Source organism: Centrocercus urophasianus, unplaced genomic scaffold (genome assembly GCF_019232065.1).
Source record: "Centrocercus urophasianus isolate 14NV4802_14NV808 unplaced genomic scaffold, USGS_Curo_1.0 seq_24, whole genome shotgun sequence".
Classification (NCBI taxonomy): Eukaryota; Metazoa; Chordata; class Aves; order Galliformes; family Phasianidae; genus Centrocercus; species Centrocercus urophasianus.
Genome location: NW_024884800.1, coordinates 8,383,125 through 8,500,770, shown reverse-complemented (window position 1 = coordinate 8,500,770; position 117,646 = coordinate 8,383,125). Strand labels below are relative to the sequence as shown.

At 36.7% G+C, this 117,646-nt stretch overlaps 2 protein-coding genes across 4 annotated transcripts in view; one reads left to right on the top strand and one right to left on the bottom strand.

Moving 5' to 3' along the window:
• Nucleotides 1–18,395: 18,395 nt before the first annotated feature.
• On the bottom strand, nt 18,396–75,153 carry CHM (CHM Rab escort protein). Its single transcript, XM_042825219.1, has 15 exons — nt 75,072–75,153; nt 66,165–66,231; nt 58,038–58,110; nt 57,129–57,253; nt 52,998–53,373; nt 51,926–52,042; nt 51,096–51,216; nt 48,626–48,851; nt 35,685–35,762; nt 32,469–32,573; nt 32,207–32,270; nt 30,884–30,980; nt 28,482–28,580; nt 25,033–25,199; nt 18,396–20,493 (listed from the first exon to the last, which is right to left on the bottom strand). The coding sequence occupies exons 1-15, from the start codon at nt 75,118–75,120 to the stop codon at nt 20,290–20,292; spliced, it is 1,968 nt and encodes a 655-aa protein (XP_042681153.1). The 5' UTR covers nt 75,121–75,153; the 3' UTR covers nt 18,396–20,289.
• Nucleotides 75,154–91,949: 16,796 nt separating this feature from the next.
• Nucleotides 91,950–117,646, top strand: part of DACH2 (dachshund family transcription factor 2) — a 264,018-nt gene continuing 238,321 nt past the window's right edge. For 2 of the 3 annotated variants that reach the window (XM_042824971.1, XM_042824970.1), the window contains exon 1: nt 91,950–92,434. In XM_042824971.1, coding sequence (XP_042680905.1) covers nt 91,950–92,434 — 485 coding nt within the window. Of the gene's footprint in view, nt 92,435–93,330; nt 93,443–117,646 lie in introns of those variants that run through there. The other variant, XM_042824972.1, reaches the window with a different exon arrangement.

Genomic DNA, 117,646 nt, shown 5'->3' with positions numbered 1-117,646 from the left:
AAAAAAAAAAAAAAAAAAAAAAAAAAAAAAAAAAAAAAAAAAAGCTGCTTAAGTGCTTAAGTAATATCAAAAGCTGAAACAAGAAAATTATCTTCAAGCTAAGAAAGAAACCCTGTGTCTTTTCCATGTGTGTCTTTTTTTTTCCTCCTAAAAACAACTAACCTCCAGCTTCACAAAGTAAGAGAAGAATACAATTTGAAAAAGGACGAAAGGAAGAAAAAACAGAAAGGCATATTGAAGGGAACACTGTCACATGTATTTGCACAGAGCAGATCTAGCACAATCTGTGCAAGAGACTCGGGTGACACAGTCAATATTTAGCTTTTATTAGTACTTCAGGGATAGACAGGTCCATTTCTCTTCAGTACTTAAAAAACAGGAAAAAAAAAAAACCATTTATTTCTTTTCTGACAGTGTTTATGCTTAGGCTTTAGATCATAGGAGTCACCCATGCATCTGTATCCCAAGCTCAGGAAAACTGTATTCCAAGTTCCAAGAGTTAAGCTCCAGAAACCTAGTGTAATTAATCAAATAAGGACAGAAGAATTGCCACACTGCATTGAGTATCCTGTCTATCAAGTCTGGTAGCAAATCCTTAGGGAAAGAATATAATAAACAGGGTAGAAAAAGTGATCCTTCCTCAAATATCCTGCCCTACCTTCTGACAGTCAGGAGTTTAGGACCAAGATTTCATCTACACTGTTGTGTTTAGTAGCAATTGATAAACTCTAGCTTCACTAATTTTCTCAATCTCTTTTGATCCTTTTTATCCTTTCGACCTTAATCACCCTGTGCTAAAAGCAGTACAGTTTACAAAGAAGTACTTCCTTCTACTTGTTTTAAAGCATCACCCTGATATTTTATAACTTTTTGGGGTGTTTAGTGAAACAGTGAATAATCATTCTGAATTGACTTTCAATTCCTTCTCCTTTTCATAGAAGTTACCATATCTCCCTTTTAAAATTTTCATTATTCTAATTGAAATTTTGGTTTTTTAAAGTACAATTAAATTCCATCACATAAAGTATCCCAACTAGAATCTGAATCTGTAAATATCAGTTTGACAGCCACCAACAACACATATTACTAGATCTGCTACACTGGAGGCAACAAAAGACACCTTCAACACGCTAAAGGGGAATGCCTCAACAGCTTCGCATTAAAGCTTAGCCAAAAAATCCCGACTCGTTCTCTGATACACACAGTGAGTTCTGCAGATGGCTCACGTTCCACCCCCTTAAACATTAACCAACATCATGCAATGGACATGAGGCACTGATCAACCATCGCCTAATAACCTACTTTAGATCTTATTCTTGAGAAATGCAGACAGTACCAGACAGGACAGCCCAGATCGATGCAGTACTTTCAGAGCCAGGGATCAGCTACTGGAGCCATGCAAGGGGCCTTGTGGCCAGCCCTGCTGCTTTGCTCTCTCTCACAGTTACTGAGGTTTAGTCAGGATGGAGTCTCTCCTTCTCCAGGAACGTGGTTTACTGCATGCTGTCAATGCTGTCTTGGTAGGCCAACTATCTAGAGAATGGCTGAGGAATTTTGATCTGCTTTTAGCACTACTCTGAACAATTTGAGGCTGACATAAATGGTGTTCAAACAAAAGAGCAAGATCTATCTCCCTATACTTTTATCACCAGAATGGCCTTCAGGTTCAGGCACAAAGGTAGATAAGAAAAGCTCTTTCACATTGGAAAGCCCTGAAGATTGCTATCAGCTTCTCTTATCTGCCAGTAAATGCCTGATTATCTATTACCTCTCTTTGATACGGGGTACTTAACAAAGAGCTCTTCTTTCCTGACAAACAAGTACAATCGCTTTTCCCTTATTTTACCTTTCTTTCATATCTGGGTTAATTTTGGCAAACTGTTTTTATAGCTGCCTGATCAAGGAAAACAACTCAAAAACATGAAGGGAAATTCTGTGGTAGACAATCTCTCTAATTGTTTAACATTTTCCAAGCCACAATCTGTAATATATTTTTCTTATGCCTAACAATTGATGTAACACGGGAGAACACAGAAGATACTGTACCACACCATTAGAAATGTTAAAAGCAATGCCAAAACTTTTGTAAATTATATGAATTATGGATAATGAAAAATTGGATACACTAAATATGTTCAGGAAGTTTTTCCATGAGAGCTGCTTACTTCACAGAGGTCAATATGGTATTTTTAAATAAAAACACAGCTTCCTTCTTAAGCTCTTCTGTTTCTGAGAATCAAAACCTAGAGACTTTTAGGTCAATAAACATTACTACAAAACAAACCCACTTGAAAAGTAACTCTAGTTGAGGCATATAATCCAATAGGGGAAAAAACATGAAGCAAAATTACGACTTTACTGATTCTAGTACTTTTTCTACAGAACTTTTTGCTGATATTACTTAAACATAATACTTCTTTAAATACGAAATCGGGGCAGTACTCTGAACATCCTTCGTAAGTAAGCAATTATAACAAGGTATTATTTTCTAATGTTATATGCTACATATAAGAAATAAAAACTGGGGAAACTTTGGGACTTTATATCCACTCAAGGAAAGTTAAGTTTTCAACTGTCAGTTAATTTATGTAATGAGAGCTTGCATTGCCTACAGGTACGTATACAGAAATGTTTGCTTTGTGAAATCTAATAAAAAGAGTTTGGACTTATTACTAAATGCAAATATTACGTAAAATTTGTATTTCTGCATTTAAAATTCATTCTTTTTTAAGCTATATTGCAATAAAATCAAGACACGCATTGTGAACAAGACTTTCAGACCAATTAGGCATACAATTACATGTGCAGAAGACATGCACAATTGTGCAGCTAATTTGTGCATGAAATTACTTTGATTGCACATACTAATTGGATAAACGTGTGTGCAAATGCCAGTAGTCATTTGTGCTAGCAATTATCTAATACGCATACATAGTCATGGCAACAGCATGCATAAATCAGATGTACACTTGCATACCTAACTGGCCATGGTTTACAATCAAAAATCCTTTCTTTTTTTTTCCTCCTCTATCAGGTCATTTGGATACAAGATTTGTGGGAATTCTATATTTAGTTCTTCTCCAGTTGAGTGTCTCCTGTGTGTCTTACCTTTTGGAGATAATTGTTACATAGAACACCATACTTGTGAAAAACTAAGCAAAAGATGATCCTGTCTTTGATTTGCCCTTGTATATAACTATCCTAAAGCAAGATTTTTATTAGTCTTAGTGACCATGTTATAAAACGAGCAAATTGTGATTTGGAGATAGAATTGAGGCTGAGGTTATGCCAAAATAGCCCCTAGCAACAAGTTTTCCACTAAACATCCAATTAGAAGTTTCTTACTGTAATCTAATCTAGTAATCTACAGTAATGTAATAGTAGCTGTGACTAAGAACAGGATACTATTTTTTTATTTATTTTTTTAATAGTGACTTTATCATTGCATATTCCCATCTCCCTACTTCTAGCTTCTCTTTATTTCTCCCAGTTTTTGCTGATAATGCTCTGCCTAATGTAAGATTACATATTTAACCTTTAAGTTAATCAGAAAACACTCTCTTTTGGAGTTACCTTTAAGGTCAAAGAAGCTAGAGTCAGCTAGGCTAGTTCATAACCTGAAATAACACATTTCCATCAAGACCTGTCAACAGCCCTTACGTTTGATACATGGCAGTTTCAAGACACAGATCGTGAGCTGACATCCTCCATCTTTTTACACACCACAGCTTTCAGCATTCCTTCATCCACTCACATTTACTTTAAAAAGGATGGAGATCTGAACCAAAACAGTTTTCATTTTCTTTAAAGATGTTGCTAAACACTGAAAAAAACCCCTCTCTAATCCTATAGCAACTAAAGAACTTAATAATTCCAAGAACACACAGTGAGATTTTGTTTGTAAGAGGCATATAGCCTTTCACATAAGAGAAAAATGCAACTTCTTTGGCATCCAACAGCTGAACTTCAGAATGAATCCTTTCATTGCTTCATTAAATGCAGTAATAGAGGCAGTGTGTTTGAACCCACTGGAAAAATACTGATCATAAGCAATTTGTCCACTAATCATATGGTTATAATCATCATATCCACACACATCTACTGCATTACTGTATACTAGTAGAGATTAACAGTTAGAAGATATTTTCAGTAATTATATATTCTTGTGGTTTGATTTTATTCCCTCCCTGAAGGATTAGTTAAGAATACTGTAGCTGTCAAAGATGATTTGATAATATGAGAAAACATATTGATCAGCGAGCTATCTTTCTTACATTAAATGTATGCTTCCTCCTAAGAACCTAGATCTAACATGAAAGGCTAAGGAAATGCCAATTGGAAATTAAGTGAAAACATCTAAAAGTAAACACAAAACTAAAAAACCTCTTTTAAAAAAATACAGAATCTGGGTGTACGATCAAGATTCAGAGTATTAACATTCTTAGCATTCACTGATGATGGGAAAAATGCATGCATACTGTTAAACATCTTTAAAATTTTACTGTTAATTTCAAGACTGAATGAAAGAGGTAGAAAGAGTTTAAAACTGACTGCGTACGTACTTGCACACTCCTCAGCAGACCCTTACAATCTCTGAACTAAGCTACCCTATTAAGATATCTTAGTATTGTGCAGATCACCACTTTCTTGAGTCTTACAGCCTGTTAAATGGGGATTATACCAGCCTTACTTATGAGGTTTGCAAGTGTGAATCCAACTACAGATGCATACTAACAATACCATTATATAATTACTGTCAAACAAACATTATATTATGTATTAAGCTCTGTAAGGAAGTGGGAAAGGACTTTGGATTTTGATAACTTTTATATCATAATAAAGATGAAGGGATTGCAGTTTTGGAACTTGTTGATATGCATGAACTCAAGAAGCTCCTGTTCTTTCACTGCATTGCATCTTTCATGGCTATTCTCTTCTAGGACATAGAAAAATGATTCAGCAGAAATTGAAGTTCCTCATTTCTATGCTGCAAGAGTTTGTATTCATTTTCAGGGCAGTTCACAGTTTCAGAAAGATAGTTATTGTTAGCCTGGACCATTCCTGAAACCTGAGATGCCCTGCTGAGGACAGTCCATCAACAAAATCACAGTTGCCCTGCTCCTGTGTAAGTGATGCCTTGCTGTCTTCGCAGCCTGTTAGATTGCTCTGAGAAAATGTATCCCATGTCACTTAGTGCTCCTGAACTCTGAATTTTTAGTTGTTTGCTGCCATCAGGTGTGAGACAATTCTCTTCCTTTTTTCTCCAGATGGCAGTGTTCTCTACATACAGTGGAGCACAGACTCTTAAAATAGTCTGTGATTTCTACTTGTAAAGAGTCTTTCAAAATGTTTTAAATTCTTATACCTGTATTTGAAAATGTGCATATTACAACTACTACCCAGTTTCAGCAGAAGCATGATTAAGAAGTTGGTTATGGTTGGGTTTTTTTCCTCCTTTATGTATATATATATATATTTAAATAGATTTAATTCTAACATTCCTCCCATGGAAATAGCATAAAACAATACAAATAGTTAAAATAAATAATCACAAGACTTTTGTTTAGAGTTGCAGCCAATGATTTTCCTGAATTTTGAACTATGAAAAGGTTTTACAAAGATGACAGACTAAGAACACTCCAGCAAGATATTTTGTTTCCAATCAAAAAGGCCAAAAAAGAGCATGGAAAGTTTGAAAATAAAATGAACTGTGACACCAGACAACTGCAGTCTCCATACCGTGTTGTTTCATATTCAGAGAACTTTGTATTTATTTCTCTGTTTCAGCCTAGAGCTGTAAGTCTGACTAAATTTTAGTATTTGAATTTTTACCCCCCCTGGAAATATTATATTAAGTGGTATAAAATGACAAAGTAGTCCTTGGAGCCAAAAGTCATCTTCAGTATTAGATACAAAACTTCTAAAAAATATCAAACAAAAAAAATGATCCAAATACATTTTTTTTTAATATTCCAGTTTTAGAACATCTTCTTACTTCAGGCAGTCTCAGTGGAACGAATAAAAGGAGAGAACAGGGCTACGTTTCAGTTTAGTTTCACTTCAGTGACCATTGTTTTTCATTTAACATAAAATCTCTTTCAATTCTGCTGTTTCTTGTGCTCTTTTATGTCTATCAGTTATTTACCACTAATTAAAAACGGTTTTGTGGGTTGTTGTAAAGAAGTTAAACCACCACAGCAAATAGTTTTGGCATTTGAGCTTCCGCTCCTCAAATTTCTCCTGAGACACTGCCACTTTGATGAGCGGTTCTTGTTCACCTATTTTCCAGGATACTTCTCAATAAATTCACTGATAAACTAAAACACATTTCTGGGACCAGAACAATAATAATCAGAAGTTACCATATATTTTATTTTGCTTTAGGTTGTAGTCCTTGCTACATCTGTGTTAAATAGACGTTAGTAAACAAATCTTTATGCAGTGAATAGCTCAGCAAGCCAGCCTCAGTCTAATTTTGCAGGTGTTTCTCTAGCCTGATTCATGTTTGAAACTCTTTTAACACTACTTACAATTTAAATACTAGAATTAACGGGAACATACCGCAGAAATAAAAACACATATCAACCTCAGCAATGCCCAGTCATTTAACAGTTAGTTGAGATTTGGTGTATGCTATTTTACATTGCCTTTGCTGGAAATTTCTACTGTGCCATTTAGCACTGTTATCTTTGAATCTTTCTCAAAGTCACTTGTACCCTGCACACAGTGTCCATTCTGTAGTTACAACCTCACTTCTCTGGTCTACAAGAATGCATCTGACTACAGCAGCATTAACACATAGTTTACTGTAATGGTCAATGCTTGCCATTACGAGCTTATTACTATGCATAATGGCTCTGTCCTTGTCAATGCTTATTAAGCCATAACCGTTTTGTCAGTGGTAGATGCCCTGAGTGGTAGTATAATATTGATGCTACTTTATTGATAAGAATTCTGAAGAACATAATACTCTTCTGCTCTGCCTGAAATGCTCCTTTTCAAAGACTATTTCCCACTGTTAGGTTCTTTTTGAGGACTCTTAGCTGTATTTATATACAATTTGAACACGAACTATTCAGAACTCTTTGATAATTTGTTGTGTTCTAGCAAAGACAATTTCCATATAAAATTGGTATTGCATCTGTACAAATTAATCCAAAGAATTATATAAATTTTAGTCTAGTTATATTTACCATGTATAAAACAATGTTTACTATCAAAAGAAATGAAATTCCATTCAAACTTTTGATTTTCCATTTCTTTCTTGGGATTAATTGGGGTTAATCAATTTCTAATTAACTCCAAAATCAGTCATGAACTCTACTTAAAATAAATAAATAGATAAATAGATATCAAAAAATAGAATTTGAGTCTCAGAGAAAAAGATCCAACAAACACTTGAAAAATATCTAGTTTACAATAGATGGGACTGACGAAAACTGGAAATGACTAATTTATCTATAGTGTGTATATGTTGAATTTTAAACAAGATGCAATGATGAATGTGTCATATTGAAGATAAATTCTATATGCTGTTAGTATGTGAATGGCACTTAAGATCCCATGAATATAATAATTAGAACCTTGTTAGAAATACTGTAGGCAAGGCAGATTACGCAAAATTAACAAAAGACAATTTTGCAAAAGATGAGTAGATTCAGAGTAAGATTTGTAAGCACTGTAAGAGTAGAACGAGTTACATTCCCAAAAAAGTTCACTGCAAGAAAAGCTCAGTGGAAATAAACTTAAGAAACTTCTTCTAAATGCAGAACCATGTATAGACAAAATAGATACTACAGATGAAATACAAATTGAACTACTGCAGCATTTATGTACGTTATTCAAATATGCGTTAGTAATTATTTTTCTTTAATATTAGAAGTATTTTTGAGTCAACACATACCTTTCTTCTTTTGGAAGCTTTCTTCTTTATATTCATCCTACTGAACTACTATCACTTACATGGTTGTGTGCAATGAATCAAACCTGGTGCACAGGCTAAGCAACAGTAATTTCATACATAGAAAAATAGGTAATGTACTTAAGTTTGAGGATTTTGTGGTACTTTCTTGAATATTCCAAGTGTTCTTTTCCATTATTTAAGTACTTACAAAATTGTTGAAAACAGAGTTAGCCAAATTCTACCCAGATGACACTACACATCCATGTATTTTCTCATTCCTTTGATGAACACCAAGCAGACAATGCAGCCATCTGGTCAGGGAGAAAGAAATTGTGTAAAAATGAGATATGCGTGTGTAAATAAAAGATTGATGAATGAAGCCCTGAAAGCTGAGATGAAAGTGAAGCAGAACAGACAAGTAAATCATTCTGATACTTATGTTAGTGCTGAAATTATGTTCCTCTACTTTCTAGTTTTTTTTTCCCTGCTGACAGCAGTGCAGGTGACAAAAAATACTTTCAGTTTTGCTGCTGACAAATGCTAGAGGTTAGCAAACTATTTTAGTTCTATTGCTGAGAAACATGCTTTTATAAAGAAGTGAGATAAGGTTTTCTTTCTACATTTTTAGTTACTTGAGACATTCCAGTGTTCTGAGAGTTATCTAACTACGAAGCTCCAACTTCAGCACAACCAACAGAGGAATCTAGGATGGCTTGCTAATACTAAAGAACATTTTAGAAAAGTGTATTGGTTTTGAAGCTGTTCACTTTGACTCAGACAAAAAGGGCTAACGATTTCTTTCAGTTTCAGAAATACTTCTAAGCCAAATTCCTTTCTGAATAAATCTAGAATATTCTGATTTTGAAGTGTGTTTAAATGAAGTAATAATTTTAGCTGAAATACAACTGAAATAAAAATCAAGCAACTCTTTACAGGCAAGATCTGTTTTTCTTACAACTATCTAGTGATACGATATCTAATGCACACATAGCTTAGAACTTTGAAAAATCTGCTTGATGTGACTTCCATTCAGTCTAGCAGACCTTTGTGATTAGCATTCAAATATCGGTTCCTTTGTCATTATAGATAAAACAAGGGTGGTTTTTTGTTGTTTTTGTTTTGTTTTTTTAACGTAATAACCTCAGCCAAACTTGTACCACCTACAACGCTGGCTAGAAGAATGAGCAACGTGCAGAACGAACAGGCTGAAGTCTGCATAATGTGACAGTGTAAACTATGCACTACTGTGTGCTGGTAGGAAATTCATGTGTTGTAGTTCCACACCAAGAAGAGAAAGAAGACCTATTGTTAGTAACTTATTTACTGCATGGAGCTGCTTACTCATTACCTTAGCACTAGGAAGAATTCAGTATCAATCAGAATCACTATGTTCTTGTTTTTCATTTTTTACTTTAAACAGTTAAGAGACAAAGACAAAAACGTGAAACTTTATTACTGTGTGAGCAGAGAGGATAGTGGGATTTATTATGCCACTACGTTACCTCTTTTATGGGGATCTTGGACAGGAGTGCCTGAAGGCTGAAAGTAGTAGCATGGCTCTGCGCTCACTTTATTCTTACTCTGAATTGTGTGGTCAAACATACACTTAAATCATAAATTAACAGGAAATTAAAGCTTCCTCTGCCCTTATTGGGATTTCTTTCCCCTCTGAATTAAATAAAAAAACAAAAATAACCGTCAATAACAGCAACCAGTATACATGAGAACACAGCAGCTTGTGAAGCCTTACGCTGCTTTTTTCTCTCCTTCTTCACCAAAGGACTGCTATCCCTTTTTTGCTCACAAGCATCTGAAAAATCTAGCAGAACCACTCTGCGTAAGACTTTTTTATTAAGCTTGCTTTTTGCTGAGTACACAGTAGGGTGTGAAGTTGTCAAGAAAAAAATACAGTCTGGTCAGAAGACTTAACAAGTAGAAAAGCTAAACATTTTAATGCAGTAGTATGCACTAGTTTCAGATAAATATGTTCTGATAATTTTGGGCTGTTTCTTCCAAAACAGAAAGTGCTGTTGAAAAAACATGCTGTAGAAACATGGTTTACACTGAAAGGCTTTGTGAAATTGTATAATCAGCAAAAACTGAGAAATTCAGCCTGTTTGCTTTCCTTTTGTTCCTCATAGTTATTACTGCCTCATTATACAGTCATTTGTATGATGTTTTGGCAGACATTTACTATTGCATAAATTAAAGTCACTGAATCTAGTTCTGCCTACAGGTCTTTATGAAAATACCAGCAACATTTTTATTTGAATGTCAAAGTTTGTCAACCATTAAACTGATGGATTTTTCATTATGCAATTCAAGAGAAGAAGCAATCTCCAGTCTGTATGCAACATTACTCTGAGAAAAACACACATCTTTGAAAAATCCTTCCTGCTTATTTTTTTGTAAGTCTCTTCACAAAGGAACTAGCTTCATACATTTTATTAATATGCTAGCAACAGATACAATGCTGTAATTCAGTTCAGTGAAAAATAATGAGTTCATCTGCAGCAATCCAAAAATTCCAGTAAGCCTTTAGAAACCTTTCAACATGGTTTTATAAGAAAAATATCTATTGATTTCAACAAATTATGCTCTGCAGCATGAAGCTGCTGAAGCTTCTGTAACAGCAACCAGAAAGCTCCTTCAGAGAACCATGCAGTATGAGTTTTCCTGGAGGAACAGCCCAGCTTTGGGCAAAATTAATAAAGTTTAGAGAAGAACTTCGATCTTATTTAGTTTTCAGTCATCTTTTGAAGATCAGTAAGGATGACAGCCACATAAAAACCTAGATGAAAATGAAAACTCACCTCAAATTCCTACATAACTTCATAGAATGACTACACTTATGTCCAGCCTTGCATTCAGCTTTCCCTGTCCAGAAGAGTTCGTCAGTGCTGGTTCAACACTTCAGCTCCTGAGCAGCTAAAAAGAGCAAGCACAAGCTGATCGCTGAGGTGCCCTAAGAGCACGTTCCACTCAGCAGCAACTACCCTTGGTCAGAGAAGTCACTATTTGTCGCAGCATAGTTTTTACAAGATTCAGAGGAGCCACACAAAATACAGGCCTTCTCTTGTACCCTCAGCAAGTTTGCTGATGATACGAAGTTGGGAGGATTGGCTGACACGCCTGAAGGCTGTGTTGCCATTCAGCAAGACCTGGATAGGCTGGAGAGCTGGGCAGAAAAAAACCGGATGAGGTTTAACAAAAGCAAGTGTAGAGTCTTGCATCTGGGGAGGAATAATTGCATGCACCTGTACAGGTTGGGGGATGAGCTGCTGGAGGGGAGCTCTGCGGAGAGGGACCTGGGTGTCCTGGTGGATGACAGGTTGGCCATGAGCCAGCAGTGTGCCCTTGTGGCCAAAAAGGCCAATGGCTTACTGGGGTGCATTAAAAAGAGCGTGTCCAGCAGGTCGAAGGAGGTGATCCTCCCCCTCTACTCTGCCCTGGTAAGACCTCATCTGGAGTACTGTGTCCAGTTCTGGGCTCCCCAGTACAAAAAAGACAAGGATCTCTTGGAAAGAGTCCAGCGGAGGGCCACGAAGATGGTGAAGGGCCTGGAGCATCTCTCCTACGAGGAAAGGCTGAGTGAACTGGGTCTGTTCAGCCTTGAGAAAAGGAGACTGAGAGGGGACCTGATCCAGGTCTATAAATATCTAAGGTGTGGGGGGCAGAATGGCGAGGCCAGACTGTTTTCAGTGGTGAGTGGAGACAGGACGAGGGGAAACGGCCGGAAACTGCAGCACAGGAAGTTCCGCACAAATGTGCGCAAGAACTTCTTTACGGTGAGGGTGACGGAGCACTGGAACAGGCTGCCCAGGGAGGTGGTGGAGTCTCCTTCTCTGGAGATGTTCAAGACCTGCCTGGATGCCTACCTGTGCGACCTGGTGTAGGGAACCTGCTTTGGCAGGGGGGTTGGACTCGATGATCTCTGGAGGTCCCTTCCAACCCCTACAATTCTGTGATTCTGTGATTCTGTGATTCTGTGCTGCACTGCATCACAAGTTTTGTTTACTTGTTTATGCTATATTCTCCCAAGAAGGAAGCAAAATGGTGAAGTGTAGTCACCTAGGAAGGAGGAGAATTGTTTCACCTCTGTCTGGTGAGCATCCACCATCAGCTGCGCAGGGAACTCCACAGCCTCCACAAGCCCATGAGGCACAACATGGTGTGTGCAAAAAAACTGTTCAAAATAGAGGTAGGGAACTGGCAGCACTTAAATATATTTTCTTTAATTTCTTTTGCTACCCATTTGCTAAGCATTATTTATTGGCTCAGTACCATTAAACAACCTCCTTGATCATCTGTTTGACTCAAAGGCTAAAGACTACAGAGCACACAGTGAAAAGTTTAATTCAACCGAGACATTACAGCGCATATTGATTTTTGTTAGTGGTACCCCACCATTTTTATTTAAAAGCCTGCCTAGAATAAGAAATCATTTACACAAATAAGATATTATAAATGCTCAGGCTGTGCAAAAAGAAAGCCATAGAACTCATTGTCCTTACAGAAGAGATGACATGAAGTACAAAATGCAGCAGTTATTTTGCACTTTGTAACCACATCCACATAAGCAATGAGAAACTGAAAAGTGCTGCATAATTATCTGCTTTATAAGCAGCATCACAGATACAATTTGAATAAACCTGTGATTCATTGTTAGAACTCAAAGTTTGTGCTGACTTGTGAAAGCTTATTTGTGAAACACAGGTAATGTTACACTGATAGCTAAAAATATATACACACACACATATATATACACATCTATACATATATCTATCTATCTATATAATCTGCTACGCCATCATGTTATGTTTTTCTCTAAGAAAATCATTTGCACCTCTACTCAGTATAACTGCTCCCCATTTTTGCAGTTACCATTAACACAGTTCCTTTTCCTTCTCAAACTCGCCTATTAATTTTATACTTTACTGACCTCTCAAAAGGCTTAAAAAAATATGTCACTATTTTACATGTTTTACTATGACATTAAAAAGGAAATTAGTCAACCAAGTTTATTCAAGAAACACGTGCCAGAGCCAAGAAATGAGCCCATTTTTCTCACATTCCAAGTTGATACATTATCCACTTCTTTCAGCTGCACTTCATTTGAGTTCTGCTTTGTCCCTTCTTTGTTGAACGTGTGCACATGCATTTTCCTGACATCACTTCAGGCATGATGCCAGAATAGACAATCTGAAGAGATTTTATGTGAATCAACTTTTAAAACGTATATTTTAAAATACATTTTAAAATGTATATTCTACACAGTGTGCATTTCAAGCAGTTTCTGGGAATAGCTGAGTATGTCCCGCAAATGTAGCTGAGCTCTTAGCTTTCACAATTTTTCTATTTTTGTTTTGGACTGGAAGTTGGGAAAATAACGTAAGGTCTTCTGGCTTATAACTTATATGGAAAGAAAATGCAACCATAAAAGTACAATTATCACCAAGAGTAACTTATTTTACAAAGGCTGCCTTGTTACGATTGTGGATTGCATTTTTTGTTCTTCATAAAAGTATTTATTTTTGTCTTAAAAACATGAGAAAAAATGAATATGCCATTTTTAAAATTCAGTTTTGTGTATTATATCAGAATCCAACTACAGAACATGAAAAATACCACATGACTAATTTTTTTAAAGTTATGGTAAGAATTATATAATTATCTCTGAATGATCTACAAGTTTAAAATTCTTCACTGAAGGCTGAAAGCTAGGGCTTACACAAATTTTTGAATAGGAAAACAGGCTGAATTCACAACAAAGGACTTGACCACAACTAGCAGTGGCTTTCATGCTACTGAAAAATTCCCAGAAAAAAATGTTCTGTTCGATTGGTCTGACAGCTGGTCTCTCATAATGATTAAATGGATTTGCCTTGGGTGAGCTCCAGAAATATGCTTGGGTTTAAATTAGAGTAGATTCAATAGTCCACACTGGCTATTATAAAGTTTCTTACCAACTCATTAAAACATAGCACGGGAGCATTTAAATTCATTTGAGATGAATCTTTCAAGCTACCCTTTTCCAGATCTTGAGTTTCTAGGACAGCGTTGCCCAGCAATGAAACATATGTTTCTCAGCCTGGCCATTCAACTCGGTTACAGAATTGCAGCTTCCTGACAAAACAGCAGACTGGTTTTATGACTAGTGAACTAGGCCTTGAAGCATCTAATTTCAATGATGTTATTATCCAGACGTTTCATCATTGTGCTACTGAAGACTTGCTAACCCAACAGTTTCAGAACTGAGAAAACAACTGCTTTCAATGGAGAATCATTTCTTGGTCCAACACTGTGTTTCGGGCAAATTAAATGGAATAAGATAAAGCTATCAGTATCAAACTACAGAGATAGCTTTCTGAAGCTGGAGCAGCTGAAAACGCTGAAGCCACATTTGTTAGCCACAAATGGTGATTGCTATCATGCAGTAACACCTCAGAGAAGACACTCCTCTGTTTGAGAAGACAGATGGAGAATCCACAGCCTTTGGCATGTCCCACTTACTGAAGTGTTAAATGCAGAGAATGGAGCAACAGCACTAAAGCCTTCTCCAGAGACCCAAATATATATTAACAGCTACAGAATAGTGCTTCAGAATGAAGTATGAGGTCCTGAAAAGCTGTCTCTAAAAATGTGGATGTTCTGAGTTTTCCTAAAAATTAGTATTATCCATATTAAAAAGTACAATTTCCTTGCACCATGCCTCTTGTGGTAATAAAAGATTAGATTGTCACTAAGAAAGTATTTTAAATCTATTTGATGCTTAAACCTTTAGAGTGAAAAAAAATCCCACAGTTAATAGGAAAACATTAAAACCAGGTAAAGATAACGTACTACTGAATTCAGTACACTGGCCAGATTAATTAAACAACCAAACAAAAAAAACAACAAAAAAAAAATCAACACTCGCAAATAAGCTCTTCACCAAGATTACACCTAACCTACATAAAACTGCCATTTGAACAGCATTTTATACACTGGGAGTTAGCCATTGTCTACTCAGCCATTGTTTACTCAAATATATCTGGCCTTGATATACATTCAGGTTGATACCTTCCATATTTGTGTCAATGTATACAAGTAGTTTAAAATATACCGTTTGTTAAAACTGTGACAAGAGGAGGATTTTCTATTAAAGTGTCCTCTGATCAGAACTCCATACAGTGAACAACTGCATTTTCCTGATACTCCACTGTCAACTTGCTAAATCTCAAATGTCACTGAGATTTACAACATTTCTGACAAGCTTCCCATCCAGATTTTGAAGAACCAGCCACTGCAACAAACAGAAATTGGCAGCCTGTAAATAAACATAATATTCGAATTGCTAATGAGCTCAATTTACAACCAAAGTAATTTTGGGGCTTGTGATGAGGCTGACATCAGTAATTCCATGTGGCTGACCATTTCCTGCCAGTTACCTCCACAGCTGAAAGTGTCCACCTACATTAATTGTTGTCCCATTAAAAAAAAGTATACTTTAAATCATACACAACTAAGGTAAGCTTTTTATCTGATTACTGAGGTCATCTTACTACCAAAGTGCGTTGCAGAAAATGAACATTTAAGATTTGGTGTCTCAAACTTCTACTCTTACAACTACTCCCAAATCTTACTAAAATACTTGGCTTTACTACTTACCAAAGGAACACAAGCAACTCCATCAACATTACCACCCTTCCACATACTTTTGACAGCTTTGGTAATAGCAAGTAATTCTAATTTTTGGACACTGTATAGTGGTTGATTTCTGCAAAGGTTTAAACGACAAACTTTTATGAGTTATTCATTTTGTCATAGTAGCTATTTATATATGTTTATATACACACACAGAGCTATATGTACTGTAAGAACTCAGCATATACACAAAAACATCAATTAGGTTTTACAGTGTGACTTCAATATTAAACTTGAAATAAGAAATTTAGCCAGCACATTGATCACATAGGAATTACATTCATAAATGCAATATGTTTGTATTTTAGGAACTTGGGCTGCCAGAACAACAGAAGTGAAATTAAACAACAAGGCACAGAATCTTAAAGGAAAAAAAAAAAAGGATCATCATCAGCAGACAAACCACCAGAACCTACAGATCTTATTGACTATTAAGGAGTGAACAGAACATTTGTTATGGCAGAAAAGTCAGGAGAAACATCTCTATTGCTGCTGCTATTTATATTCATAGCAACGGAATAGTTGCTTTGATATCAGATTTCCTCCTATTTAAGGAGATGGAACTTTTCTTTTTCTTAAGGGAGTGAGTTGTTTGTTTAGTTATTTGGTTTTTCAAAGGACTTGGCTTTATGGTTACTACTATTTCCATAACATGCATATTGACAGAAAGCACTGCAACAAAAGAACAGGTATGAACAATCATAATACTGGTGAAGAGTTAACAAGTATTTCACAAAGAAAAGCTATGCTTCAAAAATCTACAGAAAATTTTGAGAAGTCTAATTTGATGGTTACAGAACAGCCAGGTGATAGTGATGTTAGCCTTCCCTGAAACTTCAAGCAAGACCCCTTAGAAACTCCTGAAAAAATACCAAACCTAATCATGACAGTGAGAAAAAAAATAGGCATAGTCTCAAGTCTGAGTAGTTGAATATGCTCAGAAATGATTTTAAGAAAAGGAGTGTGGAAGTTTGCTGCTGATAGTAAACTGTTAATGTGAAAAACCAAAATGTACTGCAATACTGCAGAGGATTATACAAAAGACCTACAACAGTAACTGACTAAGCAGTAAAATGCGTGATCAAGGATGGACAAATATAACCACAGATAAACAAACAAATAATACTCTCAGTTCTACTGTGAACTCTTCAGTGCAAGTGTCAGCTACTGCTCCGTTTATAAGGTTTTTTCTAATTGTTGTTGCCTCAATTCCCTAAAGCATATAAGGTTTTTACCACCCCCCTCCAAATCCATCAGCAATTAGAAATTGTGTAATCTCACAGAGCAGAACAGTAAAATAAAAGTGCAAGACAATTGATCTTAAAGCATGGAGGTTACAATGCTCGCATTTTATCATCCCCCTCCCACCACAATAACCCTTTTTTAGCTGTTTCCATCTTTTTTTCCTTCTTTTCCACCACATGTGGAAAGCAGGTAGTCGATGTTTTCCCAGTGCCAGGTGGAAAAGTGTTGAGACAGCAATCTTCATCTTTTCAACAGCTGAGAACAGGGACTATAAGCAACCCAGTCTCTTTGCATGAAAACATTATTTTAATATTTCCTACTTGTCATTAATCAATAGATCAAGCAAACTGTACTTGAAATTAAGTTACTGCAATTCACACTGCTCATGTACAAAGATTTGGCTAGCTAGCACCTATCCGCCCTTTGCATTTCCAATATAGGAGCTGAGAGTGCTTGGACTTTCTGAATCAGCAAGTCTGACATGAAGATTTTCTTTTTCCAGGGGTCAATTTTCCCATTGATGCAAGGAGGATTTACACATGCAAGTCCCATTAACATTAATAGGAGTTACCCACATAAATCCCCCAGCAATGATAGGCTAAAAGACCCCATAGCCTGCAAGGATCCAAGTTCTAATGATTACCTGTCAAATGGCCCTAAGCATCATCATCACCAGAAAAAAGCAGACGTAGCAGCTTCATAACCGAAAATACTTCTAAAGGAAGGGTAACTAATTGCCATCACAGAGATAATGCAATACAACAGCAGAAGGGAAAATGGCATAAAATTGACTGTTTGAATATTAAGGGTTAACCCAATTAACCAAGTGAAAAAGAAAGTACTCATTAAAAAAGGAATTCCAACATATCAAAGCACTCCTCAAAAAAAAAAAAAGTGTGAATATTGTATGAGCTCCAAGGTGCTTGAAGGATAATACAGCTACTTGTTTAAAAATTCAATTAACCTTATCTTTCTTTAACTTGATTTATTAATAATCCTACAGATAAATTGCCAGTTTTTAAAAAGTCATGTTATCTTTTGAATACATCCTGTATGACAAGCCTTAAAAACTACTTCAAATAAGCTTAACCCTCACTTTGTATGCTTAAATCATTTAAAGCAAGAACAAAATGCAGTTCTGTAAAATAAAAAGTGTTATCTACTGGTACTGCAAGTAAGCTTGCAATTGGGTACTCAAGTAGCATAGGAAAAGCACTTTACGTTTCCATTTACCACAAGAATAAAGCATGAAAACATTTTTAAGCAATCAATGTAGTGTAAAGTCATAACCTATAACTTGCAGATTATTCTGTCTCATCTAAAATCACTTTTGCAGGATTACCAAACTTCACTTCACATGGACATTAAGTACTAAGATGTTACTTTTAAAAAATTTGTTATTTTACATAAAACATTTTATGTAAACATACTGTCAACACACATTAAACTTCAATCACATTACAGCTGGCAACATGCTGAAAGTAAAGAACAAAATTATCAGAAAGTTTCTGCTAGCAAATGAACTGCTTTTCTTGTTTGGTTGAAAGAAAACACACAAAAATGCACTTGCAAGCAAACCTTTAATTTTCATGACAATTTCCTTGTAAACATAGAAAATGAAAAATTCAACTATGATCCCCACTACCAAAAGACAAACAAGTACAGGGTCCTCCACTTCCACAGATTTTTAGATGTTAAATACAATTACTAGATACTCATGCTTTCCAATACACACTAAGTAATTACAGTTAACAAAGAATAAGTCTGCTTAATAATATAATATATATAACTGCTCAACGACAAGCATCCAAAGATAACTGTTGTTTAACACCGGTAACATTTTAATGACATTTTTCTGGGGTCTTTGGGATTATATGCACAACAGTGTCTATCCAATATGCAAGGAAGGTAAACACTAAAAAACTAGTTTTTGAAATGCAAATTGGACAACATATTATGATGCAAGCCAAAGTTAACTGTATCAGTCATGCTGTAAAAAAATAAATTAATTAACCTTTATGGCACGAAGCCACTTTAAAGGCAGGCACATGCACTTTAAAACTCTACAAAAATTTGGTCGTGTCAGGTTCAGACAATGCTGAATATTCATCACTCAATGGCATTCTTATTCACACACTCTGTTAGCACTGCCAGAACTACATCTAAGTTCAGGTGCAAGCTTGAACTCTGTCTCGTCAGAATTCACTGATCTCTCTATTTGGACGCACTGTTAATCTGGTGTATGTTTTCAGGTAAATCTTAAAATAAATGCTAAATTATTTTTCATAGTCTGAATGTCTAACTTCAAGCATTGTTCAGAAGAAGTGCAAGTCTATCCTGGTCATTTACAACAGCTTTCTCATTCCGTAACTCTTCATATAAACTACTGTTATAAATAGTTTAATAAATTTTATCGTATAAATGTTTTATGATTATAATTACAAAACACAGCATGTACAGCTATCACACTAGTTTTAATCCCCTTAACTGGGATCAATACAAACCTTTAGAATTAGCAGTTGAACCTTCTCCTCAGCAGGTTTACCTTCTCTGCAGGAACACCTCAGTTCATCGCTAAAATGCTCAGACATCGTACTTGCAAACAAACAATTACTGGCTTATGAGAGGTCCAAACACTACCATAAATCCAGGGAAGATAACAATAGTTATGCTCAGTAGATGAGTTTGAATTTTGTTGGGAAGTCTAGCATTCAGTTTGAATTTGTGCTACAGAAAATAAAGTATCTGGTAAAAAAAGTGTGATTATGCAATCTTCTAAAGGGAAAGCATTCTGAATGTAAAAACTGTTCCCTGTGTGGAACATCCACTGAACTATACTTATTTCTAATTCACGGCTTCAGTTTCAAAGCCACTATTTTTTTTTCCACTATGCAAATTAAACATGACATCTCATGTGTTATAACACCATTCCAGAACTGTCAATATTATCACCTTTAAGATTCTTTCCTAAAAAGCAATCTGAATTACAGATAATTAAGCTGACATTGAACTAGCACAGGCACAATGACTTTTAGCAGAACTCCGACACTTTAGAACAGAAGGTGATCCTCTTACTAGTAAGCAACCTTTCATGATCTTGCAGTTAGTTTTGACTTCACTGTCTAAAAGATAGAGGATTCTTTCCAAGACGTAAACCAAAACCAAATTATCCCAAAAAGTAATTAATTATATTTTAACATCTTAAACTCAAATACTTTGTTTCATAACTTTTACCTTATTTCAGCTATTAACACCCCTGTACCAGTTAGACTTATGACTTTACTGAGCAATAGCTAGTAATGAAGCTATTTGAATAAGAAAGATTATTCAAGCTAAGGAAAGTAAGGCAATCACAAATAGTATCACCAAGGGTTTTTTTCAACCTCTTTTTTTTTTTTCCCTTCCTCCCTTCAAGTTCTGCCAAGTGCCTCTTCTGTTAAGAGAGCAGAGCTAATTCATTCCTCAGTATGCTCTTTAACACCAGTACTACCTCTGCTACTGCTTTCCTGAAGTGAGGATTCAGGTTTTGTCTCTGGCGAATTATTGAATCCTGTCTCTTCTGATGCAATCTCATCTTCATCATAAATAATATCTTCTGGATTTGGTGGTGCTGGACAAAATTCCTCTGTAGGAAACATTTCCTGGAAAACAGTCTCAGCCTATTAAAGAAAACAAACATAGTAAAACAACTATACCTTGGAATGTAATACCTTATGTAAGCATTGTGCAGAAATTTAAATTATCTATTATTTCAGATCAATACTGACTTAATATTTTGCAGTTTTGTAAACATATTCTGCAATTGTTTAAAAAAAAAAAAACAACAAAAAAACCAAACTTTTCCATTACAAAAATATCTCTGACTCCAGTTCAAATCAAAGTGATGGGAAAGATCTTGCCTCTTTCCAGTGAAAAGGATCCAGCAAAGCCAGGAAATTGTTAGTACCAGAGCAGAAGCTCCCCTGCACCCCAGGAGAGGCCCAAGTCAGAGCAGGTTGTCCTCTTGCAGCCCATATGGAAAAGATCTCATGGAGAAGCCCACGGTGCAGCAGTGAACGCGGCCTGAAGGAAGCTGCAGCTCACAGAAAGCTCCCTAAAGGAACAGACCCCAGACTGTTGCCTATGGGGAGAAGCCTGTGGTGGGGCAGGAGGTGCCACTTGTGAGGACCTGTGCTAGGGCAATTTCTGAAGGATGGACACCATGGTATGGAGACACACTGAAGCAGTGTCTGAAGAGCTGCAGCTGCATGGGGAGCCCACATGGTATCCATTCGGGAAGGACAGCATCCCATGGGAGCAGACCCCATTCCTCTGCACTCAGGGGGATAAGGTAGAAGAAGGTGGATGGGGGGAAGGCAATTTTAGTTCTCACTGCTCTGATCTGTTAACAGGCAATAAATTACGTGAGTTGCCTTTATACAGAGTCTGTTTTGCCTATAACAGTAACTGGTGAATGATTTTCCTGTCCTTATCTCAATCCATGTGCTTTCTTTTCATAGTATTTTCTCTCCCTGTTCTTCTGTGGTAGGAGAGTGAGAGTGGCAAGGTGCTGCTGAGCTCCCTACTGAAGTTAAACCACCACAACGACCATCAAGGTTTTCTTTTCCAACCCCCTTGGATTCCACAGTAAATGGAGACAACTGATACAGACACCAGTTCTGTTTTGCCTTTCTTCAAAGGCAAGGACCACTGTCTCTCAATTTTGCCTGTTTAGTAAACTATGCCCTAAAAATAACTATAATGAGAGCACCCACAGGGCAACAATATAGGTAATTTTTATATTGATAGTAGTAGCAGATGCTGCACCAAAAGAGTCAGTAGAGTCAGTTACTGCCAACTGCTAAGGCTGATTACACAGTGTGGATTCCTGGACAAGGGAAAATTGTTTTCAGATTAATACAGCATTGAGCATGTACCAAACAGCTTTCTGTGATAAACCTGACTGCTCACCAGTAGTGGATTTGTATCACCAGCAACTGAATGTAGGGGTTCATTACTAAATGCCTAAATGACCCTGTCTACTTCCAGTTTCAATTTCATTTTTTAGTCCACTTCCTATATTTCACTTTTCCATACCCATTCATAACTTAAAAAAAATAATAATAATTTATATTAGCATGTGAATAAATATACAAAAAATATTCTATATATTTCAAAAATACTGTTTAGCAATTTAAAAACTCTGCCTTATAATTCTGGAAGACAAAGGAGAGCAAATGTCCAATAAAAGTCTTACAAAGGTACGTTTTTGAATGTAAGAGAAATATTTCAAGGCTGCAATTGTCCTTGAAACATCAAAAGCATATTTAAATTACTATACATAACAGAATACCGAGGAAAAACGCCATATTTTCCACTAAGCATATAACAAGCTAGAGCATATAAACATTTCCAGTTGCATTTCTGAACAATTTTAGCCTCCAATTAATTGAAGAACAAAAATGGTCAAATAATTATGAGGAAAGAAATTCTCAGTATGCCATGTAGGACATGATGACATTGATTATAATTGAACAATTTAATGGTACAGAGTGCTTTCAGGTCTGACAATTTTTTAAGTTAACCTTACCCAGCTGAAGTCATGCGGAATAACTAATAACTTGACATATTCTTTATAATACCATATTGATATTTACTGTAAGTAATTAAGTTAGTAAATAGCTCCTTCATAGTTAAGTATACCAGAGGTTTACGTGCACATTTGATTACGCAGTAAGATGTAAGCATGTGAAGCACTTGCACAGGTATTCCAATTTACAACTGTCAAATTGCTTTAAGTTGAATAAAATTATGGTTTATTTCTGCTTTACTTCATCCTAACTATTCCCCCTGATGGCACACAGACTAATCAGCATTATTAAACTAACATTACACTAAAAATCTATCACTAATTTAAAATAAAACAAGAAGTAATCTGTGTACTGAGCTGCAAATAGATAATCATTATTTGTAAGGTGAGGTAGCACAATAAATCAATACATTCAAAGAACCTAGCAGAAATAACTAATGACAATAATGAAAAAAAAAAACTAGTGAAGAGAATTGGTTAGATAGCTTGAAAAACTGCGTATAACTTATCACCAAAACTAATACACACTGTTTTTAAAAATATAGTCTAATCCATGAATTTGTAAGTAATGCATGTTTAGAGATTCCCACTAGCTACTAGGAAAATGAAAGTGATTGGGGAGCAGAGGACACAGCTGATTTCATGCCTATCTCCCTCCTCCACTTGTCTCAAAGATACCTGCACAGTAGATGGGAAGAGTATGTTCTACCTGCCTTACATTCATTTGGTCTTAACACACACTCCTTACTTTTCTTTCCCCCCCCATAACTTCTAATTACAAACATGTTTACACTAAGATCATTTTCACTCAAATCAGTGATTGTCTGTTTCAAAATCTAAAATAGATTCAAAAACCCTTAACCTCTACTCTTTCTGAAAGCCAGAGACTCAGGCTCTTTTTTACTTTTTGTCCTCTGACATGTATTCAGTTAACTTCCATGTGCAATCTGTTGATCATCACTAAAATAAAGGCAAACTACAATTATGCTGCTTACAAACAGCTTGATCTACTCATTAGTCAGAAATGGAGCACTTAAAATAGAACAAAGCTGAACACTAGAAAAGGTGGATACCTGAATTGTAAATAGGCTGTTTAACAAATATAAAAAACAAGATTTGAAACCACTTTTAACTGGTAGGATTCAAGTTATCTTGAAAAAAAAATCTCATTTAAAAAAGGATTCATTTACAATTTAAAACTGCTACCATAATAATTGTCTTGCATTATTTTTTGTCTTCACAATCCTTTATTCTATGAGGAGGCAAATTATTGCCTTGTAAAGCAAAATGAAGGGTACTATTAGCCCTTAATTACACTGTTCTGACCCTACAGTTCAGACTATGTCAGCCTTTACATTTTAAACTCTTATTTTAAGAGGTTTATGACTTAGTCATAAAAAATCCTGCAACTAGTTAGAAGATAGCATGTACATTCTCTGAATGTGCCATTAAAAAAACAGCTTTAAAAACAAGTAGTGCCAGTTAATACTACAAAGATGTAAAAGTTCTCACAGATCAGGTCTGAAAGTACCCTGACAAATCTGCTGTGGCAGATTAGCCTAAGAATTTATACTTTCCTTGTCAAAACTGCTCTTTTAATAGAAGAGCAAAGGAGAAGCAATCCTGCAGTCTTCTCCTGTTGAATAAGTCATAGTCTCAAGATTTTGTCTTCTGTTCAATAGTAGTTGAATAGTAGCAAATTTCTAAGTATGCACCCCTGATGATCTTGTGTTCCTGCATACTCTGCCTACAGCCAACACAGAAGGCAGCTGCTTCACAACTTCTCCACCTACTTTTTTTTCTATGGAGCTTTCACTTCTAACCTTTCACATTTCGTCTTTATTTGAGCACTGTCAGTTAAGTCTACTGTCAGGCAAGTTGCAAGTGGTTCTCAATTCAGGATTTCAGCTAGGTGGAAATAGATACACAGACACTCAAATACTGAGAAATAAAAGTTAGAACTGAATGTGACTTCGTGCCAAATACTATCTCAAGGTTAAGTAGAGTGAGATTCCCCTCAACGCTTTCAGAGACACAACTGCACTATAAATTTTTTTATACAGTGGTACTAAAGTAAAGGCAAGGTAAGCTGACAGATAGCTTAACATAACAGACTAGTAATTATGCTGTTTTCTTGCCCCAGCAGGTTTTAGGTTTGTGGCTAACTCCTACAGGTATTAAACTACTTTGACATCTTTTCCAAGTTGACCTGTAAACAGGATTTTCTGACTTTTCATTTATACTGCTTCTCTACAGTTTTCTCCTTTAACCTGACATGCAAAAGACCACACTTTAGAGGGCTGTATCACTGAAATACAAGTTTTAAAGCAAGTAAAAATCCTACCAAGAACATCATCTTCAGGTACTGCTACTTTCTAAATACTCTATACCTTTTTGGTATAGAGTACACTATAGACACTCCTAATGTCAATACACTAACTGCCCTTTTCTGAAGTTTCTTCCATTCTCAATTCCACTGACATTCACTTTTTTCTGTCCAGTTGTGAACCTTTATAGATATATTATTATTGCTTACTTAGCAAAAGGCAGAATAACTCAGAAGAAAAACAGACTGCACTGTACTTCAAATAGAAATTCTGCATTCAAAAAAAGCAGTGGTCCTACTAACCTGTTTGACAGCACAGTCATTTCCTAAAGCTGAGTCTGGGCCAGAACAGACATACACATTTGAGGGCAAACCACTGTATGAATTTCTGTCAATTCCTGAAGAATCTCTCATGTTAAAATATACTGCCCAGAGGACTCTAGGTTTTTCCAGTTCTTCACCTTCAGTTTCTGTAAAAAAGAAAAAAAATAGTGTTTCTTCTAGTCAGTATTTACATGTAATAAAAGAAATACATAAACTAGCACATAAAATTCAGTTAGTCAACACAAAATTACGATAATATACGGCAAGTATAAACATGTATTTTTAAACTAATCTTACTTTCCATTGTTTTCAGAGATTTACATACCTGTAAAGAAAGAGTTTTCATTATACTTCTGTTTCCCACAGGTATGTAAATCCTAATTATTCTGCACTCAGTATGCCACAGAAGAATGCATTATCACCTGAATGAGTAGTACAAGAAGCTTAACCTAAATGTAACCATTTTACATTTCATGATATCTAGTTTATTCTGGACAAATTCCACGAGCTAATGATGGGCTGAATGAGTGCTCCAACTCAAAGCTGCAGTGAATATTCCAAGACACTTCTCATGCATACTCTCCCCTCTCATTTAATAGCTTATCTTTGCATGAGAACCCTTTCCATTACTTTTGTGCACTTAAAGGTTGGAATCCTTCAATCTGAGGAGACTCACCAATGCTCACAGTGTAAACAAATGACATTTAAACAAAAATCAGCAAAGAATACTCCTTGTATTAACTGCAGATAAAGAATGCTCCTAAAACCAGAAGCATTCTATTTGAGATATGCAACACGTAAAGGCTCTATACTTTGGAAATACCGCTAAGTGAAAATCATTCACTAATTTATATTTATCTATACTTGTGGACTTGCACTGTGTTACAATACTTGTACATAACGAATACAAAATGACCATAAATTGTGACTTGATTAGTCTCGGCTTATACCTTCTTGCATGTTCACATAATTCCTCAGTGCACTGACAACAAAACAAACAAACAAAAAAAACCTCTTAGAAGATGAAGGTCACTTTTTAACAGCGCAGAATGCAACAAACACAACACAGTTTCTAGGCTTAACAGATACTATTTGTTCGGCATATTTGCTGTCCCATTTTTGCTGTTTTAGATCCTCGAAAATAAAGGAAACCTGTAAAAGACCATGTGAAATTTCCTTCTTTCCAAAGAAGAAAATACTAGATGTCAACATTCAAAACAATATTTTAAAACACCTGAATTAGAAAAAAAAGATAAAGCTATGCTACTCCTTTAGTATCCTTTTATAACTGTCAAATACTTTAAAAAAAAAAAAAAAAAAAAAGTGCTAAACATCTTGCATAATTTCAAATATAAATTAAATTCATCAGCCTGTGAAAATCTGAGTCTTAATACAGGGCAAGATGCTCTTTAATATATTTAAAAGTTCACATTGCTCATAAAAGTAACTTCTTCCTCGTCTAGGCAGGAAAATGAATGGAGTCCTCTTCTCCAGGTGACTTTGCCTCTTTGACCTGCCATGGCCCAGTGCTCACTTTATCTGGTGATTCATTTTCAATAACTCCAACAGTATTTGTTCTGACATTTTAATTAAAATACGACCACTACCTCATCCTGATGATAAAAAGGCCTGTGTGTCAGTGAAAACTAGCTTTTCAGTGCCTCAGTGCACCTGAGGACCTCATGATCATGCAGTTTCTACAGAAGAATTTCAGTCAGGTTCTAAACAATCTATCATTTCAAAACTGGATCACTTTAAACATTAAGATTAATGTTATCTCCCCTCCCCCAATGACTAAAAGATGCTAAACTGCAAGCTAATCTTTTCTTCACCAATTGATTCTTCAAATTACATGGCACTGTGTTGAAAATTTAAGATATATTTTAAAGGTTTATGGTTTGAAATCAGCAGGCTTTAAATTAACAAATGCAAACATGAAAAGCGCTTGCTGCACGTTTTTTACTTGCAAACTCTGGCTGTAAATAACATATTTCTCTTATATAGGCTCTTGCACTACAAATCTACTGAAAAATTTACATTTTTGGGACATCAAAATAAAGCTTGCCTTTCCTGTAAACAAAAAAGTAGGAAAATGGGTTTAATTTAACATTGTTTCCTACTATTGTGCAATCACAATAAGCTACTTGCTTTTTCACTAAAAAACGAAAAAAGTAGGTAAAAAACACAGAAAAGCAAGATTACAAGAAAAAGAAATTAACTTTTCACAAAACATTTTTGTGGTTACAGAAATCTGAGAGGAAAAACAAGGAGTATGTACATAAAAGAACATGCTGGTTGCTTTTTTTCCAACATGAGAAAATTCTAACTGAACTCATGAAGTGACCAGGAATGAAGCTTTAGAGAAACTATTATAAGCAAGCAGATTGTGTTTTAAAATACGTCCAAACCTTACTTGCATATATACAATCAAACACTTCTACGGACAGGGAAATATTGGTTTCTTATAGCAGAACTACAATTTGCTACATTTAAGAATGAGCAGACTATTTAAAAAGACTATCAGGGTTAGAATATGGCAGCAGCTTCTACACACACATCATCTGTTACATGAGCACTTATCAAAGGTACAATTAAAATCAAGATCTTGAGACTAAATTTCAAGTATTTCTGCGAAACTGGCTCAAAGTATCTCAGAGATGACTGCTTTGTCAATAGCTACTCTGGGAATGAGAAACTGTCCATCTCATGATCAAAGTTCATCAAAGTAGCTGGCACAAATTCTCAGATCTAGGACTAAACTAATGGAAATGACTGGAAATCTGTCTTCTCAGTAACAACACAGTGCGTAAAAACTTCACACTTCCACTGCTTACAGCAGAATCCAGAGAATTTCATTTATGAATTAGTGAACAAGGAAGCACTTGAAGACGGAAAGAATAAGTAACAGCATTAGGATAGTTAAAGGCAGATGAGAAGAAGACTGGAGCACTGAGCATATCTGGCAGCTGCAGGAAAGAAAGAGATAACTTCTGGGGTTTTGTGATATTTTATTATTCATTTATTTATCACAGAGAAGTGATAGAAATCACTAAAAACAGGAGTTTGGAAAAAAAATAAAAGGTGCACAAATAGTTCATTTCTTTCCTGCGCCTTGGAAAGATGTGCTGAGAAGCAAATATATTTCCATGGGAGAAAAAAGTGCTAAACATTAGAAGAGTCCTAGACAATTAAATCTGTGATCCTTGTACATTAAAGGTACACTGCAGCTGAAGAACACTTGGAACATTATATCATGAAATACAAGAAACATGACATCTGCCTAATCAAAATCTCGCTCTCAACAGATTCCTTTGCTTTGAAATGCTGTCATCTAAGTAGCAGCTCACCACATATGCTCACTGATGATGGATTCAGATGTACAATAATAGCTATGCACTATTTTTCATATAATACATAGCTATTTTTACCTTTTTCTGTTTCAGCATTTAGACTGAATAACTTCTGTACAACAGGCTCTAAATCTTCCCTCGCAGTTTTTGTTGATGGACAGGTTAAATGGACTAAATCTGTGAAAGATAACACAAATTAATTACAATTACCAGTATGCAGACATATAGATACCAATTACAATTTTTACAGAGGCACAGTAGGCTGTTAGAAGTCACTGCTCTTCATATAAATCATTTCCCTTTAGCCCAGATTAGGACTGTATTACGTAAAATACACTGTATATATATCACACACATTTTCTTAAGAGGCTTATCACAGAAGCTCTGCACAAAACTGAGGAACCAAAGTTGCAGGATGAAACATTTTGAAACAAATACTAGGTATGAGCTCGTGTATACATACTTAAATACTAATTTCCATTCCAAAGTAATGTTATCAATTTACTTAAAAACAAACAAAAACCTCACAAAACATGAATTCCTTATGCCATCCTTCAACATACAACACGTGAGTCATATTCATTGAAACTTCTGAGTTCTTGAGTACACCAGGTATCAGTGTCCCAATAACTGCCTTTCACCCAGGAATCTTATAATTATACTCTCTCATCCACATAAATTAGAGATCAAAGTACAATTTAACATCAGCACTACAGACTAGGAGAATATTGTTCTATGAATAGGTGACTGCTAATATCAGGAAAAGCAAGACTATGAAAGAGCAAATTCATATTTTCAATTAATGATATCTAGAAACTTGAAGAACATCCTTGAGCACATTCCATAGTCCTTGAGAATCGAGCATTCAGCAACTTACTTAACCCACAGATACCAGTACTTTAATCAACACCCTGCAGTAATGGCTAAATTGGGACTGAGTGGGAATTTGGAATTTTACTCTGCCTGCTTAGGCTACTTACTCACAGTAACTTAAATTACTGTGGAGCACAGGCAGTGACAATGAAAAGTCTTCTTGTATCATTAACTAAATGTTTACAACTACAAACACTGTAACACAACCTATTCTTTCTGTTCTTCCAACAAAACAAAACACCCAGCTCTAAATCACTAAAGTTCATGATTTACTTCCTGCAAAATCCTTTTTTATTACCTTTAAGGTTATGGCTATGAGTTACAGTCATCAGTACATATTTTGATTATATTTGATTTACTCAGGTATAACTGCATTAGTTACAGTGGTTGCCAACATTTGTCTTCGAGTAATTCTTCCAGCAAGAAGAACGATGAGTTCAGTTCATGATTTCATCATTACAGTCTCAATTTTTAGGGCAAGTGAAGGAGTTTGGTTCCACTCAACTGGCAATACAGATTATGTGCCTGTCATTTATGCAGTGTGATGAAAGAGCAGATGTATTTGTAAACTTATCTTAAATAATTGCTCGAAAAAGAAATCAGTCAGGTTAAAAGCTATTTACAGATAATTAGTACAAGTTGATTTTTTTTTAATTTTAAATACATAAATATTTCCCATAACTGGAACTGAGCTATTTCTAAAATACAACTCATTTCAATGCAATAAAGATAAACTTCATTAAATAATGTATCATATTTTGTGAAGGAGTTCAAGGAAAAATTATATTAACATTTAAATAACTCAACCCAGCTTTGTGCTTACATGCCTTTTTTCAGAAACAAGAAAATACTTCAGGTGGTTTTTGGCATTTTAATTACAGTGCTAAGAGAAATTCTTGACAGAAAAATTATAGAAAACCAACCATGTCTAAGTTTAAAAAAAAATCTTCACATTTTGACTTAAGAGACTGTGGAATCTCAGTTACAGCGGAGGAGTAAATCTCCTAGAGCTCTCCGCTAACATACCTGCCGTTCTGGTGAATCTTTAATAGCCTTAATAATCTTGCAGAATAAACAAAACATACAATGTGAAATTTTACACCGCAATCAGAAAAAAAAAGTTGGTATTGATTTATAATTACTGTAATGCAAACAGAACTGTATCCCATTATTTATAAAACTGCAACTTCCAAGTTCGTTTGCCACATGATTGTAAAGGCAGTGCTTAATTTTGATCTTAATTAGAAACAAAAATAACATACCTCACTGTCATGAGAACCACAACAGAACTTTAAAGTTATCATTACTGTGCATAAATTTAAATGAAAACGAGTGCAACAAGAGTCTTGTATGATGCTCTGTAAGCATCCGAATTACTATAAAAAACAGACAGTGGACCAGTTCTCTTATCTGCTGGCAACAGTAACTTAGTACTGACTTTTCTCAAATGACAAATTACCAGTAGATAATAAAAGAATTAAAATTTTGTTAAAATTTTAAAATTAGAATTTAAAATTTAGTTAAAATTTCTTAAAATTTTGTTCCAGAGTGGACAGTCAAAAGAAGAAACACAGTTAAGATTACATATATCACATGCATATACTTACATGTGTCCTTCATGCAGGTCATAGTTGAGGAGCACAGCTCAATGACACAAACTGCTGGTTGTCCTAAATCCACTGGAGGCACTGTCAAAATAGAAACCTACCAAGCAGAAAGAGAACATTCTGAATTGAAGCTGATTTGAAATGCTATTTCTCTAGGCTGTATTAACTTACACTAAAATATTACAGACTGCAACTCTACTTACTTTCATCAACTATTTAATTAAAAGTTGTTTGGTATCCACTGTATTGCAAGTAAATCACAATATTAAGAAATGGCTGGTAATTACTAGATCTGCCCAGTAGCAGAATTTAGAACACAAAAAAACATACGCTTGTTCTACCCAGGCATAGGTACACACAATGAATTATGGAAAGATAAATCTATCAAAAAATACAGAGCTTTAATACCTTTACACTTCTACAAAAACAGTCAGATTATCTGAGCTTAACAAATATTTACCAAGAAATTCAGAATAAATATTTGCATAGTCACAGAAAAACTGTCTTTGTCATCTAAAGTTTGCCAATCCCATAAATATGCATTTATGCAATATATATAAAAAGCTCTAGAGGAACAGTTACAATTTCTGTATGTACAAATACGAAGAAATAAGTAAAGGTGAAAATAACGGCGAGGTACCATACAATTTTATTTTCTGATTTATAATCTTAATAATCTGTGGGATCAATCCTGCAGAGATAACGCATACATAAATTTTTACAGAAGTCAATAAGGTCATCTTTGTTTGGAACACCTTCAACAGCAAAATAGAAAGAAAACCTCACAGCACGGTCCTTTCCAAAATGATGAGTTTAGGAATTAAGTTGGCAAGACAGTTCTTATATGGGAATGAGAGGAGTATTTTAATGCAAGACTGCTAGAAACAATGGTTAGGAAGAACACACTTCTCTGTCATCTATATTCTTAGCCTGTAGACTATATTTAATACGTGAAATACAGGAAGCAGCAGAAAAAACACAGACTGCTGACCTTAAAAGTCCGACAAAGCAGAAAATCGAAGAGATATGAACAAATATGAAAAGAATCTCAATCTATAGACATGAATGTTATAAAAAAACATTACATCTTACACAAGAAACTGTTAATTAATATTGCATGAACCAACGATCAGGGAAACATCAGGCACAGAACTAAAATATAGAGGTATTACTAGCAGTTTTGTCAGTACAAATATCAACAGAGAGAGCTGACCAAAAACCTTGATTCAAGAAGAAACAACAGCATAAGCTAATTCATAACAGTTAAGCAGTTTAAACATTAACAGTTCATAAAGAGGTAAGTGAAACAAAATTGATATGTACCTGCTGCTCCGAATCTGTCTTTAGCACAGATTGATCTGTAATGAGCACTGCTCTGGAGAGCTGCCTGTAATTAAATAAAAAGAAAAATATGTCATTTCAGAAAGATGAAAAAAATTGCAAGTATATACAAAGAAGAGAAGAACTATGCACAGAACTAGGCTGTGCTACAAAGATTAATTAGGGAACAATATTCTTTTAAGTTTAATTTGCAGAGTAATACATTACTGTTTGAAGAGATACAGTATACTGTTTTACTACATACCTATAACATACATTTGCGCATACGCTCTCGGAAAGGTAACTATCTTCCACAATAAAATAGCTGGCACTTATTCTTTGTCCAAAATGATCAACAATTGCTTTGCATCTGTTAAAAAAATTCAAACCAAATTAATAAATTCAGACAAAGTAACAAAAGTATGTATGTTTCAAACGCTATACGGCACATCATATATATCTGTCAAATGAATTATCTGTACACTTTTATCATGTGAACTCCTAAAACAATTGATAAAGAAATCCTATACTTGCATGTTCTACATGGTACATACAATTTTATGTACATGTTAAGAGTATTAATAAATGTGTAACTTTATAAGGAAAACAGACTTAAATTAACAACACTGCCATTTGACTGTGCATGAAAACAGCATATATTTCACACTTCATGTTACGTGGAAAAGTCATACTCTGAATGATTTTGTGGGTTTACCATCATGGTGTTATTTTCCCCCACTGCATATTGTTCCCCTATCAGTAAATATCGTGACATGCATGCTGTGCCTTAGGAATAAGCATTATTGTAACTTCTGTGATCAAGACCATCTATACAACTAGAGAAGATGAGAATCAAACCTAGATAAGTAACTGCAGTCAGTTGTCGCTAGCTTTAGCAGGGTTAGTATTTCACATTGCTTCTTCTAGTCAGAAATGAAAACTGAAGAAGGGTGGAGGCAATACTTACATAAAAAAGTAAGAAGTTAATAACAAGTAAGCACACTTTCATAATGCTAATTTCTGATATCTGTTTCATAGGAATCTGAACATTACGTATATACCTATATTCAAATGTAATAGAAAACTTGCAAAGTGGTAATTAAAAATCAAATGGCATAAGCATTAACTTTAAACACGCAGTACTTTTCACAGTCACATTCTGTTCAACGTTTGCAACTTTAAGAAGTTTTTTCGTAATGTTAACCTGATTTCTTTCACAAGCACTCATTTGAATATTGCAAATAAACAAGGAAATCAAGCTGTTACAGCTTTACCTAATTATAACCTTTCTTATTGTTTATGAAACAATTTCCCCTGCCACCCCCCTACATGTAATCGAAGGAGAAAGGTTGATTAAATGTCATGTTATATCACTCAAAGCCAGCAAAAGCAGCTATGTGCTTTTTTTATTTTCCTGCTAAGTGTTGTTTCCTCTCCTTTGTTCAGGAATAGCTATCAGGCTGTGTGTTTGATAAGATTTTGAACAGAAAAGAGACAGTGCATTTCATATCAGTCTCCACTTTACTTCAAAGGATGATGCTGAGAAAATTTCTTTCAAGTACTGCTTCCAAATATGGAAGACACTTATGCACTGACATTATCAGGTCTCTGTCATCTGATATGTGTTGGGACAATGAATCATACAGAACCCTCCATTGACCTTCTTTCAATGTGTCTAGATAAAAGGATGAAAATTAGAATCCATCTCCTTGCAGTGCCACGAGTTATAAATGTACTTTATAGGGCTCATTATCCAAACTAATGGACTAAGGGCGACATCCTTGAAATGGACTTACCAGCACTGACAAAGCTGGTATGCAGTATTTCAAGACAGATATGTAAATTACTGTGTGTTTGCTATATCTTTTTATTACAGATGTATAAATTTCCATTTCTCATATCTCTTCCATTTTCAAGACATAATTAAATAATTGGAAACGTATTTTAAAAGTAATACTAATAATAGACATTTATTTGATAAAGTTCATCACACAAAGCCAAATAAGTGACCTACAATAAAAATGGAGAAAATAACAAAAAAATAATAATCATCATCAATACATTCAATTTGCTTTAACCTCAAACTAAGCAACATGCTGGTTTTTTTTTTGTTTTGTTTTGTTTTTATTTTCTAACAACGCATTAGCTTTCCATCAAGAGCACAGAAAGTTTTGAATATGTATTAGAACACTGGACATAATCTGACTAGATAATAAAAAAGTAGAAATTTGGAAGTGAATTAATGAAACTTTAAAACAAGTACATCTAAAAGTTTGCATTTCTTGTTGTCTCCTCTGAATCTTACTTTCAAAAAGGGATAGAATAACACGCTAAAAATAACTGGGGAGGTTGGGACTATCATTGACTGCTCTCTGCATATCAGAGGTAGTAAAAAACAGTGGAAAAGCAGTTGATCTAGATACTGAACTGCTTGTTCGTTTTCTGAGACAGACAGAATGTTAGCTGTGTCTGGAGAAGAGTTGGAATGAACTTTGTGGATACTTAGGGTTAGATTAAAATACTAAACAAACAATAAGAAGTTTGAGATGAAAATCAAGGCTTTGTCTATAAGTATGAATTGTCCTTACGTGTACACTGAAAAAAACCCTAAAAAATTAAAACCTTAATAAAATTTGGAACTCTATGAAAAATGTTTCTAAACTAGTCATGAACACTGCACAATTTGGCTATGTGTATGTTGTTTAACTTATTTGTAAGCAAGATAAACTACCGATATTCCTACAGTTTCTAGCTTGCTTTTTCTACAGAATGTTTTCGAGTTTTCAACTACAACTGAAAATCGAAAAAAAGAATCTTAAGAGAGTCAAAGTCTGCAGGTAGTCTAATGACTGATAGAACGTTCATAACACACACCATGATAACCTACCGAGGTGTCAAAAAAATGCCACTATGGAAAAAACTACAGGTTGATTTTTCTTAGCTCAACTTTAAGCCTGCCTACAGGCCTGATATTGTAAAAGAATTTATCCTAGAATAAGAGGGCAGCATAGTTTATGACAACAATCTACCTAAAAACTCATTAAAGTCTTTTCTCTTGGAGTGACATGCATTATCAGCAGAGATTAATCTGATGAGTCTTTAGGTGAGCTCCATTTTTAAAAACGCAATAACAGAGGGCTTTGTTGTCATCTGATGAAAATCAATTAGAGTAGGTAAGGCCACAAGGAAAACTAACATCACTCATCACCAGCCCTCGGCAGCTGAAATGATTTGTCTTCCAAGCTTGGGTGATCAGGAGCTGTAGTAATATCACAGGGAAATTAATTTAGTTTCTATATTCTAGACCCACTTTCCTTGTTCTGGAGGACCTATACACAAATTACTTTTAATCAAGGTTGATGTGTTATTAATATCAAGGAGGATCTTTGAAAAATCCTTTTTTTTTTTTTTTTAAATTGACCTAACACATTTTTCATCTGTATTTTGTATATAAACAGAAGGTTACTTATATTATCCTTACCGTCCTGATTCTTTGTCCACTACAAGGCACTGCACAGAATGGCGAAGACAATAGATACCACCAAATACAGCACACATCCTAGAAACATACAAAATACAGGTTATTCCCATCACAACTAACCATAAGCCATGTGAGCAAGGCAAAGTACTGTGCACACTGTCACAGTACAACATTCTTAATGACAAGTCCATTTCTGAATCAGACGATCAAAACTTTATCAAAAAAAAAGCATACTGCCATGTAGTTTTGCAAAACGTTTGTTCACCTTTTTTTTTAAACTGCATTTATCACAGTCTCCTAAATTGTTACACTAGCTTAAGAACTCATTCTCTATTATCATCCTCAATCCTCAAAAAATAGGAAAAGTGCCTATTTACTGCAGACAAACAGAGTAACTACTGACCATGTTACACTGCAGATGGTATAGAATGAGAAGAACACACAGTAACCAAACCAAATTCCTATCTGAATTTTAAGTGTGATTCAAAAATTATTCGTTTATTCTTATGAATCTGTGGGGATTACTTTTCAGTTCATACATGACACTAAGCAGTGTAGGCACTTCACTGGCTATGAGTAGCTTAAATTTTGAGGATAACAGAAAAGGGTACTTAAAATCTTAGAGTATCCTCTTACAAACAGTCAATCCGTAAGTTCTGCAAATGTTAATATCTAGCTGCTATGTACAGAATAACAAGAAAAAAAAAAGTTCTAATCAGAAAATGGAACCAGATTCACAAGTCAGTTTTTAAAATGTTACAGTAACTAAGCTGTTGAACAGTTTTCTACTTAGGAACAGATCCCAATCACAGAAGAGAAAGTAAATTACACTATCTAAACAGTAAGCCAGAACTACAACTCATCTGTTTTTATACTGTAAGGAGACTGACAGTTAAATATAATAATTTATTTCATTTAAAGTGTTAGGAAGTTACTTTTGAATGTGTTGATACCAACTGTTACAGGATATAGCTTTTTGTAAGAGATTCTGTAATTATCTGGTCAGATAGTACTGATGCAGTGGGACGTATTCAGTAGAATGACACTGCTGCAGTAGGGGTCAACAACTCAAACTCAGTCCTCAACAGGCACGTTTTACCACAGCATTTGTAACATGGCTCATTCTAAGAGGTAACCTGCAACTACACCTTGCATGCATTCCTGCTTAGAAACATGCTGCTCTAAGACCCGTGTCTTCTATTCTCCAACCCGTTTCACTGCAGACTACTTATAACTAGGACCAGAGACTAATCTGCTAAAGCAAATCATACCCAGATTTCCTTATTTTAGAAAGGTCAGTGAGCCATCTTCTTTGTTCCATATCCAAAGAACTAATATGACAGCACCTGAATGAAATCTGGGCCTTCACGTGAAGAGAGCCCACTGCAAGATTTCATCATTAGCCTGGATGTCACACTACTCCTCACCAAAGCTCTTCTCCATGTGAATCTGTCCTATGCACAAGATTCAAAACTGTTCCCCCACGAAGCAGCACAGTAGAAGTTCAGTTGGTCTGGTGACAAACATAATCTCGGGTTTATCTCCCCATCCTAACTTCCTGGATCTTCCAGGCTAAACCTCTGGTGATTAGTTTTCAGATGATATGATGAGACACAAGATAACTAACAACTACAAAAAAAAAAAAACAAAAAACAAAAAAAAACAAAACAAAAAAACAAAACAACAAACAAACAAACAAACAAAAAAGCTTAATTTCTGTTAAGAGATGCCCAAAGTTTTAACTGGACCACATTAACATTCAAATAGCTGCAATGTCACTACTCCTAAAAAGCTTTAACCCTAGGTCCTTAAAAAATCTTAAAGAAAGATAACATTCTTGAAAATGCCACCAAAAAAGCATGGACAACAATTCAGTCCTTATTTTTTTCTTAACAGTGCACTATTTTCAGGATATTTTTACTGTAAGAATAATATGAAACAGACAGGATGAAGTTCTCAGTGTAGCAAAAGGTACAACAGTACAATCACTGATGAAATATTTTTCCTATTATGTTGAAAGAATAACAATCTCTCTTTTTAAATTTTCCAGCCAGTGTGGAAATACGTGAAGAAGGAAGATGGGCGAGATGTCCCTGATCCCTTAAAACTTCAAGTTCATCCTGTTCCGTCTGACATATCTTGGGAATCTTTGTTATTCTGTTTTCTCCTATGGATCATTCACTTCAATCAGCTAACACTGATCTCATGAATGCAGAAAAGAAAGAACACAATCTTCATATTGGCATAAACTGTGTATCCTCTTCTCAGAGAGAACTGCTGAGGTAACTGTCAAATGTTATCAAGCCTTCCTTCTTCCTACAAGTTAAATAAACCCATGCCTTTTTGTGATACCTGCTATTCAGAATAAAGAAAACATAAAAATCTGTTAAAATACTGAACATGCTACAAACTTGTCACATTTTACCATATCTGAGAAGGACAGTCTAAGTTTTCCAGTTAACATCCCTTTTATTCCACTAAATTCTAGTGTGACCTAGCTATTTAGTTTTCAGCTCACAGATGAATGGACAGAGCTGAAAGTAGGAGGGCATAATGGATGTCATTTCTAGTTTTTATCTCATTAACAGAGTCAGTGTAGGTGTTGCATTTAAAATAAAGAAATGTGCAATCCTATTTTTTCTTTAATAGAGTTTACACTGCAATTAAAAAGATTAGTGTTAACACATTTCTAATACTTGTATGGCATTAGCCAAGCATCAGCCCAGCTGCAGCGCACAATTAATCTAAGAAAGGCAAGGTAGCTTGCTGGAATGTAGTTCTCCTCGACTTCCAGGGTGAGCGTGGGAACTTCATGGCTTACAACTTGTGGCTTTTTAAGTTACAAGTCTTCAGTGAATCCCAATAAATCATATATTATTTAAAAACAGGAACAGTAGGATTTTTTGTTTGGTTTTTTGTTTGTTTGTTTTAATTAATATGGAGTAAAAAATAATTAAAAAGAAATCTAATTCATCCATTCTTAGGAAAAGGATTTTCTGAATTCTCAGTTTCGTAACCAATTTTCAGACCTACTGCTGAATTCCAACTACTTACAAGTATTACTGAACTTACAACTTACAAGTATTACTGAAACTTTACAGTAAGTATGCAGAACTAACACTAATTGTTCAACCAATGCTTGTTCTAATTTCCTGATGAAGTTCAATTATTCCACAGGTGTGAAACCAAAAGCACATTTTAATGTGAATATATTTCCAAGTGAAAATGACATTTATTCTCCTCTGTTAAAAATGTGCCTTACTTTATTTAATGAAAGATACCAACTGACAAGTACAAGAAAGTCTATTTCTGCAAAACTGTTTTCTGTCTTCCCTATCATACCGCTGTATGCACTGTTTGTTTGCAAGAGCAGCTCACAGAAAACAGTCTGTCAGGAGATAGTAGTCTCCATAGAAATTAAAGATAAAAGCTGTAACTCATCCACATTTCTTCATCAATTCAGTGACCATGCAATGAGCCACTGCAAAAAAACAGGGATGCAGAAGAGACTGTGAACCTCACACTGATATTATGATGCCTTGAAAGAAATACTTTATTACATACTAAAGATATTCTGCAGTACTGAAGAACATTCATTGCCTTTTCACCCTGACACCTTGCATAAGAACAAATCCAAGTCAGTAATATCACATATGTAACTTTCATGGACGGTAAACTTGGAAGAAAAGAAAAGCTTGATGTTGTAAACTTGACTTCCAAAAACAGAAAATGTATTGGCACTGGAAAGCCATGCTAGATAGTTCAAGGACAGTTAAAACCACAATACCTTTTAACCAGTATGAATAATGCAGCATAGACAATGGCTGAAGTGTGTCAACAGCCCACATCTCTTACGAATTGTACTCCAACAAATGGTTTATGGAAATGCAAACAATATTTCTTACTTGCTTTTTGTCAAATCACAAGATCCAATACCCTAGAAGCACCACTTCTGTCCAAGCAAAATTCATCACGTTGAATCCTGCTCATGGTTGTATGGATGTTGTTGAACACAATACAAAATAACAACCGCTGAAGAATTATTACAGGGCCTTGAGACACTGGCTCACTGTCCATGCTGCTGCAAAGAGTGACTTCTAAGCTGATAAAACAGGTATCAGGATTTAAAAAAAAAAACAAAAAAAACAACAAAAAAAAACCTCTAATAAATTTATTTCATACGGTATAACAAAAAGTCTGTAGTGTTTCCTAACAAGAACTAAGATTATCTAGTTAAAAACTGTAGAAACTATACATTTCCTTTCACTTCAACTACAGTAAAGATTGGTGGCTGTTTGTTTTGTTTTTAATATAAACAAACACACTTCATTTTACTAACATGCTTTGAAAGAACTTTGCTGCTTGGCTGCACAAAAACGCAAATTACTTATTTTCAAGAATAGTCTGCTATCCAGCTGAGGAGGGCATGACCTGTTTTCACAGTAGGCCAGCAGAAAGTGTTTCTTTTTAAACGAAAATAGGAATGAATTTTCATTGTATTGTATTAAACAACCATGCAGAGCCAAAATACCTATTAAAACAGCCCTGCCTGGAAAACTTCATATTTAGTAAGAACTTGCCAAAATTATTTAAATATAGAAACTGAAATATTAACTGTCGACCCAATAATCTATGGCAAAAGTGAAATCACTGCGCTAATGTTACTATCATACAATAGGCTATTCAAGAAGATGTGACTCCAAGCACAAGGGAACTCTTTGATACCATTAACCCTGAATGACAGGCATTTAAACTGATATTACTCTAATTAACTACTGCCTACAACAATATTTTAAGTTTTGCTGAAGGATAACAAGAACACTGTACTCTACTTCAACTTTGCCCCAGGGACATCAAATCTTATCACAACTAAATTAACAGTTCTGAAAAATTTTGGTCTGGTAGCCCTCCCTCATATGCAGCCTTTAAATGCCATTTCAGTTCCCATCAAGGTAAGAACCAGTAGGTGTAATTGTTAATACAGCTGTGAAGCAAACGTACATATTAAAAGCTTTTTGATTTTTGACAACACATTTGTGATGATTTATGAGTTTGTATATAATTGGATTATTCTATTAATTTTTCTGATTACTGCTTCAGCTAATACAGTGAAGGTCACTTACAAAATAAATCTTCATTACATTTCACAGAAAGTAACTGACTCCAACTAGTTGTTTTCTTTAATTAAACACTAATGTAACACGAGAGAAAAATAGGCTTCAGGGTTGCTGCATCTGTTGCAACATGAGGAGTTTACCACTTTGATGTAATGCTCTGAGATATTAATTGAACAAAAATAGAACATCTCTCCATCTGACATCTTTATTTCCAACACTGAGATATTATAAACACCCTGAACTTGCAGACCACCCTTAACTTGAAACTACATAAAAGAGGTGGAAAACTATACCACGAAATATAGTTTCACTCATATGAAAAAGTTTTTACCTCTGGCATATATTTTGTCTTCCATTTTCTAAACTGCGTGGAGGGATTAATGAGGAAATATTTTTCTTGACAACTGTACAGCTTTCTGGAACAACCATTTTCTAATAGATGAATACTATATGACCAACACAGAAAGTTTTGGAGCAAGATCAAAGAAAAACATGCCAAGGCCTGAAGTAATGCAGTTCTCTTTCAATTTATTTTTTTCCTCCACACAGACCAACCAGTGTGCCCATTTTTATGTTAAATTCTGTTTCTAAAAGGTCTCTAGGACCTAAGCATTTCCTTCAATATTGCTTTATGTTTTAAAAACACTAAGAAGTAGAACACAGACAAATGAATTAACTACAGCAGCTACTGTTAAAAGAACTAATTTTTCCGAAACAGATCCCATATGAAAGACAAATTTCATTAAGTGCAGCAATCACTTTGGAGAAGGAAAAAAAAAGTAAAAACCAGCACCAAAGAAATACTTAATACTGCCACCTAGAACTGTTCTGCCATTTTTAGTTAATGATAATAAATGACAACAAATTCTAGAGCAAGCAAATGAAGACAGCGTTAACTACTCTTTTTCCTGGGGACTCTGTTCAGCGTTTTAAAAATGTCCTAATGAATTTACAGTCATCCTAGTTAACAAATCCAATTAAGAAAACCATCAGAAAGTTTGGTAAAAGAATGGGACCAGGTCTAATACAAGTAGTTACAGAGCCATAAAGTGGCTCAAGATTTTGAAAGGTCAAAAACCACAACATTCCAATGTTCTTCCTTAAAATAATGACATTTTTACTCAAAATAATACATTCGATGAATTTAATCGATACTTGTGCATCTTGTTTTGCAAAAGTATTTCAGAACAGGCTTCAGAGGTAAAGTTACTACAAAATTAACTTACAATTAAGTTGCATGCTCTTGACTGAGTTTTATGTAAAGCTCCAAAATAAAGTATAACACACTTTAGCCATATCACAGATGTACTTGTATCACCATATAGCTGTTAATTACCAGAACTTAAGAAAAAAAATTTAAGGCTTAGTAAATGGGAGAATTATATAAAGATTTTTTCAAGACACTGCAATTAACACTAATTAAAAGTAAGTACAAATTAATAAGCATTCTCTTGGATGTTATACTCAAACAGATGATTTTTAAGTCAGTAAGGTAAAGATCCACCAGACAATATATTCAACTGTGTAATTAGGAGGTATCCTACTAATTAAGCTCAAAGGCATGTGTAAATTGTAAGACATTACCGCAAGGCAGGACAAGAAAAAAACCCACAAAATTGTTCAGTGGTTTCTCTACTTTTGTGACAGCAATTAACCACAAACTTCTATGGAAGGTGAAAGTACAAGACCTGTTTGGCTGTAAGCTCTATATGTCTTGGAAGAGAAGAAGCCATTCCTCAAAAAACGTCATTTATCTGCAATTAAACAACAGTTCTGCCCTCAAAGAGGAAGCTGAGAGATTCAGACTGTAGGGCACAGACTCAAAAAAGAGCAACTGCAGAAACCAGTCATTGAGCATTAGGTCATCTACAAAATGCATCTGTGTTCTCTTGGCTTCCAAAAAAACCCTTCCAAATTCAAGTAATCTTAACCAAAGAAATTCACAGACTATATTACTAATTTAGTAATGTTTCAGAGGCTAGTCTTCTCTGCCTTCTACTTCAATCAAAATGGACTCTGCTAAACTACATTAGCATTTACATCTCACACTGGTTGTTTCCATAGATCTGCTCATAATGCTGTAATACATCAACATGTCTGAATCCTTTAACATAAGACATTTTGTGCTTACCCACATAATCAGAGAGTAATTTGCTTATTAGGAGATGGCTGATAAATAATACCAAAATAATGCATTAGAGTACGTTCCAATTCCTATAATACAATTTCACCACTGAAATTTTTTCCACATCTAGCTGGGGCTCTAAAACATATACATTTTGTCAACATTCTTATGATTCAGAGCATTCCACGTGATATATCCTAATATTAGCTGAAGGCCCTTAGGAAGTACAAACTTTTGTAAATGACTATACTTGTTGCAAGTGAAACAGTAAGTATAAGAAAAGCTCTCATATTTGTAAACAATTCAAATGTCTCATTGAGAAAAAAAGATAAATTCAAGAACTGCAATGTATTTTAAAAGTTTCATACAATGCATTAGAATGCATTTCCCAACAAAGGTTATTCCCAAATTAAAAGTCTTTTCCTGTCAAATTCTGAGAAATAATGTGGGCAAGGACACAAAAGCATTCCATAGCTTTATTAACGACAATGCTCACTGATCTGTGAATAACCTGAAAAAAATGAAGATTATTGAGTTACTTTACCAATCTATCCATCCATCACTAGAGAACAGGTTTCAGCTTGATGGATTATCACACTTCCATGATGTTTATCCCAAGAAAGAGTTTCTCCTTAGGGGGAAAAACAAACAACTGATCCTACAAAGTCATGCTAAACACTTGCCCATTTGGCATTCATCTATGAACAAACTGAAAAGAAATATATCAAGTTTGTCTTTAAAAGCCAAACTGCATCAGGAGTTTTATTATATCACTGAACTGCAAGTAAAAATGTAGTAATTACAAAGAAAGCAGCACAGCAGCTTCTCTTACTAGTTGGCATTTTGATTAAGACCAAGCAATGATGGCAAATGGTCACTAATTCTAAAGCAAATTTTCTGGTCTGAAGTGAATTATCTTAAGTGATAATGGATATATAAATATGAACATGATTTATTTTGAAATTATAACTTCTCTCTCAGATACAGCCTATGCTTTTAAAGTCAGCTGAGATGCTTTCCTACTAGCACAGAACTGCAGACTTCCTAAGAGTCAAATTTGTCATGCAATTGTCAAAAGGAAGTAACAACACTGTTTAAATTTAATAATAAGGCAAATCTTTTAATACAGAAAAGTTATGCATATTGCTTACATGTAAAGACTTGATACTTATTTATAGCTTCAAATGAAAGAGATGTTATTATGAATTTTTAAATACATCAATTTTAAATGCATATTATATTCAGGTTTCCTAAGATCCGGCTTTAATTTTACATTACCAAAAGCTTCCTGAAGATCTTAACATGCACATAATTGAAAATACTAAATACCTAAAGCAACCCTAGAAGCTTCAATATTTGCAGCAGATAATGGCTCAAATGTAAGGGTAAAAACTGATTATTCATTTTCGAAATACATATAAGAACTTCCCAAATCAATTGCATAACCCATTGTATCTTAGCCTGGACTCAGTCATCTCATAAACTCAGGGATTAAAATGGAGAACCATCTTCATCAAATCTTTATCACAAAATTATCAGTCACTGGCTCTGACACAAAATGACTAATTTAGGCTAGAATCTCTAACAACTATTTTAAAAAAAAGTGATATTACCCACAAAATGAATACACAATTAAAAAGTAGAAGTTCAGAGCCTTTCTATAGGAAATGCAAGACATTAATTGATTACCCATACAAGTCAGTGGATCATTAGTTCCCATGGCAAAGCAGCAGAAGATCCCCTATTACCAGGACCACATTTGTCATTTCTTGGATGACTATTAACAAAAAAAGAAAATTAAAGCAGCGTGTATCACCCCTCCAAATCTTTCACATGCAAACAGATGGTGTATGAACAGTCTCTAGTTCTCTCCAAAATTTTAACTGGGGAAAAAAAAATGCACCACTACTTAGAAAGGCCAGTTTCCATTTGGATGCTCACGTTTGCACGGACCAGGAAAAAAAAGAATCTGAAAACAAGTTGAAGAAAAACTCAAAGACTTGATCAGAATTCAAGTTGTTCACAAAGCAAGCACATGGAAAAAATCACAGAAGCGAGGTCACAGCTCAAAATAAATAGCCTCGTATCTGGCAGTTACTTTAGATTGATTTATTTTTAACCTAAATATCTTACTTGTCTCTCAGCTACAAAGGAAAAATCCGAAGTTGACCATTTTTTCAGATTTACTCCTTCATTAGGAAATGTTTGGGGCATTTCTGAAAGTCATTTCTAGAAGTATATAAAAACAACACAATCACCCCATGCAATACAAATGCTGCATTACTGAGGCCTTTGAGCTTACAGCAATGCTCAGTTGTCATCTTTCTTCAGAGATATGTTTTCAGGAAAATTAAAGTTGTTACAGAATTGCAACAAACATGTCAGCACAGCAGACCACAAAACAAGCCGATTCCTCCACCTGCCTCGCACATATTTCAGTGAAGTTTTGGCGTCTTATGCTAACTGTAACAAATCTAAAGGTTCAGTATGATCTTCCTCAAATTGTAGGTTATTTTTTCATTAATTTATTTTCACCAAGCATAATGCATACTACCTCATCAGAAAAGAAGGAAGATAATGGTTTCATACTTACAAGTTTTAACCAAGGGCAGTTGGTATTCAAGCTAGCAAAGTTTTGCTTCTTGTTAGCCTGGAATAGCAGGAGGCTTCCAATGACCTTACTTATACCACAGATTCAATTTATAGAGACAGAAATCTCACATCTGCACCTCGACATATTGGGAGGTACATTACAGTGATATAAAAGTTGAATTTTCTCTCCTAAACCATACCTGTTTAAACCAATAAAGAACTAACACCACTTTTACTCACTCAAATGTCATCAGTAGTTATGAAATGTTGTACTGTTTATGCAGAATTCATTTGGAATGCAGGGATGTGACTTACAAATGTCTTTGACTCATTCACATAAATATGCATGCATGCCATTTATAACAGTAGCCTTGATGAGAACACACAGTGTAACTGGCTGCAAGAAACGCTTAAGAGGTTTACATTAAAACAGAATATAGAACAGCGGTTAGAAATCACAGAACAGGTGACACCTTACTCTGATAACCCGGTGATAAAAACTGCAGGATATGATGTATAGGTTGTGGCATTACTACTTTACAGTTTGAATAGCATTCCTCCGATACCTCTCAGTTTTAAAAAGATAAAATACCCCAGGCAGACCAGATATATTAATTGGGATTAATTAAAAATATATATTTACTGTGCCTGCCTTCTAAGCTGTAAAGCCATTCCAAACTTCCTAATTTTTTACCTAAACGGCTTATAAAATCTTTATACAAATCTTTTAAAGCCACAATTATCTCTTGGTTTACGAGAAACAATTCACATACTCTCCTTATCATATTGATAAGACTTGCAATTCAGCAAAACCAAACCAAACTGAAGTGGTGCAAACAATGCTATGAAGTTCAACCTAGCTGAAGATTTCCTGTGATTGTCAAAGAGCTTTCCAATAAGAAAACTCATACAACCTCTAGACACCACTGTTTCTAATTCTTGAAGTATATTGCTCTGCAGATCAGAAAATTGCCTGTGCTGACTATTAAGCCAAATGAAGCCGAAGGGCTTTTAAGTCTGCAAGAAAAAAAAATAGTAAGAAATCTAAGTTGAACTTCAGTAATTTTTTTTCCAGGTATTTGATATCCAAGAAAGTCTAAGGAGACTAATATAAGACTTGTGCTTCTGTAATGGCTCCTTTTGACTTTTCATCTATTGGTCATGTACTCGTGTCTGGTAACACAACATCCTGGTAAGACAGAAAAACATCCCTAACATCCATAAACACTGATTCTATAACATGATTATGTCCAGAATTCTTATCAGAAATTTGAACAAATACATTAAAAATCCTGCTCACTAATTCTGTGTGCTTAATTATATAATCTCCCATGCAGATGAAAAGTTATTGGAAAAATTTACCAAATGAAATTTCCATTTAATACAGTACAGAACAATTCTTAATAGCCTGGTGAACTAATTGCAATTTAAAAAGACGAATACCAAAACATTAGAGGACAATTTCACACAGCCAAGTAAGACCAAGTAACACCCGTTGCTGTTGCAATCAGCTACTTTTTAGACACCCTCCCTGAAGTACAATAATTTTTCTAGAATATTTCTATCAACATGTAGTTACACCCATCCTACATACTAATACGGAAGCTCCAACTGACAAGGCCAGTCTTTTAACTGTAGCTTACGTACTGCTACTGAGAAGAAAATCTATCGTGCAGACAAGAAAGGAATGTTAACAATCAACAGCAAGCTCTAAAACAAAATTTCATAATTGTAGCACACACAGAAGAAGCAGGATTTGTCCAACAAACAACTAAGTAGGTAAAACTTTGCACTGGTATTTAAACAAATGATATCTGAATACATAGTACAAAATCACTTTAGATTGTCTACACTAAGAACCCATGTACAGCAGATATAAGGGCTGTTTGTAAGCAAAAATAAAAACAGCTGAGAATTGTTGGAAAGCAGTGAAAATTAAAACCAACCAGTCACTTCTATTCTTGATGGTCACCCAAAGCACCAGTCAACAGCTCCTCTGCAAAATTTACAATCCTGAGCACACGACCAGAGTCACACTAAAGAACACACATCACGCCCACAGTTCAACTGAAAAGGCCAAAGTGGATACAGATTTATTTTGACATCAATATAGCTTTGGTTTCATTACTTTCTGAGGCTCAAGTAGCGGAGAACACGTGTCACTTGTGCAAGATGTAAAACTGCATCTGGTGTGTCTCAGTAACAGGGCTTTACGATTCCTTTATATGCTGCTGAAGTTGTATGAAGACATTTGTCAAGCAAACAGACAAAATTATGCCAAGAGAATAAGGATATGATATCACACTGGTTGTCCCATGTGTGTAACTGTGATATAAGGGTGAAAGAACTGCATAATATTTTGTTTACTAATAAACTGAATATATAATAGTACTTTCTTCCTTTCCAAAAAAAAAAAAACAAACAAAAAACAACCAAACCAACCAACAAACCCATTCACTATTAAATACCAAAAAGAATAAAAGGACAGAAGGACAAAAGAAACTCTAGGTGCACTTCTAGTGCTAGTTAGTAACACAAATTCATGACATACATCACCTTGTAACTTCAGTTAGACGGAAGGTAAATTTTCACAACCTACCAAAAAGCACCGTCATCTCAGACAGACATCACTATTAAGTTTCAACTGTCAGTTTTAAAAAGGTACAGTCAAGTGTAACTTAAATAAACTCTTTTCCACTTCCTAGCCCTTATTATTAAATGCAGTCATTGACTGCAAACGTCACCCATTACAACTTAGGAACAGTTTTCATCTTATACATGTATTAAAATGGCATAACTTACAGCATTCCTGCTTCTCTCAATGAAATACTCCTCAAAATCTAGTTTCCTGATCTCATCAGCTGAGTGCTTGACTATCCTGTAATTATTATTACTGTAACTAAAATATGTTTGTTTTTTTTTTTGAGACTTGTCACTTTGTGACTTTTTTTTGAGACTTTCCACAGCGAATGAAAACTCAAAGTCAACAAAATCAACATGAAATTGTTAGTGAGATGTCTTCTATTGAATGACTTCTATCAGCATAAGGTTACCAAGTATTTCCTGTTTTGAAGATGTGTGTTAAAAAAAAAAAACTTAAGGCCTACCTGCAAAAACACTGTGGAATCTCTCCTTGACCATACAGAGGAAACAAAAATGGTGTGTTGCCATAGCGGCCAAGGCACTGAAGAAACTTTCTTGTTGCCTGAAGACCTTCAAGAGTGTTGCAATCATTTTCCGACACCATTGCGATAGAATGAAGAATGAAGTGCTGCAAGCTAGGTGTTAGCTTTCGTGTTTTTAAGAACTGGGCAAATGTACTGTTCTTGTAGTCTGAGAAAAAAAGGTAAATTCAAGTAAAGGGCACAGCACAACGCCTGTACTTTCTCACAGAAACATTTTTCTTCAGGCTGAACTATATTAAAATACACAAAGATAATTATAAAAGGAAATGAGTTCAATAAACATTGAACAAAATGGATAATGTAACTTCCATAAAGAAAACTCTCAGAAGAAAGAAATAACACTCTACTAAAATATTTCAGAATAACACAAATCCACTGCATAAGACGAACACCTTAAAGAGCAACATCTAAATATGGCTCCCTCTGTTTATTATGCTATCTTCATCTAAATATATTTCTAAGTTGTGAGAAATGTGAGAAACTGGGCACATAAATCCATTGGTTTTGAAGTGCCTGAGGGTGGCAGATTACTGTGATCACCTGAAAGACGCTCATACAGTTGAATCCAGATTGATTTAGTTATTAGATTGTAAATATAAGCAGAGAAGGGCCATTCAAATAATTTTTTTAGTTCACTTGCACAAAAAAAAGCAGAAGTCAGTGATGAGGAACTTCCCCTTTAAATTAGTACTATTGCTGACACTTTCACTCCAAAGAAATACAAGTCTTTTAGGAGATAGTGAATGGAAGCATTTCTTCTTTATACACCTCTAAAAATATCAGTTACCTTAATAAAATCCCATACTTTTTCAGGAAAATATTTCAATACCATTCACAGATTTGTTCTTAAGCTCATTTCAATTATGTGAAAATTCACAGGAATAAGCAGAACTACCAGCAATGCTGTGCCTAGTATTATCAAGCCACTTATCCTGCTTAAGACTCAGCCTACAAACACAACTTACTGCCTGACATACAGCCATGGAAGTAACTGATTGACACAAATGTTTCTTTGGTTTGCTTTTTTTTTTTTTTTTTTTTTTTTTTTAATTTAACCACAATGAACTCTTCCTATAGAAAGTCACACGACTTGCAATGGAAGTAATCAGTTCACGAGGAGCAACTTTAAAGTTCTGAAGTCCCTACATTATACTAACCTGCTTCAAAATACTTCCATTTACTTCTCAGGCTACTTTAAAGTACAAGAGCAAAATGCTGTGAACTATCTTTGGAAGTAAAATAAATCTCATGTAGTTTAGACACATAAATCAAAGAATTAATTTAAAACTGATGCAGGGTTTAAATTTTTTTTTTTTTTTTACCTAACAGATTTTCTCAATACCACCTGTACCATTACTCTATGTACCTCTTCTTCTTCCATCAGCAAAAAAATAGAAGTTACCTGTAATCTACAAACCACCTGGGTTTAATGAGCTATTCCCCCTACAGATTGCTTCTCTAATCTTGCCAGATGATTCTCTATATTGACCAATTTTGTCCTGTGTACAGTTGAACTTTCTCTGATGTTTGTCCCTAATCCAAGTGTCACACACAGCTCTAAGCAACCAAACTAACACAAGTGATTTTTAGAACTGTTCCTAAAGCTACCTTCTTTCAAAACATTGCTTAATGGATCTATGATCATGCTACACAAGCGCTAACTTGGATCAGCCTGAAACTTACATTAACAGTTTAACTATTCCTGTCCTCATTTTTTTTTATTTTTGGCCTGAGTTTATATTCTGACTCTAAGGACAGAGTGCAACACCACCTAATTCTTAGTATTCTCAAGTGTATAAAGTAGAGAGTAGGTGCCCATTACACTCCTTCTGTTAGCCACTTTCCTCTTTGACCTCATACTCAATATATTTGTGACAACACATCTTAAATATATTCTCTCCTCAGACAAGCCAAAAATTAATAGAAACACTCTGAACTTGCCCTGTCAGGTATTAAATTACATTTATATCCTAAATTAAAAACTCTATTTTCTCCATTTCTGATATTGTGGCAACATACTGTCAAGTAAGACTTGTATCCTATCCAAAGAAGCAGAGAAGAAATATCAGATACCTCACACCATATCAAAAAATCCCTGAGAGGAAAAAAAAAAAACAAAAACAACATTAAAAAAAAATGTATAAAACATCTTGAGAACATACTGCAATATAAAATTTGTTAAAGAAAAATGTAAATAATAAATTATGTTGAGGGAAACAGAAGAACAAGTATACAAGCAGAAGAATTTAACATTATAGTGAAAAGTTCAAAGTATACTTTGAAAATGAATCTATAAAAATAAGTAGAATGAGAACACAGGAGAGCTATCAGAATTTTGCCTGAATGAACGAACTCACAAGACAAGGGTGTACACTGCTGATTGAAACACTACCTTGGTATTCATCAGGGTGCTGTTCATACTCCAAACAAAATGTCAAAAATTTCATTAGCATTCGTTTTTCCACCATCGCAAGCTGCCTGCTGTTGAAGACATCTGCTCTAGAACAAGGCACCTGAAAAATACGTATTTTTTTAACAATTCCAGATACTTTTAATACTCCAGGTAGGAAAACTATGGAACACCATAGGAAATTGAAATTTTTGTTAGATGATCAGTTGTCTTCTATTACACATATTTACTACATATTTCAATTATTTCTAAACACTACAACAAGAAAAGTTACTTATTTTCTGCAAAAATACACTAAAACCTTTTCTTCCTCTCTTTCTCCTTTATTTTTCATCAATTTAACTTGCATCTCTGACTGCAGAGTTAATGAAAAGAGCTTTCATTAATTAACTATGCCAAACATCTCCTCTTACCGTTATCAGACCAATGACTCCTCCTGAAGCCTATGCCAGGGAACTGAAAAGCTAAGACCTGCGAGTCTTTAAGAAGTGACTGCTGAGTCAATCATGGTCTAAATATTTGACAACATATATGAGGCAAAGATTTACAACAGTAACTTACTGGTATGCACATGCATATCCAGTCTTAGTTTAATTAGTTTTAGGTTTTTCGTGCTGTGTTTTAATATTTGGATATATCATTTACAAATTTTTTTTTTTGTTTTTAAAAAGAAATAAAAACCCTTTCCTTTTTTTGAGGGAAAATACTAGCTTATTGTTACAAAACTCTCATGTAACTTCAGAAAGTCTGTTTGGTTTTTTTTACTTTAAAAATATGAGGTTAAACACAGACAGTACATAATTCTAAGATACCTGTTCTACTTTTCCTTCTCGAAAGGCAAGAATTCGTGTTGCATTTTTGAACTCTGCATATCTGCTAACGTTTGACTTGATCAGAAGTTCAATTAATAGACCTCGGGAGTAAAGCAGCTGCACAGTGAAGAAAAATAATATAATGAGTAAAGAGAAAATGCTTACACCAAAGAAAAAAAAATAGTGACACCAATAGTTATTATATGTAAGATATTTTCTGTAACTATTTACAAGCACACACAATAAAGTAAAATCTGAATAAAAGAATATCAAGATTTAGTAGCTGCAAAATAATATTTAACGAATTAAATACAAAACCTGCCCACCAAATAGCACATAAATAACAGAAGTTACAAAAAAATGCCATTTACCTTGGATTTGCAGGGACTTATACTGAACAGTAGCCAAAAGGCAGATTTTAGGAGATTGAAGATTACGACAAATATGACAGAATACTGTGTCTTCTAGTAAAAGGCACAGTAGCAGGAATAACTAATTTTACTCAGGTTTTTATGTTACAGATTAGGTATTTTCACTTTCCAATAAAATTAGTTGCAATTCAGCAGTTCAGGTGCCAGAAAACTAAAACACACAATGAGAGAGGGACAGAAAATATGAGAGTTTCACGGAAAAGTCTCACTAAAAATGAGGAGACACCCCCCAAACAGAAAAACTATTTTCATTTTAAAAAGAGGGAAAAGAGGGGTCTTCCTTTAGATGAGACTTTTCTGTTTCTTCCTTTTTTTTTTTTTCCTTTTTCTTTCTTTTTTTTAGATCTTTGTATGTAAGTAGCACAATTTTAGTTGAATGAAAAATTTCAAGAGATTTATTTTTACAGATTTCTAAGCTATGCTTTACGGCTTTTTTTATTATAAACAAACAGTAAAAAAACCTTATTAAATAGCTCCTCTTTGTTTTATTAGTACTAATACTTTCTTATTTGTCAAGAGAACGTATTTTCTGCCTCAAAGTACTGTAACAGCCTTCTTAAAAATGAAATGTATGTATTTTTTAAATTTCCGCATATTAAACAAAGTAAATGCAGCTGTATGAAGAGATACTAAGTTCCTACCTTAGAAACTAAATCAATATTAAATCTTCTGCCTTCTCTAACAATTTGGGAATATGTGATTTTCTTTGGTTCCTGGGCAGAAACTTCTGAGAGTGCAGCTTCACTTTTTCCCAATTCCAGAGTGGATTCGCCAGACGCTGTACTATGAGAACTTTCATTCTCAGAGTTTACTTCTGTAACGCTCCCTTCTGCTGCATTTGGTGGATCCGTGCTCGTAGCTTTATCTGATTCCCAGTTCTCAGCTCCAGGAACGGAGCTCTCCAGTGGTGAGCATTCTTTTTCCGGTTCTTCAGCAACCTCCTCAGCAACAGAGGTTCCAAAGGCAGGCACCCGTGCTAGTGCACCAGCTTCTTCAACATCTTCAGCTGCATCCTGACTGAATAAAAACACAAGGGGAAGAAGAGAAAAAAACCACAAAACTTCAAGAGTCTTTAAATCTTGTTTAAAGTTTTGAGCCTGTGCCAGGAACGGAAACCTCAACCTCCTTCTTAAAAAGCATTAGAATTTCTTTATCCTGGCCAAATCAGGTGTATTATCCACTAATGAAATCTGGCTCTTAGGCTGACTCAAGAGGAGTACATTTACTGGAGAAAGACAAAATAGAACACTTTTGTGTCCTTATTTAACAAAATCAAAGCGCAGAATGAACTTCACACGAAAATCAAAACTCTCATAGCTGTACCCAGTACATACCTACATAAACAAAATAAATGGAGTAATGAAACTCTGACTGGGTTTTCTGTAATTAAAAAATACAATGTAAAACAACACCACCACCTCCAACAAGCTTGCAGAAGAAAACAGAAGTTCTTTATATAAACAGAGGCTACTTCCTGCGCATTACTGTAAAGAAACACGGAATTTTGAACTGAAGCTGAAGTTAAAAATTTCCAGCAACTTCGTCAGCAATCAAATGAATCAAATCAGCATCACTGTAAGCGAAAAGAGTTCAGCAATAATTTCACATTATCTTTTTTATCTTTACACCACAAGCCATTAATGCATTGAATAAACAATTTAATTTTGGATGAAAACTAACAAACTGTGATTTTAAAGGTGACCTGCACATGTATAGCATGAAATTTCAGTAACTATCAGGATGCCTAATATTCACCAAACAGCAAGGAATTATTCAGCACATATAAAAATGCTCGCTAGTGCATCAGTGGACTTAAAGAGGGAAGGAGGAGGCAAAGATTCTGTTCAAGTAAGGAAGGAAGACAAATTCTCTCCTTTATACTGTTACTCGCTCATCTCACATGAGTTCAGGCAGCTTTTACAGGCTGATGAAAGTAAGAGTTGGGGCCACTGCTTGCGTACAGCCACCAGGAAGCACTCATTCCTGAGTGGGGTAAAACACTGCCCTGGGAAATAATGGAATGGGTGTAAGGAAGAACTAATTAAACAAATCTGTTTCTGCACATTCATTTTTATCTGCTTTTGCTTCATACTGCAAACATTAAATAACTTTAAAATGTAAGGGACAAAAAAGCTGTCAAGTGCTCTTTAAAGAGTACTCTCTGCTAAAACTACAAATGAAGATCAATTGTGGGGTTCTCTTTGGGTTTGTTTATATTATTTTCAGAATTGTGAACATTAGGTTTGCAAAGATACGCAAATGCAGTAACAGTGAATTTTTTATTTAATCCATCATAAATTTTTATATAACACAGAAAGAAAAGAAACAACTCTTGATTCTGCTTTCTCCCACGCTTAATATACAGTCCAGCCAATTCTCATTTTAAAGATCCTCCTATTGCTTTTAAAAGATCAAAATTTGGATTTGCAATACATTCTTTTTAAATACCACTGAAAAGCAGTATAGCAGAAATGTATATTTACATATTTTAACTCTATTCAATTCCCACTAAACAAATATATAAATCTACATGATTTGCATCTCTATGCATTTTATAACGAAAACCTGTACATAATCTAAATTCATGACATTCTTCCTATAGGAACAAATATTCCTGAATAATGTAAGAGCTGTCCATAAAAATCACTCAGGTTGAACTTTTGTACTGACAATTCTTCTGCTAATTCAGAAAAAAAATAATACATCTGCAGACAAATTGTTGTGTAAATTTAGAATATTATCTTCCACCATTCATCAATTAATGGTACTAACAAAGGGATATCTTAAAATGAATGTGTCTTATTAATGCCTTGCAACAGCAACCCCTTCAGATAGGTCAAATGAAAAATTGCCAACCAGCTGGTTAATTTATTCAGCACAGGTGTTCACTATTTATTTTTCAGCCATTCGCCTTTTTTCAATACCGCTTGCTGTAGACACAGTATTCTTTTCCTTTGATGGATGCACTTTGTTCTAAGGCCATTCATTTCAGATTTGCACTGTGTATATTATACTGCTACCCAGCTGTTTATTCTTTCAAAATAAATGTTTAATGGTTACTTCATAGGAGTTATAAAAGTTAAGCAAAAACAACAGAATCTAGGCAGAATGTTTAAGTTGTCTGAAACACAGTAATTGATTCTCTCAGAAAGTTTAAAGTTATTCTGGAAAACTTTTTCTTTGCTATCTTTGCTAGGTTCATTAAACTTATGGCTCTTTCTTGTAGGGGGCTGGTTTCTGTGCGTTTGGTTGCTTTTTGTCTGATGATACAGACAGCATGCTGCTTTCAGACTAATGTAAATGCTTAAAAGCAGATGCAGGACAAAATGGAAGATTCAAGTATTCAGTACTTACTTCTAAAAATTGTGAAATCTTACTGTTAAGGAACTTATTTTTGAGCCAGCCACCAGTCAATAAAATACCGTCCTAGGAAATTCACTTTCAAAATTAAGGAAGTATGAAACTTTAAAGATGATTTAATATTGATTCTGAACAGTATTTGTTATGGCAGTAGGATTACAATTACAATACTCAATTGATACCTGCTTTAAAATAAGCATAACATTTTACCTGCAGAAAAGGTCTAGCAACCATTAACATGCAATAAACAAATTCTGAGCCTGTGACCTTCAGACTGCAGAAACTGCATTTATATACCGTTTTTGTTTGTTAAACTGTTTGTGACATTTAAATAAATACATAAATGTTTTTATATGAGTACCTATTTGGCAGTGCTTCCTTCAGCAACCTAAGATGTTTACTAGAAGACTCAGGGTTAAACTTGCATAGTTCACCCAGAGAACCTTTCCAGAGTTCAGAATAACGTTCAGTTCAGAGCAAAACCCAAGAAATAAAAATAACGAATGTAAAGAAATTCAAAAATTGAGACCTCACACAATTACCATTTGTTATTACTACAGTTATGCGCTGATCAACATTTTTGCTTCACAAAGTTACTTCCTTGCTTTCCTAAGATTTCAAATGACATAACACGATTGTGATAAGCTACATCCTCAGTTTTAAGATGGCATACCATTCACAACGTACTTCTGCAATAAGTAGTCTTGAAAGTAAATGTGTATTTCCAACTGAGCAAGTATTTTTTACATGTCATAGGTAAAGTAAGGGATGAGTTACCTTACTTCAAATACAAAACATTTGGGGCCATTTTTGCTTTTTAACTTCTGTTGAACTTCCAGAAGCCTCTGATCATGCAATTGTTGACAAAATATCGTGGCTAAGTACTGTTAAACAGATTAAATACAATGAATCTAAAAAAATGACAAAGGACAAATATCACTGTAGCATTTTAGCACAGTCAACTATCTTACAGTTACAGTACTATGGTCCATTTGCATTTCCTGTTCTTACATGATCTCTCTTTTTTACAAACATATGTGTTTAACATTTAGTAGGAGAATAAAACCTATTAACCAAATTAAGAATGAAAAAAATCAATAGATGGTAGATCATAACAAATGAGGAATTAAACACGCAACATTTACTGAGATGTAAATTACTAGATGAAAGTTGGTCAACAAATTACACTGGATTCAGATGAAGCAGTTTAAGAAGGACCAATTGGTTTCAAGGCAGTGCACGTGATTTCAACAGAAGTACAAGCAGATCATGGACATTGTAGAGTTCACAGTTACTTTTTTAGACCAACTGGAAGTATGGTAGGGTGGTGAAGTACTTGAAGCCAGAAACACAAAACAATAGTTTAACAGTGAGCATATGAAATTATTACGTATTTCTATATTTATACTTACTCGCCAAAACAGAAAGCTTCTACATGTTGAATAGTTTTATCCTTCTTATTAAGAGAAATAACTTCTTCATTCTCAAGGATCAATTTTCTCCAGTCTTCACACTCATCCTTGATATCCGTATTTTGCTTACAAAGAACAATTATGAAATTACATTTTGTACTGTGCTGGTTGTTCTTGATCTATATAAATCTATTCCCAAATAATCTGTTGTACCTCTGTATATTTAAAAAAAAGAATAAAAGAATTGTTTTATTTAATTGTTTTAATACCTTCTCCATACAGATTTTTGGAGTTAAGCAAGTTAGAGCTGGTTACTGTAGCAGAGTAACATTTGTGCTACATCTAGCTCTAGGGATCTGAAAATAACATTAAGAGAAATGCAAGTTTTACTAAAGATTTAATATAAATTTGAATACAGTCAACTGTAAGACAAGTTTCCCACGGTTGGGTTATTTCCGAATCTTGAGACAGAAGTCAGCGAACAGAGACCATATTAGAAAATACAATGATCTGGGTATTATGTTCATCTGTCCACACAGCAATCTCTGAGACACACAACAGAATGTTGAGAATATTCCATTTGGAGACTGAGCAACTCCACTGATATGCCAGAAGTTAGCGCTTCATAATAGTTACGAGAGCAAACTGAAGAAGTTCCATTTTCTAAAGAACAAGAAGCTCATAATGCCTCATTAAATAATATGATTAGTCACTGGCCAATATAGTCCAAATGCTCAGACTTCTAAATAAATAGCCTCTATTTTATTTTATTTGTTATTTATTTATTTATTCTATTTTATTTGTAACATTCCACAAAGAGAATGAATATTGTGATAATACCTCGTAATAAATTATGCCAACAACCGGAATTTAACGACAATGATTAAAAATCATTTGAGAAATTTTTACCTGATTTTCTTTAATCCAGGACAATAATCCTGAAAAACTAAAACTGGCCCAGTTTCCACCATAGTAATTTCGCCTGAAAAAAAAAAAAACATAAAAGAATGGTGAAACGTGATGGACGGACATCATACAGTCTTTTCAGACTCAATGAAAAAATAATTGAATTTTGAGACATTCAAAACAGACTTTACAGTTATAAACATTAGTGTAATATTTCAGAATTCTCAATCAGATGTACAATCTCAGTTTTCATTCATCTCTGACCAAATAAATTGTTGCCCAATATCCAGTTATTCAGAGGGAAGTTGAATAATGCTGAGAAAGGACATGGGTTGCTGTAAGTAAAAGAAAAATATAGTTTATGCTTCTTCAGCCAACACTGATCCTTTAACTCAAGTATGTACATCGCTACAATCATTTTATTTAATGGGGAGCCAAATAAATACACCTGCAAGTTTCAACTTCAGTTCTCAGAATAGGCAACAAGGGTTTTCCAAATATATGTACCACACATAGCTTTGGGAAGGGCAGGACTCACCAGCTTTGTTACACAAACACAGCTAGTTTGCTTCTGACTGAAGCTGAGCTGAAAGTTAACCATTTCACTGCGTGCCGTCTCTAACACATAAAGGTAGCTGTGCAAGGAAAGGTTAAGTAAAATCATCTCAGGTACAGATAGTAAAACTCACAACTCTGTTACCCATTATCCTAACTAACAGAAAAGTCACTATTGTTTATCTACATTTCACAGAACAGATTATGCTTACTACAGACTGTTGAGATGCTATGGCAAAAATCACGATTAAGCTGTATATGCTGTAGGTGGAGCCAAAGGAACTGATTCATAGAAAACACTCGCACCTTCTTGATTACTTTTCAGTTTACATTTATCACCTTCTGCCTTGAAAATACTAGCTTACCCATTTAAATAAAAGAAAATCAACTGCACTGTTGTTAACCAAAGATCGTCTCTGCTCCCTGCCTTTCTGATTTTTCTAAGTACTTTTCTAAACATCAGCTAGATGAACTGAATTTTGTTACCACACATATCAGATACTAACTACTGAATAACCTACATAGGAAAAAAATGCAACTGTACCAATTGCATTTGATAAAATCAATAGTATTTGCAAAATAAAAAAAGCTGCTTTGGGATTTAACTCTGTTCTCTAGCACTGTATTCCGGCACTTCAGGGGAGTGAAGGGTACCAAAATGCCCTCTGGAAAGGATACTTAATGCTGCTGCATACACTGAAAAGAAGGATTTTGTAAGGAGGGTATGTTTGTTTCACAGACCAATGCAAAGACTGATAAATCCAATGAACTTAAAACATTATCATCACTACTTCAATTTTTGAATTGCATAACTATGAATAAAGTAAAAACTTAAATTTGTGGTTGCTTCCACTGTTTCAGATGGGGACATTTTTGACAAGGCTTATCTGTACTGACAAAGACTTAATTAAGAATGTCAGCCCCTTACAGTACCAGAGCTATGCTCTGTACTAAGTTGCTTACTTAGCATATGAAAGACAGATGTCTGCTAAACAGTGCCTAATTGTTCCTGACTAGAAACTGACCTAAAAAAGTCTTTCAGCTTCTGCAAGGCAACAGCGAAGAACATAAACAGGACATCTTTTGCAAAGACAACAAAATATAACATTTACTGAATTAAAGTGGCTCAAACAAAAAACCACATGGTTTAAGGCTATGAACTGCAGAGCATTCGGTATACATTTGAAGGAAACTCAAACTGTTTATCCATACATTTGGTTATTCCAAGAATGACTTCATCTGTAGGTGTTATCAACGAGGAACTCCAATAACTTATAAAAGGGAGTTCCAAATTGATTCATTATATGAATGATATGGGAGAGGCTTAAAAGTACTTTTGATTCGTTATATTCATTTTGAATATAAAGAGATAAAGATTAAGTCTATTACTAAACACCTGATTGTGCTAGATTTTAGTCTGTGAAAAAGCAACCAACAGTTAAATGGAACGACAACTGTCCGTTGCTTTTTCCTCAAACAGCACAGGTTATTGTCTTGCTTCTTCTTAAGATTCCACCAAATCAATCCCCATATATTATCTGCCACTTCTGGGACTTGCGAAACACCACAGCCACAAAGATTTATTTTTAAGGGAATCTGCTGCTTTAGCTGCAAGTTTTCTTGAATATGGAATACAATCTGGCTGTCAGTGCAAGCCAGGCCATCAATCACAGGAATTGCAGAAAACACCTGTCTAAAATTAGGACTAGGTTTCCTGAAACTATACCAATATAAATCCAATAGTAATTAGAACAAAAACATTTCGGTAAAAGAAATTAATATATTATTTTTGTAGAAAGTTACAGAAGTTTGTGAGCTGTCAGTCATCTGTGATGAAAATATTCCTCTGCTCATCAGGTGGATTTTCCTTTGAAATTGCTTTCCATTTTAACCAGCACTGATGTGAATCAATGTTTTCAACACAGCACCCCATAATTCCATTTTGAAGCTCAATCAGTTTTGAGAGGATGGTGCAGTCTTTCTCAAACGGCAAATGAATCACAGCTGTCTTCTGGGATCTGAGCACCATTCCGAAGTTATGTTACACAACCTCTAATATTAATCTCCACTGAAAGCACCAACTTTCAGATGTTTTCCCCCCAGCATTTTAATTCTTCCACTCTGTATTACGTGGTTAACCAGGACTGTTTAATTTTGCTATAAAACATCACAGAGTAAGGTAGACAAGATGTGATTATTTTGATAATGAGCAAAGTTCTTGTAAAACTCTTGAAGTAATTTGAAAAAAGTTTATTTATATTACAATTTGGAGACCTTTGTAATAAAATATTTTTGTAATAATTACAGTGAATACAGACTAAAATAAGGAATTAATTTGAATAATGGTCAAGATCAAAGCCTAATTAAAGCTAAAACACCATCCTGACATCTTGAGCACTGAAGTTCTTCTCTAGGTGCACTGGCAGACCACAGAGACCAATTTTCCATTTCTTATGATTATAATTGAATTATCCTCTTGATAAGGCCATGAAACACTGAAATACGTAGTTGTGCCAACACACATTCTTAAGGAGTAACTGTTTAGTTAGAAAATATTTTTTCTGTCAAGTAGATAGAGAACAGATTCTTTGCGTAGCAGAAGTTATTCCCTATATGCTATTTGTTCAAAACTCCTGTTTTAAGAGGAGCTTCATATGAGTTAAAATAACCTGCTTATAGTTCTGATTTTTCTAATCCAATATCTAGATTTTACAGTTAACATCAGAATTCACAACCTGTATTTTTGTCAGGTTTTAGAAATGCAACCCAAGTACAGTTTCTCCTCTTAAAAAAAAAAAAAAAGCTTGATTTTCTCTTCTATATTAGTTTGTGACATTTTTCCTTGTTATTATCACTTTTTTTTCCCACAAATACTCTTAAAGAATTCGTAAATCCCAGCCTAGAGCAGTAAAACTGCAAATTGTTTCCAGCATGTCAGCGTTTCTGGAATCTGAAGCAATACCAAGTGTTACCTTCTGAAGACAGATTGCAATTTTAGAAACTGAAAACTTTTGAAAGCATGATTTCTGTTCTCACTCATGTTTTATTCGAGTATTTCATAGACAACCCCTGTGTAAGAAGATTGCCTCTCTGAAAGCTGTGTCTTAACAGCCGTGGTGTAACAGTCAGAGGTGGTGATGCCCGACAAAAGAGCTGCTGACACTTCATGCTTGGTCTCAAGAGCTGCCGCTGTGTCTGCCTTGCATTTGATCTTTCAGAAGGAAGTCTCTTGCCATCAGAGTAGCTGTCTTTTGCAAAAGAAGTTACTGCCACATCGATTCTAAGGATCTCAAAACAAAATGACTTCTGTTTCAAACCCATAAAGTTTCATGTGCCATCTATTAAGTACACAGAGTTTGATTTCAAATTCCCATTCTGTCACAGTAAATGTGTTCTGGAGCATGGAAAGTTCTCATACCAAGAGAAACAGTTAAACTCAGTGTCCCTGAGATCCTCCAGCTCAACCAAAGGGTGATGGTGGCAGTCAGTTGTACTACCTCAATTACGCTGCATCCTCAGATAAGAAAAATAGCAAGGCTAATCATCACAACCCAGCTGAGACAGTTTTATTCTGTAATACCCGAGTTCATATTCCAAAACAACATAAAAACTGCTTTTTCAGATAAGGTTAAAAGATAGGTGAATTAAGGGGTTTTTTTTGTTTTGTTTTGGTTATTTTTTTTGCCTAGGTTTCTTTTTGGAAAGTTAAATATTCTTCTGTTTTTCTTGGAACAAAGTGATTCGGTTTGGAAGCAACTTTTTCCCTGTTTGCTGTACTTACACAGCTGTGTCACTTCACAGGAGATCAAAAAGAAGACTATATGGAAACAAAGGTTGTGTCACAGATTTTTAAAAAGTTATGAAAAAAAACCTGAGACAGACATAGTATGAATTGGAAGAAACTGCACAGATATTTATCTGAGCTTTTCAATACTCAGATAAAACAATTTCGGACTCCAGGAACTTTTAAGTACTCCACACTGAACCAAGATAAAAAAATAAGAAAGACGAGGTCACAACAAGCAAAGAGACATGCGAAAGAGAATTGAGAATAAGAGAGAAGTTAAAATCCTCTATCTTGACAGTCTTCAAATTAAACTCTGCCTACAAGATAAGAAGGACATACAGAACACATTTATGATCTAAAAATACTATGTTATAGATGCTGAAAATCAAATTAAAAACATGTAGCTAAACATACCTCATCTCCAGTATCTCATCCTCGGTAAAGAAACCAGTACATAATTTTATTCATAAAAGAAGATGATAAGCAAAGGACCAAAATTAGAAAACATAGTGAACCAGCAGGAGAATATCCTATGCATATGAACTATTAGTGTGGGAGGTACAGTCACTTAAAGTAATCAACTTTTAGTCTGCTCTGCCTTCCTTCAACATCTTTGAGTTTAAACGAGGTGCCGATCTCCACATTTTAAATTGCAAATTACTTCTCTAAATCATTTAATATCTATCCTTGAAAATTCACACGTCAACAGCTCATTAATATCTACAGTAAATGTAGCTCTCTAAAAAGAACCACAGATTTTACGTTTATTGAGACAGATAGCTGGCACAGAGAAATAGAGCTCCTTCAATTACCACTTGGCAGAAGCTACCTCTAGTTTAAAATCCATCTACAGGAATTTATGGCAACACTGCAGTGAAGTGACTATTTTGAATAAGATTAGCTACTGTTGATAGCAATGCTTGGACAGTGTTTATAAATCAAACTTAGAACTTAGTATTTTATAATAAGCCACTTCAAAACTATCTACCATAATCACCTATCCAGTATATTATGATAAACACAAACATGGCTGGAGATTAAAAGCAATAAAATGATAATGAATGCAAACAAATTATAAACAAAGACTTCACCCATATATGTTTTCTAGACTTGTACCTAATGTAACTCAGACCTCTGTGGAAAACAGAAGACAGAAATTAATTGGAGTAGTACATCTAACACAAGTAATTCAGTAACCCAACAACTTATTTGCTTATGCTTTGAAAACAATTTTAACAGATGATCCTTCAAGACAGGAACAACGCAGATCACTAAAGTGATATTCTGAATATAGACAGATTTTTATTGATCAACTTTCAATAAGCTCAGTAAAATAAAATTTGAAAATTTAACAGGAAATTAGCCTACTGAACTAGACATACACAAAGTAAAATTTAAATGTTCTAATTCAGATGAAGTCTTAGAAAGTTTGCCAGAGATACAACTTTTCACTTCAAATTCAAAGGGCATCAGGCTTTTTTGTGCGTATTTGTTATTGTCATTGGTACTTCTGCAAGAACACTATCATGCTTGAACAAGAAAAGCAGACGGTATGAAATGCTTTCCCATTTACGAGGGGTTGCATGGCACAAACACTTTTTTTTTTTTTCTTTGGCCAATTTCAGGATTTTTGACCACCATTCAGTGACCACACCACCAATTACAATGCCAGCTATTTTGGAGTGAAAATCACCTCACTTAAGAACACCTTTTCCTGACCCAAGGAGCTTGTAGCCTGCACAAGAGTTGCAAAATAACTCCACAGGAGAAATAATTTAAAAAAAGGAAGCATTTTTTATCATAATAAAAGCATTGGTGAACCTAATCGAGCATATTTAAGTCCAAACATTAATAAACAAAATCCATAATTCACAGTTCTAATTGCCAGCTTCTCTAAGTTTTTTGAAAGGTTCTTCATCTGTACATAACTTTTGCTAGGATGAAGTGCATCACCTATCCTCACTCCAGCCAAGACAGGAAGCCAGAGACACTGAGGACAGTTAACAGTCAACTAAGCAATCTCAAATTGCATTTCACACAAATTTTGAACTTAAGTATGAATTCATACTACACACAAGAAAAACTGGTAGGTTCTTGGAAGGGCTGTGGGTAAAAGACATTGCGGAAGTTTAATTTTGAACCAGTACAGATCAGAATGAAGTGGAGAAAACGTATCCTTGTTAAGCTCCTGGTATGAAGTGCAAGGAAAACTGAAAGCACATATCTTATCCTTGTGAAAAAGACTCTAAACCAAGGTGAGGGCACACGTGCAATTAATAAGAAGTTTAGAAGAAAGCAAGACCTCAAGAATGATGTAAAAACAAAACACTGTGCAAACAATCAGAGCATCCAGGCTCACAGTAGTTTTGCTGTTAAAACCTCAAAACCTCCACCTGGCATTCTACTAAAACTCAACTCCTACCAGCAGGAGAAATAATGGGCTGCCTGTAACTCAACTCCACTGGTTATGAATGGAGTTATGATTTTACACTTACACATAATTCTTTTTTTTTTCCCCACTTCAAGTTTTACCAAATCATCCAATTTGGTCACGTGTAGAAATATTTACTACAATTGAGACGAAGTATAGAAATCTGTTCAACCTCATAAATTTATTATGCATTTTAGGCTACGATGATATTTAGCAACAGCAGAGCCACTGAGGTAGTCCTTGCTTACTGCTTACAACCCTTTCTCACAACTGCAGCAGCCAAACTCAGGAAATTATACTGTGTAAGCACGCTAATGACGGGACTGAAAGCAGCAAGGGAGTGGGAGACAGCTGCAGTTAAGATGAGGCTGCCAAAAAAAAAATCTATGTAAATCATACCCTGATAATCCACAATGAACTATATCAGTCATAGTAGGGGTGCCTAGCATTAAAGTCGTACTAAATACACTCCATTTGTTATCAACCAGAAAAGCACAGACAATAAAGCAGCCTTGAATGCTGCTCAGTAGTAACCAAGATTGTCCCAAAAGTCAGATGAGAAATTCAGAGCCTTGAAGGTTTGTGTGGTTATCTGAAGCTCAAGAATTTGTCTCATGTGTGCCTCAGAAACCAAAGCTCTAGACTTGAGTCATGACACTCAATTTTGCTGAGCAGTTGTACAAATAAACTAGGCTTTAGAGACCTTTTTTTCCTTAAAAGCAGCATACATCATAGTGTAAAGTTATAAAGTTTGTAAGAAAATTGCTATATTTGGCTAATTAGCAAAGAGAAGTAGTAAAATGAAAGGATGCTATGAACGCACTACTCCAAGCGCTCCTGCAAAACCTTTTATTTCAAAGTGTAAAAGAAGAACAGTAGTGTTCTGCACTCAAACTTATTCAGTATCTGATGAAGACAGAAACAAAGAGTGCTCTGTGAATCCCTTATCAGCCAGACTTCACGATAACCAACTAAAAAGCCAAAACACTTGTATTATCTTCTATAGGCATTGAAACTTGATACAAAGGAGGCAGCAGTAAAACATCAGTCATCAAGTAATAATGGCCCAGTTTAAAATCCTCACACAATGGGGTATATAATAAGGAAGGGCATTAAACTTTAACTATTCCCATGAGAAAAGAAGCTACCAATAGCATCCTTGACCATATCATGTATGTTACAGATTACTAACATCACACGCAAAAACTGCAAGCTTTACTGATGGAAATCACACCAAAATAGAATAGAAATTTCTTAATGCCAGGTGAGCACAGGATACAAGGACAGAGTGACCAAGACACAGACAGATTTTTAGCCAATTTAACTCTTAAAAAGATAAACTATTCAAGTAACTTACGAATCAACATGAAGAACCCTCTGGCCACTTCTGGCACATGCTGCTGCAATAATAGATTCAGGCAGACCTGAAAGAATACATGCATTTTTTAGATCTCAGTGTGCTAAGATAGCTTAAAAGTTGAAATAAAATTAGAAATCTGTTAGCAACAAGCAATTTAAAAATTAACCCTATCATTAAACTTTTTAATACCCTTATGCTACTGAAATAATGAATGCTAATCTGTGTCCTAGTTTGCCTATTAGCATCACCATATTGAATGCAACACTTCAATTACTCTCTCTTATTAGTAGCATAGCACATACCACTTGCAAACAGTACCAACTCCGAGTTAAAACTCATCACCAACATCTTCTCCTGGTGCCTCGCTGTCTCTAACCAGGTTGAGCACATGCCAGCATAACCATACCCAAATTTCCAAGGGACGTGCTGTAACTGTATCCCCTCAGGTACAAAGACTTACAATCTGAGGTTATTTTTGTTCCATTTCGTTCACTTCAAAGTGACTCACAAAGTGATGACCGTGTCACAACCCACTAAAACTATGTTTTTAAATTTCCAGTTTATGGTTGGTGTTGCATCACCTCGCACATTGCCCAGGGATGCACTGGAGGATATGAGGGTATAAACCTGCTATGATGGCACAGAACATCTGTGCAAGCCAAGTTGTGTTTTGCATGATGCTGTCTCCTCTACACTGTCTGTTGGTAAGAGAATCTAGTATGCACGGGTCTCAGAATTACATTTGGATTTGGTCCAAGATGGAACTGATTGTTACCGGCAAAAGAATGCCCAGGAACACACGAAAGTTCTGCATGCAGACCAAGAATCAAGTGCAAACAGAAAAGATACAGTGACAGTGCAGGTGTACTTCACAATTATTAGATGGACATCTTCAAAGTGGAATTGCTGTCAAAGTCACTCAGTTATGTTCTCACTATACTTGGAAGTGTAGCAAAGAAAATATTTCTTCTATCAGCAGCGTCCCTTTGAATGATATGACATCACGTGGATGTTTAATAAACTAGGCTGTTTTATAAGTTCTACTCATTAGATGCTCAGATGCAGTCAGATGGCTTGGACTACTGGATCTACGGCTGTTTAAATAGGTGATTCAGTGAAAGGGATTTATATTCTGCAGGCCTACTATTATGAGACACTTATGGTATGTATTGAATTAAAGGATAAGATTAAAAAAGTGGAAGAAGTGTTTCAGGATCAAACCATTTTAAATGGTTGAGTTGGTCTTTATTAATTACAGAAATTAAAAAGCAGTATAGAGTAAATCTAGCAGGACTCAGATACATACACCATAGTTTCATGAGTTCTATGAGCCAGCAGTGGCATTTACTACTATTCTAAACCTGTAGCCTAAATCTTAGGTTTAGAGAATCAACGTCAGTAATTGAGAACATCCACAAAATGCCTCAACAGAGACTTCAAATTTTTTGTCTGTTTGTTTGTTTTTTAAAGTAAGCCACAATATACAGACTGTTCTAAAGAAAGAGATATGGAGAAAATATGTAAGTGCAGCATGCACTTCAGGACAGTCACAAGATCCTTCATGTGCACAGCCAAATGATACAAAAACACCACACTACACTCAGCTAACCTCCACAGATATTTGTACACATGCATATGTTATATGCTTCATTTCTCTTCACTACTAACTGTCTGGAGCAGAACCCTCAAGCACTGTTTTGTTTGTAGTTTCTGAAAAGATTTTCTTTCCCTCATTTAGGCACAGAGACTATCACTCTAGAAATGCAATTGAGAAACTTGTTTCTCCTTCCTTATTGATAAAAGCCAATGAGAAAGTGTTGTAAAACATCACCAAGTGCTGCCTGGCTGACCAGGACTGGAGTTATAGCTACTAGGGCATAACTGATTGCTTTAAGCTTGATCCAATTGATACTGTGTTGGAGGTCTGTTCTTCCATTAACCTTGGATGAAATTGTTCCCTGAATTAGCTTCCTTGCTCTTGAAAGCTGGCATCAATTTTCTTCACCAATCCTTTGCTTCTAAGATGTGGGGGCCTCCTGAGTACCCACCAGCAACAGAATGAGAAAATACAAGAATGCCACAGCCCATGCATTTTAGCTTTTGGAGAGGCTCTTACAACAACGTGATGGATCAAGACACTATTAGTTCTTAAGTGATAAAACTTTGGTAAGCCAAAGAAATTAAGATTGTGACTTGGGCACCAGATTCTGAATTCCATTATCTAACAGAAATCAGACCACATGGAAAACACATAGCTTTGTCAAATACAAGTTACTTCTGCATAAGATCGGGACTGTAAGACGGTTACTTCCCAAAAGCTCTTTCCAGCAGAGGCGGCACTGGTACACAGACCAGTGTAATACAGATTGCCCTGCTCAACTCAGGAAAGAAAAAAGTTACCCTTGGGAAGGTCTCCTTACAGAAATGGTAGAAATTTATTTATCTATGGCACATAAGGCTGAACCATCCTTCTGTCCAGATTATTCAGTAAAGGAAAAAATAATTGCTCATATTAATTGCTCAAAGAGTTTCCTGTTCTGAACTTTGATTTTCCAACAACTTTAAGCTGCATTGCACACAAATTTTGAAATGCTTTTGGACTCTAGAAAGAGGGCAGCGCCTTTACTCCTCATTCTCAGTACAGTTTTAATGCAACTATTTACTGCAAGATTTAACTGACTGTAGGAGAAAGTTGATAATGAATTATTTAGAATATTGATTCTAAAGTTCCACTTATGCCTAACAAGTAAATAAAGCTGAGTTTCTTTAAGATGTTCTTCCTCAGGAAGGATTACTTTTAACCATTCCTGCTCTTTGTCCCTCTTTGAGAACAGTCAGCTTAAGGAACGAAGGTCCTGGTGTTACGACCTATAACTCACAATGCTGCATGTTTTTGAATGGGAAGCTGACTTGAGGTTTGGGTCCAGTAACTTCTATCAGAAGTCAGTATGCTCTAAAAGAGAATCTACATTTCCTTTTACATCAAAGAAGAGAGAAAAAAATTAAGTTCATACAGCAATGAAATCATTGACTCATTGAGAGATATACTCTCTGGTATAATTAATAGTAACCAGTGTTTTCCTATTAAGTTACTAGATATATTAGTGACTGCCAACACGGCTTATATTTGATTTTATTGTATCTAAAATAAAAAGGATGCTTTCTAAAATAAGGTTCCAAATCCAAGTAGTTTTTAGCTTTCCAACAGCATAGTATGAAATGAGACGTTTGAACTGTAAATATATGATTCAATCACAGCAAAGCAGCAAGAAGACCCAGATATTTTGAAAAAAAAATCAGTATCTTGATATTGTATACATAAACATCTGGCAGCACAAGAGGGACTTACATGTAGTAATAAGGAGCCCATGCAATTCTTTGCAGTATCAATTCAATAGGCTGACACAGAAGTCCTTCATATTTCAGGCTTAGTCAATACAGAAATAGCAGCACCTATAATCAAGATGCATAAAGGCACTCTATGCTTCCTGGACCCTTCGCATTATAAAATGCTTACACTTGAAATATTTTCACAAACAGGCCTGTCCCTCATTTTTCTCACCAGGAAAAAGAAAAAGTTTTCCTTCACAATGGAGGATTGATTAGAACCTAGTGTCTGCATCATCACTTCTTCATGATACAGCCTTCTTTTTCCACTTACTAACCTCCATGGAACGGATGCAATATGAGGTAAGGTAGCCTCTCTAGGCTTCTCAAGGAAACACTCACTTAAAATTTCAGCAAAGCAGCACATTGCATCTGCAGACAGATTATAAAAATAAGAATGAAGGTAGGGATTTTATTCCCGAGTGATCTCTGAATCACTAATATGTGCTAATAGGAACATCTCAGTACTTACCCAGACAGTGATACATTCACATGAATCAGTGACACCGCCTCATTGAAATACAAACTAAATTAACATGGACCAACTCCTAAACTTGCATCAGTTCAAGAAGAGGACTGACAAAATACTCGCTGTTCTGTGCTTGAAATTCTTGCATGCAGTTGGAATGATACTGAGACAAAAATGCAAGCAAATAAAATCATAACAAGTCTGCTCTAATTACACTAACAAGCACCTTGGCACGGCTCACTCCAGCAGACACAAATGGAGGTTAGTCCTACAAATTTCTCTGGTTCTTCAGCTATTTGCAAGACGCACTGAAAACTGCTGCAAGATTCCACGACTGTATCAGAAACAGTTGCAGCACCAGAATAAAGTAATAAAAAAAAATGACAGAATAAACACTAGGTAAATACACATGCTTATAATGAAGAATCAAGTCCCCAGTTCACAGACTAGTTTTCACTGCCAGCTGCCTGGTATAACCTTCTTGGATACATAAGAAGCAGATTAATCTCAATAAATCTTACTGATGTGACTATTGCAAGTTGACCTTTGTATGATGAGCAAATAATCTGGAAAATCTGAGAAACGCTAACAGGCAGGGGACAGCAAAGGCTTCACAAAATAATTTGCTTTCTTATAAGACCAGTGAGTGTATCTGGAAAATAATCCCATGCGAGGTATCAGTGGGATACCAAGCCTTCAAGAAGGCTGTCATACCAGCACTACTGCACAACAAACAACAGTCAGAAGTGAAAGCATGCCAGAAAAAAAAACCCACTCAATTTTAGTTAAGTTAAAAAAGTCAGCAGTAAGGAAATAAAGGTAAATTTACACCTGCAATAACAAAGCATTAGGAATCACTCACTTATCAAAAATCTATTTTTTCAAACTATCTCCAATGTTAACTTCATCTCTCGCATTATAATATTAAGATTAGTTTTTCACTGTGCATTCTAAAAACTGTTTTAGTGTCTGGAAGTGATTTCTCCTAACACCATACTTACATAAGATAAACATAAAGTACTTACACCACTCCCCGCATATCGAACAATAAATAATAGATTCTCCTGACAGGACTTTGATGACCTGGCAAAGCCCGAGTGCTTTCAGCCAAAATCATATGAAACCATAAATCACTCTTTATTTTATAGAATATTTCAAAACGGATTCCTGCTTTCTACCTTGAAAGTCATTTCATGTGTTATTTATAGCCACTGAAAACCAGAATGGAAAGAAAATTGCATAGAACTAGAAAATTTACTGTGACTGCTTTTATAAAGAATAACTCCTATTTAGGAAAAAAAAAAAAAAAAGTTAGAATTACTGGCAAACTTGTGAATACAGCCACCTTATAAAGAGTACTGTCCTTTATTTTATAACTCACCAGAAGTTAAGACAAGACTCCTGCAATATCAGGAACTAGTTCAAGTCAGGACTGAATATAATCCAAACAATCAAAGAAATTCACAGTAAGGGAGACCTTGTATCCTTAAACACATCACTTAAATATTTAAGTTATGGCTGTTTGTATTTTGCAGATATTGCAAATCTTTATGTTTACAGTGATTTATGCCATAAATTCAACAGTGCTGAATGTTTTGCTTATAAGCTTTCCTATTTGTTAACTGTCTAAATAAAATCCTTCCCACTGACTCTGTAACCCAGGTCACTCCCTCAAATAGATTTTTTAAATTACATTTAAAGATCTCATAACATTCTCTCCTTGTAAACATTTATAACATCCGCACTAATTTAGAAGTTGACCCCTTAAAAGGGCAGCAATAACAAACATGATTATTGCCCACCCTGAAGTGTCTTCAAGCGTGCACTTACAGTATCAGCCATCCAAAACGACGTGCTACAGGATTTAACACAAATGAAAATCTGCAAACATAATTTTCCAAAATACCAGAACTACTGCGAGTATAACAACTGCTTTATCAGAAAATCATCCAGTGAAGCCATTCCTACTTGGTTAGTGGATAACCTCCACATAATAATATAATCAAAAAGAAAGGAAATAGGGACAGTCTTGATGGGAGAAGAAGCTAAAATAAAACTTGAAATGAACTTCAATTCTACAATAAGAAATGGAGATAGAACAAAAGAACAAAGCCATAACAACTTTAATTTCTGTGCTGTATTGTCACTGAAAACCTCAAAATATTATTAAGTTCTCTGTTAATCTATATTTCTTAAGAACAATGCATAGAAGTTCAATGACAGTAACTAAACTTTTGCTACTGAGCCCACAAAGACTTTGTGTGTTTTTGTACTATGTATCCAGAGTGTTCTAAAATTGCCTGTGCAAGAACATGTTTTATTTGGGTTACAGAGAAGTAGTCTCATCAATAACTGAATTTGCTTTTACCGCACAAATACTGATAAAGGAATTGAACCTAGCTATTAAACATATCACAGATGACAAAAATTTAGCATGAGTTTCCATTGCCAATAAGCTTACTCCAGAGAAATAGTTCAATGAGCCCGAAATAAAAACAAATTCAAATCCCATTCAATCTAATTACTGAAATTAACAGATGCAGGAATTTTAAAACCTGCGGAAGGCCAGGCATGCAGAAAAGAGTGCAATTACTACTAAGCAGTTAAAAACATTAACACCAACATTTCAGATATTATGACAATCAGATATCCATATGCACTCAGCACTGGCTATGGCATCAGAAGAAGAGTTAAAGACTAAGAAATTCCTTCAGCAGTAATTTCCTGGAAAATAAAAATCGTGCTTTGAATAATCTTTCACACTGCTGGTTTAGTACCAGTATTTAATACAGTGTAAAAATAGACAATTGGCACCATTAGTCATCCTTTGCATATATCCTTAATAGAAGAAATGCAAAGCAAAGACAATAATTCAGGAAAGGCAGGAGCTCTGAACATCTTATAATCTTAGAATCATAGAATCACAAGGTTGGAAACCAGAATCTTCAAACTAGACCCAACAGTACTCTCTGTAGAATCACAGAATGGCCTGGGTTGAAAAGGACCACAAAGATCATCCAGTTTCAGCCCCCTGCTATGTGCAGGGTCACCAGACCACCAGACCAGGCTGCCCAGAGCCACATCCAGCCTGGCCTTGAATGCCTGCAGGGATGGGGCACCCACAGCCTCCTTGGGAAACCTGTTCCAGTGCGTCACCACCCTCTGTGTGAAAAACTTTCTCCTAATATCCAACCTAAACCTCCCCTGTCTCAGTTTAAAACCATTCCCCCCTGTCCCATCACTATCTACCCTTGTAAACAGCCATTGCCCCTCCTGTTTATATGCTTCTTTCAAATATTGGAAGGCCACAGTGAGGTCTCCCTTTAGGCAGGCAAACATCTCAAAAACATACCTTCTCATACAAACCCATACCAACACTAACTACAGCAATATTTCCACGACAGAATTCATCTCATGGCATTTTCTCTCCCAATATGAAAACTTTACTATTAAAACCTGTTCTCAAAGTAGGGAAGGTAATGGTAGGTGTGCACTCCAGGACCAATCCTCTCTGCCACAGACTGCTCAGCTGGAAGTGCTTTGCTTCAGGTGAGCACTCCTAAGAGCATGGCTGGGAGAGCACCGGCTTTCCTATCTGTGACCTGCTACCACCAACTGCTGTCACACAGATAGCCTTGGTTTAACTCACATATCATACAGCAAGCATGAACCATGACAGGGACAGGAAAGACAGAACACAACTGCAGCCTGAGGTTTACTGTGCCTGCTACATGGTCCTCTGAGGCCCCTCAACATAAGAGCTACCACAGCAAACGGAATTACATCAGATTTTTAACAAAGATCATAGAAGCTCCAGAAGAAAATTTTGACAGCACGTTTTTCTTCTCCATAGGAATAACGAAAAGATGAAGTCTTATCTATGTATGTTTTAGTCATATGTGTTGAAGATCTTCACTAGCTTCCGTAGCAGCTAGAATATGTACCATTACTATTTTCACCTTTTCATTTCCTTAGCTAGATTAGATAGAAAATTCATGAACATTAATTTTACGAATCCGTGTTTCCTTTAATTTTCTATACTATTGCATACAGAAGTATTTTTCATGGTAATAAAGATTAATTACCCTCATAAATCAAGGAGTTGTACAGTTCTTAACACTTCATCCTTTCAGTTTGGTAATTTAGCCATTCATTGTTTACTGTTATTCTCTTTTACTCAGAACAGTCACAAACCTGATCATTTAAGAAAACATCAGGTTCATCACTAAGGCTTCCACTTGAACTACCAAACAAAGAACACAGTAGGGAAATCTTAATTTCTAATTGCAATTTAAGAAATATTTTAAATTTTGGTTGCAGTTACAACATTGTGGTATGTTTTTGTGAGACATTTGAGATGTCCATCACTCACTGGAACAGAAAGTGGATGACAGGATGCACAAAGCACAGGCAGCCTGAGAAAGCTCAGAGTCAATTAAAGCACATGCAGTCCTACGTCTTCTTTTACACTGAATTGAACGCCTTAATGAGAAGCACCCTAAATGAGGAAGTCTGGGGTTATCTGTAAGCAAGCACAGGGATTACGAAAACACTTTTCAAGAGAAAACGCAATTCTCACAGCACGCAGCTGAGATTATCAGCACAAACCACATATCCCACCACAACACCGAGGTCGGCTCTTCAGAACTACTTTCGGCGCACCGAAAGAAGCTTTCAGCTCGCCCAGCAGGGGCATTTCGGGGTGCCAGTGGCTACAGTGAAGTACCAGATGAGCACCAACCTCAAGAACACAGGGGCCGCGGTGTGCCTAACGGGCCGGCACCTCGCAGAGATGGCCCGCTGCCCTCCCAGTGAGGACAGCTATGTCCTGTATCTTCAACATCTCCTGACGCTGAAGCCTAAGCAGCAATCCCCGAGCAGCTCGCAGGCGCAGCGACGGATACGGCGCTGCCCACACAGGTGCCCCGGCAGCCCCACCGCCTCACTCCCCGCACACTGCCGCCGCTCCCCCGCCCTCAGCTGCCACGGCCGCGCCCTCTACGGCCTCAGCACCCGCAGGCCAGCCCGCGCCCCGCGCCGCCGCGTACCGGTCCCTATCACCACCACATCAAACTCGGAGGGCAGGTTGTCCGCCATCTTGGGAGGGGCACCGTCACGTCACCCGCGCTGCCGGAAGCGGAGGCCGCGGCCCACACAGCTTCCGGCCGCCGCACGCGATGGCCGCCGGTAGATGGAGTTCTCCCGCGCGACCTGCCGACGTCACGCGGCCGGACGGAGCGCCGCGCTGCTCGCGGTGTGACGGCTCGCTGCTCGTTCTTTTTGGCGGTACTAGCTATGGTAGAAGCAATGCGAAACGGATGGAAGCGCCCGGCAGCTGTCTGCGAGCTTTCGACATTAGGGTATGACCGAGTGCCGTCTCGCTGGAAACCAAATACAGGCACTGCAAGGCAAGCAGCCCCGCGCTGCACTGCGTGCGGGAAAGTCAGTAACCCAGCACTTTGGTTTTTGTCATTTGATATCCAAGAATGTATTCCCCATATTACAGCCTCTGCACTGCTCGGCTGCGTTAATATCTTTCCTTTCAACACGATGTCAAAGACATTTCAAAATAAAGTGTATTAGCTTGTTTCTGGTCATTAATTCCCTGTGCTTTGTCAACTGACAGCCGCTAACGCTACATGTTGGACCGTACCTCTTCTCTGTTGCATTCAGAAACCTTTCTGTGAGCCCACCACGAACGCTGGTGGCGTGCAGCCCACAGTCACACTGCAATCCGGCTGTCTGTTCTTTCACCTCACAAAGAAATGAAAGGGAAATCTGGTGACACACAGAAAGCACCGCTTCAGAGCAGCCCCTCCTGTCCCGCCGGACTGAGTGAACGCATACTCAGAACAAGAAGTCGTTCTCTAAGTACCCAAATGTACGTACAGCGGTGCAATCAGAATAACCCAGCACAAAGTCGCTGTGTCAGCATGCTGGAAATTTAAGTTTTTATTTTCCAATTAATTACGTGTGCCGTTTTAAACTAATCTCTTATGATTATTCGTTGTGTATGATTATATACAAGTCGTAACACCTTAAATCAATAGCAACAATAAAGCAGCTAGCAGCCTGTTAACACCTTCTTACAAGCTCCTTGTTCGCGCAGCAAAAAGAACAGTGGAAGTGGTATAAAGCGATTAATGGAAACCAGAGCCCACCTTGCCCCCGTGGTACTGCCAGACGTGCTACAACACAGGCCAGTGCAGAAAATGGCCCAGCAGTAAATTTCAACACAAGAATGAAAAATGTAGATTTAAACATTGATTACAATGATTTGATTACAATGCCTGATTACAATGCAAATAAATATGTAAAGAAGTAGTAGTTACAGATTCAGGCGTAAAAGTAGTAAAATCAAATCGTATGTTCCTTATATTATGCTTCCAACCGTCTCACAGAAATAAGAACTTTTCCATTGTGCAGCTCCTGCAGTCCCTCCTATCGGGGCTGCCATGCCTACCTTTTAACCTCTAACAAAAACATTCAGTTCCAGAATTCTCACAGCGTTGGATCATCCTGACCTCAACGTCTGGAGCGGAGGAACAAAACATTGCTATATCGGTTGGCTCAGATAAGGCAAACTCCCTTTTCACATTCTTTCCTTATTGAGAGAGAATACTCATGGAAATATAATTTGATTGTGCAAATTTTCTGTTATTGTTTAGTATAACTGTAGGACTGTAACAGAGCTGAGCTATTTCACTATCAATGTCTTACTGTTTCTCAAGTGCTTCAGTATTTATTCCAGCACAAAATGCTGTTGTTTGGTTCTCTGAGTTCCTGTTAGCTTCATTCATAAGATGCAATCAGTGCAATCCTATTTCATGATGACAGTCATTATCCACTGGACCAGAAATTTTTCTTAGTTCTATTTATTTGACAAAATTGATTATTTGGGATCTTTAACTGCAAAGTCTGGGTCTGACAGTCCACAAAACAAACAAAAAAATTTTCCTGTACCTTACATTTTTAGTATCAGCAAACATAAAATACATTAAGTATGAGTAATTTTTATGAGAATTTCACAGACCTTGAGAAAATGTCTTGCCATGTTTTTCTCTTTAGCTATTTAATTGCAATGTCATAGTAACAGAAAGCAGCATACCCAATTCTGCATGGATGAATAAGCACATTCAATAAAGAAGATTTAACAGAGTAAATCAAACAGTGGATTAAACATTTTCTGCATAACAGACCACAAAATGGGCATTCATTTTACCAATAGATCCTCTACATTAGAAACAAATAGAAATGCACACCAACATAATTAAACTGCACATCCTGTGGGCTGATTGCAAATTTTCCTGTATTTTATAAAACGAGGTCTCATCAATTAGAACTGCCAAAAAGCATTCAGGAATGCACACTGACCAGACAAAATTTATTTTTTAAATCATTTGTATTCTATAAACTTTTTTTTTTTTTTGTGAAATAACTCATGATATGATCTACTGAAAAGAATTCATAGGCATTTTTAGTAGTAACAGTTCAGATAGACACAAAGATCAGTCAGAGATCCCATGTTTAGCAGCTTTTAATATATTTTCTGTTAGCAACTTCTCTGACTTTGCTTTCAACTAAAACATCTATCTTCCTAGAAGAACTTACATTTTTGCTTCATTGCTTTTATTTTAGATTTTCATATTTTCATAGAACTATCTTGCTTATTTTAAAGTTTATGTGGATTATATCTAACTTTACTAAAATGCTTTTCTGAAATGTACTCTTAGCAAAAAACACGTATCCTCTGTTTCTGCTTTTCCCGATAGAAACACTGAAGCCCAAGGACATAGGGAAAAAAAGAAAAAAAAAATCAAGAGAAGTCAGTATTAGAAGTATCAAGTTTGTAGTTGTTTCAAGATCTATTTTCAGATCATTCAGTCAAATATCTCCTCTAAAATAACAAACAGCAAATACTTTGCCCTGTGATGATTTTTTTTAAACTACATAGTATCTTTATCCTGCAGTGACTTCACGCGTGAAATCTCATTCTTCAGTTTATTATTCACTCAGTGGATACAGAATTTAATTCTCCTTGAGTACCAGTTTGAATACGGATCAGCAGCAGGATCGGGCCTATTAGCTGCTTGAAACATCTATTGAATAACCTGATTTATCCAACTAAATGGCTCATTAGTTCAGGCAGCAAGAAAATGTTTGTGTGTTGCTGAAGTTATGCATGGTTGTCATATAGAGTTTGCTGTTATGCAACTGTTGGTCACTCAAGCATGCACAAACTAGATTGTTCATTAACTACGGAAACAGACACTCTACATTCAAGCATGCTTGCAAAAGTGTATTTGTTTACAAAATTCTTTCAAACTCTTATACACATTTATTCTTTGTTACTGATATCTGAATCAATCTTTCTGTCCCTTAGCAGTTTCCGACTGGCTGTCTGTGCTCCCAGTTCTGCCCATAAAACACATTATTTGTGTTTTATTCCTTACATTCCACAACAAGACACTCTTCTGATCTTGCATTATTCTGATCCACATTAGAGATGTCAGGTTCCCCATACTTGATAAATGATTGTTTGGCTACCAAATCCATGGAAGAACAGATAGAAGGACTCTTTCTTTGTTACTCTAAACTTCCTTAGGAAGTGCAATTTATAATTCAAGAGCAGTAATAGCAACTTGTAATCATCATGGTAGTTCTTTTTCTTGAAATTATATAAATTATTCTTCATCTTTGACTAAACTTACATATATATATGTGAAATGGCAATACATCTGGAATGTTTTTAAGCACATCAAAACTTCTGTTTCCTTCATTTTGTTCTATTCAGTTCCTCTACTGGAGGTCTGGTCTATAACAAACACTGTGAAAAACAGTAACAGTCTCTGATTTCTATAAACAGATTCTGCTCCTTAAGTCCTACAGCTGATGAAATTCAAATTGTGGATGCGTATTTAATAATCTTATTTTAATAAACAGTGTTTATGTGTTTTAATCCAGTTATCATACAGTCTCTGATGTATTTTGTTGTTCTCATAACACTCTGGTAAGATTGTCCCTGTTGCACAGTACACTGGCTGGCACACTGGGCCTAACTGCAGCTCCATTAAGTCCTATGAATATTATCATTTATTTAACAGAAGTGCAATTAGACCCTAGGCAAATTCTTAATCACACATAGATACCTAATTCCCATATGTATGAACAGTCCTTTAATACAGTAATCTTGGTAAACCAGTGAACAAAACACTATACAACAACAACAACAAAATCACAAAACATGAAACCTACACTCTGAAACTAAGGGGCACTGGAACTATGAATGAAATTGCCACTGTCATTACTAAGATAGTACTCCAAGAGACAGGAAAAGAGAATTTGATCTTTGCAATGTGCAGGATAAAGGAGATAATTTTTGCAATAGCTCAGAAATTCAGGGTTTTTTGTTGGTTTTGCTTTTTGCTACAAGTTAATCTTTTATGCTTGGAATGGCTGATGAACCTAGGATGACTAATAATGGTGCAGTTTTATCACTTGTTTCTTAGAAACACTCGGAGGAAATTTTCTTTAGGAACTGGAGACAATAGTGAACTCTGTGTAGTAGAGTCAGACTGTACCCTGACTAGCACTGCTCTAAACACATGATATTAGCACCCTGTAAGCAATATGTGGTGTCAGGTCAGGTTTTTATTTAGTTAGATTGCTTCTGTCAGTGCTCTGTAACTGTGGCTAAAATCATGTGGTACAGTGTGTGAATTATTGCTTTATCTTCTCTTCCAGAGTTTTGCACGGGTATTTTCTGTTTGTTCTTTGAATCATTTAGGCATGTTTATAAAACATCCTTTCTAGATAAAAACATGTAATGCTAATACTTCTGAAATGCAGACAGAACAGGTAAACTATTGTTGAAGCCAAAATAATGTCAGTATACCTAAGCAAAAGACTACAACTTTTTTTGTACATTTTAAAGAAAAACTCATCAGGTGTTTATAGCCATGTTTCAGGTAATTTGTTCCTCTTCAGAAGTTTACTTCACCTTTGTGGTGAAACCTTCTTTACCACATATGAGAGGCCCCTGAGACTGCCTTGACATGGTGGTATTTCTGGCAGAAGCTTGCACGTGACTTTTTAACTCTTTTATTTCATTACAGACTATACCGTGTATGGATTACCAGTTCTTCCTATTCAAATGAATAAAAGAAGATGCAACTTATCATCGTTGTGTCATCATTCTGAAAAATGAAAAAATTAAATAGTTGCTCAACATATTAAAACTCTCAAATTCAAAACTGCTCAAAAAAACTGGCAAATTCAGCTACCTGGGAAATGCACTCCTACGCCGATGTCAAGATAATTGCCAAGTGTGGGATACTCACACTGCATGAACAGGAATGCACAGCAGTCAGTTCCTGCCTAGCAGTAGAAGAGACCCTGATGTAAAAGCCAAAAATGTGTTCTGGAAATACTATGGATTTTTAATGAGGATTAAGCATCGTGGCAGTTGAACCACAAAAGACGTAAGGAAACTGCCTAACCACAGCCACATAGATCATAATGATTTATGTAGGCACGAGTTGCAATACTGTTTCCCTCACTTTAAAAAGATTTCTCATTTGCCAAACTCTGTGTATTCTTCATCAAATGTGTAGGTTATAAGACAGAGAAATCATCAACTTGAAACAACTCCAGCAGAACTGGAAAAATGTTATGACTTCATAGGAACAATCCCCAATCAATTCAGAATCAGCCAGGTTGGTTAGAAGATTTTTTGAACTGCAGAAATAGCACAGGCACTCCAGCATATATGTGCTTGAAATCAACGACAAAGCACTACTGCTACTAAAAAGCACACAGCTGGCTCCATGTGGGAAACCAAGTGACAGGGACTTAAAATAAAACTTCAAAGTTTTTCAGTCATTTCATTGCAACCTTTACAGTTTCTGGGCCATGATCACAATTTAGAAAACAGAGCCGTCAGCTTGAAAAAGAACACAGGAGAGAGCCAGGAAGAATACTGAAGGAAAGCTGGAGAGAATCAGTGAAGCACGCAAGTTCATGATCAACCTCCAGAAGAGGATTCAACTGTCAGAGTCTGCCTGTCGCTGGATAAACTCGAGCAGAATCTCTGTCAAGTGGTGGAAGGTAAGCCACTCTTCTACAGTTTGAAAGACAGATTCTGACTAACAGTTCTAGGATTCTGTGATAGTGCTGGATAAATTATAAGAAAAAGCAAACAAGTTAAAATGTATTCAGGTATACACAGTTGAACCTTATCTATGCTATTAAGGAAATAAATTATAAACTCTGGTAGAATATATTCATTTTGTATATGTAACAAGTATGTTTTTATACCTTCTTTATATGTTCTAAAAGATAACAGTGTTTTTAAAACATTCCTGTAAGAACCAATGCCTTCTGTTTCTTCTCATCTACTGAAAATGAGTCAGAACAAAATTTGGTATCAATAACATCAATATAAATTGAGAAGAATGATTGAAATTATGCAATTATAAAACAGAGTTTGTCACCAAAAGCAGAGTTTGGTGCTTTCTGTACTAGGAACTCCATGGTTTGCATATTCTAACTTCTGAAGTCTTGGTCAATTGTGGTATGTCAGAAATCACCAGTAAGCAACAGACAAAAGGAAACTGATTGCATATATAGCCCTACAAAGAGTACACAAAGTGGTGTGATAAATGAACATCAGTAAATGTGCGTGTCTAGTTGTAGTCAGTTACTGCCTTATTTTGTTTGCAATATTACTTAAAGCAGTTTTTATTGCACAGTACAAGATCTTCAGATAAATGTTCTCAGAGTTTAGGAAAAAATGTATCTTTTCTGGCACATATGGAGATTGCATTTATCTGAAAAACTAATCTCCTTTGTCTGGAAAATTCCTTTTATTATCTATTGCATTTCTTTTATTAACTTCTTTAGACTTGTGGCCAATTAGGACATACTATTCTTTCCTTAGTTGACACAAGTTTTACCATGCAAAATTCAGCCTCTTACTTCATGATATTTGCTAATTGATTAACAAAAATCATTACGTGTACAGTTAGGAATAATTATCTCATTGTATATACGTACTCAAACACATGCACAAATACTGAGTCTGGGAAATGGAGAATATGGCAGATCAAGCAAAAAACAAAAACAAAAGCACCACCAAAAAGGACCAACAACCCACAGAGTGCAAGGCTCTAGTGCCTCATTTGAGGAGAATGAAAAAGTAAAACATCTTTGAATATTTTTTTTTAATAAACAGTAGCCTTCTCCAGTCTCAAAAATCATAAATGACACATGGATGGAAAGGAAAGAGAAGATAGACCAAGACTTTAAGTTCTGAAACTGAAAAAGCTCCCTTCGGAAACTCACCATAAATATTACCATATAATTAAAGGGCTTAAAGTAGTCCATAAAGCTAAGTGAATTGATGTGTCTCATATGCAGTATTTTTACCTAGACTTCACCAGAGAAACCATAAACAAGAGACTATAAAGGCCTCAGATGAAATGAGTTCTTGCAGGCTTGGATTCCTGTGAAGACATACTTATTGCTAAGGACTCAAACACCAAACTATATCCAAGAGACACCTGCAAGTTAGGAATGAGTAACAGTGAGCTGTGTTATATCAGGAACTTAAAAAACTGAACTAAGCTGTAGCAACTATGAAATGATGGAAACGTGAATAAATATAATGAAGCAAAGGTAATTTCCCTTAAAAAAAAAAATAACTTTATAAATCTGTGTTTGAAGTTGAATTTGCCTTAGCTGAGACGTGTTGGGTCTGCTGGTGCAGCACTTATTGCTCTACAGCAAGAGCAGAGATTTAGTTGAAGCTTTACAGCAGCAGTTGTGAAAATTTACTAATGTATCTGTGGGTACAGACGGCCAAGAGGAGCTGCTAAACCCTCTTACTCTATTTTCCTCTGAAAGAACATGAGAAAATAGCCGTCAATTGCAGGAAGATGATTTGGGGACTTTTTTTTTTTTTTTTTACTAGTTAATGGAGTGTGACTAGAATGCTGTGAGCTTCTACAGCTGTCAGTCTTGCTTCTAAGAAATGGGAATACGTGTGATCACCTCTTATTTTCAGTTAAATACATTCTCTAAAGCCACACACAAGAAATGCTTCCTTCTTAAGCATTTCTCTCTCAACATCACAATCAAAAGGTTTTTTTGTTTTTTTAATTTAAAAGATCCTGGTTAGGATTTTAGAACCAAAGCATAGCTATAGTGGTTCTCTGAGATTTTAACGAAATCTTAAATTAAATTACACACAGATTGTCTCACAGAAAGGAGAAAAGTACTTATATTTCTTTTACAGATTGTTAGCTGGTGCCAGGCTCTGTGTAGTAATGCTTTTGAGAATTCAGAAAGGACACTTATGATTTAATAAGTACGTTTCATTAATCCAAACAGTACACGCTTCACATTGCTGCTAGCTTTTTTGTGCAGAAAATAAGACATCCACTTTGCACTTCTGAAACTTAAATTAAACTCTATGTGTCTAGGAAAAGAATGTTTATACTATAAATGTTTTGTGGGTCAGCAATATTAAAGTATGTAGTGATTTTTATAGGATGTTTGCATTTTAATCTCTCTTCAGAGAGACTGCAACTGAGCATTCCAGTACATTTGAAACCCACATTTCAGTACCATGGCCATGACAAGGATGTTACCTAGTTGAGGCATGCCTATAAACAGAGTGATGATGTGTAAAACTAGAAACTAGGTGGTCAAATCTGGCTGTATACAGAGTAAAAAATTAGGGTGGAAGGTAACAAATCACATTAATTTGCACTAATTAGAAGCCATGTTTATCCTTTTAGTCTTAGCATCATCTTTTTGGAGATAAGATGTTAGCTTGGTGGTTGTCAGTCCTAGAAAACGAATGGTTACATCATACATCATTCAATAATGTAACAGCCCTTTGATAAGGTGATCTCCACAATAGCAGAATTTCCAGCTGTTGCCCAACTTGTGACTATTTCTAGAAATACAACCGCACCTCTCAGAGCAACTTTCCATCACAGACTCTCTAAAGGAAGACTTTCAGCCATTACGCTTCTTTAATTCTGCTGTGCACCTGCAATGACTAGAAACTCTAAAGCAGAACTAAGGAGAACATGATGTTCACTCCCTGCTTTTGTACCTACTTAGTGCCTTCTGAGTGACACTGCCTCCTCTGTTTGACTAAGTAAATAAAAGGAAAGAACAGGTCATATTTCTTCAGATTCTGAAGGTGCTGTATGAATATTAATTCTATATAGCTAATATAGACCCATTTATTGACCTGTGAGTTAAGCTGGAAGAGCCAGAATTTTTCCCCCAGTTCAGAAGAACACTATGCAGTTGTAAATGTTGAAGCAGATTATTAGGAAGATTTGCAAGAATAACTACTTAAAATGGTCACATTCATTTTAAAGAAAAGAAATATAATTGGTATTTGCATAGAGGAAAATGGATGAATTTAAATTTCAGTTGATTATAATTATTGTCATCATAATCATCATCATTATCTTTGTATGTCTAAATGACTGATTCAAAGAAGAATTTTAACACATTTCACATGTCAGTGCAATTCTTTTCTGTTTTGTGGTTTTTCATTTGCTTTTTTCAATCTGAACTTTTCATGGAAGCTATTGTAATCTTTTTAAAAGGTGGAAAGATGTTTCAAAAGAAGTCAAATTAAGAAGTATTTCATACGTTCATGCATATTTACAGAAAAACTGGTACACAGATACTGAGCAATGGCACATGGAATTTCTGTTAAAATATTCTGAACAATAACGTTCTACTTGAGTCTGGATTGCTTAACCAGATACAGGATTTAAAATAGTTATACTTATTTGCAACTCAGGAGTTGATAGGCCTACAGATTACTGGCCTTAATTTAGACGTTTGTTTTATACATGCAAGACTGCCTTCCACAAACATATTACACATTTTTGCTAAAGAAGAACCAGAAGCTAGAACATTCTGGACTTCATCAACCACAGATGGTATTCAGTAATCTAAATGAAGGTATTTATATTGCTGTTAATTTGCATTCTAAATGAAATGTTTCTAACCTTCTCATGCTTGTGTTTTAGTGACCAAAGGGTAAAACTGGCATTTACCAACACAATTAGTCCAGACAAGTTCCATTGACTTCTACTCAAAACTTCAGTTTGATTGAGTAAGAACTGGCAACATTGAGTGATGCTACCAGAAGAAATGCAGTGTTTTTAAAGACAGCAAACTAAAATTTGGTACAAAGCAGAATGCACACTGATGCCAATTTCCATCAACAAGAGTTCTATTAATTATGGAGAGGAAAGCCAAGAAGTATCAGTGGAAAAAATGTATTTAAATTCCTTGAAACAGAAGCAGGCCCAATTTTGGAATACCTATATGTTATCTATGCTGTGAAGTAATTTCTTACTTCATTAATGTTTTAGACAAAAATATTGAAATATCTACGGAATTTTTAAACACAATAACTTACTAATGTTTCTTCGCATGCTAGTAAAAGATATGTAGTCTCAAGCGATGTAAATCAATTATCTCTGTATGTGTGAAATGCTGTAACAAGATCAATGAGACCTGAACACAAGGAGGCATCTTAGGATAACAGCTGCAGATGCATGCACTCTCTGGGAAGAAAACAAACAAATGAATATACACTGCTCATCTCTATGTTTTGCCCTCCCACATAAAAAATCCCTGTCATTATCCTTTCCAGTTGTTAAGTGCATAAAAAAAACAAATGAAGTCAGGTAGCAGTCCATATATCAGTACAGGCAAAGTACAATAAATGGTCACTCTTACAGCAAAGATAAAATGGATGCTTTGCATTCACTTTTGAAATTTGTTCTTGATGGGACTTAATGGTCAGACTGTACTTAGAACCACTGCTGTATATTTAATGGCTGAATAGAAAACTGCAACTATGTATCTTTACTAAGATGAGCTCAAGATAATTACCTCCACATTATTAATAATTCTGCCAATTGGATTTCCACAAAGTAGATTCAATAAAACACTAAAAATATTTATTCAATAAATCAATTACACTTCTGATTGAGTCTGGCTAACCATAAGTTATTTTCTCATTGATAAAATTATGTTTATGAAAACCCATTTTCATGGAAATAGTTCTTAAGGTTTTTATTGGAAAATACTTTGCTGTTAGGCTGAAGATAAGAGAATTAATGAAAAGTCCACATGAGCCTTATTTGTTTAAATAAACACCAAAAACCCTCTGATTGTTGCTTATGCAGAATCCAATGTCCGTGTTTAATAATGCCAAAAAATGTAAAGAAAAATCAAATACCTTCTTATCCCACTAGATGGTGGTGCCTTCAGAGTAGGGTTGATATCCCTTAAAAGGCTGCAGGAAAACTGCTTTCTTTAGCTGACCTGTGAGCATAGAGAATGAGAGATGAGGTTAATCTTGTTCTTCTGGGGACATTAATGAGCATTCAGGTGTAATGGCTTACTAAAAATACTCAAGTACATATGATTGTGTTCATAGTTTGTTACAGAGTGTGTTTTAACTTCAGTATACATCTAATGGCATTAATTTTTCTTCCTGAAGAAAATACTAACAGTACTGAATTTTAATGATAATTGTATCTCATGTAATACAGCTTTATTACTAAAGGTCCCAGCTTTGCCATTTTACTGTCTTCTATCCTCAATAAGAATCAAAACCCAGATTGAAGGAGCAAGTCATTAACAACAACTGTATCTTTTATTTATTTCAGTTGAATGATTTTAAAGTACTACTCCCATTTTTCCACAGCAAACATACTGCTTGCTTTCATGGAGAGCAGCATTTACACATAGACAAGAAGTAAATACCTAAGCAAGAAGGACACATCTCTTCAGTTACATTTTAGTGAATAGAAAGAGTAAATAGAACCTTGCTTGAGCAAGTATCTTTGTGCTTTAATTTTCTCAAGTTCCTACAGTAAACGGTCAAATCCTTCATGTGTCAAGTATAGCCTGAACTGCTGAGTTCAGTGCAGACTCTGTGATCTGGAGCAGTTGCCTCGAAAACTGCATCTAATGAGGACTGTCTCCAGAGCAGACAATCTGAGCAAGCCTACAGGCTCACACACTGCTGGAATACTGTGTTAGAGCATTCCGAGTACTGAATGTATCAACACTGTGAGCTAGCCTGACGTCAGTCATGCCCAGAAAGCAGACCATAGCAAGACTACAGCTTACTGTATACACAGCAACTCTTGGACAAACTGCTGTATGCACACAGTTGCTCTAGACTCCCAGCCGTGTAAAAGGTCCTACTAGGTAAGATCAAAAGGTGGTCAGTGATTTCTGATTACATGCTCCAGCTGAAAGCAGTCGGTGAGACTTGCACTGAAAAAAATAAATTTGAATTGTTTTAATTACCCTTAAATATTATTATGTAAATTAATAGTATGAAAAATTGGAAGTGGTTTTATGGATGAAGAACAAAGGGCAAGACAAGCCTTAACATTAGGTTTTCTAACTGTTCTCTTCAAAGATGATGCAGTGGTACAGATACTTGAGAATGTCCACAAGGTGTTTTGGAAAAGACAGAGTTAATTAAGAATCCCAGACTTACGTTGTAGTCTATAGTTGTTTCTCAGTGTATTTTACTTCACATCACCCTGCTTCCAGATGATTAACCAACTGAGGATAGTTTTTCTGATTCACACCTGACACAGTGTGATTCATATCTATCTTCCACATGTACCTTTCCATTTACTCTTACTTCTCATATTCCAGTCTTTCATTTTTCAATTCTCGTATTTGCAACATCCATCCAGTCTTCTCTTTCCTTTGCAGGTAGTATACATCAGTGTGAGTAGCAAAGTGCCAAGATAGGCCAAATTAGTATAGTTTCCAAGCAAAGATGCAGACCCAAAAGGCAAAATAAGAACGTCACTGCCAAACACAGAAGACTGAGGCAGAAAAACAGATACAGAAATGAATACAGATGTGTGATTATTCTGTAAAGTGTTAATTACTGGACGTTAGAATCTTCTCTGTCTGTATTAGGGAGAGAAAACCCACTCTTACTTCCTGTAACAAGATGGGCAGGATTTTTTAAGAGCCTGAATAAAGAAAATTCACCCCACTCATTGTTACTGTCTACCATTAGAAGGCTGAAATGCAGCATTTGCCAGAAGTGCCAGTTCCTTTATTCAGTCTCTTTCAGTCTACCAGTATAACTGCCAATCACAGGAAATACCTCTAATAACTCTTCCTTTTACTTAATAAGGAATATCACATCTTTTAAACATTAGAAACAGATGTCACTGCATTACTTCACTGCTGATGTATGTAATAGAAATGACACACTAATTAATTTAATGCAGTATAAATGTACTGATTATTTATCATGGCTGACAATAAAATTATGAAAACATTCAATTACAATCAGTGGTAATTCATTATTTATTGATTTTGCATTATGCACACATTAATACAATACATTTGATTAAAGAAGGGAAAGGATCATTCTTCTACTGATACTCAGACATTTACATTCATCCATTTTATTTAAAATCCTTGATGTTTAGATGGGAAGTTTTATTCCACACTTCTAACAACTGACATTTCAAGAAAGTTTTGAACTAAATTGAACACAAGTACCAAGTGCTGGAGCATTTAGAAAAAGGTGGGTAATAAGAAGATAGACAATTTTCAATCTCTTCATTTTCTCACATCAGTGGCCTACATTTGTTAACATGATCCTGGTTACACTTTCCCTTGAAAACCAAAGCATTAATACTAATCTTCAAAAACAAACAAACAACAAAAAAAAGAGCTAACTTTTATCTTCCATGTTAAGGCTGTACTCAGAACTAGCTGTATCAGTTGCTCACACGGTCACGACAGTAAGTCAAAGAGTGCTTTGGATCAGCCTGAGTAACTTTTCCAGTAAGGACTAGGGGAACACCATCGTCACTGTGATTCCAGTCAGGCTGGAATTCAGAAAAATGGTGTTTCATTTCATTATGCTTAGGGAGAATTGTAAATAAATCTTGCAGTTATTTTTTCCTTCTTCGTTTAGAGCCCACAGTTGCCTCTGACCCTCATAAAACTGAGTTCACATTTACCCCTCAGAAACCTCTGAGTACAGGGAAGAGCTCCAAGATCTTCACATTAGTTTTTGTGTTAGAAACTAACATGTTCTCCCATCGTGCACACACACTGCACATGCTGGTACCAAGGCTACAAAAAAAAAAAAAAAAAAAAATTCCCACTAAAAAAAAAGAAAGAAATTCTCCATGCATCTTTTACCTAACAAAATCTTTGGAATGAATCTTTTTTTTTAATTAACCTGCCTCGTGTTTAACTGCAGTAAACTGAGACTCAACACAAACTTCGCTACTGGTCTTTCCAGTCTTGTAGAAACAAAATTATTATTTATCAATTCCTTATTATTTTATTTTTCAAGCTGCCTTTGTTAATCATTGTCCCCTTCTTGTCAGTTCTGTCACCCATCCTTTTACCTGTAGGATCCCCATGAGCTGGCAGCCACGTTCATGCCAGCTGTATGTAAGCAGGTTACGGAAAGCTGTTGGCTGGCCCTAATTGAAACCTGGGCTTTCCTCTATTCTGTAGCATCAGAAAAGATCTCTTTCACATTTCACACCAACCAGGCATATGTAGTGATCAATAAAGCAAAACCAAGCAAACAGAATCTTTCTTTGATATTTTGCCATAGCTACATGGCCAGTTTTTGCATGTCACTGATATATAATGCAGTAATATCTCAATGACTGACAGTGTTAAAAAAAAAATCTATTTTGCATGCCAGTCTAAAATTAACAATATTGAAACTTTAATTCCAAAAAAATGTTCTAAAATGCTTGTTTAAGCTATAGGGAGACTTACATTCAAATTGCATACTGCTGGACTCTATTCAAATAAACCATCTGGATACTTTATAAATGACAAGATATTACTGTGTGATTGTAAGGCTTTGGTAACTTTGCCTTGTCAGTAATAAAATTACAGGCAAATAAAAATATTCATCGATATTGTTGATTTCTGTCTGCATGGCTGAAGTGGGCAGCTGCCTGGTATTAATTCTCAAACCTTGAGCATTTCCTTAGTTTAAGAGCAGTTCTGCTCTCCATGGATAGTCACCTCTCAAGGGTACTGTTTTTACTACAGCCTTTATGATTTTATATTGCTTCACGCCAGTCCAACTTGCGGGGTGCTGATGCGCAAGGCTTCCTCTGGCCTTGCAAAAATTCAGTCTTACTTAGAAATATGTTTAGCTTATGGAAGACATTAAAGTCAAAAAGGAAAAAGAATTCTCACAGTAGAATTTGATTGTCCCATTAATCTCAAAGTAAAAAAAAAAAGTCTGTAAGAGGGCAAAGCCAATGAGAAATTCTTCAATCTGATTTATTAAATCTCCTAATAGCAATTATGTCCTGTAAATTAACCCCTAAAAGTTTATAGTTTAAATTGGTTACTTAATATTGTACCAATTCTAGCATATAAAAATCTCAAGACAAGTTCAGGGCTCAAATGCACAAAACTTTTTGCTAACTTTTTAGCCCCTGTGCCTGAGAGCTTCCAACATAAGGCTCTCATCTTAGAAAGATGATTATTCTCATTGAAAGATAATCACTCAGCTACATGAGCAGCCTAAAATGGGTGGCCACTCTTTGTAAAAGATGTAACTGAGAGAAAGTGGGGTTCCTCCAGGGGGACTTTAATTAACAAATATGCCAACTTAAATACCATACAGTCATCTCTCTTCATTTCAAATGGGAATTCTCATAAAACAAAAATGTTGGATTGTATAGAAAAAGTGGCTAGCTAGGCCAGCTTAACAAAAGATGGTTCATATGAGCAGTGCAACCAGGGAAGCAGCGGAAATACGCAAACAGCATCCAGGATGGACGTGGCTCTGGGCAGCCTGGTCTGGTGGCTGACAACCCTGCCTGTGGCAGAGGTTTGAAACTAGATGGTCATCATGGTTCTTTTCAACCCAGGCCATTGTGTGATTCTATGATTTTGTGACCTACACGTTTTGTTGGTACTCTTCTGTTTGCTTTGCTTACTGAGTGCTGCTGGAGAAGCAAAAATAAAAAAGAACGGGAGAAGTTAGCAGAGTAAGAAAGAAGGTAACAGAAGACTGAAAATAAAGTGCAAATGAACAGGAAGTAAGGATGTTCATACAGAGGAAGAAAGGGACGGAGCTGGAAGAAGAAGTCCAATAGAGCCAGAGTTGGAAAAGCAAAGGAAATTAACAATCCAGTCAGTTGTGTTGGCTGTGTCTGGGTGCGCCAGACTCAACACCTCCACGTGCATTTTTTCTGACCATCGTTCGTGTGCACTCACTCGCTCAGCACTCCTCAGGGACACACGAAGCTCGCTGGGTTTTCCCGCCACTACTCCCGCCACAGCGCGGCCCGCCCAGCTCCGGGCCGTGGCTGCGCAGGCAGAGCGCCGCACGTGCTGCCTCAGGCGCGAGGAGCGGCCCCGTACGATTGCACCTGAAACACGGTGCTGCGCCGGATGGTCGGAACTTCAGTAAGTTACACGTGAGACTTCTCGAGACTTTCTGTGCTACGGCTGTTAGCGAAGGAACACACGCACGCCCAGCAGACGGGACGCAACCCCCGGGCTCCCCTCGCCCCGCCACCGCCCCGCCTCCCCCCGGCAGCGCCGCCCCGCGCCTCACACCCCGCGGCCCAGGTGCTGCGGCTGGCGCTGCCCCGCCCCGCCCCGCCCCCCGCCCCCGGCCGCCAATGGCGGCGCTCGGCCCGAAGGCGGGCGGGGTTCATTGGCTGGAGGGCGCCATCACTCTTCCCCCCGGCGGCGCCGGGGAGGGGTCTGGGAGCGCGGCTGGCGGCGGGCGCTGCGTGTGGGAGGGCGGGCGCGCGCGCGGCGCTGTTTTTAGTAGTACCGCAAACAGCGCGGTGAGAGTGCGCGGGGCTGCGGGAGCCGGGCTGGCCATGGCTGTCTCCGCGCCGCCCGTCATCGCCGCAACTTCCAGCGGCGGCGGCGCGGGGGGCTCGGCCGGCTTGTTCCGGGCGGACCCGCTGTACTCCAGCCCCGCGGAGTCCCCGCGCCTCACCAACAGTCTCGTCAACAGTTTCCTCTCTGCGGGCGGCGGCGGGTCCGGCGCGGGCGGCGGCGGCGGCGGCAACGAGTGTAAGATGGTCGACCTGCACGGTGTGAAGGTGGCCTCGTTCCTCGTGGAGGGGCAGGAGCTGATCTGCCTGCCGCAGGTCTTCGACCTCTTCCTCAAGCACCTGGTGGGAGGGCTGCACACGGTGTACACCAAGCTGAAGCGGCTGGATATATCGCCCGTGGTCTGCACGGTGGAGCAGGTCCGCATCCTGCGTGGGCTGGGAGCCATCCAGCCCGGCGTCAACCGCTGCAAGCTCATCACCAGAAAGGACTTCGAAACTTTGTACAACGACTGCACCAACGCCAGGTGAGCGCCGTGCAGCTCTGCTCCGCCCGAGGGCTGAGGGGTCCGCGCGGGGCGGGTGGGGGGAGCGCGGCGGAGCGGCCGGAGGGGCGGTGCGGCCGCCTTCCAACTCCTCTCTCCCGCAGATGGGCGGCCGGCGCTTTCCGCGCCCGCTTTGCTGTCTCTTCCCTTTAGTTCCGAGTTTCCTCCATTCCTCGCGTCGCTGAAAGTTTCGGCTCGCGGCGCAGCTGAGGGGCGGCGGCGCGCCGTGTCCGGGGCGGCCCGGACTCAAACTGTTGCTCCGAGAGCCCCGCCATCACCGCTCTCCGGAGCCCGGCGGGGCCGCGTGGGAGCGCCGGCTGCTCCGTGTGCCGGAGGTGCCCCGAGCTCCGTGGCTCTCGGCACTCTCGCGGGGCGCAGCTCTTAAGCAACTTCTTTTCTGCGCTCGTTAACACACGCGTCGCCGTGTCTGCGGACTGCGGCTGCCGTGTGAAGTTCGCGCCGGTTGCGGCCCGACCCGCTTTTTTTCCTCCGCGGGCCGAAGCAGGACGGACCGCCGCGCCAGGCTGTCTGTTGTTGCAAGTTCTGTCGAGCTCAGGAGACGCTCGCAGTCGGTCCGTCGGCGCTGCTCGTGCTGGATGCCTGGCGCCGCGCCGCTGTGCGCGTAGTGCCCGCGGGGACCGAGCGCCGCGCTGACATCACGGCTGCCTTCCCGTGACCCTTGTGGCTCTTGTGGCTCTTACGGCCCCTTGGCTTTGCTGTCCTCGCGAACCCAGCGGCTGCTCGGGACGGCGCTGCGGGCGGTGCTCCTTAGGGCCGCTCTATGCGGAGGCGGCTCCGAAACTCGGCTGGCGTGGAAGCTGGCAGCTGAAGAAACACGCCGTTTCTTTTCAGTGACCCTGCCAAAGTTTTCGTCAGAAGAATGCGTGGTCCCGCTTGGCGATCCCTTAGATACGTGCCGGTGTCTGCTCCCTTACAGCCCGTGATTGGGGATGAAGAAACGCTGAAGCGCGGGATGCTTGAAAAGCGTTGGTTCGCGACTTTACCTTTCTTTTGGTCGCGACCTGTGGCGGCGGCAGGGAAAGGCGGAGCGGGGCCGGGCGGGGGATTGGGGGTGTGGGATGCGCGGGCGGCCGTGCAGCCTCGTGCGGGGCCGGGGCCGCTTCGGGCTTTCTCTGTTTCTACCTCCTCAGGAGCAGCTGATCCCTCTTCGTTGCCTCCTCGCTTTTTAAAACATCTCTCGGCCTTTGCTTATATATCGCTAAAGAACACCGCTGGTTTGACGTACGGATAGCAAGGTGTTGCTGCGTTCACACTTTCAGATGCAGTGCGTGATAAACGTTATCAGCGCGTAGGAAACTTTTCTCAAGTATTGTAACTTAACGACGTTAATGGTGTTCTGTCACGCTAATTGAATGCCTAGCTTGTCACTGTATTTACAGAGCTTTTTCCTCAACAGCACAGATTTCGTGATAGAGAAAGCTGGATGCCAATAGCTGAATATGTGTGATCTGATTTCTCATTTGCTGTGAGCTGAGTGGGGCATCACTGCAGTGCCTGGTACCAAACTAACACATGGGCTAGGGCTGTGGGCAGCTGTGTGTGCAGTGCTTGAATTCTGGATCTGGGAGCTCCAGTCTTGCAAAAATGTCATCCTTTAGGGAAAAAAACCCTTAGATATGTATTGTTTTTCCACATGACTCAGGAGTTGCTTCCAAATGAGAATATTTGTCATTGCTTTTGTAGTATCTGCTTTTTTAATTCATAGAAATTTATATGTAGTTTGAACACTAGAACATGAACTTTAAAACTGTCTGAAAAAGTAATGAGAAACATTGGTTGCCGTTGTCTTTTAAGTTAGCTGTCTACCAGAAATTAACATTTCTTACAATACTATGTGCTTTAATCAACTTTTAGTTGTAATGCAAACAATTAATAAATAAGTGGAATAATAGGCATTCTGCTTAATCTATTCCGTTCCTTTTTCTAACTTGAGCTTGCCTGAGGGAAGTGTATGTTTAAGCCATAAGTTTTTGTGTGTTGGATGTATGGAAGGAGTTTTACGTACTTGGAACACAAACATCTTTGACCTTTGCATTTTTTTAAAGAAGTATGCATGTTAATTTCAGCTGTGTAACCAAAATGTGCTCATCTTTGATTGCCATTAAGAAGTGTTTTGTAACTGAATTTGGGAGCAAGGTTTGTAAAATGAAACCATTCCTTTCACTGCAAGTAGCATCTTCAACTATGTGGTGAATACAGCATCATTGTGAAATTCATTAACTTGCTCAGAATATCTTCAAAGATTACTGAAATGAAGGAGCAAAGGCTTAATTTTAGCAGCAAAGAATAAGGTTTATGTAAAGTAGAAAACTATACTGTGGTTTCATCACAAAATTTACAACTGTGTAGAGGACGCTTCCATGATGTCCATACATCAGTCCATAAGTATCAATATAACATGAATGTAACCGTGACGTTTCTTTCAGGGTTTTCATATTTAATGACTGTTTCCTACAGAAAAAGGACAGTATTGGTCTGCTGCTTTCATTGTGTAGTAAGAAGAGCAGTGTGTGAGATAAAATACTGCTTTTTGGGAAGCATTCTAGTACAACTTTTTTTTTTTATGATTCAGAGTCCAGTTCAGCTAATGGTTTGTGTTACTTTGTCTATTCACAGACAATGAAAGCCCTTAAAAATTAATTTAAGCAGCAATACAGGTATTTTATGAGAAAATGAGTCTGGTTGTGTCGTCTATTAAAAGCTCCCCTCGAGTCAGCAGTACTCTGTCTTTTATTAGCAGAACGATGTCAGGATTATAATTAATGCGATCTCGTCAAGAAGCATTGCACAGAGCTTCTGTGTCTATTGATTTTAAATGCGGACATCTGATTACATAAACTTCTTTGCTTAAGTAAATATTTAGTGTGCATTCAGACTCAACCAAACTAGTGGATTTTCGGACTGGTGACATACTGAAATCAGAAACGATTCATTTCTGCTCTCTTTTTTTCATTGTAGGAGAGGTTTTCTTAAAGCGTTCTCTCGAGACTTATCACCAGCATCGTGGGTTTTGTTACAGATGCAGAAGTGAATTTTTCCACTTTCTGAGCAAATTGATTATGCTTCTGGAAAAAATCCCTGGTTCTTTTTGGACACGCTGCAAGTCTGTGCTTGCTTGGAAGTACCAAAATGCTTAAACAGAAGAGTATCTACTCTAGAGAAGCCTTGATTAAAATTCCCCTCTCTTTTCATAGCTGTAGAGCTTTCCATTTGAAGTGTAACATGCTTTTTCTCCAGAATAGAGTATTTATATGTTTCCTGCATGTGTATATGCATAATACATATGTAATTTTCTACTGAGACTTCCACAACTGAAAAATGCTGTTTTTTTGTAGCAAAGACAAAAAAGCTAAACAATTAGGTATTAATGATATTCTTGTTGCTTGCAAAGACCTTTTGAATATGCATTTCTTCTCCTCTTTTTCTTTTCACCATTTCAACCTGCAGAACTCTTCACTGTCACTTCAAATCACACAATTCTACCAAGATAAAACAACATTTAAACTCATTTGCTTTGGGAGGGAAATTGAGCATTTGCACCCAATAAGCCTGATTGTGGAGCTGCATGCAAATTGTGTTTTGATTTATCTCTTTTGCACTTTTTTCCATTTGAATTGATCTTGCATTAATTTTGCCAAGCGGCTCTGTGAGGCTGCAGATGTTGCCCTGTGTTTAATAAATCAATGAGACAGATCTGAATGAATCACTTCAGATGGATTCTCTGCTCGGTTTGATGTCTAGATGTTATTCTTAGCTTGTTATCATGACAGATGCATTAATGTTCCCATACACTGCCAGCAATGTCAAAGAGATTGAAGCTTTTAAAGTGGCGGTATCCCCTTTTCCCCCTTCTGTTAGAATAACTAAATTGCCTTTAGGAATAGGTCAAAATATAAATTTAATCATGACATTATAGTGGGGAAGATTCTAAACTTCTGATTGTGTTCTAACACAAAGTCGCACAAACTCAGTTTCATATGGAATGATTAATTGTGCCCAAATAGTGTAGATCAATATTAAAATCTAAACATAGGATGGCTCCTTAATAGAGTAACCACTTTCTCAGCATTAATATTTCATTGTAATAGGAATGATCCAAATAAATAATATAAGACTAAAACATGTTAAAAGTGTTACTATAAATAGAATATGGTTGTGTCCAAATTGATTGCAGGCTGAAGTAAGGATTTCTTCAAACGAAAAACAACAACAGAAAACACTGGTTCTTTTAGATTTCACTGTGGTTTGAGTCAACGTCTTTTGTGCAAAATAGGAATATTAGTTAATTATTTTTCTCTTTTTACCATTTAGTGCCGGCTGTGTTAGAGAGGTTGCCAGTCACCATTAGTTTCTGATCTGAATAGTCTGCTACCCATTATCTTGGAGCAGAACCTGTGGAACGCAAACAGCAGAAGAGGCTGGGATGTGTCTTTGTGGAATTGGTTTTGAATTCTGGAAAAGACCACACCAAGTCCTCTGCCATGAATAATGGCAATTCTTCCCCAAGTAGGCTGCACACAGTTTGCATTGCCTTTTATCTTTGATGTTTATCAAAACATGCTTGTGCTTCCTTGGGAATAGAGCAGTAGTTCGTGATTTTCTTCCATCGTTTTATTAAACCAGATTTATTTCCTTTTAATGTATTAGAAGTTACTGAGACTGTTACTTTCCTGAAACTCTCTGGAACAGAAGAACTTTTAACTTTTTGTCATTAGGGCTTCTGAGAATAAATTGGAGAAACTGGCTGTAACAGATCTAGATTTATGTTGGCATTCTTGGTATTCTTGCTCCAGTAGTTTCAGTTTGATAAAGGAAACAATATATGTAATAGAAATTCACAGTTTATTCAAATGAGTGTAAGCTTTGGCATTGTTGTATTTGCCTTTCTGTGGTCAATATATCAATGTGTGGCAATAGCATTATACTTAGGAAGCTTCCAGAAGTGACCAGCTCTGTGAACGGGGAATTATTCTCACATTGGGGCTGTTGTTGGATGCACAGCCTGTGTGTGGGGGGGTTCGTTTTTAGGGCAGGTGGAAATGAGCTCTGTTAGAACTGAGGGGCACTGCAAGAATCAATGAGTTAGAAAATCATGTTTGCTCATGGGGCAGCGGCCTTACCGTGAGAAACTGGTATCCTTTCACTTGCATAATTTCTGCAAAATTACCGAAGTGAGCATTCAGAGGCGTTTCAAAGAACTGTCTTGCTGAATTCATTGGCAGCAGACTGGAATTAGGTGAGAGCTGTTTGTCAGTGTTGGTGCTAAAGGTGCTTAAGTCGCAGCTGTCAGATCCCTGCTCTGGTTTGGCTGTGCTGAGCCTCCCTTCCATGCCTGTGCAAGGTGGCTGGAGCAAGGGCAAAGAGCTTAGAAACGGTGGAAGGATCCGATCCCTTCTCATCAAAGGTGTGATGTGCATGATTAAAATCCATTTTTTTCCTACTTTTTATTTAGTCTATTAAATATCAGTGAAAGAATTAGACATATTTGGCATTTTCACAGGCACTAATTTTTTTGCCTAATTTGGCAAGAACAATTTGGTAAGATCTTTAATCTTTTCCCTGCACGTTCTAGAGGTGGTAATTTTGAGTTTTATGTTGTAAATAAAACTGCCCAAAACTTCTGTTTAAAATACTTACAAAGGAAATAGACAGGAACTTCATGTAATTATCAATGTAATTAAACTGTGCAGGTGCATGGAAGTGCAGCATTTTAGTGCTTCTTTATGTGAATAGCAAAAAGGAAAAAGCATATTGCAGTCAGTGCCTCCTGTGACGTGTTCTCGTGGTGTAAGCCAAGGCAAGACTTTGTTATGATTGAACATGCATTGCCATGCACAAGTATGGTAGTTTGTAGTAATTCACAGTGATTTAGATTTATACTGCTTGATATTAGAACTGTGCCTTGGGGCTCCGTGCTTCTGATCTTTGTTGCCTCTTCGTGGAGTTAGTCACAGGGTTTGCTCTCCCCCTATTCTCTGAGCTGTAAGAAGCACCCCTATCCATTAGCTGACATACTTGAATATTGATTTCCCCTGAAGGCTACAATATCCAAATTCTGTACAATTTAAATTTGTTTAATTACCTTTCTTTCTAGTAGCACAGCTGTGGTGTTTGTGTGTGCATAGGAAGTTTATTGTTGTGAACAAGTGTGGGGAGATTGTATTTCCTTGTCAGTACATCTTGACCTGCTAAACCCATTTTGCTCATTAAAATATATGATGTTGGAGCTTTTATTGACTTGCTGAAAAATAGCAATTCCCTAAAAAGTAAGAACCAAAAGAAATGAATAATGCTGGCTTTGTTCCTGTTTGGTGTCTTAACATGTAACGTTTAGCAGTATGTGTTGGTGTGTGTACGTGAAGGTATAAAATGTTCAATTGGAAATGTGTCCGATGATCTTATCAAGCTTCTGGAAATTGATATCTGGTAGCAGCATTTAACCTACATCTAGTCTAGCTGCTATTTATGTGATGGGTTAAAAAGAAAAAGTAGTATCGATCTGCTGCTGGATTAAAGTTTGAAATCGGCAACAGCATGAGCACAAAAGGCTTTTTTTTATGATTTCTCAGCTTGCCATTGATCTACCAGTTTTATTGCATTCATTATTTATTAAAAGAATTTGCAAGCTAAACATAACGTTAAGCTAGTTTGCACACAGGGACTGCACTTAGGAAATTGAATGGAAATTGCATTAGAGATGAACATCTGTGCTATTTTTCCACTCGTGTGTTTATGGGTTTGTATAAAAGGTGTATTGGATTAACAGTTATAACCATTATAGCTTGAAGCAATATGTTAGAATCCTAAGTATTTAGTAGTTGTACAGAAGGGAGTCTCTTTTTGCTTATACTGAAAAGTATGATAATACCATCACAAGCAGAGCCTTCATTGAATTATTCTTTAATAGTGGACGTTTTTTTTTGACCAGCAATGTGTAAAAACTTGGGTATCTGGTATGCATACGACCTCTTATCAATGCTACATAAAGCTCTATTAATATTATCATGAATTGAAGGTTTCTTCAGACAGTTTTAGGGTTGTGGTATGAGTACTTGGCGCATAGACACCGAGGTATTGAAGTGAACAGTGATTTCGTAATACACAATGTGAATGTAAGCAGCAAGGCAATCTTTAGTAGATGATTCTTCAGATTTTTTCCAGCAATTCAACTCATGTTGTGTCTCTCTTAATGCCGATACTTTTGTGGTGTATGGTATCAGTGAATCAGGTAGAAATCTTAACTATTTTGAAATGTTTCCAAATCATTTCACAAGCTGTCATGACAGAAGGGATAGGGTAGACACAAAGTGTAGAGTAGACACAGGATTTCGAAGTTGTCTGCTGTAATACTGATTTTGTCTTTTTTTTCCTTTATGCTATCTCTGTGAAGGGGGTTATTTTAATTGAATATCTGATTACTGAATAGGAAAATCAAAGGAAAAACCGTTTTGAGTGTAAAGTACCTTTTTTAGAATTAAGATGCTACCTATTGTGTTTGTTCTAAAAGTATATGCAGTCTAGTCTGTTTATGACTACTGAAACGTGACACACTTTACATTTTCAGTGCACTTTTCTTTTACTTTTTCTATTTGAGACTCGGCCTGATACATCTCACCAGCTCGTAAGGCTGTGATGGATTCCCTGTACAAAGAAGCAGAAGTGTTCTTCATGCCAGAACACATTCAGAAAGCTGCACTTACTCTTTGAATGCCACCTCTACGTTTTTTTTCTTCTCTTACAGAATGAACCCCATCAAGTCCTAATGCTGCTTTGGATGGAGGTGGTTCTGATTTTCAGTTTAAAGAATCTCAGTGCTTTGCAGTTTTTCCATATTGTTTTGTACTCACTGTTAATAGTCTGCACTGTTGTTCCCAGTGTTAGGCCTCTGCCATCACGGTTCTTGTATCATATTTCAGCTGCTCTGTAAGTAGAGATGGAAAATGCATCGGTTGCATCGATGCCGTGTTAGATCTTTATACACCTTTCTATATGTATGGAATTTTTCAAAGAGCCAGAGTTCAGAATACCATAGAAACTTAATTTTTATTGCGTTTGCTGTGGACACAAACTGAATTTCCCACATAGACTTGTGTGGCTGTAGGGATTACCATAGTGACTTCTCTTTTTTACTTTCGTTTTTAATATTTTCCGTAGCCATGTAAGTACATGAAATTCCCAGCATGTGATTTATTTATTTTTGTTCTGTCCAGTGCGTCAAAATAATGTTTAGGTTAGGATGCTCTCAGGTTACTTTTAGTCAGCAAAACATTGAGTCACTTTTCTCTGCTGCTTCTAAGCCTGTACAGACAGTGAAATTAAAGCAGAAGGCTTATTAATAAAAGCTAATCAAAGTTATTTTACAGCATAACTATGCAGAGATTTAAAGCCATTGGAATTGGCAGAGTCATACAACAGCAGAGGTTGGCAGGGACCTCCTGAGGCAACACAGTCCAATTCCTGTGCTACAGCAGGGTCAGCTAGAGCAGGTTGTCCAGTTGAGTCAGGTGTTGAATATGTCCTTGGCCAGACACTCTGCAGTTTTTCTGGGCAACCACTTTACAGGATTGAAATCATGATGATATAGAAGAAACTTGTTGATTAGCATGCAGTGGGATGGCAGTGAGATGGAAGTTGTTGAAGCTGGCAGTGTACAGGACTGCTAGCCATGGGTACAGTCCCTGACCTGCTGACTCAAACTTCAAGTTTGGGCCAGTGCAGAAACTGCCACTGCATTTGCCTTTTCTAGAGCAGAATGTGAGCTGTAACCCATGTGTCGTCCATGTCACATTTAGCTTAGGCTTTGTGTCTCACAAATTATTTCCTGAAACCCTATATGCATGTGCTGATGACTTGTCTTACTCCTCAGTGCTACCAGAGAAGAGGATTTTTAATTTGTAATACAAAATTGGTGCGGCAGTAATGAAACTCCTAGCACAGATGTTGTGCCAGTAGGGAGATTCGGTTACTTACATGTTTCAATAACTTAAGAGCTGCTAATTAAGAAGATCAAGCTAGTTTAAAGAAAAGATATAAAACTTACTTCTTATCAGTACACTTAAAATACTATTGATTTTTTTTTTTTTTCTTATGCATATCAGTTGTTTTTACCTAGTATAGTTTTTACCGAGCACACTTTTGTGATAGCTGGGTGACTTTTTATAACAGTTAATAAGGAAAGGCCCTGTGTTGGGGAAACATTTTCCCAGTTGTGTTTTGTGAGGCTGATGAAGGCTGCTTGCTCTGCATCTCTGGAGCTGCCTCTTCTTTCATCGTGCATTTGAGCTTTGATGCTGAGGAAGGCAGTTCTCTCTAGATTGAGATGATACTAAAAACAGAAGTTGGAAAAACTCAATTTCATGAGATTTAAAATATATATTTAAAAAAAACCAAACACAACACTCCCTCTCTCCCACAAAACCAGAACAAGGTAAGGTGACCAAAATGCTGGCAATTAGAAAGCAGTAGAATATCAGTCAGAAAATTATAGAATGACTGGGTTGGAAGGGACCTTGAAGCCCTCCCTGCCCCAGCACTTGCTCTGGGCTGGCTGCCCCCAGCCACAGCAGGCTGCCCTGGGCCCCGGCCTGCCTGCCGTTGAGCTCGCATAGTACTAAAGCAAGGCTTAAGGTAATGAACTCAGATAGCTTTTAGTTTATCATTTAAATATGTATTTGTAGGTTTGTGTGGCTTTATTTAGTGAATTTTTTTAAGGCACTTAACGTACTTGATACAGAAATGCTTTGAATTGAGGACACTTGTTAAGAAGTCATTTTTACCAGCTGCATGGTTGCTCTGATGGCTTCATTTTGTTATTTATCTTAGCTCTCAGTGATCTCTCAGAGTTCATGGTGCCCGCAGCCCCTCTGCTGCAGCACACATCCTTGGAGCACAGCAGCATGCTGCGCTCCCACTCTGGGCTGTACCTGAGCAGAAGGAGTGATGCATTGCTGTCTGCTACTGCAGCCATGGTGTGTCTTTAGGAAGAGACTTCTGCAAAGTTTGGGCATTGCTCAGATCTGATGAGCGTAAGCTGGGCAGCTGAGTTCTTACACTTGTGTATTCCAATGCAGGTAGAAACTATCTGTAAGAAATTCTTTCAAGAAAAGCCACAGGTTTTTATTTTATTAATTATTCTCAGTTTAGGATAATCTAGATTCTGTATTCTCGTTCTGTCTTCCAAATTTAGGTTCTGATAGAAAGTTACATGCTCAACTCTTCCAGGCATTTAAGTCAGCTAGATTAGGGACTGAGTAAACCAGCCCTGTGCTGGATTTGACTGGGGTACTGTATTAGAGTCTGAATTATTCTTTTCCATGTTTTATCTCTAAGCGTAGGGAGCTGCACCTTGTATGCTTCTCCTAACCTCTTCAGCAAGTTTCAGCAAAACAGAAACACAAACTTTGTGCTGGTTGTCTCCCTCGGTGTCTCTTCCTGGAGCCCTAATATCAGTGCAGACATCTCTCAATTCTCTGAGATGAGTGGATACTTCTTTAAAAAGAGTCTTGGTTATCTCTTAATACTGTAATTAGTGTTGTGTAGAGATGAGTGCTCTATGTGTTCCCTTTCTAGGAAAGGAACAAAAGACATCACAGACCATTTCTGACGCCCGCCTTCTACTGGCTCACAGTGAGGTTGTACTGCGAAGCATGAACTCCTACTAGGAGTTGGTTTTTGGCATACAAAGAGAAGAAAGAACAGAGCCTGAGTTGGTGTTTGCAGTGTATTTGGGATTCCAGGGGCTGGAAGGTCTGGGCTGCAGCTGCCGTGCTTGATCCGTCTGGTCCTACAACACCTGTGTGATCAGGCATGGGGATCCAAACAGGGTTGGAGCAGCTATGCACTGTGTGCAGTGTGTATACAGTGAGCTATGACTTGATCATGCTAAGTTTCCACAGGAAATCTGATTATCTGTGCATTGCATGCATGATAATATACTGAATGTATTGCTGATTTTGTTGCTGCGTGTATTCTGTGACTTATCTATATCTATTGAATTTAACCTTTGGATCTCTATTGGGAGGGTGGCAGTATTTTTGTGATGCTGATGTTCATTCTTCTACTTTCTGTAGTGAGATAATTAATTAAGCTTGGGTGTTCACTAATAACCCCTGCATATGTAGGGAATGTTGTATTTAGATGGATGTTAATTTCTCTTTAAGTCCACGTAGCCGTACAAACACGCAAAGTGCTGGTAGAACCCCAGAACATTCAGGTAAGGAATTTCTGTGTACTTTAATTCTTCTGACGAAAGGCACAGAGGTAGGAAGGCTCAATAAACACATGATGCCGTTACCTGGTGAACTGTTGTCAGGAATATGGGCCTGCTGATTGCTGGATGTTAATGCAAACTTATATAGGAGTTTTGATTATTTTTTTTCATGTGGAAAATGTTAAGATGGTGATGATTGATACAGATATCTTCTGTGGAGTAGCTGTGTTTGGAGAGAAAGCATTTCCTTTGCTGTTGAAGAAGCTTGTCTTTTTCATTTCTAACAATTTACTGGAAGCTTTCTAATGTGAATTTCATAGCTCTAGTACTTATGGTAGTACCAAGGCTGAGAGAATATTAAAAATGTGGGTGGAAAGCCAACTTGCAAATGGCTGGCTGGATCATGGTCAGGAGATTCGCTGTCTGTGGAGGCAATCTACCATGCATCCTCAGCAAAATATGAATTCAAGTTTTTATGGCAAAATGGACTGCTTATCAAAGGAAAACAAATACTGTAAGGTAGTGAAGGAATGATTATAAGCAAGTTAACTTCAGCAGGAAAATAATGGGTATTAAGGAAATCGTAAATCTGATGAGACTCAAACTATGTCATAAATGGTTCTTAATTTAAATGATACTTTTCCTTTTCAGTTTAAGTATTTGTTTAATTTTTAACTCAAACATAGAATCTCTGTGCTACAATAGTAATGAAAAGTGAGATGTTAAATTAAGTACTAACAAATTGCAAAAGTTTTAAATAATACATAAATTTAACTGACACTGTAGTACTAGAAATGTACTAAAAATGTAGGTTGTGTTATCAGTTCAACTTCCTTGTAAAATAACTGCTCTGGAAAATTTATTTCAGAAGGAATAAATGTTTTTTAATGGTTACCTTAGAAACTTCAGTTTTCTTTAAGGCCTACCAGTTCTGTGTTTCAAAGCAGTAGCAGTCTCACGAAACACAAATGCTGTAAAGTACAGCTGTTCACTGATGTGCGTGGAAACATCCGAACTTCCTCAATCTGAGACCAGAAGCGTGGTCGGTGATCCACCAAATACCTGCACTGCTGAATGCTGCGTGAGCTTAGATCACCATCAGTGGTTAGCAGTCTTCACATCAACCTGTTTTTTTCTGGGAAATCCTATGCATTTTGTGAGTTGAAGTGGCAGTTGGTGGACCATTTATTACTCATTCATTTTTGGTGGAAAACTCGGCCTTGTATGTCATTTAGACTTTGTGACACGTGTAGCCTTCCAGGGCCTAATGACTTGTGTGCAGATGGGCTGTTATTTATTACAGTCATGTAGAATAAAATTGATTGTCTTCTAAAATTAATTTTTCATTTGCCTCCAGCTCTGCTTTAATAGAGGACACACAATTGCCTGTTTGCAGAAATACTGTTTAATCACATTAATCTCAGCCCCCCAGGCCGGTGAAGATAATTGTACAAACGAACAGCAAAATCTGTATCTTTAACTTCTTTTTATGATTAAATTATGCAAATGACTTATCTCCTGCCCTTCCAAGCACTAATCATCTAATTAGGAATGATGTGTTAAAGGGATGGTTTTGAATCGAGGGAAGGGGAGAATGCAGGAAGCAGAAAATGGAATCTGACAATGAAACTGTTGAAGGTACCGTGGTTGTAAAAGAGAAATTTGTGTATTTGTTCAAAAAGCAGTAAAGGATATTTCTGCTATTTATGGGCTTGCTTTAGTGATGCTTTTTATTAAGATCATAATTCTATTCACTCTTTGTTGCTCATAATTTTCCACGTTATTCTTAAAATTCAGTTATTAAGACTAAAGAATTCAGTCACTTTTTATGAAAATTGTAAGAGAAAATTCTAAAGTAGTGCAGTGGAAGTGTGTCTGGTTTCAGTATTATGATTGGAAAGGAAAAACGTGTATTTGTAGATTGTTTTTTAAATAAAAGTGTTTGTCATGTTAGTACTAGATGTATTGAGTCTAACAAATACTTCTATTCACTGTTGTCTCTTAAAATATTCCATCATCTCTTAAAATATTTAGAAAAAACACCACCAAAAAAACACAAATTGGATTTAAAAGCTGTTAAAATGCTTTTTTTTTTGTATAGCTTTTGGATGCTTTGGTGTTAAGAATGTCAGTTCTGGCACTGCTTTCATTTCTCTGACAGAGACACAACTCCTGGCATAATGTTTACATAAACACATTATGGGTGGGGAGGCTGCATTTCCTTCTGTGCCCCCTAGGAATACAGTTGAATTTTCAGCTTATTTTTATCTTCGTCGGCATTTTCACCATTATCATCCCAAAATTCTTCACAAAAGGAAAGATGAGAAAACATTGAAGTTTCTTACAAAACATGTGTATGATTATTGTTAGAATTATGGGGAACTTGTTAGGAAGTCATTTCTTTGTAGGTTCTCATTTGAGTCTTAGCAGAAAAAGCTCTCGTGACAATTTAAGGACATTTTTCCTCTTAAGTTGGAGATTCTCTGATATGATACTTAAGGAACAAATAATCCTAGACTGCGTTTTTCTGCTTAGATTTGCTGGATCCAGTTATTTGCCACCACAGAGATAATAAGAGGCCTTGTATTTATCTTGATACTGTGTGAGAAATCAATGGAGAGAGCATTGGACAAGTATCCAGCTGAATTTTCTAACCCTGATGGCTTTTTCACTGAAGTGCTGTAGTATGGTAAGACTGATACTGAGGTCAGGACATCTTAGAAGGGAATCTGCTGAGATATGTCATGGCATCTGGTGTGCAGCACCATCTCTGGGAGCTACTTTTAAAATTTTAGTATCAGTGAGGAATCTAAAAAATTCCGTCTTAATTCTGAATTTTCTGACTACTGCGTGTAAGAAAATGGAAGAAAAGTGGTCTGCAGTAAAGATTCAGTTATCTTTCCACTCTTCTTGTCCATGGGTGCCGAAGTCTTTGTTACCAGCTGCTCATTCAGGTATTTTCCTTACCTCTGTACTAGCCGCTTTTCTTTGAGTAATGATGTGACAGTAGATGGTGGGTCTCCACTCTGGATCTCAGATCATTTTAAGTTGTCGGTCTGGCAAGAAGCTGGACAAGAAAGAATAAATCCAAGTAGTTCTGTATGATTTACAAATGGAAGATGTAGCAGAGCTATCTCACGATTTTTCTTTGTATTTGTGTTCAAGAGTATGAAATCATTGAAGCACATTCCCTCAAGTATCTCTTATTTGTAGATTAATTGTAGTGTGTACATAGAGGTGTTAATTCTCTGTGCTGAGATGGACTATTAAAGTTTGTCAGTCCCTATCATCTTTAATAACACAGTGACCTACAGTAACACCTTATATAATTGTGAGGTCTCCTACATGTGAGAATTTCTTTTGACCAGTCTTAACCTGCCTGCAATTTTATAGAACTGCTTGCTGCCTATTCATGGCATATTTAAAAATGTAAATACAAATGCATTTCAGCTGTTGGAGTTAAGAACTGGTCCCGCGCTTGAGCAACCAAAAAGATTACATACAAGTAGAAGGGAGCAAGTGTAAGACGTGCTTCTTTCCTTCTTTTGTTTGGATTTTTTTCTTCTCTTTTACTAGAGCATGGAATAACATCTTCCTAAACTGGATAGCTGCAGGAAGGTGGGACACCTGAAGGCTGGTGTACACTTTGCCTGAGTGATAGATGTTTTGAGGGGAGTGTCTGTTACATGGCTTTTATTTTCAGTGTTCTATTGTTCTTTTTTTTGGTCTTCATTCTATAGCAGTGTTTCTGAGATGACGAGCAGTCCTTCCTAAAGCAGCAGTTTTCAAGTGGCTGTTTACGGGGAGAGGGAAGTTCCAACAGAAATTCTCTTCCCTTTGAAAGGACTTTGCTTATGCACTGCCCATACCTCCTGGAATGCTTACTCCCCTTGTCGAGGTTTTCCTTAGCCTTGTGGGATGTGTTGCTGTTACCAGTATGCTGTCTTGATGAGCAGACGCTCCTCTGAAAAAAAGTATTTTAATAGAAACACGAGTTAAAGGATTTTTCACATGACCTTGGGACTTACAGTGATATTCAGTACTGTTCACGGTTTTCATACTCATGCAGCCCCTGTTTTCAGTGGTTAAGGCTATTTTAATATTAATCAAATACGAATTAAAAGTATTTCTTAGAAATAATCTTAAATAAGTTACTCTGTTGCCCACTAATTTCAAGTTAGGTTCGAAATCCAAACGTAGTCCCTTCTGAGGTGTACTTGTGGGTTGGGTTAATTGAATAGTTTTTGAAGAAATGTTTAATTCTGTTATTGAAAAGAGATATTGAGATTGAGAAATAATGAAATATTCAAGAATTCATGGCTCAAAGTATGTATCTGGAACCCTAACCCTGAGATCATAGTATGATACGAAGTGGTCTTCGTACTTCACGTTCACATCATTAATTAGTTGATGTAAAGGACCAATGTATCTTCACCTGTTTGGATGAAGCTGCACTTTGGTATACTGAAAGCAATACATTCTTATGCTTCCCACAGCAGTAGCGTGTACACTTGAAATTGTTCTGGAAGCTTATAGATGAAACGACATAGTAGGAACATTTGTGTAGTCATGTTAATACATTTACATTAGCTTTATCATTTCTTACCTTAGAATTTTGAGCTTCTCAGCTCAGAAGTTACTCAATTTCTACTTTTTAGTGACTCACATTAAAAATGTCACATTCACTTACTGTAGCAGTCTGTGACTCAGTGTTGTTCAAGTTTTGGGATGCAGCTGTATGAAAAAGCAGTGGTAGAATGGAGGTAAAGATTCTCAGCAGTGGAAACTTGGAAGGCAAGATGACATGCACATGATCTTCAAACTCATGAGGCTGTGTATAGGTTACACTTTGAAGTAGGAGTGTGTGCGTGTACGTATGTACATTCTGCTCAGTTATTCTCTTTTGGTCATACTTTATATGTATTAAGAAATAGCCATTAAATTAATTAGTGAAGTGTAGGAAGGTGAAGGTGGAATTTCTAAACTGTACAAACATGCATGTTCACAGCTTTCCAGGAATCATTTTTATTTCTGCAATGCATCTGTATGGGAATTGCTAAGTCACAGCCTGAGCCAATGATTGAGCACCTGGTGGAGGGACACAGCCAGCCCTGGGAGCACAGGTGGAAGCAATTCACTGATTGACTGGAACCAGGTTCCACTGCTCCCTAACCTTATTTAAGGGCTGGCTGTCACCAGGGAGGGTTCTCTACTTGGAGATCTCTTTTTTGGAGTTTTTGGTGAGCCCTGATCCATGGAATGGGTAAGCAGATCTTTCTTGAACTGGATTGTGACCATCGCCCTTTTTTGGGTAATTTAGAACTCGTATCCGGCATTACCTTTCCCTTTAGCATCAAAGTCCTTCATCTTAGGTTTCCTTTCCCAATTGTCCTGTCTGTTGGATTTTTTCCTGATTTTGCTATTTGGGTAGCATGGACCTGACTCTGGGATTGTGCAGATTTTTGCTTTGAAACTTCCTCCATGCTGTCAGTTGTGTTGTAACAGGCGTTGCCAGAAGCATCTACAGAGTTGTGTTTTCTTTTATGTCTATTGCTATGAGGACTGAAAATCTTGATGGTGATTAGTGTTTTGAAAAACTTAAACAAAGAAGTAAAAACAACCGCAAATAAACTTCAAAAAAGGTGAACAAAAAAGTACCCTCAAACAAACAAAGCCCCTAAAGACCCAGTAGCTACTGAGCTGCATGGTATTTTTCTGCTGCTCTGTTCATGTTCTTTATTTCCTGTCCTGCATCGGCAGTTGAAGTTGTAAATTCTTTGTAGAAGGAACTGTATTTTTGTTCTATTATGTTCTGTATGATTCAACTGGGATCTGATCCATGAGTAGGGCTGTACAATTTTAAAATAATGCCTATGGGGGGAAGTTGTACTGTTAAATTCACCATTAATAAATTAGTCAGAATTAGTATTAAAAAAAGTGCAAGAAAGAGTAAACAGAACTCTCACTTCATTCATGTTAGTTAATAGAAAATGTTCTGCATGTCAATGTACATTTTATTCATATTAAAGTAATGTATCACTACTGGAAAAGGGTCCAAGCAAGCTTAGTTGTGGGTCCTGATGTGAGAGGAAATGAGCAAAGAAGAGCTCTTAGTATGGATTTCAAAGGTTCTTCAAACGAGTTTGTACAATGCTTTTCTCTTGCATGGGGTAATTAATGTTTGCTATGTTTGTTTTAATTTAGGTATGATATAATGTACTTCTCATGTTGTATGGGGATTAATATAAAGAAAAGAATAGATCAGGAAAGCGTTAGCCTGGTATTCTTCAAGGGAAGGTGTCGGGTAGGAGGTAGGTGGTGCACTGTAGTTGTTCTCTACACACATAGAAGATGTTTGCTGTTGCTATTAATAGCACAGGAAATGAAGGTCTAATTTTGGCAGCAGGCAGGGAGTGTTTGGGGGATAGTAGGAGTGCTTAAGTCGTATTTGCACGTGCTGGTACATGTGTCTCTTATTTAATTGGTTGCTAAAGCTTGCAGCTCTCTTCCAGTAAATAGGATGAAATAGTCATGGAGAACATCAATTTTAAATCAGTTTAAATATACGCAGATTGCCTGAGGGCTCTTCATGTACTTATTTAAGGTTCCTTTCAACTTGAGCCGTTCTGGGATTATTCAGAAAGTAATGGTGTCCAGGCAGAACAAAACCCAACAGAAAAGTAGTGAGAGTGATGGGTGAAGAGCAGCTTCTGTGTGTTTGGCCAAGGGTGGTGTAAAGCTGTGAAACAGCATGGAAGGAGGGAGCACTCATGGCTGGTTAGAGGAATTAGAAGGCAGATGAAGTTATCGGTAGTTAAAAACAGAAGCAGGTGGTCTGCAAGTACAGCAAACTGTAAAACTCTTTCCCGCTGAACACTGCAAAGGTTTGGCTGTGAATGGCTTTCACAGGATGGACGAGTTAGGGCAAGAAAAGTCTGTGCAGAGGTGGTGCTTCTGATCCAAAACTTGCGGTCACCCAGCACTCAGCCAAGGAGGTATTACCAAGTGCCCATCAGCTTGTTGGTCAGCTTCTGCTGAGAGCTGCCTTTTGCTTCTTTCAGCTTCTTTGTCTTTTGGATTGCTCCTAGTTGTTAATTATGATGTATTTATGAACATTCTGAAGGAACTCATGAATGCTGGAAGTTGCCAGCTAGGTTAAGTGTATTGAAAAAATTATCAAATTGAAATGAAGACTTGAGGAATGTAGGAAACTTGTTGACTTGGTTTCCTCGTTTCTGGAGATGCATCTCCACCTGCACCTGCTGGGCAGCTGGGGAGAGCTGGAGTGCTGGGCTGCCTCATGGAATTCCCCCTGGTGCTACCAGCATGTAGCTGAAGCAGGTCAGCAGGGTGGCAAAAAGGAAGCTGGTGGTTGTGGATCATGGTGTCCTTCATTGGGCTTCTTCAGGGGCTGATGTCTCCTGTTGTGCTAGAAGTTGGCAGCTGTGACGTGGGCTGGAGTGAAACATGGATCCAGAGCCTGCTGTGTGGGTTTGGGGAGCTGTGCAGGGAATTGATCACAGAAACACTACTTTCAACTTCTTGCGAGTTATTCTTAAATAAAAGTAGACAGTCATTGATAATTCAGTAAATTATCAACTTTATCTGTTTAGACAAGATTACAGTTTAGATGTGGCAAAGCAAGTCACTTTCTTTATTATTGAATGAAGCTTGTTTTTAGACTAACATTACATATGTGGGAATATATGAAGTGAGTGAGGAGAAAAAGCAAATAGCTTTGGTATTACATTAAAGAAAAGTTTGGAAGAACGGGAACAGAGCTATCTGAGAGCACTGACGTGACCTCTTTTTTTACTTGCCAACACTAAAAAATCACCTGTTAAGGGGTTAATATATAATTATTTACCAATTACCCAAAGGTAATAAAATACAAATTGCATATAATACTGTACACATATGCATAATAATCTAGAAAGATGTCTCTATTCTTTAATGCAGTGTTTTGAATCTGCTTATGACCCAGCTTAAAGACAAATTTTAAAAATCCATTTTTAGGAAAAGAGTGTTTTATATGGTGACGTATACACTTCAAAAGAAACTTTTACATGGCTCTCTATAGGGCAGTTTGGAAAACAAGTAGTAAAGTGTCTGAACAGCATTTCTGCATTGCACTTAATGAAACATTTCAGGAAGCTTACTTCAGACAGTTGAAAAGAATTAGTCACATTCTTTCTTAAGTGTCTTGGTAGATTTCCTTATCATGTATTCATTACAAATAAATTAGCACAGGGCTGTCGTCATAATGGCGACTAATGAGGCAATATGATTTCAAGGTCAGAGCTGGAAAAAGAACATTATCGTTTACTTCTGCTGCTGAGGTGCTTGATCTTTTTATAAGTCGGTGAGATTCAGCTCTTCAGGGGTGTCTAGTGCTGCTTTAAAATGTTTAACTTCAGGGTGTTTCATCCATAGCTGTATGAGTTCAAAATACATGGATCCAGTGGTAGCAGGAAAAGTATAATTCTACAGGACTGGATCTGCAAAACCAGAATTATCAGTAGGAAGCCACTTTAATGGAAAGACTGTGCTGAAAACAGGGAGGGTGCCTTCAGCCTTAAGTATCTGGAGGTCTTAAATAACTTGTCAACCCGAGTACGTCCTTCTGTCACCCTTCAGCAGCTGAAGTCTCTCTTGGAAATAGCCACTGATCAAACTTAAAAACAAACTAGAAAATGGAATGACATCAGTGCATCAGAATGACATAAGCTTCTGGAGTAGATGCTGGCATCCGCTGCTGCTTAGTGCCCCGAGGCGCCATGGCACAGTACTGGGTGAGCAGATGGGGTAGCTCACCACTTCTGGCAGGGCAAGTTCTGGCTCCTTCCAGCCTGTGCATTCCCAGTCCATCCTGCCCTGTTCCTGTGACCCCTTGGTGTGCACAGCTGCTTGCTAGTGTAGGAGGAAACTTAACAAAAGCATCAGGAATTAAGAGGTCTTCTACAGGTTTTTTTAATTGAATAAGCTGAGCAAACAGATGGGCAAGCACTGTAACACAAAGATAGGGGCACATGTGAGTGCAGCTGCCTGTGAGGCTGCAGCCATCTTTTGGGCCCTCAGGGTTGTGGAGATGCCAGGTTCAGTTCCTAAGTTGAGCACAGAGATGTTCCCAGCACTGTGCTAGCAGCTGGCTGCAATTGGTCTTGTGTTTTTTACCTATGGAGAACATGTTAAACCTCTTCTGAAGTAAATGTTCCAGATGCTGGTTTTTCTGAACCCGGTATTCAGAAGAATGGTGCAGTGGGGTATATGCAGTTCATAGTCTGAACAACCTTATCTTGTTATGTGTTATGTTTGGTCATAAACTCGCAGCTAATTTAGCATGAGTGGGTTTGATTTTTGGTTAGAAACCGTACAAGAAGGTGCTGTGTCCTGCAGAAGAGAGCAGGGTTGTTTGTTTGTTTGTATAAATGCAGAACTGATCTTGCTCCATGCTATGGAATGTAGCTAATGGAAGTATCTGCTTTGAGATTCATGAAATTGAGGTTGCATTTGATTTTGATGATCAAAGAACTTAGATGTGTGTAGCTTAGCAGCTTTGATAAAATAGTGTAGCATGGACTGTTGCCTGATGCATGATTCTTTTTATTTATATTATATAATATATGTATACAAGCATATGTATCTACATGATATAACTTTAACAATTTTAAAAAAGATTTCTGTTAAGTGTTATGGAGATTTATTTGCCTTTGTGATTTTGTTTGAGTCATCTCAGCATTTCCCCATGGAGTTAATTGTCACTAGGGTACTCTTTGTTGAACTGCTGAAGTAATTTATGAATTTCAGATCTCAGTTTTCTGGTACTTGACGAAAGGAGTGAAGATCAGAGATCTTTAGGTTTGTATGAAAATCTAATGGATGTTGAGGCAAGATGCATATTTCTATGGCTGCTTTTGAAAACTTAAGCCTGAGCCTTGAGATGAAAAGAGAGGTTTGATCCATTCAAGAAACAAAATCTGGACACAGTTAGTCCTCGAGGACTGAAAATACAGTAATGGAGAAAGTACGATTTGGTAGAAATTATAGGATAGAAAGTCTGTATTATTGTGAAGTGATCGTAAAAATTCCCTGTCATTTTCTTCAGATTCTCTCCTGTGCATTCATGATAACAGTTGCTTAAATTTTATAATAAATTAAAAAAAAAAAAACTTCTGAAAGCACTAAAAAGCCCTATGCATGGGTTTTCTTCTTTTTTAACCTCTATTTTACCAAAGAATCTAAGTGTAAGGTGAATAATAAATTCAGTCCCTAAATCCTTGTCCCGAATTAGTTCTTCTTAAATGTTTTGTTTCTTTATTATGAGTGAACTCAAATGGAATTAAAACAGGCCAAACAAATTGAACTTACCAAATCTGTGGCTCTGTAGAAATTGATTTTCACACATTTTTAAGCAACAAATCACAGATTCATTTGTAGAACAGGTAGATTATTTTTTCCAAGTATAATCTGATTTTATTGTTTGTAGCTTTGTGACTATCCCAACATAATGACCGCTGTACAGACAATGTAGACTGGAAGGGATTTCAGTCTGGAATGTGCCTTTTCTTTTTGTGGTGAGAAAGAGAGAAATAGGCAACTAGCGTCTCATCATTTATATATCACGATTCAGTGTCTCAGAGCCTTGGGCTATTATTTCAAAATCCAATATATTCAAACTTTGGCCTCAGAGAGCAGTAGGATCAGTACACAAGAACAATAGAGTGATAAATATAGATTTTTCATTAAGGAAAAGACTATATCCTGTCATGTTTGAATCAGTGTTCAAAAGAGCATCTGAGAATTCATAGCCTTCTATAGGCTTTAGCTTTATTTTTGCTGAAAAAATGGACTTAGAAGTCTTTTCATGTTAGAAATAAAATCTTAATATATGCCAAAGGAGAGCTCCACTGACCCTGTGACAGTAATTTAATGCAAGTCAATTTTAAGCCATGCATAATTACAGGCGCAGTGTGGAGCACTGCTCATTTTTAAGGGTGGTTTGTGCAAAGTGACACAGATCCAGTTGCACTGCAGCTGGCTAACTGGGATAGGCTTTGGTTTCCTGAGCTGGATTGCCTTTCTTCACTGAGTTCTCTGCTACGTGAGAAACCCGTTTTGGTAGTCAGTGTACACACAGTATGCTTCTCCTTGTAGCATAGAAACTATGGATTTATAGTACTGCAGCTAGGTTAATGGCTGGATAGCATATGCTTGTAGGCATACACGGTATAAATATGCTTTTCTGTGTGTAAGCATGCCACCTTCACATATGGGGGTCTATCTGCTGAAGATCTTGAAATTGCTGAACTCAGAGCCTTTAACACACGTTGTGTTCTGGGAGGTTCTTTCAGACTTCAGAAATTGTTTTCCTTCTCATTTAGACAGATTTGCACTGTTTGAATAGAGCAGCTGTGATAGTGTGCAAACAATCAAGATTTATATTGAAAAGTAGTTTTTGTGCTCTTTGTTGTACTCTCAAGAAGACCATTTGTTCTCACTTTGAAACCAGCCGCCTTACGTGCATGGTGCATGTGCTGTCTGGTAACCCAACAGTGCGAATTTTTGGTTTCTGCTGTGAAGGAAACCTATGACTTTGGGTATAGATGACAGAGAAAGGTAATTCATTCCATTCCATGTTTATAGATATCTATGTAAGCACATCAAATGTGAGTGAAAATAACATTGTGTATTAGAGAAGTTTTGGTACGTACTTTGTATGTAGGCAGCCATTTATATATTGCTGCTGTTCTGTTTTTGAGGTTTACCAGAGGAGATTGTTTGATTTGGTCAGATGGAGAGTGGAGGCAGAATGATAAACTATGAGTTTTCTTTCTGATTCCTGACAATGACATGCTTTATTCTGTATTGTTATCAATACAAGAATAAAAGTGCACAAATAGTATTATTTCAGAAGTTTTCTGCTTGCTTTTAGCTAATAGGACTCCAAGTGGATATAGCTTTTCCACCTGCAATCAAATGTAATAAACCTTCACTGCAGAAGTCGAATTCCTGAGGAAAAAAAAAGTTGGAAGCTCACACTTACACCATAAAACCTTGTTTATTGCAACCATCAGTCTTCGAAGATGTGCCCCACAATGGGGTTTGGTAAAGCCATTACAAGGTGCCGTATGAGTTCCATTTGCCTACAGTAAATAGAATGTCAGAAGTGTCAGGGGGAAATAAATATCGGGCTGGTTAAAAGGGAGCAGAGATGGCTCAAAGCATCATTGAGAGGATTGATTTATCTGGCATGCTGTAATGACTGCAGATGTGGATCTGTTATTCTAGATGAGCAATGAATTTGATGAGCTGATAACACAGGGCCAGAGAGGCCTGGTTTTAATTACTGATGAGGAATTTATTTGTGAAGCACTGTGATTTACTGAGGGTTTGTTCTGTTATTGACAGGTGACCTTGGGGCTGTTCTCTTTTGATGAATAAAAAAAAGCACTATTTTTAAAAAAGGAAAATGGTTTTATCAGTGTTGTGAATACAGTGAGGTCACTGTAGGTACAGTATTGTCTTTCAGGCCATCTTTATATGTAATTATTTTTTGTAGCTGTTGTTAATCGCCTCTTTGATGGAGGTTGCTGTACATGCTCCACTTGCTACTTAAGAGAGAAATTTTGGTGTGGGGAGTTGCTGACAAGAGTACGTTGAGCGGAACTTCAGACTAATAACAAACTCAGATTATCCAAATACGCATTCCTGGGTTGTTCAGCCTTCCAGCTACATACCTTATACGCTGTGTAGTACTGCTGCTGTTCTGATTTCTCTTACTGAGAGGAAGAATACAAAGAAATTGAAGACTTTTTTTCTTACTCCAAGTAAATATATTGTCTTCACTAGTTTTTAAGCAGTACTTTTTCAGGATAAGTTTTTATCAAGATGCAGCTTTTTGTTGGACTGAATGCACTTTCCTTTTTGAATGGTGTATTCAGTGGGAATTCTGGTGTTATTATTTTTGTACTTAAGCTCTTAGTTAGAAACTGTGGTTGCAAATATTAATATCAGGATAAACTGAAGTAGCTTCTAGTTCTTTTGTGGTTGGACTCAATGATCTTTAAGGTCTTTTCCAACCTGAGTGATTCTGTGATTCTATCCAAACTATGTTGAGATGCCTAAAGACCAGTAAACATGCATGGTACTATTTACTCAGAAATAAATAAGCAACCAAAAAAACCCCACCCACATCCGAAACCAAACCAGAACCCAGAAACCCCCCGAAACAGAAATAAAACCAAGCCCACTGAATAGGAAGCCACTTTCACCTGAGAATCTTCTGTGTAGTTTTTCAATGAATACTTGCAGTAACCCTAGAATATACCTGGGAGAGGTAGGTCCTGAGTCAGGGAGGTGTTTTTCCTTTTCTGTGAGCTTCACAACAGTAGTAGTATTATGCAGAAATGCTTTTACTCCTTAACTGACAATAATATTTTATGGGTAAGCTTGCTAACGTAATATTTGTATTGAATGTAATTGCTGAAAAATGAAGAGATTTTTCTGTGTTACCTAAGCAAACATGATGCTTCATTTGCTCCATGTACACCAAAAATCTGTTCAGACTGTTAGATGTTATTCTTATGAAATGAAAGAAAGGTTCTGTAGGCTAACTGGAGAGGAGGTGATAGGTATAGTATCTGTTGTGATCAAGGGGGAACCCTTGAGCAGAGAAATGCCAATTATCTCACGAGGAATGAGTAAGAAGTATGTACTAACAGACAGGCAATGCTGGCTGGGCCTACAAGAGTTCTGTGAAGTATCTCTCAGATAGTAAGAGCCAAGAAAAGATTGCTAGGCAATGATGTAAAACGGAATAAAGTATTATCAGCTTTGCACATAATGAAACTGAGCCTAATATTATGAATTAGCTTTAAAACTATGAAATTTGCTTTTTACAAATTCCTGTTCTTCAGTTCTTAGTCTTCTTCTTTTTTTTTTTTTTTTTTTTTTTTTTTTTTTTT

Excerpts from the sequence above, each read along its gene's own strand:
- CHM (XM_042825219.1), bottom strand. The coding sequence starts at position 75,120 with ATGGCGGACAACCTGCCCTCCGAGTTTGATGTGGTGGTGATAGGGACC. Across the intron at positions 52,043-52,997 it reads ATATTGATTTAGTTTCTAAG|CTGCTTTACTCCCGAGGTCT; the intron begins GTAGGAACTTAG and ends TTCACTGTGCAG. Across the intron at positions 35,763-48,625 it reads ATTCCACAGTGTTTTTGCAG|GATGTGTGCTGTATTTGGTG; the intron begins GTAGGCCTTAAG and ends GTATGTTTCTAG.